The 119,373-nt window shown below is 41.3% G+C and overlaps 4 protein-coding genes and 1 pseudogene across 6 annotated transcripts in view; all 5 read right to left on the bottom strand.

Moving 5' to 3' along the window:
• Positions 1 to 3,525: 3,525 nt before the first annotated feature.
• LOC127648271 (interferon-induced very large GTPase 1-like) lies at positions 3,526 to 20,721 on the bottom strand. The gene is made up of 6 exons (XM_052132858.1): positions 20,612 to 20,721; positions 19,530 to 19,808; positions 18,803 to 19,426; positions 18,569 to 18,657; positions 18,321 to 18,398; positions 3,526 to 11,441 (listed from the first exon to the last, which is right to left on the bottom strand). Exons 2-6 carry the CDS (start codon positions 19,531 to 19,533, stop codon positions 6,666 to 6,668), a joined length of 5,571 nt encoding a protein of 1,856 aa, XP_051988818.1. The 5' UTR covers positions 19,534 to 19,808; positions 20,612 to 20,721; the 3' UTR covers positions 3,526 to 6,665.
• Positions 20,722 to 28,474: 7,753 nt separating this feature from the next.
• LOC127648361 (tripartite motif-containing protein 16-like) lies at positions 28,475 to 34,425 on the bottom strand (annotated as a pseudogene).
• Positions 34,426 to 39,967: 5,542 nt separating this feature from the next.
• On the bottom strand, positions 39,968 to 52,599 carry LOC127648304 (tripartite motif-containing protein 16-like). The gene is made up of 6 exons (XM_052132957.1): positions 51,966 to 52,599; positions 47,857 to 47,952; positions 45,857 to 46,090; positions 44,086 to 44,236; positions 43,895 to 43,954; positions 39,968 to 42,445 (listed from the first exon to the last, which is right to left on the bottom strand). Exons 1-6 carry the CDS (start codon positions 52,554 to 52,556, stop codon positions 41,916 to 41,918), a joined length of 1,662 nt encoding a protein of 553 aa, XP_051988917.1. The 5' UTR covers positions 52,557 to 52,599; the 3' UTR covers positions 39,968 to 41,915.
• A 5,614-nt stretch (positions 52,600 to 58,213) lies between these two features.
• slc25a38a (solute carrier family 25 member 38a) lies at positions 58,214 to 68,167 on the bottom strand. Of its 2 annotated transcripts, XM_052132986.1 has the most exons (8): positions 67,488 to 68,167; positions 65,998 to 66,071; positions 63,735 to 63,856; positions 63,566 to 63,650; positions 60,212 to 60,391; positions 59,936 to 60,104; positions 59,228 to 59,394; positions 58,214 to 58,989 (listed from the first exon to the last, which is right to left on the bottom strand). In XM_052132986.1, exons 2-8 carry the CDS (start codon positions 66,010 to 66,012, stop codon positions 58,867 to 58,869), a joined length of 861 nt encoding a protein of 286 aa, XP_051988946.1. In that variant the 5' UTR covers positions 66,013 to 66,071; positions 67,488 to 68,167; the 3' UTR covers positions 58,214 to 58,866. The 2 variants fall into 2 exon arrangements, with proteins under 2 accessions (XP_051988946.1, XP_051988945.1); XM_052132985.1 differs by lacking the exon at positions 67,488 to 68,167 and having other exon boundaries at positions 65,998 to 66,364.
• A 4,861-nt stretch (positions 68,168 to 73,028) lies between these two features.
• Positions 73,029 to 119,373, bottom strand: part of LOC127648268 (myosin-9-like) — a 51,757-nt gene continuing 5,412 nt past the window's right edge. The window contains exons 2-41 of one of the 2 annotated variants that reach the window (XM_052132855.1): positions 101,871 to 102,202; positions 99,669 to 99,825; positions 97,837 to 97,864; positions 97,649 to 97,742; positions 96,764 to 96,784; positions 93,683 to 93,775; positions 93,533 to 93,596; positions 92,089 to 92,187; positions 91,762 to 91,905; positions 91,559 to 91,654; positions 90,990 to 91,261; positions 89,474 to 89,647; positions 89,143 to 89,316; positions 88,948 to 89,062; positions 85,863 to 86,050; positions 85,545 to 85,666; positions 85,370 to 85,439; positions 84,882 to 85,042; positions 83,803 to 83,911; positions 83,581 to 83,712; positions 83,217 to 83,423; positions 81,729 to 81,866; positions 81,520 to 81,643; positions 81,059 to 81,230; positions 80,689 to 80,901; positions 79,920 to 80,064; positions 79,556 to 79,762; positions 79,303 to 79,407; positions 79,059 to 79,211; positions 78,656 to 78,904; positions 78,094 to 78,306; positions 77,789 to 78,001; positions 77,408 to 77,569; positions 77,148 to 77,276; positions 76,973 to 77,061; positions 76,268 to 76,391; positions 75,808 to 76,016; positions 75,411 to 75,519; positions 75,013 to 75,185; positions 73,029 to 74,451 (exon numbers count right to left, since the gene is read on the bottom strand). In XM_052132855.1, coding sequence (XP_051988815.1) covers positions 74,313 to 74,451; positions 75,013 to 75,185; positions 75,411 to 75,519; positions 75,808 to 76,016; positions 76,268 to 76,391; positions 76,973 to 77,061; positions 77,148 to 77,276; positions 77,408 to 77,569; positions 77,789 to 78,001; positions 78,094 to 78,306; positions 78,656 to 78,904; positions 79,059 to 79,211; positions 79,303 to 79,407; positions 79,556 to 79,762; positions 79,920 to 80,064; positions 80,689 to 80,901; positions 81,059 to 81,230; positions 81,520 to 81,643; positions 81,729 to 81,866; positions 83,217 to 83,423; positions 83,581 to 83,712; positions 83,803 to 83,911; positions 84,882 to 85,042; positions 85,370 to 85,439; positions 85,545 to 85,666; positions 85,863 to 86,050; positions 88,948 to 89,062; positions 89,143 to 89,316; positions 89,474 to 89,647; positions 90,990 to 91,261; positions 91,559 to 91,654; positions 91,762 to 91,905; positions 92,089 to 92,187; positions 93,533 to 93,596; positions 93,683 to 93,775; positions 96,764 to 96,784; positions 97,649 to 97,742; positions 97,837 to 97,864; positions 99,669 to 99,825; positions 101,871 to 102,197 — 5,913 coding nt within the window. In that variant the 5' untranslated portion in view covers positions 102,198 to 102,202 and the 3' untranslated portion in view covers positions 73,029 to 74,312. The remainder of the gene's footprint in view (positions 74,452 to 75,012; positions 75,186 to 75,410; positions 75,520 to 75,807; positions 76,017 to 76,267; positions 76,392 to 76,972; positions 77,062 to 77,147; positions 77,277 to 77,407; positions 77,570 to 77,788; positions 78,002 to 78,093; positions 78,307 to 78,655; positions 78,905 to 79,058; positions 79,212 to 79,302; positions 79,408 to 79,555; positions 79,763 to 79,919; positions 80,065 to 80,688; positions 80,902 to 81,058; positions 81,231 to 81,519; positions 81,644 to 81,728; positions 81,867 to 83,216; positions 83,424 to 83,580; positions 83,713 to 83,802; positions 83,912 to 84,881; positions 85,043 to 85,369; positions 85,440 to 85,544; positions 85,667 to 85,862; positions 86,051 to 88,947; positions 89,063 to 89,142; positions 89,317 to 89,473; positions 89,648 to 90,989; positions 91,262 to 91,558; positions 91,655 to 91,761; positions 91,906 to 92,088; positions 92,188 to 93,532; positions 93,597 to 93,682; positions 93,776 to 96,763; positions 96,785 to 97,648; positions 97,743 to 97,836; positions 97,865 to 99,668; positions 99,826 to 101,870; positions 102,203 to 119,373) is intronic. The other variant, XM_052132856.1, reaches the window with a different exon arrangement.

Here is a 119,373-nt window from a genome sequence, read left to right as displayed (position 1 = left end):
ACGGAAAGAAGGCACCAGCGAACGGTCATCCCAGGGATGCTGATGGTAGGATCAAACACTTTCTAGTCGGGAAAGGGTTGAATAACTTTCTCTTGACTTATATTATGAAACATTCACGTTTGGAGTTAATGTTCATATAGTTCGTGTTTGTGTTTACACTGAGTAAAAGTGATTTGTAAACACAAGTTGTTTCAGTTTATTAATTCAATGTGCAATGGTACAACATTGTAGTTAAACAAGAGAAGAAATGCTTAAACATGGAAATAAGTGAATGTTGAGTTGTAAGAAAATGTTATTCACATTGTATTTTGTTTATATTTAAGCAAATGCTAATAGTAATCCATCCATCCATCCATCGTCAACCGCTTATCCTGTGTACAGGGTCATGGGGGGCTGGAGCCTATCCCAGCTAACATTGGGCGAAAGGCAGGGGACACCCTGGACAGGTCGCCAGTCCATCACAGCTAATAGTAATGTTAGTGTTTATTTTATTTCTTTAAGGTTATCAACAAAACAAAACCTAACAAAATCTAGCAAGTAAGAAAGTTTAATCAAAGTGGATAAGAAAGCAATTTAAAAGGCAAATTCATGAAGGAAGCTAAGTGAACAAACAGATGTGATTATCTGGATTTGTGTGCCACTGAATTGAACTGAAACTGAGTTTAATTGGACAATCTGAATCTTGGATCTGATGACTGTTAAATCTGTTGTGGAGTCTGTTGATAAATGAATACAACTTCTGAAAAGTCATTTTGGAGTGTTTTTGTGAATGACTGATGCTCTTTTTTGAGTTAGAGGCAGATGCCGATGTGTAAAATTCCCTGAATAACTTGACACTACTCCCCCAGGTTATTGTTATAAACATGAGCCTCATCTGAAGGGTCGAGGAGGAGGTGTTACAACAATTTACAGTGGTGTTACTCAGAGGATAGGATATAAGTTTAAGTCCTTTGAACTAATAATGCTTAATGTGACACCGTCAGATATAAATAAAACAACTATGTCGCTTTTACCCTTGCTACAGTGTATAGATCACCCGGGCCTTATTCTGATTTCCTTACACGTAGGACATAATGGGATTAGCATTTAGCGATATTCTCAACTCGCTTGGAGTCAGACAAAATGTGACACGACCAACTCCAATCCAATCACAATAATCATACCCTAGATTTAATTCTGTCATATGGAGTTGATGTTGTTATAATAGAAATTCTACCACAGAGCGATGACATCTCGGATCATTACCTTGTCTCTTGTATGCTGCAATCAACTAGTGGAACTCAATCTGCACCACGCTATCATTCAGGTAGAAGTATTCTTTCGACCACTAAAGATAGCTTCACTAATAATCTTCCAGATCTATCTCATACACTTAGTAAGCCCCAAAGCCCAGAAGAACTTGAGGAAATAACAAAATATATAAATGCAGTCTTCTCTAGCACTCTTGATAGTGTTGCCCCCCTTCGATGAAAGAAAATTAAAGAAAAAAGCCCTGCACCATTGTACAATGATCACACTCATGCTCTCAAGACAAGAGCTCAGAAAATGGAGCGCAAGTGGAAGAATACAAAATTAAAGGTATTTCGTGGTGCATGGAAGGATAGTGTCTGTAGCTACAGACAGGCACTAAAAGCTGCCAAGTCCGCATATTTTAGCAAACTCATAGAAAATTACCACAACAATCCTGGGTGTTTATTCAGTACTGTGGCTAAATTGTTAGGAAGACAGCCTCAACAGAACCAGATATTACGTTGCAGCACAAGAGAAATGACTTCATGAATTTTTTTATTGATAAAATTTTAATAATCAGAAATAAAATTGGAATTATGCAATCATCTGTCACAACACCTCAGAAAACAATGTCTCATAATTTTCCTCATGTGCAACTTCAATCCTTTTCTATCATAGGTCATGAAGAGCTAACAAAACGTATCGAAACATCAAGAGCCACAACATGTATGTTAGATCCAATGCCAACCAAACTCTTAAAAGAGGTATTCCTCTTATAAACTCAGAACCTCTTCTTAATATTAATAACTCCTCGCTATCCTTAGGACATGTCCCAAGAAACTTTAAAATGGCGGTTTTCAAACCGTTTATTAAGAAGCCACAACTTGATCCTGGAGAACTGGCTAATTATATTATATAATCTGATAATCTCAAATTATCAGACCATTACCACTTTGTCTGTGTAAACGAGGAATTGTCAAATCAAACAAAAGTCAAGTATGGAGTGCCACAGGGATGAGATTTAGGGCCTCTGCTTTTCTCCATGTATATGCTTCTCCTGGGAGATATTATCAGGAATCGTGGAATAAGTTTCCACTGCTATGCTGACGATACACAACTTTATATTTCTTCAGAACCTGATGAAATTTCACAATTCTCACAAATTAGCAGAGTGTATTAATGAAATTGTGTCAGAACCTTGGATTTAGGATAGACCTCACTGAAATTAACGGGTGGTTGAACTGCGAAGCACCTCACTGATCTCTACCTGCATCACCTTGGTCTAATGATGGACAACACTCTTGCCAACAAAAGCCTTAACCAGCCAACTAACAAAAGCTCTATATGAACTTCTGCAGTTAAACCAGGATGAATTTCAAAGACATTAGCAATTAATCTTATAGTTTAAACAAAGTCTTGTTTAAACACTGGCCTTTAACGCTTACTTAGTTTAATAATATTAAACTATGACTTGCACTATACATAAGTAATATTGGCATTATATTCATGATGTTAGCCAGAGGGGAACTGGCCCCCACAGTGTGTCTGGTTTAGGGTTAGGGTGGGATTAGCCAGAGGGGAACTGGCCCCCACAGTGTGTCTGGTTTAGGGTTAGGGTGGGATTAGTCAGAGGGGAACTGGCCCCCACAGTGAGTCTGCTTTAGTGTTAGGGTGGGGTTAGTCAGAGGGGAACTGGCCCCCACAGTGAGTCTGCTTTAGGGTTAGGGTGGGGTTAGTCAGAGGGGAACTGGCCCCCACAGTGAGTCTGGTTTAGGGTTAGGGTGGGGTTAGTCAGAGGGGAACTGGCCCCCACAGTGAGTCTGGTTTAGGGTTAGGGTGGGGTTAGTCAGAGGGGAACTGGCCCCCACAGTGAGTCTGGTTTAGGGTTAGGGTGGGGTTAGTCAGAGGGGAACTGGCCCCAACAGCGAGTCTGCTTTAGGGTTAGGGTGGGGTTAGTCAGAGGGGAACTGGCCCCCACAGTGAGTCTGCTTTAGGGTTAGGGTGGGGTTAGTCAGAGGGGAACTGGCCCCCACAGTGAGTCTGGTTTAGGGTTAGGGTGGGGTTAGTCAGAGGGGAACTGGCCCCCACAGTGAGTCTGGTTTCTCCCAAGGCTATTTTTCTCCATTAACCAACATCTTATGGAGTTTTGTGTTCCTTGCCACAGTCACCTTCAGCTTGCTCACTGGGTTTCTAAATACAAATGTAATTTAATTACTTATTTTTATATACAATTCATAATTGTATTTAATCCAACTAAACAATGATGACTCAAAGACTTATGGGATCATTTTCTGTTAATGCATGATTTTCTGTAAAGCTGCTCTTTTATTTGATTTTATGTATTTGACAAGTTTTGCTTACAAAAAATTGTACAACAATGATATACATACATGCCATGCAATTCACAAAAACTGTTGTGGATAAAAACAAACACAATAAAGCCAAAAGCTTATTTCCATTGTGGTCCTCTGGGTAATTTAAAAAGATTTAGGCACGTATAGGTGACAATGCAAAATACCCAATTTACAACATATTAAAACTGCAATTAATTTTCAGTCAACACTTAAAATACAGACAAGCCTGAGTTTAGCAGTTTACTCATTTACAATCAAACCTTCAAAAACTACATCTTCTAGCCTCTATCTTAAAACTTCTCACATTTATTATACTCTTCAAAGACTGGTAGTTTATTCCAAACAACTGCACTAGAGTATAAAAAGGTATTTTTCCCCATCAAACTTATGAACCTGCATGGGTAGATAATATAATCACTACCCCTTGTACCATAGGTATCCCAGTCTTTTACCATGTCAATGTAGTTATCCAAATATCTTGGCACCAAATGATTTATGATTTTATGGGTAATTCCCAATTTTAAGAAATTCACTCTTTCCTCTATTGTCCAAAAAACATGATCTATAAAATGAGTATGGGGATGCATTTTTATTATTAATCTTAACATTTTATTTTGAGCTTTCTGAAGTCTATCTTTTGTTCTTTGAGAAATACTACTAAATTGGAATACTGCTGCATAATCAAAATGAGGCTGTATCAATGCAACTGCAAGCAACTTTAAAGTGTGTACATCAAGTACCTCTGCTTTCCTAGCTAAAAATGTAATTCGGTTACAGATTTTTTTAAGAGCATTACCTGCCATAACTTCCCCTGTTACATTATTATCTATATTACATCCTAAATAAAGATGTGTTGTGCAGGCGCTATACAAATAAAAATGACTTGACTTAAATAAGTGCACAAAGAACAGGGCTAAGCAAATCTAATTTACGTAGCTGAACCTCAAAGCTAGAGTAAGTTTCTACTGGCAATTATCAGCATTTAAAACAGCTTTTAAAAATAGTAGCTATACCTTCACCCTGACCAACAGCCTTTGGGGAACCCATGAAGTTAAAATCACCAGGAGATTTATTTATCTTCTGCGGACATGCATTCATGTTGAGACATGCCTGGTTGCCAACCTCAATAACTCAAAACAGGAATAAGAATTTTGATGAATAAAACCAGTCATTTCAAGGATGATTTCTGATTCTGATTCAGATGGAGATTGGGTAGTGCCACGGGTGTGGATGCAGCAGCAGCACAGAGAGATCTCCTTAAATGCAACAAAACGCCACCCCCCTTGACCCGTTTCTTGTGCCGTTTCTTCCTGGAGCAATGGCAGTCCAATAGACAAATGTCTGCTGGTAACAGCATAAGGAATGGAGGGTGAGTAAACTTTTCCACTCCACTGTGGCAACGACAGAGGCTCAAATATACAGAAGAAATGCACAGTCATAAACGTGAAGTGGTAAAACTCTTTGTACTGAGGAACAGAGTAATAGAACTAACAGGTACACAACAGGTAAAGCATACACTGCTTGGTGAAGCAGGCGATGGCAAGCCGACAAATCCACTGGTGCAACTTCCGAGCATGTTGTTCACCGAGATCAGAAGAAGGATGATGTGGAACAGTTCCAATTCATCACATTCCGACTGTAGTATGCCCTATGGGTGGGGCTTTGCCTGGATTATGTCCCTGAGCAGTGAATGTTGTGGCTGTGCTATGTTTTGTAGGATTTATCAATCAATACAAGGTCACCCTGACACTGCTGTGGTGTTTGTGTGCCATCCAATTTGAGTGGATTTGTGTACATTGCAGATGGAAGAAGGAGGTAGAAGTAGATATTGTCCTTTAACACTTTTGCACCACGTTTGTTTGGGTGAAGGCCAACTGATTTAAACAGTTCTCTTTGACTTTGTCAATGTAGTTCAGTCTTCTTATATTGCAGGTTCTGTGCAGCCATGTGTTTAGGCTGAGCAACCGAGAATACATATTTGTTCGTCGGGCTGGGAGTGGTCCACATATGAATTAATTTTCAATCTTCCAAGAGTTCATTGAAATCCTTCTTAAGGAGTTCTGACTGCTCGCCCCGAATATATTTTTTCCCCACATGTAATAATAACCCAATTTACAGTCTTATGATTCATCAGGATGATCTGAAGTTCCTTTTTACATCAGAAACAGTTGACTGAGGAGGCAGCAATTAGTGGTAGCCCCCCGGTTATCAATGCTTCTAATGATAGAGTCACCCACTATCAGAGTGTTGGGCTCAGCTGTAATCTCAGCAGAACACTGCTAACTGCTGAATCTTGAGCACCTTCTAGCTGCAATTTTAGACTGATGTGGTCTATGTCTGAGCATGCTTTCAGTTTCTTCATCCACATTAATTGGTGGTTCAAATCTATATTCAAGATGTATTGGGGGTGGAAGAATACCAGTTTTTGCTAGTTGGGTCATATCCATTTCTGGGGTGGAAGATGCTAATGCTGCAATATGTAATACTTGTGACAGTCTGATGTCTCTAGCACTTTTGGGTCTAGCTCCCCATTTATGCCATTGGTTTGTGCTCTCACTTTCATCAGTTTCTTCTGACACATATACTGCTGCTTATCTGGGCTCAGTATAGCCTGTCGGGGAATGCTATTTTCACAGGACTCACCATCTGTAGGCTGAGGTGGTCCACAGTGACACTTTCCTGTGTGTTCCTTCAGGGGTGGCAGAACCACAAGTAACTTTGTTCAAGAAATGCAATCTTTTATTGAAGTCTGTTGCAGTATGTGCAGCAAGTGGATTTTAAGCTGAAAGTAGGGACTTTCTTTGGCGTCCATCTGTGTGAAGGCAGCTGTGTTGTCCCATTTCAGGAATGTAAACGACCGGCAATAGGAGGCTGATAGACCACTTTGAAAGGATATGTAATTTTGTAGTTATATTTCAGTCACAAAAATCTCTTGTTTTGGTGTTGGTGCTAAATTAGGTTTTTGAGCACAGTGCCGAGCTTCTGATATGAAAATTAGAGGTTAAGATGCAAAAGCATGGAGCACAAGCATCCAAACTGTATTCAGGGACTGTAGAAACAATTATTTCTAAATCTGCTTCATTAGATGTATTTATCTAAGCTCTCAATAGCTTCCTGTTTTGTATATTCTCTCCATTTATCTGGGATCTTTCCACTCTCCTGGAATGTTTTATTATAGTGTTTTTCCAGAACTTTCTGGAATCTGCACACAAACCACTTCCAGTATGGCAGTTCCGAGACATCAGGGGTGATGCACCAGTTAGCAAAATGAGGACCTGCTGTTCTGTAATCTCTCCAGAGGACTAATTCATCTGATTCATTTGGATAAAATGAAAGATCACTACTTGCTACAGCTGTTGTGCAGATCTGAGTAGACAAATTTGTTGTATCCCTATAGTATGTCCCGTTAAGTCCATTAACTCGATGGAAAGAAACACAGTGATCTCCCTCGTGGTCTTCTATTGTGTTGGTGCAAATGGCAGCACAGAAAGGACACTGAACCCAACAGCACTGACACAAGTGACCAATCAGAATCTCATCTGGCCTGTCCTTATGTTCCAGATTTACTTCAAAAGATACTCTATTGAATTTACTGCTTATGTCATATATTACAGCAGGAAGTTCTTTGCTTATCACATCTTCTATGAGGTTGACATCATCAAAATCATCATGATTAACTCCACTGAGGTCTCTTTCAGAGAATATCAGCATTTCTGAGAGCTTCTGTGTGAAACACTTCAACCACAAATCAACATCTCCACTGTTCACTTGAACATGTTCAGTAGATTCATGAGCTGCGTTCATGATCTTCTCCTGCAGGAGTTTGATGTTCTTCATCATCTTGGGCCGAACACTGACACTGAACTTATCAGTGATGTACTGACTGACTTCAGCTCTGATGAATCTCATGAAGTGATCTCTGGGATTTTTAATGTAGTTCATGTCCATGTCAAAATTCTCCTCTTCTGCCAGTGTCTTCAGGATGTGTTTCTCCAGTTTAGATCTGTTTCCATTCAGTGATTCACAGTTTGTTTTTATTTCATCTGCTAAATCTCTGGCAGTGTTTTTGTAGACACTCTGTTCAATGGGATCTTTCAGTTTCTGACAGATGATCTCACCAAAAATGGCAGTTGATGCTGCTCCTAAACAGTATTTCTGGAAAATACTGAAGTACTCCTCTTTCTTTGTTTCCAAATAGAGAAGAGGATCATTTGCTTTCCTGAACATTTTGTGTTGGTCAGTGAATTTCTCATTTGCTTTCTTAAAGATGGAAAGTGCTAAATCCATGAAGAACTGAATATTAAGCACATAGTTCACTGGTCCTTGTTGATGTTCTGTTACTCTTGTCATGATGTAATCTGTGACTTTTTGAATATAACTTTTGTTGTATCCCATCTTTGCAATATTGTATGACATAATCATTTTGTCTGTTTGGTGAGCAACATCAGTAATTAAAGTTTTTATTCTGGTTTCATCCTCTTTAGACAGAGAAAATCCAAGCCAATCTTTTGCTCCTCTGTAGAAATTTATAACAGTTCCTTTTTTTCCACTGGATTTCTTTAACTGTACATAATCTGAAAAATTTGGCACAAGAAAAATATCCCTGCTCGCCCTCTTGCGGTCAACAGGAGCACTTTTATAGATGTCACTGAGGAGCTCTTTCAAGTCTCTTAATATGTCAATGTCTTTGATTTGAGGAGTGTCTGTGATGATTTTCTTAACACACTCTTCCCAAAAGCAATCAAACTCTTTCTTCAGTGTTTCTTCATCATTTGCTTTGTCTTTGAATTTTAAGGCAAATATTTTGCTCTTTTCAAAGAGAGTGTTTTCATGATGTGTCTTCTGAGCTTCAATCTTTTTCTTCAGATCTCGCTGCTGAAGAATTTCATTTAATTTCCTCTTTGTTTCTCTCACAATGTTTTCTTGAAGCTCTTTGATTTTTATCTCAAATGAAGTTTTCCATTGAATCAGAATTTCTTTATCTATGTCTTTCTCAAAGAATTCCAACATAGATTTTTTCACTTCTCCACTTTTCTCTTTCAGTTCTCTTTGAAGATGTGTTTCCTCAACCTCATGAATTGTTTCATTTTCTATTTTGTTGTGTAGCTTGTTTTCAGTCTCCAGCATGGCACTGCGGAGACTCCAGGTCCACTTGCTGTATTTTGTCTCTAGCTTCTTGTATGCTGAAATCTCAAGACAATTTCTGAAGCTGAACACAAATCGTTCATTCAGTAAAGCCTCCCAGAGATCTTGAATACGTTGTTTCAGGTATTTCAACATCATGCCATCTGATTTTGAGGCATGAGAAAGAATAGTTTTCTTTAGATCTTGTACATTTTCACAGTAGTTTGGGTTTGGTGGTGCCATGGGTGGGCTGCCCTCCCAAAGCTGTGAAAAATATTTCACATCATTTTGAACATCAAAATTAATTACATTTTTGAATCTTTCTGCATCACAGACTTCCTCTTTTGCCGCAAGTTTTGTCATTTCATCCAGTTTCTCCAGCAGTCGTCTCCTTACCTCCATGTTTTTCTCTCCAGCTGTGATGTCTGAAACATTCTGATGCACAAACATGCAGCTGGGATTCAGTCTGACCTTCTTCATCCTCAGGAAGGCCTGAACAACAATCTGAAGAATGTCCTGCATCTCAGATGGGTTTTCTCCAAAGATGTTTATCAATGTCAGATTTCCAAGACCCACAACAAATGTGGCCATTTCATTGTCATGATGTCTTGTTGATCTTCCAGCCAGTTCTAGAGCACGAAGTCCTTCAGTATCAACCACCAGAATATAGTCAAACTTCAGCTGTGCTTTGATCTCCCCTGTCACTCTGACCAGCTGCATGAAAGCTCCTCTGGTGCACCTGCCAGCACTGACGGCAAACTGCAGTCCAAACATGGCATTCAACATGGTGGATTTCCCAGAGCTCTGAATCCCTAAAACTGACAGCACAAACACTCTCTGATCTCCCAGTTTCCTGATGAGTTCATCTAGAACAGCAGAGATCCAGATCACAGGAACATGAGCAGCATCTCCATCCATTAGCTCCAGAGGAAATCCAGAGATCATCATCTCTGCTGCAAGACTCGGGAGAGAAGAGAAGTGAATCTGCAGACATTTCTTGTTCTTCTTCACAGATGAACATGATTCATAGATCTGACCGATCTCTCTCAGGATGTGCTCCAAACCAAAGGTTGCACCTTGAAGTTCTTGAGATATTTCCTCAAGTTCTGTTTGTTCAGACTTGAGTTGCTCTGATTTTTCATTGTTCTCTTTCAGTTTTAAGATACTTGACCACTTATTATCATACTTGTGATGTAGAGCAGAAAGTTCAACTGAGGTGTGTTCATCCAAGAGGATTCCGAGCCATTTAAGAAAATAAATATTTTTATTTGCAGCATGCAAGTTCATTTCTTTGATAAAGCACTTCATAAACTCACTCATCTTGGATTCATGTTGTAGCTCACGGATTTTCTTTTTATCTGTTTGTTTTCTACTTATTTCCCTTTCAAGTTCATTTCCTTGAGGTCGATGTAGTTCTTTGTTCGTCTGACACCACTGATGCCACAGTTTTCCCTGACAGGGCAGAAATGATTCTTTGATTTTTGTCAGATCTTTATTCTTCAGTAATCTCATCATCTGCTGAGCTGCTTCTTTTGCCATCTTACAGTCTTCATCATCATCTTCATCTACTCTAATATCTGAGTGTTTGGACACATCTTCAAGTCTGAAAATGGAAGATGATTCTGAAGATGAGATTGAGAGACAATCATTTATAGCTCTTCTGAGTTCTTCAGAAACATCTGACTGATTTCTGTCTTTCAAACCTATTTTGTATTTCCCTTTCCTCATCTTAATTACAGTAGAATCATTCTCAGTAAGGAGGCAAATGAGTGGCTTTCTGTCTCTGTATAGATTTTGGATTTTTGTTGCACTTTTGTCATTCCTTTCAAGCTGTGGTAGAAGAACAACATTGACTGAGGACATTTCATTGAGGATCTGCAGCTGTTTCTCATGGTCTCCTGCATCACCATGTAGATTACAGAACGCAACACATTCAGTAAATATATCCGTGTTTTTTCCAGACGGGCAGTACCAGGCGATCTCCACCACTCCATCCATCAGTACTCTGGTTCTGCTGCTGCCTGGGCAGTTCCTGTGGAAGAATGTGTTGTGTTTCTCATTGATCAGACTGTTCATCAGCTGAGACTTGGATGAGGACACTGAGCCAAACCTGAAGAAACACACCATTGGAGTTTCTGCCTTACAGATTGGCTGGCTTTTACCAAAAATTTTATCTGTATCACTAAATGTCTTCCAGCTCTTGTTGATTTGTCTGAATGTCCAGAGAGGAAACTCAATGTGTTGTGTGAATGGATCAGGTACAAGCAGAGGCAGAGCATACTGACACTGAGACAGTTTAGTCACCATCAGCTGTTTCAGGAAACTATCAGCACAATGAAACACGGCCATCTGTACATCCATTGAGTGAACAGGATCTGTTTGTATCTTTCCTTGATTGGAAAAGCATGAATCTTTAAAAATATCATCAGATGCTTCATCCTCGTCTTCAGATGAATTATTGTGTCTTCGATGTATGTTATCCATTTTTAAAGATTCTTTGTTAATGTATCTTGCTCTGTAGTCCATGATCAGTAGTTTTTGAATGAAAGTCTGAACCAGTTTCTCTTCGGCACAAGACTCATGAGACTGTAATGAATGTGCAGTTAACTGAAGAACATCTGCAGCTCTCAGTTTATAGGAAAGTGAGCTCTCAAGATGAAGTCTTTGAATTAGCTGCTTAAATTTTTGTTGAAGCCCCTTATCTTCTGTTGCAATCTCTTTGGCCATTTCGTCCTATAAAATAAACATCACAGTTTTAGTATTTCTTTGTGTGCACATTTCAGTGCATATTTGTCTTGTTAACAAACTTGTAGACACATATTTGTTCTGTATGTATTACAAAAATACATCACACAATCTTTGTTTATTGTTTTTTGCATTACATACACTGTTGTCTTTATTTCTAACTCTGAACTCTCTGCGCTGCTGTACTCTGTATTATGTCCGGCAGTACTCCCTTAATTTTTGTTAATACCTTGTTATGCATAATCATATATTTTTACTTTTCCTGTAGCCAGCATTCAGCTTTCATGAGTTTTACATTGTATTTATATTTTACAATTGCTTAATCTTTCCTTTGTATTAAACTTATTTCAGAATTTTACAACATGGTAACCATCAGTTCGCTCAGTTCATTTTTATCAAACTGAAGTCTGTTGTTCTATTCATGTATACAAGTATCCCTACATGTATAATTTTGAATAAAACACTGTGAAGCGTCCTTCACTGACCATTTTAACCACCCTACTCTGTCTCATTCGGCTCTTGCCTTCCTCGAGACCTGCCGTCTAGAGTTCTAGAGTTTAGAGCTATTGTGCGCATTTCTAATGTTGTTTTTTATTAACAGTTACTCTGAATCGTTTATCCTTTTTTGTGGTCTTATAGGGTTACCTTTTCTCATGGTGATTTACTATATCTATTTCAAGCCCCACGTTGGCCGCCATGTAATAGGGTGTGCAATTTAAGACTTTTTTACCTTATTTTTATTATTCTCAGGTTAAGTAAATTATGTCAAATCTGTCTTAAATTATAAGCATAAATGTCTGAGTACATTGACAGTGAAGAACTTGAACTTGAACTTGAACTGGGGCTGCCTGTAATTAATAATTAATAATAATAATAAGCAGTGTGCTGGCTGCATAGGTGGGGCTTATTTTAGAGACTATTTAAGATGTTGTGTTTAATAGGTAAGGGGGCTGGGAGAGCATGCTGACGTGGTGACAGAGCTCCAATTACTCTGTGGGGAACACTCAATGGACTTTTGGGGAAACTAGTGTCTCTGCCGGTGAAGATAGCTAGTTAGTTGAAAAGGGAGATGTATTCGATAGATATAGGACTGGGCCTGGATAGGGGAGCTCCTGATTAACTCACCAAGCAGATGGTTTGCTAGCCTGCTACCCTATTTCTATGAACTCATAATCCTCCGAGCTAGACATTGTGACTGTTTCTGTGCCATTATTAATTTGGCTGAAAAGAGCTCCTGCCAGAGTACACATGTTAGAGCCCTCTGTGTCCCTGGGCACTCATTGCGACCTCCTAGTTGCTAGGGTAGTGTGTTGGGTGGATAAGGGACAGTTGTCGGTTCACATGATTAACATAACTGATGATACTCATGCTTTGTGGCGCAGTATGAAGGTTGGTACGCTGCTTTGAATAGTAGTGGTGGTGGGGGGGGGATTCCCTAGGAGCAGGGAAATGAGCTGCGTGAGAAGAGTTTTGGGGGGTTAGAAATGCAAGCTATATGAGAATCATTGTATAAAAAAAGTTTTTAGTCGACATGAGGTGGATTTGGGCAGGACCAAAATTATATTACAACAAATTGATACTGGTGATGCTCGACTTATTGATTTGCCTCCGTGTCATGTTCCTCTTCATGCAGGCTACAACCGTCATGCAGTCCGTTGGCAGCCCCCATCGTCCCAGTACAGAAGAAGGATGGATCTCACCATTGTTGTGTCGATTACAGGCAGTTAAATGATGTGACAATGAAGCATGCGTATCCAAGTATTGATGATACACTGGATAGTCTCTCCCATGCTTGTTGGTTTTCCACTCTCAACCTGGCTAGTGGATACTGGCAGGTTAAGGTGGACCCCAGAGATAAGAATAAGACTGTGTTTATAACTAGGCAAGGGCTATTTGAGTTTATTGTCCTTAGTTTCGGATTATGCAACGTGCTAGGTACTTTTCAGCAGCTTATGGATTCTGTGTTGGCAGACTTGCAGTGGACCACATGCCTGGTATATTTAGATGATATTATTGTTCTCTGGAGCACATTATAAGAACGTTTACAATGTTTGGGTGAGGTCCTCTGCAAGTTGCGGTGAACCAATCTGAAAATTAAGCCATCGAAATGCACAATGTTTGCCACCCAAGTTCAATATCTGGGAGACATTATATCTAGTAACGGGGTCCGAGCAGATCCCGTTAAGGTGGAAGCTTTGAGGGAATGGCCAGTGCTGATTAATCAATCTAAGGTGTAGAGTTTTGTGGGGTTGGCTTCATATTACCTCGTTTTACAGAGAGGGGTCAGATGTTTAAGTGGGATGATTGTTAACATTTTGTAAGTCTGAAGATGGCCCCTATAACGACACCAGTGTTGGCATATCCTAACCTGCACAAGCTACTTATTCTGGACACTGATGCCAGTGATCCTAATTCATCATTTTCAGGGGCTAGAGGGACAGTTGGCCAGGTGGGTTGAACAGCTGGCCAACTTCAGAAAAAGTTTTTCTTCGCCTCAAACTAAAACATGTTCATTCTGATGCACTTTTGCAGTTGCCATCCTTTTGTGATAGCCATGGTTCACAGAATTTGAGTATGGATGCTAATGTTTGCATTGTGCATGAAGTATTGCCCTTAGAGGATGGGTTGGGGGGGATGAGGGTCAGTCGTAAGATGAACTGGCACAAGTGCAAAAGCGGGATGAGGTTTTGCAGCTGGTGGTGCAATTGCGCTTGAGGGGAGGGGCATGCCGAGGTGAAGATGTATGCTGAGTTCCGGGATTTTTATCTATTTTGAGGGGGATCGGCTGGTACGTAAACTGTCATTTAATAGCGATGCAGAGTCAATTCAGGTTGTTTTACAGAGACTTATTGTCCTGGATGTTTTGAAAATTTTGCATAATTTTGGTCATTTGGGCATTCAAAAACTGCAAGCGAAAGTGAGGAATTGATTTTATTAACCCCATTGGTTTGCAGATATGAAGAGGTGGTGCAGTGAGTGCAAGGAGTGTGCGTCTCATAAGAGTTCTAAATTGTCACACTCCATTGCACTCTTTCGTTGCAGTTCATATACTGGGCTTCCTTCCTTTAACTGCTGAGAACAAGAAGTAATGGATGGAGGCATTTCCTCTCCCAAATCAAGAAGCAGCATCAGTGACTAAGGTTCTTGTGCAGGAATGGATTTTAATTGATGTTATCTAAAGAATTGTGTAGACTACTCCAGATGCATAAAACGCAAACCATGGCATATCATCCACAATCTAAAGGCTTGGTGGAGCGTTTTAATTGCATGTTGCTTTCAATGCTTTCCTTGTTTGTGGATAACAATCAATAAAATTGGGATACTCTCCTACCATATGTACTGATGGCTTATAGGAGTAGTATGCATTTGGACAAGAAATTATTTTGCCAGTTGATTGTGGAGGCAGTTCAAGCGCATCAGACAAGAGCATCGGGAAGGCAGAAAAAGTGTTTTGATCTAAACGTTTCCCATCAGTTTTATATGGAAGGGGAGTTGGTGTGGTTGAAGAATACAGTGTGTAAACGTTTTATTGGGCCATTAATTGTTCTTGAGCGAGTTACCAATGTGCTGTACCGGATAGTCCCAGTGGGAATGGGGCCTGAAAGGTTCATTTGAACCTTTTAAATTAAGGTAATTACATTTTTTTGTGATGAGTTGGAAATGTACTTGTACAGTGATGAACTTGAACTGGGGCCGCCTGTAATTTAATAGGTTGATTTCTCCGTTAATGAGAGTGCCAGCATGCACAGGTGGGGCTTGTTTTAGAGACTATTTAATATGTTGCGTTTAACAGGTAAGGAGGCCAGGAGAGGGAGAGAATGCTGATGTGGCAATAGTCAAACATTCAAACAAGGTTAATACAAAATAAAGAAAAACAAATCACAAAACTCACAAAAATTATTTTTGTGATTAAAATAATAGTTTTTCAATTAAAGGCAATATCAGCTTTGGCATCTGGGCATCAGAGATGCTGCTGGACAATATTTATGCTTTATTTTCTTTTTAATATTTTAAGTTTGTTTCAAAATAATGAAATTATAATTAATGATAATAATATGATGACTCATGTTGCTAACATGTAATATAGAGCAGCATAATGTAATATTTTTGTATGGCTGATAACAGAAGTGGTCCACATTCAAGGTTGTTAATGGCCTAGTTTTGCTGAAAAATTTACTTATTAAACAATAATAAAAAATTTGCTACAATGAATATAAACAAATAAAAACTATTTGTATGTAGATTATAAATGTAGGAACAATAATTTATAAATGATCAATTGTTGATAAACTAATGCAACTTCATACAGTGTAGTTATTATAAAGTGTTAACAAATGGTTTGTTGGATTACATTTCTGGATAATTTGTGAACCGACGTCAGGATACATGCTTACATGTGCATACATATGACATCATTTAAAGTGGTGATTTGTCATTGAATTAGGAGGCGCATCCACACTAATAGGATGAATATCCATGGTCTGATATTTATTAAACTTAAGCATATGGTTTGGAGCTTAGTAGATTGTTCTCCAACATAATGCGAGTAATTAAATTAACTCTGTATTAATGGCACAGGGTGACTCATTTGATTAAGATGAGGATGAATTAGTTATTTGGTGTTGTGCCTGAGAATTGGATTTAATAAATACTATATTTCCATAGTGTGGTGAATAAATATGGCTTATTTATTTTGATAGCCAGTAATAAATTCTACAGAATAACTGAAATGTTATGATGATGAAGCAAAATTTGAAGCCGATTTCGAACCGTTAATATACACATTTTACAAGATTATGACAGATTGTTGAATCACTTTAAGGTCATATAGTCTGTAAACCAATGGTTGTGCAAAAATAGAGAAGACTTGTCTGTGAGATTAAAATGATGGATTTATTTCATATACATGAAACGTTTTCCTAGGCGAGAGAAGAGAAAGTAATGTAATAGTCTATAGAGTTATACATTTGAGGTTTGCAGAAGCACTTGCTTCAATGTTCCCTATCAAAAGCTACATATTGATGCAGTGCTGATTTAGCGCTTTGGGAACATCTTTAGGAGTGACCAGCTGTGAATATGTGTGCAACACATCAATGAAACTGATTCGAATTTAAAGCCTCCGCCGGTAACATCAGCAGGATGCGCTGGTACAGGGGCTATAAATAGATGCGCCACAGGTGCATTGTCAGGACTTTTGTCTTCAGACCATTCTGTGTGTGTTGTGCTTCTCAACCCCGTTGAGACGGGTTCTTCCCTATCGCTCGCTCTCTCCCCAGATCCAGCCAGTCCATCACACTCCGGTGCCACTTCGGTTCATGAGGGGGACGCCAAATCTCTTGAGTCTGCGGACTTTGAGCTACCCACCTCTGAGCATTCCTTGCATGATAATAAAGCGGCTGTGGAATTGCTCGAGGTGGTTACTCGGGCGGTGGCCAGACTACAGCTAGACTGGCAATGCGAACAAGAGACCCCCAAATGCTCCAAGTTGGAAGACAGATTTCTGTCTGGTGGCCAAAGGAAGGGAACGCTACACCAGTCCCTTCCTTTCTTTGTTGACATCCACGACAAGCTTTCTCATTCATGGAGGACAGCTTATACTTCCCGTGTCTTTGTGCCTTCGACGTCAGCATATGCAACTATTGTGGGTGCTGAGGCACGGGGGTATTCCATGATTCCGCGGGTAGAAGAGACACTTGCGGGTTATCTCTCACCTGGCTCGGCATCATTTATAAAGAGACCCACTCTAACCACAAAGCCGTGAAGGACCACATCTATGCTAAAACATCTACACATCTAACCCTTATCAGCCTTATGGGACTTGCCCTTGGATGAAATCCCCTGGCTTAAAGCCACAACTGAAATGGTCTCATGTGCAAAAGGCCCAAAGGGATCACCGAGGATGCAGATGCCATGAGACGAACAGTCTAACCTTGGCCTAGCCTGACTTTGCTCAGGGTGTTCTGAATGGACTCGATTAGAGCGGGAGACAATTGTGCCCGCATTATGATCGAATTCCATACGATCCCCAGATAGGTAGTTTTCTGAGTGGGAGAGAGGCAGCTTTTCTTGACGTTGAGCCTCAAACCCAGAGAAACCAGATAAGATAAGACGATATCCCTGTGCTGTAATGCCAGTTCTTGTGACTGTGCTAGTATCAGCCAGTCGTCTATATAATTCAGAATGTGGATGCCCCGGAGTCGCAAAGGAGCCAGTGTTGCATCCATGCACTTCTTGAATGTGCAGGGTGATAAGGCTAGGCCGAATGGAAGAACACAATATTGGAAAGCTTCGCCCCCAAAAGCGAACCTCAGGAACTTCCTGTGTTGTGGAAGAATGTCTATATGAAAATATGCGTGACCAACCAATTGTGATGTTGGATTTGAGACATGACCATCTTGATGGTTAACATTTAGAAATTGAACGCCTGACTGAGCGATTCAAGCCTCGAAGGTCTAAAATCGGACACAACCCCCCATCCTTCTTGGGAACCAGGAAGGATGCTATTGCCCTGGCCCACGAGGTGCACGGTCAAGGTTCGCCAGTAGGTATCAGGGCTCACCCTACCAGAGGGGTCACCTCCTCTAAAGCTTTGGTTAGAGGTGTCCCTCTGCAGCATGTTTGTAATGGGACAGGCTGGTCCTCTCTGCACACACTCATTGCAATACTTTATAAATAAAGTAAATTGACAATAAATCATAATCTATAAATAAAGTACATTAACATTTCATCTAAATTGATATCAGGGAAGCTGATCTCCTTTATTTCAAGGCATTCACTCTCCTACAGCCAGAATATAAACCATTTATTGTTAGTGAAGAAAAACAAAATTACTCTTCCTCATGTTTATTTATCATGACACAACATTACCCTCTGTTCTTCTGCCATCTGCTTCCTTCTCTTGTCTGTTTGAAATGTATAATCAGCTTTCCTGTTGTCTTCATCATCCTTGAGGTAATGGAGTAAAAAAAAAAAGTTGTGTTGAGTTGGTCATAAAATATTTCATAACATATACATTTCATTTTTCTCAACATTTATATTGTAGCTTCTTTTCCTCACATTTTCTCTTTTAATTATCAATTTAAATCAAAACTATGAATAGCCCACTCAATTCTTACCAGTTGTCTGTCTTCTTTTTCAGACTGCAAATAGCTTCCCAAACACAGTGTTTTAGCAATGAAGTTTGTGTTTTCTTTTGTTTCTTGATCTTGGTGTATAAACAAAAATAATAAAGTTATATAAGTTATATAGAAAGTTACTTTGCTTTATACTGATCACAGTTAATAGTGCTTCTTTGGCTCTGCCAAAACTGTAATATAATGATGTTTCAACGTACACACAAAAATTCTCACCACTTTCACTCTTTGGCAGGTTTTGTCTCTCTCTTAACTGTACTTTGTACATCCCACTGGTGTAGCACTTCTGTTTATTCTCTATAAAGAGATGGTCAATCTTCTTCATCAGTTCACTCATCTCAGATTGGTTGTTCATGATCTTGCTGCAGGTGTGATGTCTTCCTCCACATTTCTTCAGCAACGGCTGTAGAATTGTGTTCTTCTTCAGATCATCTTTTATAGAGTCACGCTCTTCCTCTTCATACGTGAAGAGAATGATCACAAACTGAAGAACTCTTTCTCCAAATACTCTCTGAAGCCATTCAATGGCCATCTTTTTAGCATCTGTAAACTGGCCCAGTTGCACCACAAAGATGAAGGCGTGGATTTCATGTTCATTCACTATTTGATCAATGAGAGGATTTACAGAGTCCAGGTAAAGTTCAGTTTCATGTAAGTCAATCATGGTGATCACTGAGATTTGATGGTCTGGTAACTTCCTTTTTTCAGAAACAATCCTGGATATTTCTTCTGCATTTTTTAGATACTTCTGTGCTTCTCCAAGTAGAATATTGTCATGTCCAAACTGGACTGCTGCAGAGTTTCCAAATAATACAATCGTCCGATTGGGAACTCTGTGATCTTGAATAAACAACAACAGTGTTCTGAAACTCATCAGTATATGAACAAATGTGATCTTGTCACTGATGCTTGTGTGGCATTGAATGTGCTTATGTTTACTTACCCATGCTGTAGTCTAAGTTTGCTCTTCCGGATTAGTTGTCTGTGCTTTCCTCAGTGTCAGGGGCTCAATGTTGTGATGCAGAAATAAGTGAAGGCGACTGCATTTGAAATACTTCTTCACGTCTCTCTTTTTAACAGGATCATGCGTGTCTTTCTTTTCAGTGACTGGGAAGTCTTCTAAATCTGGTTGATGTCATCTTTGCTATCTATACCAGGGAGGCCGTGAGTCTATGAAGAATTGTCCATGGCATCATCTACATTTGGATCTGTTATTATATCACTGGAGAGAAAATGTTATATTAAACAGGCTTAAAGGCATTATGTCTTGCACCACATATGCAATACTTTTCTGCAGATAAGGATCCAGTGTGAAAGCATTTGCATTTTGCAAAGATAAAGTATATGCGATGCCTTCTGGTAAACCACATGGCAAAACGGAAACCAATTGCAGAATGATTGCAAGTTGCATGTATTGCATGTCATGTTTTAGACAAAAAAAACAAATAGTTCTTTCAAGACTGTTATGCAATCCACAGCATACTGCATTTCATACTTTAATCAGTTTACATTTATCATCTTACAAGTGTACAAACAACACATTTACTTTGTGACATTATTGCTGAATCCAAACAAAGCACTTCTCAATAACATGTTTCAGTATTTTATCTTCCACACTACCTGTAAGGTCCAAGTCACTGTAAGACCAGTAAGACCTGTAACACCCCTGAATGGCCTATTGTTGCAATATCCCTGAGATCACCTGCCAAACCTTTAAGTTAAATGAAACTTACAAATATCCATATGCCTTCTAAATGTTCTGTCATGTTGTGCCCCATGTTACAGTTTATCAAATGCTTCTCAATGTGTACTGTAGCAAGTGTGAACTGTGGAGAGTGTCACAATATATATTGTTGCTTTCTACAGTACATGTATAGAATATTCTTGGCACAGGCGATAGCAACATTTCTTATATCCCTGCATTGGCAAATCAAGATCTGATTCAGACTTCTTAAAATGTAATACAAATTATAATAATAATGTAGAACAAGATGATCAAATTCATCATAAACAATAAACCCAAACCTGAGTGTGGAAGTCTCTCGCTCTCTGTCATCTCTACACCTCCTGAATTCTAAACTGAAAACAAAAGTTCTCTTTACCATATACACACAAGATCAGTGTCTGCATTCTCTGAAATCACATGACATTTAAGAAAGTGAAAGTGTTTTTGTTTTGTGATGGCACAGTGCCTTCTGATACAAAACCTTAATGATGATTTTTAGATTTATTTCATGTTATTGATCAAATCTCTTGTTAGAGGCATGCAGACTGCAGTGACTTAATGGTGAAATAAAGATTACAAATTGGGGTGGAAAAAAAATCTTAAGAAAGTTTCTGATGCTGTTATTTTAAGCAGAAGGCATCTACATTTTTGAGCAGTGAAAGGTGAAATGAAAGGTCAAGATGACCACTGGAGTAGTGTTTCTCATTGGGAAGATTTAAGACCTGAAACCTGTACAAAGGGTGTCTTGATTTATTCTCCTGATAGTTTTCCTATGGACACTCTTTGTGAGAATGGCTTTGTGTCTTCTGCACTCTTCATATTTAATGCATTAAACATTTATACTTCAAGAAGCAATGGTTTTTTGTTACATATTGCTCAGCTTAACTCTACACAAATTCTTTTTCCAACAAAATGTTCAAGTATATAATGTGTTTAAAAAAATATATTAAGTAAATGTTTTTTTCACCCAAATCATAATTGTGTCACCATTTACTTCTACTCCTAACCCTAACACCAACCCTTCTGCTGTTCCAAACACATATGACTTTCTTCCATGGAATGCAAAAGATGTTAGGCAGACTTAACATTAGTCTTAGTTGAGGCTGTCGAATTAAAATTAAAAATTCAAATACTCTCGAATTAAAAATAAAAATGCACATTTGTATACAAATATTTTGGATGTATCCCCAGGACTGACAATTACTTTTGGGCTGTTTAGGTTGATTGCATTCATAAAACCAGATGAATAAAACATGTTTTAAAGATTGAATTACCACTTTAATTGGCATTGTATCCCAAAAAACAAAACTCAGCAATTCTGCACAAGACACTGAAAAAACTGAGACGTCAAAGGGACAGTCTAGAGCATGCTTATATGAAAAGTACGGACACAAAAAACTTTTCGGAGTGAACGTTCACTTCAGAAAACGTTCGCATCCTTAGGTGGAGGTAAATGGTCTGCACTTATATAGCACCTTTTTAACCACAGGACGAGACAGAAAGGTGTTGAAAAGGTGAAATAGTGTTGTGTCTTGCCCAGCCCACTACTCGGCAGATGTATGCTAGGGAGGTGCCATGGGCCAGTGCCCATGAGGATGCCACTCTTCTTGTCCAGTGTGCTCGAACCCACAAGGGGCGGGCATGGCCTTAGTATGATAGGCTAGGGAAATAGTGTCAACAACCCTGTGAGCTAACCTCTGTTTTGAGACGGTGTTCCCTTTCCCCCATCCGCCAAAGCAGACAAAGAGCTGCTCAGAACATCTAAAGCTCTGCGTGCGGTCCAAGTAGATATGCAAAGCACGTACCGGACACAGCAACGAAAGGGCTGGGTCTGCCTCCTCCTGGGGCAGCGCTTGCAGGTTCAAGACCTGGTCCCTGAAAGGGGTCGTAGGAACCTTGGGCACGTAGCCCTGTCGCGGTCGCAGGATAACGTGAGTGTGTGCCGGACTGAACTCCAGACAGGTGTCGCTGACAGAGAACGCTTGCAGGTCCCCAACCCTCTTGATAGAAGCAAGCTCTATCTGGAGGGCAATCTTCAGGGAGAGGGCCTTAAGCTCAACTGAGTCAAGTGGCTCTGAAGGCCCATGAGGACCACTGAGAGATCCCCGGAGGGGAACAGGCTTGGCCGGGGATGGTTCAACCTCCGGGCACCTTTAAGGAACCCAATGATCAAGTCGTGCTTACTAAGGGACCAGAGTCTAACTCCATGCCGAGAAAAGAGATGCTCTGAACCGGGGTGAGCTTGCTCTTTTCCCAGTTGACCTGAAGCCCTAAGTTGCTGAGGTGCCTTAGCACCTGGTCCGTGTGAGCGCATAGTATCTGACTCCCTGGGTTGCCCGTCTCAGGAGCGCTTTGGAGCTTTCCTGGTCTGGAAGGTGTCCTAGAGATGGGGGCGTACGCCGCCTGCGAGGTGCTCGACGCTGGGGCTGAGAGCTAGGCCCGGGTTGAGGCTGAGCTACCTGTTGTTAAGCCGCAGGGGGATGCCCTTGGCGAGCAGGCGGGGCATGGGGCGTGCTGGTTTGGCTGCTGGGCGGAGTCGTCGAATGTGTTGCCTAAGAGGCCAAGCTGGGAGACGGGGACGTTGAGAAATCGTGCCTTGTCAATGTCGTGCATCGCGACCATGCTCAGCCAGGGGTGATGCTCCTGGACCAGGAGGGTGGCCATCGCTGTGACCTTCGTGGCTCTGAGAGTGAGGTCAGTGGCAGAGTGCAGTTCCTGCAGCACGTCGGGGTCGGGACTACCCAGGTGCAGATCTTTATGTGCCTTGGCTTGGTGGACTTGCAGGAGAGCCATGGCGTGCAGGGCGGAGGCGGACTGTCCAGTGGCGCTGTAGGCTTTCGCAGTGAGTGATGACTTCATCATATAGGCCTTGGAGGTGAGTACCGGACAATCCCGCCAGGTGGTGGGGTTTCTCGGGACACAAGTGGATCGCAACCGCTCTGTCCACCTGGGGGACCTCTGTGTACCGTAGACTGCCCCGCAATCCAGGGTAGTGAGAGCGGACAAGCGGAGGGATCAGTTCCAGGCAGTGAAAGGTGCCCTCCATGACCACGTCAGCTCGTCATGCACTTCCGGGAAGAAAGGAACCGGGATAGCTCAAGCATAGTTTACAGCTGAACATCACAGCAGCACCTGAAAGGGATTTTCTGTTTTAAACTTTTCATTTCTGTTATCATGTCTCCCTTTTATTTTTGGAATCAGATTCAAGTAGTGTTTATCATAGATAAGTGATGCATTTTAAAAGTTGGCATACAGTGTTCATTATAATGGGGCATAGGTCTTGCAACTCAGTATGCAATGAGCAGTTTTTAGGACAGCTACTTTTATTCTACTCACACTACATTTCTTGGGAAGTAACAGTACTTCTACATGAGTATGATTTTTCTTTACTCTTTCCACCCCTGTGTATAACAGAACTGATGACATTAACAAGCCTGTAATCTTATACTGTATAACATTGTTCACTCTAAAATTGTCTGGGTTAAAATTTTAATTGCTTTTTAATAGCACATGACCCCGCACAAATAGAACACTACAGACCAGTCTCTCTTATCCCATTCATGGCAAAAGCACTTGAAAGGGCATTTTTCATTCAAATCTCTGCCTATCTCTCACAGAACAAGCTGCTGGTTGACAATCAGTCAGACTTCAAAAGTGGACACTCCACTGAGACTGCCCTGCAGTCTGTCACTGAGTCGCTGAGACAGGCGAAAGCTGAATCCAGATCATCCGTCCTGATTCTGCTGGACCTTCCTGCAGCCTTTGACACAGTCAACCATCAGATTCTGCTCTCCACCCTCTCTACTCTGGGCATCACAGGAACTGTGCTTGACTGGTTGACCTCCTGTCTCTCAGATAGGTCCTTCAAGGTAGCCTGGAGAGGTGAGGTATCCAAGGCTGCTCTCCTAATTTGTACAAAATGCTGTATACATCATACACTGTAAAATATGGAAAGCAGCTCTGTTGAATATAACCAGTACACTAAAATCAACCTAATACATTTATGTTTGAGATGAGAACATGCTTATATTGTGTTAAGTCATAAAAATGATATGATTACATTGATATGAAATGATCAAACTGACTCAGACATCTAATGGACTGTGTTCACTCTACATGATTTGTACCACTTTCTCAATTTACTTAATTAAATTGAGTTAATCCAACACAATACATTAGTACTTGGTCTCAACTTAATTTTCTTGTGTGCAATCCAACCATGTTTACTTAATCCAATTGTGTTGGGACTATGTGAAAAAGATGTGTTGGGGATTTACATTTCCCAGCATGCTTTGCATGAGATTGGATTAGGAGAGTACATGTTATTTTAATGTATTTCTACACAAATGAAAGAAGTAGGAGACTTGTTAGTGTTTAATGCTCAGTTATGTTGGGATTTAGAGAAGTTTCTGTCATGGTGGATGTTTTTCGGAGGTTACCATTGTGGAGAAGAGTGAAGCTAATGGTCGAGGATGGGTGATTTACAATATTGTTCTTTGCTGAATAATATGTATATAGTGCTTAGGTCATGAGACAAAGATTGAAAGATCATCAGCATACAGTCTGATTGAGGATCAGCAGGCCGTGAACAACACCATCCTTGCTATACTGAACAAAAAATATCTATAATATGCTAATGATAATTGTTTCTGGCTAGCAAGCTGTTTAATTGTGGTGTACTTTGGACAGATTTAATTTAAGTGAGATTAACTTAATTATTTTTGGGTTTATGCAACACAAATATTAAAATTCTTTATTTATGAATTACAGATGAAGGATACACTACCCGTTTTACCACTAGATGGAGTGCCAAGATTAAAAAAAAAAATCCTTTTACCCCCTTGAGTTAAGTTTTCTTGTAGTAAAACATTCATCCCCTGGAGGGTGCCCATGGGTACACAGGTTTGAGTGGATCATCCATTTCTTTATAGAAAAAGATCCAGTTGATGTTCATGATTTAAAGACACCTCTGGTGAGTTTTTTTATTTATGTAAAGCTTAAACTAGCAAATCTTTGATGATGACATTGCTGTTTAATGAGAAGTTTTCCACAAAGCAGCTGTGTCCCCAGCACCCACAGGATCCATTCTGTCCAGTTTTTTGGTCATGATCTGTCCATATGTGTTTGGACCTCGACGATTTTTCCTTGTTTTATCTCATTTTTAGGCTACTGGAAAAACCAGATCAGATGTGTTTTTTTACTAGTAAATGACATTATTTATGAAATATCCCCTTATTTCTAGTTCTCGAGGATATTGTTTTTAACCATAAATTAAGTCATTTTTTCCCCAACACAATATCTATAATAACGACATAATTAAGCATGAGGTACACAACAACTTCCCTTCATTTTCTCTCAAATGGCCCTTTGTATTTGCAAATCACTTTTTATTGTTTTGAGAGTCCAGATTTACTTTGCAAAGCAGACTGTTTATTTATTTTTCCCACGAGAGCGCTAATTCTAAGTGCAATTTTCGTGCCAGTGCAAAGCGCAAGTGGCCGTGGGTGGGAGAATTAGCGCCGCTTAGCGAAATTGCTATTTTCCTGAGGAATAGGTCATTGCGTTGAGACGTTTCAAAACCACGTCTTATCTCAGCTCAACGTCTAAATTCAGTTCCTACATTTGCAGTTCAGAGATTTCACCAGCAGGTGGTAATAAAGTTAATGAAAATACATTCATATGTATTTAAACTCTGAAAATACAGTGGGATCGCTGTTGTATAGCCTCTTTATGAAACAAATATTTATGAGATTTCTTTTAAACTATTATTATTATTATTATTATTATTATTATTTATAATGACTTGTATTTATGACTGGGTAGTTGCCCAAAGTTGCTGGGCATGGGTTGATTAGGATTTCCTTGTCCACTTCTGTATATCGCATCCTTCTTCGGCATATCACGGCCCGTTTCGTGGCTAGTGCACCGGGAAAAGTCCCTATTCTCACTATGGCCAGTCTGCCCCTGAGTGTTACTGAAAATACGTTTGTTTTGTTTGATTTCCCAGAGCATTACGAAATAAAATAAAAAATCTCATTCAAAAGGTTCCATTCATCCAATGTAAACATGAAACGCTATTAAGTAATTAATTAATTAGTCAGTAATTATTTTAATTATGTAACAACCCAATTCTGAGCTTGTGGGTGACAGTGTAGGCTACCTCAGCCTCCTACGAAGACCATTTTTGGACCATTTGGTGGAAAGCTCCGCTAAAAGCCTGAGGGGGTGACATATTGTTCTGTGTACATATTGTTCTGTGTTCTGTTTCTTCAGTGTCTCACAGACGACCGGCACATTTTTAGACACTGTGTCAAGAAGTTCAGGTTTCAAAAGCACTCTCATCTGCAGTGTGTCCTCATTTGAGTGAACAGAGCGCATAAAACACTTGCACATCTGTGCCTGATGCGTGCGCTCAGCCTGCACATGAGCGTCTGTAAAATTCATTTTGATCAAATTAAAATAGTATTTGTCATGCAAGTAACAACAGAACAAACGTTATAATTATATAGCTATAAAAAGTAATTCCTTGTAAATAAAGAGACATTTGTTGCATCACTTCATAATGGGAAAATGTAATCTGATTCTGATTATTGTGATGGTCACACCCATATGTTCTTTGCAGTGCCACTGAATGGATGTCAGAAAGATAAAAATGTGAATATATGAGTGTGAGTGAAACACCCAATCCTTTATTTACGTGTACATTTTTTAATGATTACAGCGATGCAGCCCACAGCACCTTATTTTTGTCTGCATTTGGCCCCCAAAACACCTTCAAGCCCTCCTCATCATGCTCCTCTGTCCTCCTCCATGCCCTGTGAAGCTGTCTACACTCTTCATCAGCTGGAGTATCTGTCTGGGACCACAATGTCACTAAACATCTACATGACTAACACTGTCTAGAAATAACAAGAAACAACAACAACAGCTCAACAAAAACAAACTGACTGTTGTTGAGGGAAGTAGATGAAGGTGTAAATCTATTTGTGAGAGGAATGTATGCTGGTGTAGTGTGTACAAGAAACATTACTGTTAGTATTGCGAAAAACCTTCTTGGCATCTGAAATATGTTCATACTTATTACCTTGAAGAACAAAAGCTTTGAGCTACCTTTATTGTTACGGGAACAACAGGTTAGAGGACTCTCCAGCAACAACTTTGAACAAATGAAAGAGTTATAGTTATAAAGAGTTTGAGTACATGGGGCGGCTGTGGCTCAGTTGGTCGTGCAGCTCGGCTGCTAATTGCAGGGTTGATGGTTTGAATCCCCAAGTTGCTCCCAATTGTAGGCTAGCACCTTACATGGAAGCTCTGCCATCTCTGTGTGAATGAGACACAGTGTAAAGCGCTTTGAATACCGCTATGTTTAAAAGGCGCTATATAAGTGCCATTTACATCCAACCAGATCTACTCATGTTCATATTACTTTATTGAAATACACACGTGGCACCAACTTTATTATTAGGTAAATTCAGAAGTTCAGTTTCCAATATGATTGCAGGATCATTTCAAAGGTACTTAACATTTTCTTCTCACTTAGCAGCAAATCAATACAGCATCTCCCTTCCTCCTGATACTCCTGATATGTCATGGCTCTTCTATATCGAACACATGTTGAGAACAAAGTTTGAAGAACACTAATCTCCATAAAGTTGACTATCAATAAAACTATTTAACAGCATAGGCTGACATCTGCTTTGTATCGTGCCAACATCATTCAGCCATGACTGTGTTCAGAATATAGCACAGCATGTAGTGATATAGAAATTCAAAGCTGTGGGAAAATATATATCTACATATCTAAGCATGCAAGAACAGGAAAACATTCTTTGCAAATTCTCCAATTACCAAACGGGCTTCTGGGAATGACAATGCAAACTAAATGTGCAGTATGCTTTCAGTCTTCCACAGTAAACGTGAGCTTCAATCCATCCAATCTAATATATAATCCATCCATCATGAGCAAGCATTTACATTACATCCTATTAGACCTGTATCACTTCACATAACTAATTATGAAAAGAGAATTCATTGGAAATGAATGATTTCTGTTCAAGTCTTTAAATATTAGGAATGCGTTCATTTCTGTGAATCTCTAGACAGACGTGCTTTACAGAAACTCTTTCAAATGACAAGTCAGATGACAGTCTGCTACAGTTCAACATTTTATTCTTCTGTTTTTGTGACATGAAGGAAATCAGAAATGTATATCTAATAAAACTGTGATTTATTCATACAATAATTATTTCAATTGAATATACTGTAGCATTTTCAGACATGCATTAAACCCAAAGCACATCTACCAATAAATTGTTTTAAGCTCCTTACTGTTGTGTGAAACGATATAGTACAATCAATCAACACTACGTTTACATATAAAAACTGTGTTCATTAACCCTACATGAGGACATTTATAAGATATGTGTAACGGCCATGGAAAAAGTAAAGAAAAGTTGAATGACATTTTAAAAATCATTTGATTTATAAATCACATTTTTCAACATCGATGATAATCAGCTCCCACACTAACACTACAACCATTATTAGACGAATCTGATAACAAAAACTCCTATTTGAGATTATTAAAAGTTTAAGATTTACAGGTTAGAAAAGTAAGACCCTCACTGCTAGTGATTTATCATAGTGTGACATGACAGTTATATGTAGAATGTCTGTATCATTCACACACACACACACACACACACACACACACACACACACACACACACTAAAACACTTTAACTGTTGAGTATTTGCTCAGTCCAAACACAGGCATCAGAGGTTGAGTGAATGTGGTCTGGACTCTGTGGATGAGGTTCATTGTGTCAGAGACGCTGTAGAAGGACAGAATTCCTGCTCTGTGATCCACATACACTCCTATTCTACTGGAGCTGTGTAAAACTGGCAGTTTTGTCTCAATGTTATTGTGCCAGTATGAGTAACTGGAAGCAGAGCAAAACAAACTCCAGGATTGACCATTGCGTCCAGCTGCACTCTCAGGACCATCTCCCTTCCTCCGGATGCTCTTATATGCCACTGCTATATCCACTCCTAAACCCTCTTTTCCAATCCAGTCCACCTCCCAGTAACAGCGTCCATCCACACTCTCTTTACACAACACCTCAAACCACACATTAAATCTTTCCGGATGATCAGGATAGTGCTGGGGTGTGTCAGAGGCAGTAACCCTTTTGTTGTCCTCAGACAGATGGAGGAAATAATTCATTGTGTTTGGATCCAGAGTGAACTGACGGAAATCTAAAGAAAATAAACAAACATTCAAAAAACTTTAACTCAATTATAACACTACTAAATTAAATAAACCACAATAAAAAAATATGTTTTGAAGGACTTCAAACATTTCTTTCAGTTAACTTCCTGCTAGCAACCGCACACATTAGCATGCTATTTGTTTTATTTGTTTTAAACTATATGTAATGTATGATGTTGGCAGGGCATGCTTGACTTGTGACTGATAATGTACTGTAATTGTTTTTGAAGTAATGCAGTGCACAATACAGTATATTTGTGAATGAATTAATGCTTCTCAACAGCTTCGCTGGGTGATGTAGCTTGCTGTGTCATCACAAAGCAAAGCTGCCCCTTGCAAGAATAGGATGTTTCTATAGGAATGTGTTTCTTGTCTCTACTCTCACGTTTCACACAAAGCTCAAACATGTATGTCACCCCCATATAAGGTGAAGGACTATTTCATTGGTGGGGGTCCAGTGGAATGTGGTTTTTCTGGACCATATAACAAAGTGCTGAACAATAAACGTATGACTTATACACCAACCACTGATGTATGCGTTCTTGTAGTTCCCGATGTTTCGATTGTTCCTTGTTAGTCAAAAATTGTGTTTTCAACTAAATGGTAAAATGGTAAATGGTCTCCACTTAAATAGCGCCTTTTTTAACCTTGGCGGTATTCAAAGCGCTTTACATTGTGACTCATTAACCCATTCACACATTCACACACCAATGGCGGCAGAGCTGCATGCAAGGTGCTAGCCTGACATTGGGAGCAACTTGGGGTTCAGTGTCTTGCCCAAGGACACTTCGGCATGTGGGCCAGGAATCGAACCACTAACCCTGTGATTAGTGGACAACCCACTCTACCACCTGAGCCACAGCTGCCCCCTAATGCAAACCCCATTCCTAAACATAACCATAAGCTGTAACACCTTACCCTTACGTAACAAACACATGACAGTATTGTAAAAGCCCTGATGTGTAAGATGCAAGAAAGCAAGACTTCCAGGTTCAGAACAAGTGGTCGTGGAGCACATATGATTGGTTGGTGTACTGTACAAGTTGTACTTTTTCATACAAAATGAAGTCATACTAATTCTTCAACCCGAATTCTTCACGCATAAGATCAATCCCAAAACACAACTCACTTAAGTGTTCCTCCGGCAGTTACTTGCAATTCTAGACTTCAACCCCAGCTTTTGCTAGAGAGTTCTGTAGTGCAGCTCATGGGGTCATGACATTTTAATTTGTTCCTTGAGACTCACTTATAATATTAGTCATGTTTTTTGCACAAAAATACATTCATAAAACATGATAATTTTTCACCCTCAATCTGACCATCTGTCAGAAACACTCTTTGGTTTTGGTGCTGCTTCTCCTTTAAGAGCTGACTGTAAACGCCCATTGTTCTGATTGGCTCTCTGCTCATGTATGACCATATCACTGCTCACTGCTTAGTGAGAAGGTAAAGTAGGCATTGATGTGTTGTTGTGGAGGAAGTCAGATGCATATATCTACCACAGTATGACATCACAATGTGGAGGAAGTAGAGAACGAGTCATTTTGGCTGCTTGGTGTCAACAATAGCACTATTTGCAGTGAGGTGGAAGTTTTGAAAGAAGGTGTACTTTTTGTACACAGCCTACTAGTATATAACAGTGTTCCTCTCTCATCAGAGTGGAGTGTAAGTGTTTGTGTGAGTTTTTTTCAACTTACATTGAAGGAACTCCTGCCTTGTGTTGAATTCAGGAGAGGAAACGATCTGAAAAGTGGGTCTCGCTGTTGTAAGAACTGAAATTAAAAGGTTTAAATAAAGTTAGATTGTACGCGAGATATCGCGAGCGTAGGGAAACGGAGAAGGGGAAGAGGAAGAGAGTGGGAGGAAGAGGTGAGAAGGCACGAGGTCATTGGGTGGAACGAGGTGGAGTGAAGTTTGCCGAAATGCTGAAATAAAAAATAAATGAGTTTTGAGCACAGAAATCTTGGTCTGACTCCTCTATTCAGTGGCCATAACAACTAAGGAAAATAGCCAAGAACACACGCATAATACTCGGTAAGCACGGATTCATCCAGACCTACAAACACGAGTATTACACTATTAAAACCAAAACACGTCTGCAATTTATTTTTTACAAAAAGAGGGAAATAAGCCATCTATTCCAGTTTTTATATTAAATGAATGATGCTAAGAACACATGAATGTTGGGAAATGTACCTCTAGGTGATATCTTCTCAGTCTCCTCTCTGAAGAATTGCTGCAGTTTGATCTCTGAGTTGAGCGACAGATTTCACTACAGCATCAAAAGTGAGATGAGAAGTGACATTGATGTTGTCTGTAGATCCAGGAGGGACAGTGAGAAACTGGAAACTCTACAGACACAAAGACAAACAACAGATTAAAGAGCTAAAGTAGTATTACAAGACCCCACTCAAGACTGTCTTGTTTCTCAGATCACTTGAAACCTGCAGGAATTGAATGTGATCATCGCTGTCTGAAAGCTGCATTAGTCCAGCATCTCTCCTCCTCAGATCATCGATCTCCTGCTCCAGACGCTCCAAGAGTTCTTCAGCTCGACTCACTGCAGCATTTTCCTGATCTCTTATCAGCTGTGTCACCTCAGAGCGCCTTCTCTCAATGGATGAGATCAACTCAGTGAAGATCAGCTCACAGTCCTCCACTGCTGACTGTGCAGAGCGCTGGTGAAACACACATCCATCACAATCAGTCCATTCACTGTCCAAGATATTTAATTTTTCTATACAATGAATGTGTTGACCTCCATAAAGTTATCCTGAAATTATCATAAAACAAGTCCATGCAACTCCTCTTCACAAAACTCACCTTCTGTTTCTCCACACCATCTCTGAGCTTCTGAACATATTTCTCTTTCTTCTGGATTCTCTGCTGGAGTTTACTCTGTGTTTCCCCCAAATATCTCTATATGAAACACAAATACTGATAAACCTGAGAAATGTTGAGACAGTAGTTTCTTAGTTTCTAAGTGAGATCTCATTGGTAAGAATTCCCACTCAACATAGCTAAATTTTACACATAAAAAAGTTTCGTGTGGCTGCAATTTTGTGCAGTATTTAGTCTAGAGCATTTGACCTATTTATGAAGTTAGTGCACAAAGTGGGAAACTGGCCCACTTCAAGCACTGGATGAGGTGTGATATATGTTGTACAATAACAACAAGCATCTTACTCCTTATTTTTCTTCCTTTTGTTTGAGCTTCAAAGACAATAGAGCTAAGAGACCCCAAACTTGATAGGATGGTCCCAAATCTCACGAGACCAATCAGTCATTCTATTGGAAATTTGACAAATTTTTTTCAATTGACTAACAAAATCCCAGGAAAGCTAACAGTTATAAAGTTATAAAAATAACCATGTGAAATATTGTAGTGCTTCAATGGGTTGTCAGCAGGGCTGGACTGATTATCTGGCATATCAGGAATTTTCCTGATGGGCTGATGCACTTTGGGGCCAATCAGGGGCGGAATGGCCATCGGGAGAGCCGGTGGGTCGGCCGCAAAACGTGCCGAATGGGCTGCGATAAGCTAAAATGAGCCGTAGCGTTATGCAGAACGGACCACAAACCGGTGACTGCGTATGCAGAAAAGGACTGCTCAACAAGTTTTGGGCCAGATGCCAAGTAAAATCCCAGGCCGATTTCTCTTCCCAGTCCAGCCCTGGTTGTCAGGAATTAATATTACACATCATTTCAAATAATTTTTTACTGTTTTGATAAATATAAATTCCTGTCGACCCAGTGAAGCACTACAATATTTCACATGGTTATTTTGAAAACTGTAAATCTGATAGCTTTCCTAGGATTTTGTTAGTAAACTGAGGAAAAGAAGAAAAAACATGGATTAATCGGCTTTCCGACAGAATGATTGATTGCTTGCGTTCGATTTGGGACCATCAAATTTGGGGTCTCTTAGCACTATTGTCTAATTAAAGGAAGAAAAATAAGGAATAAGCTGTTTGTTGCTCTTGTACAACATGACTCATACCTCATCCAGTGCTCGAAGTGGGCCGGTTTCCCACTTCAAAGATTTGATCACTATTTACTTGCATTGTTTGGATATATATAGCTTAGACACTCTTCTAAAACTTTAGTTTGTGGTCTAAGAGTAAATGATGAGAGAATTTGTACATTTTTGGGTGAACTATTGCTTCAAGCATTAGCACACAAGTCATTCTGTCCATACCTGTTTCTCAGTCCTCGCTGCTGCAGCTGATATAGTGTTGTGGTTCTTGTGTTCATCCACCATACACAGCACACAGATACATTTCTGATCAGTTTGACAGTACATTTCCAGCATTTTATCATGTAGAGGGCAGATCATCTCCTGGAGTCGTCCAGTGGCATCAATCAAGCTGTGTCTCTTACTCTTGAAGAAATGTTCATGTTGTTCTAGATGATTCTGACAGTAAGAGTTTTGACACACCAGACAGGACTTGACGGCTTTCTGTTTTCTTCCAGTACAGACATCACACTCCACATCTCTGGATCTGGGTTGACGGGGAGCAGGGCGAGGAGCTTGGATTTCCATGTTCTTCACTTTTTCCACCATTTCAGCAATCATCACATTCTTCCCTAAAACAGGTCTTGGAGTGAAGTCTTTTCTGCATTGAGGACATCTGTAGACTCCCCTCAGATCATCCTGATTCCAGTAGTCTGTAATACAGCTCATACAGTAACTGTGTCCACAGGGAATGGTCACTGGATCCTTCAGGAGATCCAAACACACCGGACAACAGAACTGATCCTGAGCCACTGAAATACTGGCTCCTGCCATTTCAATGTGTATACGAACAGAATAAGAGACGACACACACTGCAGCTTGACAACAATTTGTTTTTCTCAGTACTAGAGGGTTTTATTCATCTTCCTGTTTACGTGTTTGTGAAACAGGTTTATCCAGTGACTTACTGGAAAAACAGGAGTTTTTAAAGTCTTAGAACTGTGGTCCTTCTCTCTGCAGAAACTTACAAATATAAATATTTATATTTCTTACCATCCATGAATTTGCACTTTATACTCTTTTTTAAAAAGTATGCAGCCATCTAATGCCAGAGGGGAACTGGCCCCCACAGTGTGTCTGGTTTAGGGTTAGGGTGGGGTTAGTCAGAGGGGAACTGGCCCCCACAGTGAGTCTGGTTTAGGGTTAGGGTGGGGTTAGTCAGAGGGGAACTGGCCCCCACAGTGAGTCTGGTTTAGGGTTAGGGTGGGGTTGGTCAGAGGGGAACTGGCCCCCACAGTGTGTCTGGTTTAGGGTTAGGGTGGGGTTAGTCAGAGGGGAACTGGCCCCCACAGTGAGTCTGGTTTAGGGTTAGGGTGGGGTTAGTCAGAGGGAACTGGCCCCCACAGTGAGTCTGGTTTAGGGTTAGGGTGGGGTTGGTCAGAGGGAACTGGCCCCCACAGTGAGTCTGGTTTAGGGTTAGGGTGGGGTTGGTCAGAGGGAACTGGCCCCCACAGTGAGTCTGGTTTAGGGTTAGGGTGGGGTTAGTCAGAGGGGAACTGGCCCCCACAGTGAGTCTGGTTTAGGGTTAGGGTGGAGTTGGTCAGAGGGGAACTGGCCCTCACAGTGAGTCTGGTTTAGGGTTAGGGTGGGGTTGGTCAGAGGGAACTGGCCCCCACAGTGAGTCTGGTTTAGGGTTAGGGTGGGGTTAGTCAGAGGGGAACTGGCCCCCACAGTGAGTCTGGTTTAGGGTTAGGGTGGGGTTAGTCAGAGGGAACTGGCCCTCACAGTGAGTCTGGTTTAGGGTTAGGGTGGGGTTAGTCAGAGGGAACTGGCCCCCACAGTGAGTCTGGTTTAGGGTTAGGGTGGGGTTAGTCAGAGGGAACTGGCCCCCACAGTGAGTCTGGTTTAGGGTTAGGGTGGGGTTAGTCAGAGGGAACTGGCCCTCACAGTGAGTCTGGTTTAGGGTTAGGGTGGGGTTAGTCAGAGGGAACTGGCCCCCACAGTGAGTCTGGTTTAGGGTTAGGGTGGGGTTAGTCAGAGGGAACTGGCCCCCACAGTGAGTCCGGTTTAGGGTTAGGGTGGGGTTAGTCAGAGGGAACTGGCCCCCACAGTGAGTCCGGTTTAGGGTTAGGGTGGGGTTAGTCAGAGGGAACTGGCCCCCACAGTGAGTCCGGTTTAGGGTTAGGGTGGGGTTAGTCAGAGGGAACTGGCCCCCACAGTGAGTCTGGTTTAGGGTTAGGGTGGGGTTAGTCAGAGGGGAACTGGCCCCCACAGTGAGTCTGGTTTAGGGTTAGGGTGGGGTTAGTCAGAGGGGAACTGGCCCCCACAGTGAGTCTGGTTTAGGGTTAGGGTGGGGTTAGTCAGAGGGGAACTGGCCCCCACAGTGAGTCTGGTTTAGGGTTAGGGTGGTGTTTGCCAGAGGGGAACTGACCCCCACAGAGAGTCTGGTTTCTCCCAAGGTTATTTTTCTCCATTATTCAAAATCTTATGAAGTTTAGTGTTCCTTACCTCAGTTGCCTTCAGCTTGCTCACTGGGTTTCTAAATACAATTATTATTTAATTATTTATTTTTATTTACAAATTACATTCATACGTAATTAATCAAACTACACAGTGACGACTCTAAGACTTTATAGATATAACAGATTCATTTTCTGTTAAAGCATGATTTTCTGTAAAGCTTCTTTGAAATTATGTGTGTTGTGAATAGTGCTATACAAATGCAAATAAAAATGACTTGACTTGACCTATATAATTCCAAATTATATGAACATTTAGTTGCTGTTGCTGTTTTTATTGTTATAGTACTTGACACAAGGACTATATAGGAACTTTTAATTAAATTAATTAATATAAGTACCGCAAGCAGGACAAGTTAAGCCCATGAGGTGAGCCGCAGGATGATACAGCCAACAACCCACAGACAAGACCAAACTAGATCAGGACCTGCCCTCCACCCTGGAGAATGCACTCAGCGGAATAGCGGAGGCCAAGCTTAACGTGTTTTGTGACATTGTTTATGAAGAATGCATAGGTGAAATATTTTAGCTGGTGAATTGCTCCACAAGGCATGGAGGAGAGCAGAGCAGCATGAGAAGGAGTACTTGAGGGAATCATGGGGTGGCATAAGGGCTAGGTTAGTGGTTTGAGGAGGGCAGAGAGAATTTGAGTTAAGTAAGGAGCATGAGATGGTGAAGTACATCAAGGATATTTTAAAGTTTCCAAGAAAGCTTTTGGAAGATGACTGGAAAGTTGGTGATGGTGAAGCAAGAACTAAAAAAGTATGAAGCATCAACTTGGTGATCCCCAGAAACAACTCACTCGGCTCCTCCAAATATGTTCCATGGTCAGCGGAGCCATGAGTAGGATTTTTTGTAGCTCCACACAAGTCAGTTCTTAAACTGCTACTGAGAGTTGTCTGGAAGAAGCAGTGCATACCCTTGGAATGGCAAAGGGCAGTGGTCAGCTTTATACCCAAAGAACAGGAGTCCACCAACATTAGTCATTTTAGGAGTATTGCTCTACTCAATGTGGAGGGACAGATTTTCTTTTTGGTGGTCACAAGGAGTCATGAATGCATTAATTTGTTTTTTGACATTAGCAACAGAGAGCATGTGTCGTAATTTAGCAATATTTGCAGGTGGAAGAATGCTGTTCTACAAACATTGGAAATTAGATTTTCAAAGGACAGATTGGTATCAAATATAACACCTAAGTTCTTCGCTGTTGAAGATGATGTAACAGTACATCCATCTAGAGTCAAATTATATTTTAGCGGCTTGTTTTTAGAGTTTTTTGGTCCAATAATTAGAACCTCTGTTTTGTCGGAATTGAGTAGAAGGAAATTTCTGGCCATCCAATCTTTTATTTCATTGATACACTACTAATTTTGAGAATTGTGAAATCTCATCAGGTTTTGAAGAAATATAAAGTTGTGTATCGTCGGCATAACAGTGGAAACTTATTCCATGATTCCTGATAATATCTCCCAGGGGAAGCATATACATGGAGAAAAGCAGAGCCTATGCAAAGGGAATGTCGTGATCTATCGTGTCGAATGCAGCACTAAGATCTAAAAGCACTAGAAGAGAAATGGAGCCGCGATCAGATGATAAGAGTCATTTGTAACTGTGATAAGTGCAGTCTCTGTACTGTGATGAGGCCTAAATCCTGACTGAAATTGTTCCTATATACTGTAGAAATGAACATATTTGGGAGTATACTACATTGTCTAATATTTTCAACATAAAAGTGAGATTTGAAATCAGTCTATAATTAGCAAGTTCTCCAGGATAAAGTTGTGACTTCTTAATAAGCGGTTTGATAACTGCCATTTTAACGTTTCTTGGGACATGTCCTAAGCATAACGAGGAGTTAATGATATTAAGAAGAGGTTCGAAGATACCTCTTTTAAGAGTTTGGTTGGTATTGGATCTAACATCCATGTTGTGGTTTTTGATGTTTCGATACGTTTTGTTAGCTCTTCATGACCAATGACAGAGAAGGATTGAAGTTGCATGTGAGGAAAATTATTAGGCACTGTTTTCTGAGGTGCTATGACAGATGATTGCATAATTCCAATTTTATTTTTGATTATTTCAATTTTATCTGTAAAGAGATTCATGACGTCATTACTCTTGTGCTGCGACATAATATATTTTCCTGTTGAGGCTTTATTACTAACCAATTTAGCCACAGTACTGAATAAACACCTTGGATTGTTGTGGTTATTTTCTATGAATCTGCATAAATATGCTGACATTGCAGCTTTTAGTGCCTGTCTGTAGCTACAGACACTATCCTTCCATGCACCCTGAAATACTTCTAATTTTGTATTCTTCCACTTGTGCTCCATTTTCCGAGCTGCTCTCTTGAGAGCATGAGTGTGATCATTGTACAATGGTGCAGGGCTTTTTTCTTTTATTCTCTTTAATCGAAGGGGGGCAACACTATCAAGAGTGCTAGAGAAGACTGCATTTAGATTTTTTATTATTTCATCAAGTTCTTCTGGGCTTTGGGGTTTATTGAGTGTATGAGATAGATCTGGAAGATTATTAGTGAAGTTATCTTTAGTGGTTGAAAGAATAGTTCTACCTAAATGATAGCGTGGTGTAGATTGAGTAACATTAGCTGATCGCAGCATTAGCTATTAGCTATCTGACTCCAAGAGAGTTGAGAATATCAATAAATGCTAATCCCAATGTGTAATGTTCATTATCTATGTGAATGTTGAAGTCACCAAAAATTAAAGCTCTATCTACAGTAACTTTATTAGAATTTTGCAAATTCTCCAAGGAAATCAGAATAAGGCCTGGGTGATATACTGTAACAAGGGTAAAATACTTTTTATATTTGACGGTGTTACATTAATTATGCAGATCTAATTAACCAGTTTGTCTGTTCCTGAGCTGGTCCCCAGTTAGTCAAATACTATAATAATATAATTATTAAGACTGTGAGCCAAATTACCAGAGAGGAGAGTGGCACCTTCCCTGGAGTCCGTCTCTCTTTAGCAGAGACGGAAGTATATGTAGATATAGAAAAAAAATAGTGGAGTGGTGGTGTAGTGGTCTAAGCACATAACTGGTAATCTGGTAATCAGAAGGTTGCTGGTTCAAGCCCCACAGCCACCACCATTGTGTCCTTGAGCAAGGCACTTAACTCCAGGTTGCTCCAGGGGGAATTTCCCTGTAATAAGTGCATTGTAAGTCACTTTGGATAAAAGCGTCTGCCAAATGCATAAATGTAAATCCATCCATCCATCCATCGTCAACCGCTTATCCTGTGTACAGGGTCGCGGGGGGCTGGAGCCTATCCCAGCTAACATTGGGCGAAAGGCGGGGGACACCCTGGACAGGTCACCAGTCCATCGCAGGGCATAAATGTAAATTTTAAATCAAATTGTGGAAAAATGAAGGGGAATACTTTATGAATGCACTGTAACTACAGTAAATATGTAATAAGGAACTGCATGCAGCCTGTGCAAGCACATGAAAACCTTGTCTGTTATTGCTCCAATAACCAAGATGGCAATTTCTTCTGGAAATAAAATAAAAATGCAAACTAAATTTGCAATATGCTTTCACTGTCTTAACCTATAAACTTGAGCTATATAATCCATCATCATCAGCTGGCATTTACATGAAATCCTATTAAACCTGGATCATTTCACATTAAAGATAGCTTAGTTTTCTGATAGTTATGCATGTTTTTGTTTAAGTGAATCTCTAGATTCTGCAGACCTGAATTGCAGATTAAACAGAACACTAAAACAGTCTGCTATAGTTGAGTATCACACTTTTTTTGTGACAATGGTCAATGGACAATGTGGCAATTGAGTCTGTAATGATGATTCATTTATTTATGTACATAAATAAAAAGACAAATTAAAACCAAAGTACATTTATTATCACAATGTTTAAGCTGTTTTGTGTGAAACAATATTCCAAAATGTATACCAAAAATGTATTTATGCTATTTTATTAATTAATCCTTTTTGAGATTTAAAATATACTTTTGACAGCCATGGACAAACAACTGAATTATTATGATATATAAATCACACACTGTGGCGTGGGGGCCCGGAGAGAGAGAGAGAGCGGTAAGGCTTGTCACCTGACCACGCCCCACGCCACACACACAAACACATTTTTCAACACTGATGACTATCAGCTCTCACAGTAAGACTAAGGGCCCTATTCTAAGAGCGTTATGCCTTAAACGCAGTGTTATGGCAAATGTGCAAAGTCAACGGGTATGACCATGCAACTTTGATATTTTCGTGCAAGCATGTGCTAAAACTAGGCGCAATGGGTTGGCAAAATCGGGCTTAAAGCACTAATGGGCTGGGTCAAGTGCAATTTAATCCAATGGTTCTTATTGCACCATCTGTGTCCTATTATATATGTCATGCAACATTGATATAAATGAAGATGGCCCATTCACGAGAATTTGGCAGTGTATATGGTCTGTATATAATGCATACCCTGGTCTATTTGAAGCCTGCGCTGCTCTGGACCAGGATTAATCTATTGTATGTTCTCTATCAGCCTCTATAGGGCCACATACACACTACAAAGTTTCGGGAGTAAAATCCGCACTTAGATCCAGGCTGTTTGAACTGTCAGGAGATTGTTGAAGTGCAACTTCAAAGTAAAGGCACATCACGTGTGCTATGAGTATATGTCTTATTCACCATGCACTGTATGTACAATTGGTTTGATTCTGTATTTTTGAGTAAATGTGATTGCTAACATGGACATGCCATCCATGGTTTCTGTACTACTGTGTGTACTGTTATTTCCTTCTTCAGTATATATGAACAATTTCTTCATGTGCAAATTAATTACTAGCATTTTATGACTATACAGGAACCGCTGTCTACCATAGCACAGATAATTTTTTTAAAAGTTAGTTTTGTGCGAAATTGAGGTAATATTTGAGAGCGGCCATAACACCTTGCAGCACATGCCTGGTTGTCCACTATAGTTAAGCAGGGTTGAGCCTGGCCAGTACTTGGATGGGTGACCTCCTGGGGAAAACTAAGGTTGCTGCTGGAAGAGGTATTAGGGAGGCCAGCAGGGGGTGCTCACCCTGTGGTCTGTGTGGGTCTTAATGCTGCTGTATAGTGATTTGGACACTATAATTTAAAAAGGCACTGTCATTCCGATGAGATGTTAAACCGAGGTCCTGACTGTCTGTGGTCATTAAAAATCTCACTTTTTGTAAAGAGTAAGGGTGTAACCCCGGTGTCCTGACCAAATTTCCCCCATAGGTCCTTCTCAATCATGGCCTCCTAATAATCCCCATCTATTAATTGGCTGTATTGCTCTACTCTCTGGTGGCCGTCGCTTTCCCAAGGTGGATGCTGCACACTAGTGGTGATTGAGGAGAGTCCCCCTATACTATGTAAAGCACTTTGAGTGCCCAGAAAAACACTATATAAATGTAAGGAATTATTATTAATATAGTGCTAAATAATAAGAGATTAACATATTTTTATCAAGCATTTTTTATGTTTATGTTATTTACTATATTAAATTGTGTGATGTATCAGTAATGTATTGGCCTATCGGCCACCCTGCTCTCTAGATATCGGCATCGGCCATTAAGAAACACATATCAGTCAACCACTACATACTATACACCCACAGTTTGCATGCATACAACCACAGATAGCGCAAACAATAAATTGCGCTCTTACGGATATTGAATAAGATGTACTGTATATATAATAAGGCTGTAGCACATCGCACTGTGCATAGAGTGGTCATGATTTGAGATCAGTAATCCCTCACAGTCATTGGTTTACCATGGGGCATTGCCACATGACATGACAATTATATATAGAATTTCTGCATCATTTACACACAGTTCACTAAAACACTTTAACTGTTGAGCATTTGCTCAGTCCAAACACAGGATGCAGAGGTTGAGTGAATGTGGTGTGGACTCTGTGGATGAGGTTCATTGTGTCAGAGACGCTGTAGAAGGACAAAACACCTGCACTGTGATTCACATACACTCCTATTCTACTGGAGCTGTGCACTACATGAAGTTTAGTCTCAATGTTATTGTGTGCAAATGAGTAACTGGAAGGAGAACAGGTCAATCTCCAGGACTGATCATTACATCCAACCACACACTCATTACCCTCTCCCTTCCTCCGGATACTCTTATAAGTCACTGCTATATCCACCCCAAAACCTTCACTTCCACTCCAGTCAACCTCAAAGTAATAGCGTCCATCCACACTTTCACTACATAACACCTGAGCCCTCTGATCAAATCTGTCAGGATGATCCGGATACCACAGAGGTGTTTCAGTGAAAGTAACACGCTTGTTCCCCTCAGACAATTGGAGGTAATGATTCACCGTGTCTGGATCCAGAGTGATGAGCCTGAAATCTGATGAATTAAAAGACACAATAATTGTAATTATACAGAATTGAAATGTTTTATTCTTAACGTGATATAACCATGTAATCTTAACTCAAATAATTAGTGTAGTGGAAACCCAACTGTATTGAATTAACTCCAATAAAATTAGATGTGTTTAAGTAAGTCAATTAATGCAACACCATTTTATTTAGAACTTATTTTCATGTAGTTAAATCCACTTGACTTTGTAAAATGGAAATAAATGAGTCCATTTGAATAACTTTTGTTGGCATGAACTGAGACTGGGCAGTAACTGTTCAAATTAAAAGTTATTTTATGAATTTTCTGAGAACGGGGAAAACCTTTGAGATTAAATCATGTTTAATGCTACCAAAACAACATAATATTTAAATCCACAAACTACACATGAAAGACTCGCGGAGTCCTCGACACTGCCATCCACCCAGGGGAGCGCCGCTGCCATCCACCGGGGGAGGGAGTAGACCGACCGCCCGGACAAGGTGAACGGCCGCCGTCCGCGAGGCGAGTGGGGACTGGACTCCCTGACCGCCTGGAGCAATGGAGCCACGGCCAGGGGTGGAGGAGAGCTCTGCCATCCCCCAGAAACGTGGAGGGGTCAAAGGAAGACCGCCGTCCGCGAGGGGAGGACGGAAGTGTTCCCCGACCGCCTGGATTGGTAGGGCCGCTGCCAGGGGCCAAGGAGTGTCCCCACAAGTTGCCAAGAATGTGAAGGTGCATTCTGACCGCCGGGGGTCGTGAGTCTGACTCCGGTCCGCCCGGGGAGAAGCGGCTGTCGTCCGCCTGAGAGGGTGGAGGAGTGAACGAGGACCATGCAACAGTGTATCAGAGAACCGGCGAGTAGGTTTTCTCACTCTCCTCTCTCTCACTGCTGCTCTGTGTTGGCCTTTTCCCTCTCGTTTAAATTTGTGTGTTTTTTTTGTGTTTTCTGTTTCTCTCCCCTTGTCCCCTTCCCTCGTCCAGGTAGATGGGGATGACCTGCTGGCAGACTAGACTTAAAGCACGCCCTCCCCCAGGGAAAGGGGGGGGGTGTACATCAGGCCGGGGGCTCCCCAGCCTGAGAGAACGAGGGAGGAATGTGGCAGGGCGGAAGGTGGGGCCGGGTCGTGATTATACACACCGGGTCCCTTATCAGGGACTGTCATGTGTGTGTGTTTGTCTTTTAAGTTTATCATTAAAACTATTATTTATATTGTCAAGCCGGTTCTCGCCTCCTCCTTTCCATTGATCCCTTTACACAATCATTTATACAGGGCTGCCGGTCCTTATACGCAGCATGAACAAAACCCCCTGCCAAGTTTTAACCAAACTAATGTAAAAATACTCATGACCTGCTGTCTTGCACAAATGGATCAAGTAAGTTTCCTTTTAACAAACTTAAAAATGGATTTCACACAACAGAAATATGAAAAAAGAAACTCAACTGTCATAACTTACATCGAAGGAACTCCTCCCTGGTGTTGTATTCAGGCGTGGGTATGATCTCAATGTAGCTCACTATCAAAACCAGAACACATCTGCAGTTTAATTCTCACATAAAGAGGAAAATAAACCATTAATTCCATTTTTATATTTAATGAACAATTCTTAATTCATTCCTAAGAATAAATGAAAGTTGGGAAATGTACCTCTAGCAGATATCCTCTTACTCTCCTCTCTGCAGAAATTCTGCAGTTTGATTCGGAATTGAGAAACAGACTTCCCAACATCATCATAAGAGAGATGAGGAGTGACAATGATATTGTCTGTAGATCCAGAAAGAGAGAGAGACTGGAAACTCTGCAGACACAAAGACAAGTAATAAATATAGCTGCAAGCAGACACTATGGGTCCATGCACCAAAATGGCAAGCATGGCATGATACATAGCAGGACACAAAGAACACATGGACTAAATATGACTTGCACAACAAAAAATCTTGCTTCACAAGTATCCCCAGGACAGGATCATACAGTAACCTTTCCGCTTCACATATCTGCACACTATCCACTGCACCACATGGCCACAAAGCTGACAGCAACCAAAGCAAATACACCAAAGGGGCTCAGCTCAGCGGTTAATCTCTGGGTTACTGACCAGAAGGTCGGGGATTCAAGCCCCAGGACTGCCAAGATGCCACTGTTGGACCCTTGAGCAAGGTCCTTGACCCTATCTGCTCCAGGGGCGCCGTATCATGGCTGACCTTGTGCTCTGATGCGAAAAAAAGAATTTCACTGTATAAGTGCAAAATAAATAACGTGTGACAAAAATAAAGGCTTCAAACTGAGAGTCAGCACAGCCAAGCACAACAGTCATTCCAATCAAATGTGTTCATATTAACTTTTCAACTAAAATGTATATCAAAATTAGGTTCAGTTATTTCTTAGTGACCTGGAAAGAAGATCGCTTAAGACATTTTTTTTTGGAGGAGTTGCGAAAAAACTATAAATGCCACAATCCAACATGGCGGCCGCTGTAATATGTAAGTGCATTACAGTCACCATAGGTGAAGTAATTAGCAGACCCCAAACCTGGATTGGTTCATAAGAACCCCTACCAGTATGCCAAATATTATACATTTTCGAGGTACTATTCATTGTGCTGCTTAATACAATTAGAATACCTCTGAGCAGAAATGATCATGGATAAGCCCAGCAGCTATTCAGTAAGTCACTGTAACGTAGTTCTATGGAAAGGAGGAGGCGAGAACCGGCTTGATAATATAAATAATAGTTTAATATAAAACTGAAACAAAAGACACACACACATGATGGACATGTCGGTAAACAATCTCTCTCTCCCGCACAATCCTCCACAGTCGGCCTTTATCCCTCTCGGAGGCTTAATTAGCCTGATAAGGGACTGGGTGAGTAGAATCACAACCCTGCCCCACTCTCCGCCCTGCCACCAGTCACATATGTGCGGCTCTATTATTTTCAATATTTTGAGCCATTGTTTGGCTGAATCAGATGAAATTTCAATCAATAGTAGCGGAAAAACCATAAACATCATAATCCAAGATGGTGGCCACTGTAATGGTCAGTTTGAATCATCAGGAGGAGAGTAATCAGATGCAATTGTGCTTCTAGGCCAAATGGTTCAGAAGATACATCCAAAAGAATACTAAATATTTGAACTGGTGGTGGCACTATGGAGTTTGTCATAGAGACCCTAAATTTTGTCTGGGGGCTGTTCATGCCCACCCCTTTCAGTTTGCCAAAATTCATAATTTTCCTATGAATTTTTCTATGGAATGCCATAGACTCCAGTTGGGGAAGGAACAGAAGAAAAAACATAAGCAGCAGCAGAAGAAGCGAAACACAAACAGATACTGTAATAATAATAATAATAATAATAATAATAATTTCCTGTATTTACAAGCCCTCTCTTAACACTATTCGGTTTCTCAGATTTTCTGACCTGGAGGACATAGATATGATCATCGGTGTGTAAAAGCTGCTGCATCTCAGCGACTCTCCTCCTCAGATCATCAATCTCCTTCTCCAGTTGCTTCAAGTGTTCTTCAGCTCGACTCACTGCAGCCTTTTCCTGATCTCTGATCAGCTGTGTCACCTCAGAGCGACTTCTGTCAATGGATGAGATCAACTCAGTGAAGATCAGCTCACAGTCCTCCACTGCTTTCTGTGCAGACTGCTGTAAAACACACAGACAATACTGTTAATTTACATACACAACTTACTGTGGTTTAAATCACATGATTTAATGATTTGCCACAACATATATAAATAAATGTAATGTCCATGTGGTAGGGTTTGTTGAAGTAGTCCAGCAAATTTATTTAAAAAAAAGTTTTACAAAGTTATTTGTCCTAGAGTGTATAAGTATGTGGTCAAAGGACTGGGCCTCATTCTCAGCCACACCCCCATCATGGCATGGCTTCCTCTTATAGAACAGCTTGACTTGTAGAACGGGCTCACTCAAATCAAATATTAAATCTAAAATACCAATGACATAACAGTGCTGATATTTCATACGTTTAGTGAAATAAAATATACATTATTTTCTTTTGTTTGTCATTTTATTCTTTTCATTATTCAATCATAATTTTAAATTTTTCCAGATCATCACACTGCCTTTGCTCGCCTGTCTTCTTCCCTTAGTGCATCCTGCTGCCATCTTTTCCCCAGGTAAATAGTGCACACGCAACCCCCCCACCCCCCCCCCCACCTCCATCCAACTCCATCCACATGACCTTAAAAAAACATGATTCATCAGAACCAGGCCACCTTCTTCCACTTGCTCCATTGTCCAGTTCTGATTCTCATGTGCCCATTGTAGGTGTTTTTCGTTGGACCCTGTATTGTTAATACGAGGCACTGAGTTTCCTGATACCTTTCTATCATGGCCAGAATTAAGTTTTTCAGCAATTTGTTCAACAGTAGCTCCTCTGTGGGATCGGAGCAGACGGGCTGGCCTTCGCTCCCCACATGCATTAATGAGCCTTGGGAACCAATGACCTTGTCACCATTTCAACGGTTGTCCTTCCTTGCACAACTTTTGGTAGGGACTAACCATTGCATATGCATGCTCTGACCCAGTCGTCTAGCCATCTCAATTTGGATCATAAATCATAAATCCAATCATTTACACCGGTGGTCCTTCACAGCCCTCACTCGAATACTTTTGATTCCACCCAAAAAGAGGCATTTACAACATGGTATAATAGATTATCTGTGGGTTATTTTGAGCTGAAACTTCACAGACACATTCTGGGGACACCTGAGACCTTTATTATATAAGATTGTGGCAGGGCGGAGGGCGGGGCCGGGTCGTGATTATACATGCCTGGTCCCTTATCAGGCTAATTAAGCCTCCGAGAGGGATAAAGGCCGATTGCGGACAGTGGTGTGGGAAAGAGAGATCGTTAACGGACATGTCCGTCATGTGTGTGTTTTTGTCTTTTGTTTAAGATTCACATCAAAATATTTTTGATATTGCCAAGCCGGTTCTCACCTCCTCCTTTCCATTAAACCCCTTTACATTGGTGCGAAATCCGGGAAGGTGGAGGGATGCCCGTCGCGGAGTCCTCGACACTACCATCCACCCGGGGGGCGCCGCTGCCATCCGCCGGGGATGGAGAAGCCCGACCGCCCGGACGCGGTGAACGGCCGCCATCCGCGAGGCGAGTGGAGACTGAACTCCCCGACTGCCTGGAGCGATGGAGCCGCTGCCAGGGGCGGAGGAGAGTCCTGCCATCCCCCAGAAACGCAGAGGGGTCAAAAAGAAGACCGCCGTCCGCGAGGGGAGGAGGGAAGTGACTCCCCGACCACCTGGAGCGGTAGGGCCACTGCCAGGGGCGGAGGAGTGTCCCCACGAGTCGCCAGGAACACAGAGGGGCGTTCTGTCATGCTGGGGGCTCCCCAGCTCCTACACAACTGATATACCTTCTCAAAACTCACCTTGTGAAATACCACAGCCTCTCTCATCTCCTGAACATCTTTCTCTTTCTGCAGGATTCTCTGCTGCATTTCACGCTGCATTTCCTCCAAATCTCTCTGTATGAAACACAAATATTGATAAACCTGAGAAATGTTGGTTGGCACAGCAGATTTTTTGTTTCTGTTTTTGTTATTAACAGTAAAATGTCTTTGGTCCAAAGTCCCACTTAACATTTTAAAAACTTCTCATGTGCAAATCACACAAATAGAGGTGTGTCTGTGCATTACAGTCCCGTTTGACTGCCGGTGCTTAAATGTGCTACAAGAGACTTTTTTATGGAATGGCATGCAGAAAATGTCCCTACTCACTGAAAGATATCACTGAAATAAGTGTCCTGAGTTCAGTGAGCAACCGGAACTATACAGTTATTAAACAATTATAGAGAAACATATTAAAATATTGGACTGTTTCTCACTCAAATCATTTCAAGACATTCATTTAATCACTGGAGTCATATGGATTACTTTTACTATGAGACATTCGTCAAAATACAATTTTGGGGTTGAGGGAACACTACAATTGGGAATCCCCAATTTAATTTAAATTTGAATTATCCTTACACGCAAGTTTGAACTAGAAATGTAACTTTTCTGTGGATTTATTGAACTCTTATGTAAATAAAGACACTAAATTCACTTTTTTACATACACACGTCAGAAACCATTCCGCCAACAGCCTCTATGAGATGTGATGATTAGCAATAGTCACATTAGGTCAAAATTTGTTGTGCTTCTCCGCATATATACTATATATATACAGTACTGTGCAAAAGCATTAAGATCGAAAAGACATAAGGTGTTTCATAAAAGCATTTGTCTTAAGATGGTTATTTATATCTTCAGCTTTAGTGTGTCAATATGAAATATAAATGTTAGACTTCTTTTGCATCCAGAAAAGATTAGAATAGAAGAACAGGGAGTCCTGCTACAGACGTCATGGAGTCGAGTCAGTCTGAGATTACATAAAGAGACAGAAGCAGTTGAGGCAGTCTAAAGAGATCGAATTCTCCAAGAAGCTTGGAACATCCTATCTGCAAATAACCAAGAAAAAGTGTGTCCAGGTGTACCTAAGAGAATTGGTGCTGTTTTAAAGGCAAAAAAGCTGGTCACACCAAATACTGATTTAGCTTTTTTTAATGTTTACTGGAATTTGTATGACATTAAATGATAAATGAAAACTTTTCATTATTTTTGAAGACATACTCATATGCAACATTTTTCACAAGTGCCTAAAAGTTTTGCACTGTCACATATTCCCTGTTTGTGCTTAGACTTTTATGTTGAAATTTTTGTTTCCTGTGTTAGTTTCATAGTCCTTTGTAGTTTCATTTTATGATCGATTTTCCCCAATTGTTTTCCCAGGTGTTCCTCATTCCCTTGTTTTCCCTTGTGTATTAAGCCCAAATTTCCCCTGGTTTCTTGGTCAGTCTTCACATGTTTTACATGGAACATGGAAGTTTGCCTTCCATTTCTCCTTGCTTCAAGCCTTTCACGGCTTATGCTCCAAGCCTTCCTTGCTCTGAGCCTTCCTCAGCTCCTTCGTCCAAGCCTTCCATGGTTCCTTCGTCCAAGCCTTCCATGGTTCCTTCGTCCAAGCCTTCCACGGCTCCTTGCTCCACGCCTTCCATGGCTCCTTGCTCCACGCCTTCCATGGCTCCTTGCTCCAAGCCTTTCACATCTCCTTCATCCAAGCCATCGATGTCTCCTTCGTCCAAGCCTTCCACGGCTCATTTTTCCAAGCCTGCCATGGCCAACAAGCCAGTGCCTATGCCAGTAGCCTCGACCATCCCAGAGCCAATGCCTGTAGCCTCGACCATCCCAGAGCCAATGCCTGTAGCCTCAACCATCCCAGAGCCAATGCTTGTAACCTTGACCATCCCAGAGCCAATGCATGTAGCCTTGACTGTCCCAGAGCCAATGCCTGTTGCCTCAACTGTCCCAGAGCCAATGCCTGTGGCCTCGACTGCTCCCGTAACTACACTCCCAGCTGACCAGAAAAGTAGAAGGAAAAGGACACCTTCTACCCAGTCTCTGCCAATGCTCATGACCATGGATGTCGTTCCCCAGTCTCTGCCCATGCTCAGGACCACTGAGGTCATTCCCCTGTCTCTGACTAATGTTCACGACCACAGAGGTCATTCCCCAGTATCTGCCTGTCTTAATGACCATGGAGGTCGTTCCCCAGTCTCTGCCCGTGCTCACGACCATGGAGGTGATTCCCCAGTCACTTCCAGTGCTCATGACCGCAGGGGTCGATCCCGAGTCTCTACCTGTGCGCTTGATCACGGGATTCAGTTCCCTGTCATCCATGGCCCTTAGTCTCAAGCCCTACACGGCTCTTAGTCCCAAGCCTTCCTCGGCCTCATCCCTCGAGCCTCCCACATCTCCGACTTCCGTGGCTTCGCCCCTTGAGTCTCCCACAGCTAAGCCTTCCATGGCTTCACCCCACGAGCCTCTCATGGCTCCACCTTCCATGGCTTCGCCCCTCAAGCTTCCCACGGCTCCGTCTTCCATGGCTTCGCCCCTCGAACCTACCGCAGCCTCGCCTTCCATGGCTCCACCCCTTGAGCCTCGCCTGACTCCTCACCCAGTCCCTACCCTGAGATCATCTCCTTGGTCTCCTGGCTTTCTGCCTGATCTGGTCTCCTTGGTCTCCTGGCCATCCGCCTGATCTGCTCTGGTCTCCTTGGTCTCCTGGCCGTCCGCCTGATCTGTTCTGGTCTCCTGGTCATCTGCCTGATCTGCTCTTGCCTCTTTGGTCTCCGGCTTCTCCTTGGTCCTCACTCCCACTGGCTCTTCCTCGGTATTCCGAGCCCTCTGAACATCTGGCTCCAGCTTGGTCCTCTGAGCCTGCAGTGTTGACCTGGTTCTTCACCCCACCTTGGTCTCCAGCCTCCCTGACTTTACCTAGTTCCTCTGCTCCCTTTGCCCCTTGTGCACCCTTAAACTGCCTGTTTCCCCCTTCCCACTACACCCCATGGACCATTTATTATTATTATTGTGGAGCATCTGGAATCCGCTTCTTAAAGGGGGGCTCTGTCATTTATTCCCTGTTTGTGCTTAGACTTTTATGTTGAAATTCTTGTTTAGTTCCTCGTTCTTGTTTCCTGTGTTAGTTTTGTAGTTTCATTTTATGATTGATTTAAATTAAATGAAAAAGCAATTCAAATAATGAAGTGGTAAAAAAAAATATGTATAGTCACCTTTCCATTTACCGTCAGGCAACTATCCGTCTATGACAATGGTGGAAAATGACTAAAACATGTTAAGATCTAAAACCAATTATAAATGTAAACAAAACAGTTAATAATAATCACTGAAATATAAATCATGGTTGGAGGTGAATGTGTTTTTGTATTATTATATGTTTAATCACAGATGTATAGGCTGCAGAGTTGTGGTCACAATGAGCTGCTCTGTGGAAATAAAGTGAACTGAACTCAAAACACCTCCTTAACTTTGATGGTCTGAGGATATTTTTAGCATTCTCATAGAAGATACTATTCTTGCAATTTTATTTTCAGAAGACTGAAACAAAGAAAGAGTGAGAACCCATTACATATGTGTGTTCCACGAGATGTCTGCACACCTCCGTACAAACAGTGCATCAGTCATGCACATAGACTGCTTTTCTGTCATCTGTTCTTAAAAATATAATAAAGTGTGTTTCTTTAAGCGCATGTCTGTGTGTCTAACAGCATTTCTTGTGTCATTCCGGATCCGAGATGTCTTACAGTTATCCACCACATCCATCATATTCACCACCTGCAGCCTTCTGACAGTGTGTGTACATTTCTGCCTGTGTAATTTGATATGCTGGTAAAGAACATCTGGCTTTCAATACGTTATTTACATTCATTTATCATGGGTCACAAATTCTTCATTAGGCAGCTATTCTTTATTTAAGGATATTCTATTCGTTAGGCTATTGTATTAATATTGGAAGTTCCATTCATAATGTTTCCACCGGTATAACATTTTACACCGGTGTTGTTCCTTGTACAGAGTAAAACCAGTAACACCGTACACTGTGGCAACCCTAATTAGCATACGATTATTTTTATCCATACCTGTTTCTCAGTCCTCGCTGCTGCAGCTGATACAGTATTGTGGTTCTTGTGTTCATCCACCATACACAGCACACAGATACATTTCTGATCAGTTTGACAGTAAATTTCCAGCATTTTCTCATGTAGAGGGCAGATCATCTGCTGGAGTCGTCCAGTGGCCTCAATCAAGCTGTGTCTCTTACTTTTGAAGAAATGTTCATGTTGTTCTAGATGATTCTGACAGTAAGAGTTTTGACACACCAGACAGGACTTGACGGCTTTCTGTTTTCTTCCAGTACAGATGTCACACTCCACATCTCTGGATCTGGGTTGACGGGGAGCAGGGCGAGGAGCTTGGATTCTCTTCTGCTTCACTTTTACCACAATTTTAGCAAGCATCACATTCTTTCCTAAATCAGGTCTTGGAAAGAAGGTTTTTCTGCATTGAGGACATCTGTAGACTCTCCTCAGATCATCCTGATCCCAGCAGCTTGTAATACAGCTCCTACAGTAACTGTGTCCACAGGGAATGGTCACTGGATCCTTCAGGAGATCCAAACACACTGAACAGCAGAACTGATCCTCATCCACTGAAATTCTGGCTCCTGCCATTTCAATGTGTATACGAACAGAATAAGAGACGATACACACTGCAGTTTCATGACAGTTGTTTCTTTTTCTCTTATCTAGAGGCTTTAAATATCTTCCTGATTGCGTGTTTGAGAAACAGGTTTGTTCAGTGACTTACTGTTAAATAGGAACAGGGAAGGAAGTGTTAATACAAATTACAGAATACAGAATGCTCTAAAATGTCATTTGTAACATATTCCTTTAGATTAGTCAAGGTCAGTAAAGTAATCTAAATACTTTGGATTACTTCTTCAGATATTTTTACACTAGTTATGACTTTAAGCAAGATAATAACAAGCGGGGGGTTGGTCTATATATGAAATACTGTATATTTTAAAACAATTATCCTAGCAAGTACTGTTGCAATAGGCTGTATTTTATGTAAGCATATAGGCAACTTTCGTAACAGTACTGGAACAGTAAACATACACAGTTTTAACAAGGCAGCAGCCCCTGCACTGCCGGTCCTGCATGAGACACTGAAGAAAAAGCGAGATGCAGATGCAGGTGCAAATATCAAAGACATTCATCCAGCATGTGTTTACTTAGGAAAGCAAGGGAAAAACAGAACAGATGCACGCAAAAACACTTTCGGCGTGAGCGGCCAACTCGTCCGTTTACGTGTGCCTGTGAGTGAGAGCAAGTGTGCAAAACAAATCCGGTAAGACGGCTCGGTTCCATCCTGTTAACCACAATCATGAACATATGTAAACGTCAGACGGGGCTACACAAAAAGCAACAACATTGACATTGACACATTTATTTCTATAGCACATTTAAAAACAACATGTGTTAACCAAAGTGCTTTACAATAATGAAATGCATTAAGAACAGATTACAGCAACTTTAAAATTGCTGCACTTATAGTGTGCCAATGTGCGGTCTCCAGGCCACAGTGTTGTCCACACGGGACAGAAAGTGAACCTGCACGACTGTCCAAAAAGCTCTCAGAGCCATGAGGACTCAAGCAGTTCTAGTCATTTTAAATGCCACATAATTTGCGCACCTGTCCAGGTGCCGAAGATTAGACGACCATAGCAGCAGGCATCCCGGCCTGCACTAGACATATCCGTTGTGACAACTGAGTGTCTGGCCTCTCGGGCGAGCGCAAAACCCTTCTAAACTATAATAAGTGCGACCGTTGGTCAGATAAGCCGGCATGGACACAGAGTTGGATTTCATTCCAAGATGGAAACTTGCAGACTGGGATCCACCATGCTCTTTGCTGTTCAATACATGGGTGCTGCTTCGACACATTTCATTGACATGTGGGGAGCAAGGGACAAGCCGAAGGACTTTGAACATATATGCAATCACTTGAAGGAGAATCTCAAGATTGGCCTATGTTGAGGGGCTGTAAGAATGCGTCGTTCAGGTCAGTAGACACAAACCAGTTCAGAGGATAGATGTAAGACAAGATCCATCTCTGAATAATTATATTAAATGGAGACTTCTCGAGTGTCTGATTAAAGCACCTCCAGTCCAGCATGGCCGTAGCCCACCGTCCTATTTGGCGCTAACAGAAAATATCGGCTGTGGAAGCCTTTCTGCACATCGGCAAACAACCGAGCACATCACATCTTTGGTGAGGAGGCATTGTACCTCTCAGTGCAAAATCGCCTGTCCCGCACCATGACGGTGGGGAAGAGGATGCCATTACAGCTAGGCGAAAGCCTGGCAATCTGCAGCAGATAGTCTCCATTCTGAGTCATTTTGTGTCTCTTGCGTGAAATGTGAAACATGAAAATCATGGCACGTAGCAACACCAAAACAAATAAGGACTGTGTCCATATTCCCCGCTCGTCGCTGGTGGGGAAGCAAGATGGCAACTATGCGACATGAATAGCCCTCTTGGTTTCCCCACTGTCGCACCCTGGGAACGGGTTTGTGGCATAACACGGGCTGCTTCAATGTCAATTCAGAAAGAAATAGATTGCAGTTTCTGTCAGGGATTTTTCAGAGTTTATAAACTATAATGTTAATATATAATGGATTTTTCCGTGGCGCAGTTCCTCGCTCTCTCAGGAGAACTATGATGGCGGCGATGGCGTGGACGGTGTACGAGCAGCTGATGGCTCAGATGGGCCTGAAATCCTGAGACGGATCAAAGTGAAACATGAACTTCAGTAAAGCAGAATCTCACACGATTTGTGTGTGATGATCCAGAGTTTGACTGGGCACCAGAAAACACAGAGGAAACATGTTTGTTTTACTCTCATTAACTGTTCTTCTGTTTCATTGAGCTGTTTAAATGCACTTTATAATCGGATCTCTACTTCCCTCTTGAGTTTATAACAAAGTGATACTAGAAAGCAGCTAATAATGTGTCTTTATGCTTTGCAATGCCAGGCTTTGAACTTTCACACTGACATTTTTCCTAATCTTATTCAGCAATCTACTTGAGGACATACCGTAGACATGTAAATGATTCACACTGCAAGCTTCTCAATGAGTCAAATCTGGCTGCATTGAACACACAGAGAATGTCACTATGAATGTCACTTTGGACAAAAGCATCTGCCAAATGCATAAATATAAATACAAACCTGTTCTTATGTTAATCAGGCTTTGAGGTGGATCCTTTGTTCCCAGTCTGGGACAATATTTCTGGAGTGAAACAGTGTTTTATCTGAACGAGGAGCAGATAAAATAGCCTTTATTTAAGAGTTTATTCAATGCATGAAACAATAATGAATATATGTGGCATGTTGAAGTTGTTTCATACTTGAATCCTCAATAAAAATACTCTTTTCCTACAAAGACATTTTGTGTTTATGTTCTGATCATTTGAAGTTCCCATATTGTTTTTTTTTTATATAATAAAGTTACAGAATAAGTTGTTCCATACAAATATTTTGCATTATTACCATAGTTGCAATCCCCCAAAATCCCCCAACCATTACTGCAGTTACTGGTACTGCTGTAAAACTCTTCTAAATCAGTATTTCTATGGTGGCAGTCCTTAGATCCAGTTACGCCAATGTCTGTAGAAACTACAATGGCCGTTTTTTGTAGGAGAACATGTCAATAAGGCTCAGAAATGGCCTCATTTTTAAACAAAGTTACTTGAATGGAAACAACCTTCCATTTCTTTTCCCACATATGATGTAGGTCCGTCAATTTTCAATAAAAATTAATTAATTTTGTGTTATCTTCACACACCTCTAGCCCTATTGCGACCTACCAGCTAATTAATATTTAATTATCCAGTTGTTTTAGTTGTCATGAAGGACATTTTAACCCAGTAAACGTGACAGTCGTGTTCTGATTTCATTTTTATTTACCTGTGACCCTCAAATCAGTGATTCTAATCAGTGATTAACCTCTCTCTACCTCTCTCTCTCACACGCACGCACACACACGCACGCACACACACGCACGCACACACACACGCGCACACACACGCGCACACACAACACGCGCGCGCTACAGTCTTCGTTTTCAGATTGACTTGTTCTTATCCTTTGGTACAACAGTTCTCCGTACATCACTACCCATGAGTGTTTCCTTAAATGTGTTGCCTAATTAAAAACATCCAAACTGTTTGTGAGCAATGTAAACACTCGTGACACTGTCCTCCAGGACATTATATCTCTCAAGCAAACAAAAGTTGCGACAGTGTACACTGTGTTTAACCGAGGAGTCAGCCAGCGTCTCGCCATTGTCTTAATATGGTCTTTGTCTTAATATGGACAATCCATCCCGTGTCTTAATATGGGCTGTCCAGTGAACGCTAGTGCCATCTACCGGCAGACACATAACCGTACATCTGAGCAGAAATCACAGCACATGCGCATTGGCGCCATCTGGCGGTACATAAATTACAATGCAAAACACAAGCGTCATTTGTTGTGATGTTTTTAGCGCCATCTAGCGGCAGGCAAATGCTCCAGCATTTCAACAATTGCTTAAGCACAATGACAAGATTATTCATTATGATTGGAGATAATTACTTCAACATTAAGCCTTCAAAAGCTATTTGAAAGTCTTTCATATGGGTGCAGTGGACTAAAGCACAGTTATTTCACCACCTGCAAATTCCCTGTACAAATAGAAAATGTACCCACATTGTTCTCCTAAAATTCCCCTCTTAGAAAACTCATTAGGTGTACATAGGTTTCTGTGAGGGTTAGGTTTAAGTGTTGGGTATAGAAATGATCGTTACATCTGTATAAAATCCATGAAATGCATGGAAGTGATTATTTGGCTGAAAAGTCTGCTCAGGATTAGAGAGTTGATGTGGGTCATACAATATTGATTGTACAAATTTACATTTATGCATTTGGCAGATGCTTTTATCCAAAGTGACTTACAGTGCACTTATTACAGGGACAATCCCCCCGGAGCAACCTGGAGTTAAGTGTCTTGCTCAAGGACACAATGGTGGTGGATGTGGGGATCGAACCGGCAACCTTCTGATTACCGGTTCTGTGCTTTAGTCCACTGCACCCATATGAAAGACTTTCAAATAGCTTTTGAAGGCTTAATGTTGAAGTAATTATCTCCAATCATAATGAATAATCTTGTCATTGTGCTTAAGCAATTGTTGAAATGCTGGAGCATTTGCCTGCCGCTAGATGGCGCTAAAAACGTCACAATGACGCTTGTGTTTTGCATTGTAATGTACGCCAGATGGCGCCAATGCGCATGCTGTGATTTCTGCTCAGATGTACGGTTATGTGTCTGCCGGTAGATGGCACTAGCGTTCACTGGACAGCCCATATTAAGACACGGGATGGATTGTCCATATTAAGACAAAGACCATATTAAGACAATGGCGAGACGCTGGCTGACTCCTCGGTTAAACACAGTGTACACTGTCGCAACTTTTGTTTGCTTGAGAGATATAATGTCCTGGAGGACAGTGTCACGAGTGTTTACATTGCTCACAAACAGTTTGGATGTTTTTAATTAGGCAACACATTTAAGGAAAAACACATGGATAGTGATGTACGGAGAACGTTGTGCCAAAGGATAAGAACAAGTCAATCTGAAAACGTAGACTGTAGCGCGCGCGTGTTGCGTGTGCGTGCGTGCGCGCGCGTGTGAGAGAGAGAGGGGTAGAGAGAGGTTAATCACTGATTTGAGGGTCACAGGTAAATAAAAATGAAATTAGAACACGACTGTCACGTTTACTGGGTTAAAATGTCCTTCATGACAACTAAAACAACTGGATAATTAGCTGGTAGGTCACAATAGGGCTAGAGGTGTGTGAAGATAACACAAAATTAATTAATTTTTATTGAATATTGACGGACCTACATCATATGTGGGAAAAGAAAAGGAAGGTTGTTTCCATTCAAGTAACTTTGTTTAAAAAGGAGGCCATTTCTGAGCCTTATTGACATGTTCTCCTACAAAAAACGGCCATTGTAGTTTCTACAGACATTGGCGTAACTCGGTCTAAGGACTGCCACCATACAAATACTGATTTAGAAGAGTTTTACAGCAGTACCAGTAACTGCAGTCATGGTTGGGGGATTTTGGGGGATTGCAACTATGGTTATAATGCAAAATATTTGTATGGAACAACTTATTCGGAAACTTTATTATATAAAAAAAAACAATATTGGAACTTCAAATGATCAGAACATAAACACAAAATGTCTTTTTAGGAAAAGAGTATTTTTATTGAGGATTCAAGTATGAAACAACTTCAACATGCCACATATATTCATTATTGTTTCATGCATTGAATTACTTTCTTATGCATTGAATAAACTCTTAAATAAAGGCTATATTATCTGCTCCTCATTCAGATAAAACACTGTTTCACTCCAGAAATATTGTCCCAGACTGGGAACAAAGGATCCACCTCAAAGCCTGATTAACATAAGAACAGGTTTGTATTTACATTTATGCATTTGGCAGATGCTTTTGTCCAAAGTGACATTCATAGTGACATTCTCTGTGTGTTCAATGCAGCCAGATTTGACTCGAACATTGAGAAGCTTGCAGTGTGAATCATTTACATGTCTACGGTATGTCCTCAAGTAGATTGCTAAATAAAATTAGGAAAAATGTCAGTGTGAAAGTTCAAAGCCTGGCATTGCAAAGCATAAAGACACATTATTAGCTGCTTTCTAGTATCACTTTGTTATAAACTCAAGAGAGAAGTAGAGATCCGATTATAAAGTGCATTTAAACAGCTCAATGACACAGAAGAACAGTTAATGAGTAAAACAAACATGTTTCCTCTGTGTTTTCTGGTGCCCAGTCAATCTCTGGATCATCACACACAAATCGTGTGAGCTTCTGCTTTACTGAAGTTCATGTTTCGCTTTGATCCGTCTCAGGATTTCAGGCCCATCTGAGCCATCAGCTGCTCGTACACCGTCCACGCCATCGCCGCCATCATAGTTCTCCTGAGAGAGCGAGGAACCGCGCCACGGAAAAATCCAACCAAGCCGTGTTCCTGAGAGACAGACAGAGAGAGAGACAGGTCAGTACTATTCTAATATGTGAACAGCAAACCTGGAAACATTATATTTGATAAATCTAACTCTAAATCAGAACCTGCAATCTATTTCTTTCTGAACTGTCTGCACTGATTTGGGAAGAAAGTCTGCACAACGGATTCAAAGGTGGAGAGGGTCATTTCTATGCCATTAGCGGCACCAGACAGAATTGGGCCTGAGATAAAGACCTTTTACCTTGTAAATGTATCGCACCACATCTGACATCCTGCTGAAGACATCAGGACTCACTTGAATGTGAGTTTTCACCACATCAGCGGGCTGAGTCAAAACAGACGCCAAAACGCCCGCCAGAACCCCACAACTGAAGTTCACCAGCGGGGCGTATGATGACTGAACTACCTCTGAGAGAAAAGATGAGAACATTACAAACATGAGTACCGTTTGTGAAAATGTTCCACATGGCTGTTACACAATCCACCGTTACGCTCTTATCTCTTATGAAGAAACATACGCACACAGACTGCTGTAATATTCCTGTTACCTCACTTTGACACATGGCAGCTTTTCAGAAATCCTACAGTCTTTTATTGAACATTTGTATAGGTGGCAAACATATGGTGGTGCCAAAAAAGATAGGTTTTAGATCATTTTAAGTAAATTCAAGTAAATCTTGTTTTAAGAATGTTTAGATAGTTTTAATAATAATACTCAGTAATAACATAGTAACGTATGTAACGTATGCACAATTGGTGAAACTTCCCCCTGGTAGTTTTGGCTTGAGGTGGGAAAATGTGATTTCCTGAAAGTTCAGCAGTAGCATTTCTAGCACTAATGGCACCATTTCCTTCAAATAACCCTCAGACATTTTTGAAAGTGGCATAAGTGTCCCCTGTATATTCTCTTTATCTCTCACACACACACACACACACTGTGTGTACAGACCTTGTGGCAGTGTGTTTTTGGCCTGAATGTAGAACATGACGTATATTCCCGAGAATGGAGCATCTCTGAGCAGAGTGACAGTGAGACCAGAGAACAGAGCCCTCGGACCCTCAGTCCGAAAAACACACCGCAACGCTCCAGCAACACTTCTGTAGTTATAACGGCCGCTCTGAAACACACACACACACACACACACACACACACACACACACACATTTTAGGTGTGACTTCACTCATCTTTTTGTGTTTTATTTGTTTATCTACACACAAACACACCTCAAAGCGTGTTTTGATGACTGTGATGGGCAGCATGCAGATTCCTGCAACACTTCTGGCTCCAGCTCCCAGCAGCACTGCATGTAGAGGACCCGGGGCCCCATCACCGAAAAAACGCTGCTTTAGGGTGAAATATGTGCTGAAGTATATCCCCACTCCTGGAATACAGCGCACAAATGACTGCAGAGAGAGACAAACATTATTATTATTATTGCGTTAACTACAATGTCATTTATGTTTTAATCTCAGTAGTTTAATATTATCTGTATTACATTTGACATCATTTTTGCCGCTGTTTAAAAAGTGACTGCTTCAGCAATGCTAATGTGCAGATATGATGTTGCCAAACTTTGCTAAACTGAGAATTTCTAACTCCAATTCCTCTGAGAGCTTTTAAGCTACATCCACCAAACTTAGTACAGACCTTCAGAATGATCTAGAATGCTGTGCTCTGTCTTTGCTAACTGATCAGATTTACGTTTTTCACACAGCAGAGGATGAAAAATTAGAAAAATCCCACAGACATTGACAGAATTTTTAAATGGGCCAAATGGAACGCTCGTTAATTCAAACTCCAATGTTCCAAAAATTCAAATGTAAACAAACCCACAAAAGGCCTCTCATCTGCTTTTAGTTGATATCTATATATCTATACATTCATCCATCCATCAATCCATCCATCCATTCAGCCATCCAGCCATCCATCCATCCAGCCATCCATCCATCCATCCATCCATCCATCCATCAATCCATCCATCCATCAATCCATCCATCCATCCATCCATCAATCCATCCAGCCATCCATCCAGCCATCCATCCATCAATCCATCCATCAATCCATCCAGCCATCCATCCAGCCATCCATCCATCCAGCCATCCAGCCATCCATCAATCCATCCAGCCATCCATCCATCAATCCATCCATCCAGCCATCAATCCATCCAGCCATCCATCCATCAATCCATCCAGCCATCCATCCATCAATCCATCCATCCAGCCATCAATCCATTCAGCCATCCATCCATCCAGCCATCTATCCATCGTCTATAAGAACAGTTTTACTCTCAGGCTATCCATCTCATGAACAGTTAAAAACTATAATGTAATTACGTGCTATTCACAGGCTATATATATATATTTGTCTTATTGTGTATTTCTATATATACTTATATTTCTATTTGCTTTTTATTTTTATTCTTTTTTTTATTATCTCTGTCTTGTTGTTGTATTATTTGTGCACTGGAAGCTTCTATCACCAAGACAAATTCCTTGTATGTGGAAGCACACTTGGCAATAAAGCTTATTTTGATTTTGAGATATATATACCGTAATTTCCGGACTATTGAGCGCACCCGAATATAAGCCGCACCCACTGATTTTTAAATAAAATATTATTTTGAACATAAATAAGCCGCACCTGTCTATAAGCGCAGGTGCCTACCGTACATTGAAACAAATGAACTTTACTCAGGCTTTAACTGAAACACGGCTTGTAACAAAAATAAATAGGCTTTTAACGAAACACGGTGTGGCAGCGGGGCGTGGTCAAGCCCGTCCGGGAGAGAAAAGCGTAAGGGCGCTTACACCTGAGCTAAATTATGTCTAACACCGTGTCTAATTTCAGTAAGCATGGGGAGAGCGGCATAAAAGGCAGCAGCCACAGAGCTGAGAGAGTGACACACGCCAGTCTAGTGTTGGCACATAGAAGAATTGAGAAACTTTATAAAATTGATTGTAAACATTGCTGTGGCCATTAAAAGCCTTACCTGGAACGCCAAGTGCCCTGCTGAAAACTGTCACACTGGTGCCCGTGTGACAGTTTTCCCAAGAAGGACACGTGAAGCAGGGCACTTGAAATTAGACAACGGTGTTAGACATAATTTAGCGCAGGTGTAAGCTCCTTACAGCTTTTCTCTCCCAGACGGGCGCTTGACCACGCCCCGCTGCCACACACAGCTTGTAATAAAACATTTGCAGTAAACAGTAGCCTACCAAGAAAGTCATTGGTCACTATCTTCCTCGTCCTGTGCACTGAAACCACTGAAGTCATCTCCTTCGGTGTCGGAGTTGAATAGCCTCAGATTTAGTTGTCTTTTTGCACTGAGTCAATTCCTCACGCTGCTGTTTCCAACGCCTTATCATCGACTCATTAAGACCAAGCTCCGCTCAGCAGCTCTATTTTTCAACAGCCAGATCAATCGCCTTCAACTTGAAAGCAGCATCATATGCGTTTCTCCATGTCTTTGCCATGGTGAGGGTGACAAAATTACTACCGTAATCAGAATGATGGAAAGTTTGAGCGCTCGATTTAATCTAAACAGTAAACAAAAAAAGTTGTTTTGACCTTAACCCGCTCGGCAATTTCATTGGTCTAATGAAAGCTTCACGCCAAAAAACTGAGCACGCCACAGAATGTATTTTTTATTTTTTTTATAAAATTTGAAAGCGGGAAAAATCCATATATTAGCCGCGTCATTGTATAAGCCGCGAGGTTCAAAGCGTGGGAAAAAAGTTGCGGCTTATAGTCCGGAAATTACGGTATATATATATATATATATATATATATATTCACACACCAATCACTGACCAGCCAATCAGGCACCAACAATCATTCATGCGATTATCTAATCAGCCAATCAAACCATCAGAATGGGGGAAAATGTGATCTCATTGATTTGGACAGTGGCATGATTGTTCGTGCCAGACGGGCTGGTTTGAGTGTTTCTGGGATTTTCACACACAACAATCTCTAGAATTTACCCCGAATGGTGCCAAAAACATCCAGTGAGCCTCAGTTCTGTGGATGGAAACGTCTTGTTGATGAGAGAGGTCAATGGAGAATGGCCAGACTGGTTTGAACTGACAAAGTCTACTGTAACTCAATTAACCACTCTGTACAATTGTGATGAGAGGAATATAATGGCAGAATGCTGTTCTGAGATACAGGTTGGCACTGTTTTGGTGGCATGAAGGGGACCTACACAATATTAGGCATGTGGTTTTAATTATATATGACTATTGTTGTAACAGTCTATCCGACAACCTATCCATCTACAGTAGCTATCTGGCAATTTGTCTCACTGTACTGTCTGTACAATTAACTGAACTATTAAACTAATCACAGTGAGCTCTGTTTACCACAAAAAGAACAGAAAAACAGTCCATATGATTCCATAATTCCATGATTCATGCTTGGGCATACAGTATAAAAGAAAGTTACACAGGTTTGGAATAGCGTGAGTCAAAGACGAAACAATTTACATGTTTTGGATGAACTATCCTTTTAAGAGAATGTATAAACAGGCACACAATTAAAGTATTTTACCAGTCAGTGTGTGCATGTGTGATACTCACAGGTGACACGCCCCTCCACAGTCCAATCAGCTTCTCCGTGCGCAGCACATTTACAAAGACTGTGACCATGCCCACCCGACCTGACCTGATACACAGAACAAAATTAATTCAAACGACAAATCAACATTTGAAGTCTGTCTGTCAATCAAACCCGTGCGGTTGGACTCACCCAGGCAGGATGTTCTGTTGGGTCTGGAGGCGGGTCTTCACCAGGTCAAGCGGCTGGAAGAGCAGTGTCGAGCACGTCCCGCTCAGAGATCCGCACATAAATGCTTTCACCGCAGGATGAGCCTAATCCACAGAGAGCTCACATTATAATCATTACTACAGTGAAAGCTGCTTTTCTCACATTAAGTTATATATTTGACAAATAACATGGACAACATCAAGATTTTAGGATAATTTTCTCAGCAGGAAACCGATGGAGTGCGTACTCCAGGTAGGGAAGGAGGTATTGCCCCAAGTGAAGGAGTTCAAGTACCTCTGGGGTCTTGTTCACGAGTGAGGGGACAATGGAGCGGAAGGTTGGCCGGAGAATCGGGGCAGCGGGGGCGGTATTGCACTCGCTCTATCACACCGTTGTCACGAAAAGAGAGCTGAGCCGGAAGGCAAAGCTCTCGATCTACCGGTCCATTTTCGTTCCTACCCTCATCTATGGTCATGAAGGCTGGATCATGACCGAAAGAACTAGGTCACGAATACAAGCGTCCGAAATGGGCTTCCTCAGAAGGGTGGCGGGCTTCTCCCTTAGAGATAGGGTGAGGAGCTCAGTCATCCGTGAGGAGCTCGGAGTAGAGCCGCTGCTCCTTTGCGTCGAAAGGAGTCAGTTGAGGTGGTTTGGGCATCTGGTAAGGATGCCCCTGGGCGCCTCCCTAGGGAGGTCTTTCAGGCATGTCCAGCTGGGAGGAGGCCTCGGGGAAGACCCAGGACTAGGTGGAGAGATTACATCTCCACACTGGCCTGGGAACGCCTCGGGGTCCCCCAGTCAGAGCTGGTTAATGTGGCTCGGGATAGGGAAGTTTGGGGCCCCCTGCTGGAGCAGCTGCCCCCGTGACCCGACTTCAGATAAGCTGTTGAAGATGGATGGATGGATGGATGTATATAAACGAATTATAATTATAATATATATATAATTATAATTACTACAATTAAAAACACAACTCGCTTTTGGCGCCACCCTGTGGACATTTCACCTGGAAGCAACAATTCCAGCTTTGGCCACTGGGTGGCAATGGTTCAGCAGCGAAACTTGACTTGCTGTTGCCAAGTTTAGAGTGTGATCAGTCTGGCTGTAACTCGTCGCTATTTAGTTTTTCACTACTTATAATCACAAATAAATTTGAATGGTTCAATATAACATGCAATCACCCATAATCATAAAACAGGATGAAAATAGTTATTATCAAGCTATTTAAAATAGTTTTAGATGGACTTTCACATGTCACAATGCAAGACAAGTTTTTGCCATTCAAAATTAGTCTTAAAATCTCTCTTATGATGGATTTGGGGGTTTATTTTGGCCATCCAGACAAGAAACAGTTGCATGATCGGTGAACACAAACACTGATTATTGATATGGCTTCATAAATAATTATATGAATATGATGATCTCTGCATGACTCAGCAGTTCATTTAATCTCCACTCGCTGATCTTCTACTGGACTTTAACGGCAGGTTCTCTGTGCGTTCACCGTTTGCTCTTCAGGACAGTGCCATGACAACAGACCCCTGCTTCACACAGACCAATGAGAACACAGGAAAACAAGAGGCTTGGCTAAAGCCTGCCCCCTGCAAAGAGATTCACTAAGGAATTAGCTGGTTTGAATCACTTCTGTAAGAAGAAAGCTCAATCTCACCTATGATAGCTAGATTACTTTATTTTGGTGACATTAAAGCCAGCAAAAGCCACAACTATGTCCAATGCATCACAGAAATGCAAAAGTTGAAGTGTGCATGGCATAAAAATACAAGTGCATGATCAATAGATGTAAAACATCATGACAGCACACACAGTATCGGCCCGATACAGAGGACACGTTCCATCCATTGGCTTGAAATGTTCTCACATCCTTATTGGAATGACTTCACATGACTACTCAACTGTTCAAAGATATATTGCTGTCAGTGCTGGAGTAACTATCAGTCATATAGGCAGACAGTTCGAGTGATTAGCAATATCTGTAATAGATAACGTGACTGATATGATCTGAAGAAATAGGGCAGGGTGACAAAGACAAGATCAGAGTTCAGAGGAAAACTGTAGAACAGACAGAATGATGCATTTCAATTGAACTGCTCCAATAGACCACTTCAGTTCAGTCGCTGTTGCATTGAACAGTGAGTTCATCTCTAATGTGTCTGTGCTGTAACACAGTTCTAGTCCTACTCTTGCGATGCTAAAACAATTCACACACACACACACGGCAACATACCGGTGATAACTCCATGATGTCTGAGATGAAAGTCAGTTTGTTTGTAGAAGTTGAAGGTCTCGTGAGCAGCTCACCTTCAGAAAACATCAGTGCAGAGCGTTAACTATGAATGAATTACTGAGTGCGTGTCTCTCTTTCTCTCTCTCACACACACACACACACACACACACACACACACTCTCTCACACACTCTCACTCACGCACACACTCACGCACACACTCACTCACGCACGCACACACACTCTCACTCACGCACGCACACACACTCTCACTCACGCACACTCACGCACACACACTCTCACTCACGCACACACGCTCACACACACACTCACGCACACACACACACACTCACACACTCACGCACGCACACACTCACGCACACACTCACGCACGCACACACACACTCACGCACACACACACTCACGCACACACACACTCACACTCACGCACACACGCACTCACGCACACACTCTCTCACGCACGCACACACACACTTACGCACGCACTCACTCACACACTCTCACTCACGCGCACACACACGCACGCACACACTCACGCACGCACACTCTCACGCACGCACGCACTCACGCACGCACACTCTCACGCACGCACACTCTCACACACGCACACTCTCACGCACGCACGCACACACACACACACACACTCACGCACGCACGCACACTCTCACGCACGCACACACTCACGCACGCACACACTCACGCACGCACACTCTCACGCACGCACACTCTCACGCACGCACGCACACACACACACACACACTCACGCACACACTCACGCACGCACGCACTCACTCACGCACGCACACACTCACGCACACACTCACGCACACACTCACGCACTCTCACTCACTCACACACACACACTCTCTCACTCACGCACACACACACACTCTCTCACTCACGCACACACACACACTCTCTCACTCACGCACACACACACTCACACTCACACACACACACACACACACACACAAACACACACATACACACACTCATAAACACACACACAGTTTGTTATTCCATCAGTACATTTCATCCTACACGACGTGAAGTAAACTGATAAAACTGTCTTAAACAATATTATAATTGTAAATATGTGCATTATAAAGCAGCGTTCTGTGTTCTGTTCCCGAGAGCGTCTTCTGAGTGAACAGCCCCTGTAGATGTGAAATGGAAAGAGACGCTTCTTCCAAAGTCTATTGCGAAAACTTGGATAGGAAAGACGGAGAGAAGTGTTGTGACCATTAATTCCACTTACATATCCCCTTATATGAGTGTAATAATGACCTAAAACACGAGGGCACATCGTAGACCCCTTATTAGTTTTAAAGTTAATTCTAAATACCGACTAACCCTATCACTAATATAGCCTATATATGTGTGTGTGTGTGTGTGTGTGTGTGTGAGTGTGCATTTTTATAAACAGCTGATATTGAGAAAGAAAACACTCTCTGAAATAAAGCAGCTCACCTCTTTTGCGCTATGAGCCGGCGCGGGTGTTCACTAAGTGCATCGTTCCGGGTAACCAAATTAGTTTTTACAATAGATCTTGCTCCTAAGGTGACTAGAAAGTTCACATCCGACCTCTTCCTACCCTCACTAGTGGTTAATTTAGTAAAAGAGTTGCAAACGACGAATAATAACGAAGAACAACAGAAAAAGGGGAAGTGAGTAACCGTGTGCGTGTGCAGAGTTTGTGCTGGTCGCGCGCTCCACAGGTAGGTGTAGTAAAAGGGGCGGGGCTTGAGGGAAGGTGCAGTTTGCCGAATATGATTGGCTCAGAACCAGTTAGCGGGTGAAAAAATAAAAATGCGGAAATGTAACGTAACCGTCTGAAAGTCCTACAGTCCTAAATTCCCCTGATAGCACACATAAAATGAAACCCAGGCCCACACAGAATATGACATATTATTCTTTGACTTCAAATATATATTTATAAAATAGTATAAAATGAGGTGTGAAAGAACTGTTTGAATGTGGCACTTCTCTGTTGTTAAGGAAAATTTTGCAAATAAATAAATAAATAAATATATTGGGCAAAAACTTGGCACATCCATTTTTATCAAGGCCAACCCAAAAGTAATTTCCTGGCTACGCGCCTTGTCTGGAAGACGTATTTATTTTACATTGTTTGCTCATCGGCAACATGTTTATAAGATGTGTTAAGAAGTAGGCTATGTCTAAAACCACACCTGAAGTAAATTAAGCTTATACGAACTCAAACTCCTTTTGTTTCTTTGATTTTAGCATTTTAGACAAACTACGTCAGTACTCTGCTGGTTTGCAATGCCTGGTGGGTAAAGTTCGCCCTCTACTTCCTGTGAAGTGATGTACTGACGTACACTTATTCCCTATGCCATTTGAAGTGCCCTTCCAACCGAACATAAATGTTCTCTTTGGATTGGATTCTCTCTTACAATAGCTGAATACCATGTGAAGTCCACTTCAGAGGATCCTAATGGTCGATTATAAAGTATGATATAAATAAAGCATTTGTAACCAGTCCTGCTCAACCCACTCCAAGCGGGATGCGAACCGGGGTCTCCGGCATGGGAGGTGGGCATGCTAACGAGGAGGCTAAAGGCTACAGCCTCTAATTTCAATCGCTAGTGCGCCTGAGGCCAGGGAAGTGAGGTTTACATACATTGCACAGCACGTACCAGCTGGAAACCATTTCAATCACCCCCCTAAATCTCACTCTCATCCGGGTCACGACACCACTTCAACCGGTCCTGCTTGACCCACTCTCCAAGCGGGATGCGAACCGGGGTCTTCAGCATGGAAGCTACAGGCTACAGCCTCTCGTGTCTGTCTCTAGTGCGCCTCTAGAGGCCAGGGGAGTGAGGTTTACATACACTGCACAGCATGTACCAGCCAATCCTGATCAAGTCTCAAGAGAATAATGTTTTGAAATAGAGTTTATGAATAACGGTTTTTGAAAGATACGGCAGAAGACAACAAACGTGTCATGCAGGATTGGCCATAAAATCATAAAGGTAAAAAAAAATTCACATTTTTAAGTAAGAGACAAACGTGTAGCAGTGGACAGAACTATGATTCATACACTTGCAACACACTAGTTTGTTTTTAAGATGAATATAACAATTCATAAATTTCTTTCTAGAGATTCGAGATTAATTTTATATGTGGTAAAGTTGTAAGCAGTGGTGGTGAGGGGAACACACACACGTTTTGAAAGGATTCACTCAACATCATATACTATGTTAATTTAGGATCTTCTAGTTCTAGTCTTGGACAAGAGAACCACAGCTACACTTATATTTATAGCCGTTATATCTTGGAACCAAACGGAAGACAGACATGTAAACTGGAACAACTCAAAACTTTCTGCCAACACCAGACATCAGTAGCACTTCTTCATATCCTGGAATCTGCATTATCACAGTTACTTGCTACCCCTTGTGGTCACATGATATATCACATCAAAACAATATAGATGATTTGATGTTCAACCAGTTAATTAAACCAGTTATTTAAGCTTTTCTCCCAACCTGGTCTAAACACCAACTGGCCAGAGTGGGAAAGCTAGGCCATCTTAAAATAGTGAAGACCAGCAAACCGTGGCTGATTTTTGTAAATTTGTTTTTACACAAGCACAAAAATAAACTATAAGGTTGAGAGCTCATATACTTGGTAAAGTAGTTTTTAAAAAGCCATTTTTAATGGTAGAATTACATGGTTACTAGCGCAAATGTCTATTCCTATTTATTTTATTATCTCCTTTTCTACCCAATTTGGAATGCCCAATTCCCACTACTTAAATGGTAAATGGTCTGCACTTATATAGCGCTTTTTTAACCGTGGCGGTATTGAAAGCACTTACACTGCGACTCATTCACCCATTTCCACAGAGGTGGCAGAGCTGCCATGCAAGGCACTAGCCTGCCATTGGGAGCAACTTGGGGTTCAGTGTCTTACCCAAGGACACTTCGGCATGTGGAATCATGTGGGCAGAGAATCGAACCAGCAACCCTGTGATTAGTGGCCGACCCGCTCTACCACCCGAGCCACTGCTGCCCCACTTAGTAGGTCCTTGTGGTGGTGCGGTTACTCACCTCAATCCGGGTGGCGGAGGACGAGACTCGTTGTGCATGACACCGCGGAGACTCACAGCATGTGGAGGCTCATGCTACTCTCCACGATCCACACACAACTCACCACACGCCCCATTGAGAGAACCACTAATCACCACCACGAGGAGGTTACCCCATGTGACTCTACCCTCCCTAGCAACCGGCCCAATTTGGTTGCTTAGGAGACCTGACTGGAGTCACTCAGCAGGCCCTGGATTCAACCTAACGACTCCAGGAGTGATAGTCAGCGTCAATACTCACTGATATAAACAATTGAATTACAACAATTTGTAAAAATGCTATTTTTTACTATGGGCAATGCTAATATTAATGTGCTTGTAAACTTGTAAAAAAGCCTTTGAAGAGATCTGTAATTACTCTCTAATTTCTTGATATCTGAAGTCCAATCTGACATGTTGAAATACATTAACAGTAATAAAAATGAGTATTTTTAATTGTAAGTACTTGGATAATCTGTGTATTTGAAATTCAAACAAGTACAAAATGAATTTGGTCGCAGTAATTGTGTTTTATATAGGATTGAATGACAGATCATTGTGAAAACCTAAATGTAAAGATGTAAAAAATTACGACTTTTTCTAGTCAAGGAGTATTTCTGCAACCAATGACGTGATTTTTATATCAGAATTTCACCTTTTTACTAGTAATTACTGATATTATAAATGATCACATTCAGTAAAACTATTTCCAATCCTGATATGAAGAATTAACAATTTATCTAGTTAACACTGAAGTGTGGATGTCAACAGGTCATACTGCACGTGATTGATTAAAAGTCAATTCGGCTTGCCATAATTAATGCCTGGGGGTGACACGGCTGTCCCATTCAACCCAGTTCATATGTCTCATATGTCTGGTATAAGGAGAAATATTAGGGCAAAAATCACTTAATGAGTCTCCACTGAACATTGTGTGGTGTCCTATCAGACACAGGCGGAGTTATGGACCATGTGCGATATATCATTCTAATATATCCTGCTTCAACACTGAAAACTGAGACTTCCGCTTTGCCGAATCCTTCCCAAAACCTCAGAACTGTCTGAGGATGAAGTATATATTCCCTCGGCAATGCTCTCTAGCACAACAGCAGATCTGCTCGACAATTCAAGCGGCCTGGGACATTTGTCATGTGCAGGGTGAGGAGATGGCACCCATTCCACAGGACGAGGTGCTGTGCCAAGCACATAATTTGCGGAGAATCGAATTCCACCCTGAGGATTTCACATCGGAATGACAAGCCTTCAAGGCTAGGAAAACAGCTTGTAGCTCCAGGCGTTTGATGTGGCATGCCCGCTTTACATGTGGCTGGACCCATCCGAAACGCTTGATGGGGGGGATGTTTTTCCTGTCTGCGCGAGCTTCACGCTGAGACAGCGGAGGTTTTCGTTTAGGCCACGGTTTATGTGGCTTCACCAATGGCTCAGTGGCAGACTTTGGCAGCACTGGGGCAGCGGGTGGAACGGGGGTGGGCCGGGTGAGAGGAAGAGCTGCTTCTCTTCGGTAGAAAGTGTTTCTTTTTCTGCTGTGATGAAGTGCTCTACAAAGCCTCCTCAACTGCCCTTGCTCCTTGTCAGTGGTGTGTGCACATTCCTCACCCACGCTGGGGGAAGGGGTGGCAACATCCTCCCTGGACCACTCACCTGAAGCTGTGAGGTACACAGGGTCATCCCCCCCATCATCAGACCCTCCAGACGTGATGAGGCAGTGTGCTCCAACAGATGGCCAGAGCTCATAACGAGCAGATTGCACGGACGAGGACGCTAGGCCGAAACATTAAGGGGCTTGCACCGGGGTCCACCTTGGATTCATCCATCTCAACCCCGTGGCTCTGCCGTGCTTCCTTATATGCTCCGTCTGGATCTCACACAGAGGGCGGGAGGGCACAGGAGGTAGGATACTCTCTCAGAATGAGGGCGATCCTAGGGCATACTGTCCTGAGACCCCCTGAGGTCACTTTTCTTTTTAAATGAATTTATTCAAAACAATCTTCGGTTATTCATTTTCAACAAATTGTGTTCTTTCAATATTTGGAAAAAAAGGTGTTCCTTAAGGTGTGTCTTTAGCCCCGTCTAATGAAAATGTATGAAAAGTCTGAACAAAAAAATAAAACACATAAAAATAAACTTTAGAGTACATTCTATATAGGTTATTTTAAGGTTGTCCCAGAGAAACCACCCTGCAACATTCTGGGAAGGTTAGTTTATGGTTGTACAAACAAAACATAAAAATAACCATTAGAGAACATTCTGGAGAACCTCCCAGTTCCGAGAAGGAACAATAAACAAACGAAAATGCTGAAATTTGGCACGCTGACAGGTGTGGGTATGAATAGTCCCCACAACAAATTTGGGGTCTCCAAGACACTCTATAGCGCCACCACCACTTCAAAAATGCACTTTTCTGATGCATAACTTTTGAACATTTTGGCCTACTCATTACACTCTTCTTGGTGATTGGAATGGACCCCTTATATTAAAACTCTTGCAGTGGCCGCCGCCATATTAGATTGTGACGTTAATCACAACTCAGTACACTTCATTAGGACCATGATTCAAGGGTACATGCAAAGTTTGGTGACAGCTCTTCCTATGGGTCAAAACTATCTCAAAAATTGATATTTTTGCCCATAACCTTTAAGCAGTTTGTCCTAAAATCATGAGGATTCCTGATGATACCAATTGTTATGTGGCCATATTGGCATTCTGCCCTTTTGAATTTCAATAGTAAGCAACTATTCTTTTGAATGCTTGGTCAGATTTAAACGAAAATTGGTATACATCTTCGACATCATGTCCTGAAGATGCCGGAGTAGTTTGGAGACAGTGCCACATAGTGGTCAAAATGCTTGGTCAATTGAAACAGCTTGTTTAAGTGAAGAGCTCAGGTACTTGGCAAGTAGTTTTTAAAAAGCCATTTTATTGCAATTATACCAAAGATTCAAGACAAATCTCTCCAGATATCATTTAGGAGCTGCAGAAAGAGAACATAACACAACATCACAAAGCCATTATTGGGTGACGATGAGAATGAAAGAGAGGGAGAGAGAGAAATGCTCATTAACTATTCATACATTAACAATAATAGTCAATAATACAACATTTCTCTCACTTCCCAGCAGTGTGAGCAAAAAAGCAGAAACTGAGCACGAGCTTTTCGGAGTGCGCCAAGTATTGCCATGCTATGAACCCCTTTGATTATTTTGTCCTTTGTCATTCAGAAGCTCCTAGAAAAGAGAGATCCAATATAGAATGCAGAGAAATCAATTATGAAGTCAAAGAGTATTCAACATTATGATCTGAGACGTAGCCATGGAAACCTAAGAGTTTTCCGTGATTCAAAAACTCCCGCCAAAAGTGGATTCCGCATGAGCCGCCCCTTATCGCTGTGCTCAGCTTTTACAGTGTGTGTGTGTGAGAAAAACCGTCTACCCCTCCACCCTTCATGCCCTGAACGTTAATAAAAGACACGTAGACTGAAAGTAAATGACCAAGATTACATTTCAAGGCTATAGTGCATAATGCCATATTTAAATGAGTTTGTGCATTGCCTACTCTTACCTATATTCCTTCAATCCAATGCACCAGTGAGAAAACACGTCATTTTATTGCTTAAAAACAAAGAGGCACTAGTTTTTTCCAATTTCATCTGCATATACAGTGGCGTGACAATCTCTAATATTCTTGGGCCTGCATTAATATCAGAAATTCCTCCATGTTTTAAGCCCAAAAGCATAATGGCAAGATACTATCTATAGAGTCATCTGAACGTCATAACAGATAAATCAAACTATGTCCGTTCTTATACCATAACAAAAACTTCTGAATAAAATACAGTTTTGTAGAAAGCATTGCTGCTTTGGTCCCCTTCAAATAAGTTATCGTCACACTTTTTAAGCATTCTTTACTTCAATCATTGGACTATCATTGACGGAATGAGTCCTTACAAAAATATCATTCCGTTTTTTTATTAATTTTAGACACTGACATGAAAACAAATTTGGTCCTCAATGTGAGAGAAGTTGTTCTGTGTGAGCGCTGATTGTCAAGACAGCCGTTTTATGTCTGCGTGTGTGTGTGAAACTATGGCACTAAAATAAGAAAAAAAAAAATGCATCTGAGTTTTTATGAACGTTACTGTCCATGACTTGTGTGTATCTGTGTGTGTAAAGAAACGCTGTAGTTCAGTGCTCCTGACAGCAGGGGGAGCTCCGTTCACTCTGGTTTGGGTTCGGGGTTTCACTCTTGGCCTCTGCGTCTTCATCACTCTCTATTCCGGAGCGGCTGACAATGCGACGCATGGTGAAGGGGAGATCGCCACGCCTACACACAAGCACACATACATTTCAACATTAGATATACACCTGACCTCACAGTACAACAGAAGGCTGAAGCTTGTCGTCCCAGTACCCAGTTTGTAGTCAACGTGCAGTGACTGCTTGTCACTGATGCTCTTGGCGGATCATTAAAGGTGTGCAGGGCATCAAGCTTCTGTTTTGTAGTGTACACTTGGTCTAAAGGCCAAAGAATACTTTGTTTTCCGCATGCCGGTAAGTATCACGTACATCATGCGTGATCCAAATTTCGTATGCGCTGTCCAAACGGACTGGAACCTCCATGCAACGCCTAGTTTTTCAAAACATGCATGTTGTCGCGCTGGCATCGACTGTGCCAAGCGAGCATCACAAAGCAGTCGTAGTGTGCATGTGTCCAATGCAATCCACACTGGCTCGTGGTCTAAAGAGCATACTTTGAAATGCTAACATGCTCAACCATGCGCGAGACGGAGCGGCATGCAGACAAACGAAGTATACCTTAACATTATGAATAGAGGTGTTGAAGGGTGTAGGCCACATGCATCCATGACACTGTGATAACACGCACCTGAGTTTGCTCTTCAGACTGCTGACTTCTCGGTTCATGGCGTCGGCTGATTCGGTGGCATCCTCCAGCTCTCGTTGCAGTTTTCTGCGGTTGGCGTTTGCTCGCTGCGCCTCCTCCTCTGCCTCCTCCAACTGACGCTTCAGCTGCTTCATGCGGCTGTTAAACTTGTCAGCCTGAAACCAATCAGAATTGGCCATTAACCTCAAAAGCCCCTCAACTAGCTCTTGTTATTTATGGTTTATGACGAGGGGGTCGGCAACCTTTTTTACACGGAGTGCCATTTTTTTTTTCCCTGTTCAATGGCTATTCCACGTGCCAATGCTGGGATGCTACCATAGGTTGCCGACCCCTGGTTTATGAGGTTGAGTAGAATTGTGAAGAGTTGCATAGAGCGTCACCTGGTCTTTATACTGCTCTGTGTTGCGTCTCTCGTCGTCGACCTGCAGAATCACCTCCTTCAGCTTCTTCTCGGTACGACGCACCAATTTTGAGGCTTGTTGCCTCTCCCTAAGCACACACACAAACACATGCACGTCACACTAGCAATCTTTGGGGGGGCATTTTGATCTTTAGGGTGGGCAAGTGCTTTTCTCTTTGTCGGACCGGAGTAGGTGGAGCCCCTTGATTGTTTTGCCATCCAACTGGAACTGGGGGACACAAGGGAAATCTAGAGGGGGCACTGCCTCCCCAGCCGCCCCTTAGACCCATGATAAATATCATTTGAAACCAACTGAAGCCAACCAACACAATCTAGTTTACTGCGTCCAGTGAAGACTGGACCAGCTGTACTCTCACCTGGTCTCAACATCAAGCTGCTCTTCCAGCTGGGCGATCTTGGCCTCCATGGCAGCGATAGCGGCCTTGTACTTGCTCTTGACGGTTCCCTCCAGCTCGGTCAGTTTGAGTTTCAGCTCCTTGTTCTGGCGCTCCATCTGTGATCGCGCCCCCTCCAAGCGTTGGGTGGTACTGCGCTCAGCCGTCAGCTCTATGTTCACCTGATCCGTCTACAGAGATTTTAAACAATGTGTTCAGAGAGAAATACATGTAAAATGCAAGAAGCATTACTTGGGACGTAGCGATCTGTAATGGACCACAGAGTCTTCGCTAACTGACATTGGGGAAAAAGTTACATTACTTCCCATATAAAGTAACAATGTAACGCAGTTCGCTTCTTTTATTAGGAGTAAAGCAACGTAACAGATTACAGATGGAAGTAAAGATTCCCAGTACTGCTCAGGTGTGTGTGTGTGTGTACCTGCAGCAGCGCTCTCTTCAGGCGGTCGTTCACAAGCTCAGTGTTGTTCTGCTCCTCCTCCAATTCCTCCTCCAGCTGAGCGATACGCGCCTCCAGACGCCTCCTCTCCTCGGAGCCCAGAGCACTGAACAAACAAAAACATTTTTACTTATTGATTGTAGCCCAACGTTTTGGATGATCACTGGGAAATGACCAGATGAAACTATATAGTGGTAGAAATCGGCCAATGTTCGTGTATCGTTTCCATCTTGGTTATGTAAAAACAGCACAGAGTGGTAAAGAATGGGCATACTATTGATTTTACACGATTGCGCAAGTACGTGAACGCAGATATGAACGCTTGGCCACCGCATTGCCAATGCACGGTCCAGATGATCATGCTTAACATGCCTTCTTGCTTTACCATGGCAGAACCAAACATCAGTACTCAAAGGGGCAACAGAGCTACCTTCAGACGTCTGTGCCATTAAACTTGATTTGTTATTATTCAGGTAAGTTGCTATAAATATATTGACTTCAACTAACTAGCTTAGTAATATTATCTACAAACTGTTGCTCCCGCCATGGCAGTAGCAGAGTCCAAAAAAGAAAACTTAGAAGCGTAGAAGTGGACAGTTCACACTAATAATCGCTATATATTGCCCCATGTGGCAATTAACCAATTTATTAACTTATACTGTATATAGAAGTTAGTGTTTGTCTTACCCTTTCGAGGCCATGTTGTTGATTTCATCCTGCAGTTCGTCTCTTTCCAGCTGCGCCTGTCGCTTCGCACGCTCTGCTGCTGCTAGTTCCTGTCGAGAAACACAGACTGAGGTCAGTCAGTTACACGGAGAGTTGTGCATTCAGAACTATAAACAGAGATAAGAGACAAGCGCACCTCCTGCATTTGGATCATCTCAGCCTCCATGCTCTTCACTTTCTTCTCATTCTCTTTGCTCTGAGCCAGGATCTCTTCTCGGGACACACGAGTGTCCTCTAGTTCACGCAGCAGATCTTTCATCTGGGCCTGAAACACACAGACACATCTTTGACACCCTATTGAGCCATTTCTGATATTTTGATGCATCGTCACAAATAAAACTAGCAAATAAAACTACTGTAAATGTAAAGATTTCAATAGACGAAGCCAATCTTCACCTGTACTTTCTTGAGCTGTTTGAGAGCCTCATCACGGTTCTTGTTGGCTTGGTCGATGGCCGCCTCCAGCTCCTTCAGATCCAACTCCAGCTTCTTACGTGCTGCCATGGCGACTGACCGCTGCTTACGCTCATCTTCCAACTCCAGCTCCATCTCACGGACCTAAAAACAAACACAAAGTTAATACAGCTGTACACTCATGAGTCGTGAGCACTTAACTTAGTGGGTAAGTTAACATCAAGTTTTCCAACCCAACATCAACTCCCTTAAGTCTTCGCTGAACTGCTCATACTTGACATACTTGACGCATGTCAGTGACCAGAGCAAGCACCGATGTTCACAATCTGAGGCTTTAGTTACAGATGAATCTCTTCGTCGTACCTGTTTGACCAGCTGTCTCTTTTTCTCTTCTCCCAACTCGTCTCGGCCCAGCAGGTCTCTCTCGTACTGTGCCTTCATGGCCTGCATGTTGACCTCCAGACGCAGTTTGGCATCTTCAGTGCCCTGCAGCTCGTCCTCCAGCTCCTCCAACTGTGTCCTCATCTCCTCAAGCTGTTGCTCCATACCACGCTTGGACTTCTCCAGCTCATGCACCTGAGAGAGAGAATGGAGAGGAAACCATGAGATGATTCCAGCAGAGGAAGTGAAGTTCCGTATGGGGGTTTCTGATGACTCAAGTCTCTTACGCTCTTGCCCACGTCGTCTTTGGAGGACACCAGGTCTTCCATCTCTGCTCTCAGCAGTTTGTTGGTGCGGTCCAGTTCTTCCTTCAGGTCCGTGAGGGTCTCCAGCTCTCTGGCGAGTGCCAGCGCACGGGTCTCTTTCTCGCGAGCTTCGGCCTCAGCGCGGTCACGCTCCTCAGCGTAACGCGCAGAGATGGACTTCTCCTCCGCTAGCATCTACAGAGTGATAGCAGATCATTCTTTAGACAAATTGTATGAATGTTGTTTTGACAAAGCCTGACCCTTAGCCTGAACTAACCCTCAGTCACAAATATTCAGAGACATACTACTGAAAAACTGTCCAATCAGTTAAAATAAAATCAAGCATACTAAGTCAGAAGGGTTTGAAGGTATGTGCCGAATTTGGTGGATGTAGTTTGAATGCTCCAGAGTTATTAAACATCAAGAAGTTTTAGTCTCGGTTAAAGGATTTTGACGAGTTTTGACAACCCAACCTAATTGACCAGATTCAGCAAGACCTGTATTCTCGTTCTGCTAATATTAACGTCTGACTAGCATTTCTCACCTGGTCAAACTTCTTCTGTTTCTTCTCCAGGTTGGACACGATCTGTCTCAGGTGGTCCTGGTCCACCACCATGTCGTCCAGCTCCTGCTGCAGGCGGGTCTTGGTCTTATCCAGTTTGTCGTAGGCGGCGTTCCTCTCGTCCATACGCAGCGTGACAGCCTCCAGGTCTCGCTGCAAACGCTTCTTGTGTTCCTCAGTGATCTCCAGAGTGCCGGCCTCCTGCTCAATCTTCTTCTTCATCTCAAGCAGCTACAGGAAGACAGAGAAACCAAATATTGCTCAAACATCTTCATCTAGTGGGGAACAAGAGCTGGTGCTGTGGAACTGTAATAGGGACGGTCACCTACTCAATTGGCTATTTAAACACATCAATTTCTGTGTAGGTTTGGCTGAATAGCAGTACCTGTGACTGCATGGTGCTCATCTGTTTCTCCAGGTTCCTCTTGACCTCCTCCTCTTCTTCCAGTTGTTCTCTCAGGCCGTGCTGCTCGTCTTCCAGCTGACGCAGACGCGTGTTGAGAGACAATTTCTGACGAGTTTCCTCTTGTAGAAGTTCCTGCAACCACAAATGGAGTGAGAGAGTGAGACGGCAAGTGAGACAGCACAGCTCATCTCCAGACATCCCATAATTCCACAGCATGTCGTACCTGCACATCCTGTAGCTGAGACTCTACGGTGGTGCAGTCCTTTGATGCCTTTATGGACTTGCCCTCAGCATCACTCAGCAGACTGTTGACATTATCGAGCTCCGCCTGCAGAATCGTAGAGAACGGTGGTTTTAAACACTCAATTCCTCAATGAAATAAACGTACAAGGGTCGGGAATGTGTAGAGCTTTGTTAAATGACCGGTTCTATGGCGGCAGATTCTATGTCGGTCCGGATACGAGGTATCTACACACCTGCATCTTGCCGACTTTCTCTGCAAGTTCGATACGGTGTCTCTCGCTCTCTGTGTGTTTGACCAGCAGCTCCTGCAGCTGCGTCTCGGCTTTCTTCCTGCGTTGTTCAGATTCTCCTTTACCCTGCATGAACGTCTTCAGCTCGATCTGCAGCTCGTTCCTCTCTGACTCCAGAGCCTGTTTGGCCTTCTCCACTGACACCTTGTTCTGCAGAGTCAGGGAGACATGCCGTGTGACTACATCACAACCATTCAGAACGTACATGATGCTTGATACACAGCTAGCAGGATTATGGGCCAACATTTGCAAGCCTCTTGTTTGTACAAAGCTGACATTTAATCGAAACTGCACGACTGTGTCTTACCCTCTTGACTTGCTCTAGTTGCTCATTGAGCTCGTCGATGGCCTGACCGTGTTTCTGTCTCATCTCGGCCACCAGCTGCTCATGAACTTTAGCTTCTTCATCCAGAGTCTTCTTCAACTGAGCCACCTCCGTTTCACGCTTTGTCCTGCATGAAACATCAGGTAACAATTTATGTTGTATGATTAAGTTCAATTGTGAACATTAGCAAATGCATTAGGTAACTAACACTGAACAATATTGGACAGCATATATTCATCTTGGTTAATGTTGATTTATAAATGAACAATTAACTAATGTTACCATGTGCAAGTTTTGAATGTAATTAATCATGGCCTCGATCTGTTATGCAAGTTCTGTAATCATGATGTACCACCTTGATGTTTTTACAAATTTGTGGCAGTAGGGGGCAGTCAGCACAACTCCAGCTGTACAGGAAATACACCTTGTGAAACCAACACACAGCACAGCCCTCCACAGATCCGTGTTTGCATTTAAAGACAGATGGACTGAGCACAACAGAATGCAAGACTCTCGAGATACGTTTTTAAATGTATCTCGAGAGCCTGAAACGGGTTCTGAATGTACTTTGACAAATAAACCATTTTCTCATTGGACTACAAATCTATTGCATTTTTCTATTGCGAAATATTTGCGGCACTACCCCATTGTTGAAATGCACGAAGAATTGTTTAGTAATTGTAATGTAATAATGGCGAGTGCCTTAGAGATTCACAGCACAACTGACTGTGAAGAAGCCGTGTGTGATTACCTGAGCTCCTGTTGAGCTGCGGTGGAGTCCAGCGTGTCCTCCAGCTCGGTCTTCAGCGCCTCCAGCTCTTCCCCCAGATCCCGCCGGTGTTTCTCGGCTTTGGTGCGAGCTACTCTCTCCAGCTCCAGATCTTCCTGAAGTTCACTCAGCTGAGCCTCCAGTTCACGGATCTTCTTCTGCGCCAGATTCTTCTGCGCTGCTTCCTCTTCGATTCTGACGACAAGACAGTCAAGAGTGAAGATACTTTATTTGTGCTCATCAGTCCTTCGAATTTTTTATGACCGATAGATGAACTGTGATATCATCTGCTTTCAGTATCAGCCGAATCGGAGTAAAGCAGGTTATAAAATATCAAGTTGATGTTACACACCTGGCCAGCGCCTCCTGAAGCTCTTCCTCTTTCTTGGCGAGTTGTGCGCGGAGTTCTGCGATCTGCGCCTGCAGTTCAGCGATCTGATCGTGCAGCTCCGTCGAGTCGCCCTCCAGTTTCCTCCGGTTCTTCTCCAGCTCCTGACGCTGTTTCTCCTCACGACGCAGACGATCTGAGGGACAAACAGAGTCATTTCAATAACTTCATTCAGCCATTTACACAAATGTTGTGTATGAAAGTGTTTCAGCTGTAGGGGCAAATACATAGTTGTTGTTCTGGATTCCCATTGGACAATAGAGCAATCCAGCCAAGTGAAAATACATGTTCTTCTAGTGGAACGAGGACACTTCTAAATTTACTACATAAAATGGGGGCAAACACGAAGTCTAGATGTTTCTCAACACTGAAACACAACCCATGTTTGGACGTCCCCTAAGAGTGCATTTTGAGCATCTCCTCACCCTCCAGGTCAGTGATCATGGTCTCGTGTTTGTTCTTCAGCTTCTGTAAGCTCTTGGATTTCTCCTCCTCCTCGGCCAGGTTGGTGGTGAACTCGGAGATTCTCTCTTCCATAAGTTTCTTCTCCTGTACAATCACAACAGATGCACGGTGAGAAAACCAGCCAGCGTTTCTCAAGGGTCAAAACGAAAGACTTCCATTTCACACAAACCTTGAGCAGTTTGTTGTTCTGGTCGTCGAGAAGCATGACTTCCTCTTCGGTCTTCTTCAGCTTGGCCTCCATCGTGACCTTCTCCAGCTGCAGTTTCTGCCGAGCAGCTTCCTCCTCATCCAACTGCTGCTCCAGATCCTATTAGACCACAGCACTCATCGTTATTCATTCAACCAATCACAGCGAGCGACAGCCGAGACAATCAACTGAGCCGCTTTCTGAAGGAAAACGTTACTAACCACACTCTCGATTCAGGGTTCCCAAACATTTGATTGAACATTTGACCAATTAATTACTGTGACTTTTCCAATCTTTTAAGAATACTGAAAATCAGTTAAATCGGAGTATAACTACAAAAATGCATGTTCACTAAAGGAATTATTCAAGGTCTGAAAAGCTCCTTGATATGTCCAGGTTTCCATGACTGTGAGACACCTGTTTATTGCCATTACGATATGATGAGGGGAAGCATGCTGGTGATTTAAAAAAATAAATAATAATAAATAATTTAGCCTATTTGTAGCACTTGTACTACTATGGCAATACAATCTACTGCTATTGTGAATGTTAAGAGTTAAATTATAAACTACTTAACTGGATAGGTAAAGTTTGAAGGTGATAGACAGTCAGATATAGACAGACATACAGACAGGCATCTAGACATTCAGAAAGACAGACAGACAAACAAACAAACAAACAAACATTCAAATTGACAGACAGACATTCAGACATACAGAAAGACAGACATACAATCAGATTGACAGACAGACAGGGAAACAGACATATAGACAGACAGATGTAGACAGAAAGACAAACCAATAGACAAGAGTCAGACAGACAGATCAACTTACAGACAGAGACAGATAGACAGTCAGACATACTGAAAGACAAACAGAAAGACAGGTAAACAGATATATAGACAGACAGACAAACCAATAGACAAACAGTCAAACATGCAGAAAGACAGACAGACAGATTGTCAGACAGACAGACAGAAAGAATGACAGACAGACAGAATGACAGACAGACAAACATACAGGAAGACAGACAGGTTGAAAGTCAGACAGACAGACAGACACATGTAGACAGAAGGACCTTCTGAGGGTTTGTTTACATTTGATTTTGTTTACAGTGTGAGTTTGAATGAATCCGTTAATGTTCGTCGATGGGATTTTGGGAATTTTTGACAATCTGCAACAGGTTTTTTCAGAAGTCGGTCAAGCCAACATAAATCTACATAACAATTGTGTATTTTAAATGTGCTTCATAACATAAGAATTTGACAAATGATACTTAATTTGGTGTGTGGCATCTCATGACAGAAATAAATAAAAGTTTAGTATGATAACTGTTACTGTGATACTTTAGCTGGGATTATATTGTAAAGAATTAAGGTATTGTGATAAGTATTGAACTAATATTCCCCTATAAGTGACTGACAACCGTCTATTTCAAGATGCTAAGAGACGTGTTTGTGTTTCTGCTTACCGTAATGTTCTGCTGCATCTTCTTCTTCTCCGTCTGTAGATGATTGGCTCTCTCCTCCTCCTCCTCCACACGGGCCTCCAGATCATGAAGAATCTCCTCCAGCTCTTGTTTCTTGGCCACCAGACGGTTCCTCATCTCATCCGCTTCGGCACACAGATCCATCTCGGCCTGTAGCTGCTCCTGCAGAGCCATCTTCTCTGCATTCATCTGCAGCCAGAGAAACCATCACCACCGTTACATGATGATTACACGAGAATATTCACATCTTCATGGCCATAGTTCGGCCAGGATTTGGTTACTAGAAATCGGATTAAGAAGTCAGCTCGCATATGTCACAGCTGGTGTGTGCGTGTATGTTTTATACCTGCTGTTGTTTGACCGCCATCTCCTGCAGTTGTTGTTCAGCGATCAGCTGCTTCTCTTTCACCTTGTTGAGTTCTTCATCTTTGGCCTGCATCTCCTCCTCCTGTCTGCTCACCTGCAGCAGCGGCTTCACCTGAAACACAGAGTGCAGCATCAGTACAGAACACACATCGTGCATGTTTTGAATGTGTGTGTGTGTGTGTGAGAGAGAGAGTGTATGAACCTTAGTGAAGAGTCTCCACCACTGCCAGTTTCTGAGCTTCAGGTAAGCAGCACAGTTCCTCTGAATCACTCTCATGGCTGTCAGCTGCTGCTGTCTCTTAGCAAACGCTCTGCCAGATTAAACACAAAAATAGTCATCTGTATGCTAGTGTACTCCAAAACAATGGCAAAATTAAACTTTAGCATACTGCATGTACTGCAGGTCGACCGATAGTGGATTTTGCCGATACCAAAGTTGGTGGAAATGTCTGATAGTTTTTAAAAATCGATTAATAGAATGTAAAAAACAAAAACTCTTTCCAAGTCTTTCAATACCATGACGGTCACAGGCGTAGAGGTAACAAGAGTCCAAAATAAAAATTATAATAATTCCCAGATGCAGTTTATTATTCAACCAAAATATTAATACCAGAAAAAAAATATATATATTTGGTGCATAATTAGGGACTTTGAACTATAAACAAGCCCAAAACACACCAGGGACTCTTGGGGAGGAATCAAAAACTAAACAGAAGAAAACCCGAAACTATCGGCAACTAATGGCCCAGATATTCGCCGATAATAATCGCTAGTTCCAGAAAGCAACTATCGGCAACGATTAATCGGTAAAACCGATATATCAGTCAACCTCCAATATAAATGCATTAACAATTTACAATCTCTTCCAGGAAAACAATCCAAAAATACTGATGCAATGCATCTTGCAATGCACAGATTTTTGTCCAATCAAATGCTCCCATTAATACCACCAGCATCTGACAAACAACAGCTAGTAGCAAATCATTGTTCATGTCTATGATCTAACATAAAGGCTTTTGGATATTTAGAATACGTTATGTGCCGCCACCAACTTCCAGTTTCAGTACGAAACATGTTAAGACAGGACTGCACTCGTCAAACCATTTCATGGGGGTCTTTAATATTAGCAACATTATGTATATTATTTCGCTAAATGTGTTTAAATTGTATAGTTATATATTGGCGACCCTGCTCTTTAAATATCGACGTTGGTCATTGAATAACGCACATCAGTTGACCGCTAATCACAACGCTCAATAGAAAGAATGTCATAATGCTCACTTGCGAGCGACGTATCCGCGGCACCAGGCCTGGAAGTTGATGATGACGTCAGTGATCTTCATGTCTCGCTCCTCCTCGAGGTGAGCCAGAACTCCAGCGCGGAAAAACACTTTGCTCTGTCCGATCCGATATAGGTTTGGATCCAGCTCCAGAGCTTTAATCTGGGAGTGAACAAATGTCATGATTACAATCAAACTATTACTCATGATGCACCGAAGCGATAAGCCACAAGAAACCATGCACTGCACTCTATTACGGTTAAAGGGTTTTAAATGCTTTTAGTAAATTGCAGTAAATGCAATATGAACAAAAAAAACACCAATATTCAATAAATAAATGAATTTGCTAATAATAACAAACAATAAACAGGTGTGTTAACAATATAACTGTTATAACAGTATAAAAAACAGCTTGTCCAGGAGCCGTTTTCCACCTTCATTATTGTGATTGAGTCACTATGTTGGTTAATTGAAACACTGAAATCTCACCATCAGCACACAGGCCTGTTTTCCATCCATGAAGCCTTTAGGAATGGCGTTTGGTGTGAGGATTTCATATCTGAATAACAGAACAAACCAGCATTAACATACCAATGAAAAAACAATCGAATCTAGAACTTCTGTTCTCCGAAAATAAAACTACAGCAGCATCTGAGCAGCTCACCGCTGTCTGAACTCCTGGAAGACGATGCGGTTGGGGAATCCCTGTCTGCAGATCCTGATGCCCTCCAGAACACCGTTACACCGGAGCTGATCCAGAACCAGATGAGGGTCCAACTTACCTGCCTGATATCCAGAGAAACACACATGATTATAGCAGAGTCAGAAAGTTCATCTAAAAGTAAAAGTTAATTTCTGACACTGGGTTATATTCCTGTCTATTAATTATGCGAGAAATAACAATGCTTTTTTGTTATGGGACACATTTTTCTGATGTGTTGGGATGTCTGCAGAAGTACCATTGCTGAAACTCAGTTGGTACCTTTTTCTCGTGGTTGGGGATGATGCAGCGGACGAAGTTCGGGTTGGTGTTTCTCAGAGTGGCCATGAGTTTAGAGAGCTGCTCCTTATAGAGCTGCCCGACCGTTCGGAACATTCCCTTACGAGTCTTAAACGCTCCAGGCAACTCCGACATACCGGCAACCTTATCCAAACCCACAATACGGTCCACTGAGATGCAGACAGACAGACAGACAGTGTGTCAATGTACTGTCTAAATATTATTTCAGGCATGCAGTCTGATCATGGTGTGAACTCACAGACAATAAAACTTCAGCACTGGTGACAAACCACAACGGCACGTATGTATGTGGGGGGATGAGAGAGAGAGAGAGAGATGATGCTGGTGAAGAGTGAGGGACAATCACACACAGAACAATGGAACTCAATGCAGTGCAGGTGTGAGTGTAGTATTGAACTGTCCATTTATCAAGGTCCAAAAGTAACAAGCAACTAATGTTTTTTTTTTTTAAATCGCTACTGGCCAACTGTCCTGTATGTTTTATGCCATTTATAGGTTGTTTAAATTACCAATGATAGTCTGATTAAGTTAATGTTGCGATGTAACGAAAACAAACGAACAAAATAACAATGCGTAAATGTTTTTGTGTGATCGACTAGTGTGCGATGTAACGAAAAACAAACGAACAAAATAACAATGCGTAAATGTTTGTGTGAGATCGACTAGTGTGCGACGTAACGAAAAACAAACGAACAAAATAACAATGCGTAAATGTTTGTGTGAGATCGACTAGTGTGCGATGTAACGAAAAACAAACGAACAAAATAACAATGCGTAAATGTTTGTGTGAGATCGACTAGTGTGCGACGTAACGAAAAACAAACGAACAAAATAACAATGCGTAAATGTTTGTGTGAGATCGACTAGTGTGCGACGTAACGAAAAACAAACGAACAAAATAATGCGTAAATGTTTGTGTGAGATCGACTAGTGTGCGACGTAACGAAAAACAAACGAACAAAATAACAATACGTAAATGTTTTTGTGTGATCGACTAGTGTGCGATGTAACGAAAAACAAACGAACAAAATAACAATGCGTAAATGTTTGTGTGAGATCGACTAGTGTGCGATGTAACGAAAAACAAACGAACAAAATAATGCGTAAATGTTTGTGTGAGATCGACTAGTGTGCGATGTAACGAAAAACAAACGAACAAAATAACAATGCGTAAATGTTTGTGTGAGATCGACTAGTGTGCGATGTAACGAAAAACAAACGAACAAAATAACAATGCGTAAATGTTTGTGTGAGATCGACTAGTGTGCGATGTAACGAAAAACAAACGAACAAAATAACAATGCGTAAATGTTTGTGTGAGATCGACTAGTGTGCGATGTAACGAAAAACAAACGAACAAAATAATGCGTAAATGTTTGTGTGAGATCGACTAGTGTGCGATGTAACGAAAAACAAACGAACAAAATAACAATGCCTAAATGTTTTTGTGTGATCGACTAGTGTGCGATGTAACGAAAAACAAACGAACAAAATAACAATGCGTAAATGTTTGTGTGAGATCGACTAGTGTGCGATGTAACGAAAAACAAACGAACAAAATAACAATACGTAAATGTTTGTGTGAGATCGACTAGTGTGCGATGTAACGAAAAACAAACGAACAAAATAACAATGCGTAAATGTTTGTGTGAGATCGACTAGTGTGCGATGTAACGAAAAACAAACGAACAAAATAACAATGCGTAAATGTTTGTGTGAGATCGACTAGTGTGCGATGTAACGAAAAACAAACGAACAAAATAACAATGCGTAAATGTTTGTGTGAGATCGACTAGTGTGCGATGTAACGAAAAACAAACGAACAAAATAACAATCCGTAAATGTTTGTGTGAGATCGACTAGTGTGCGATGTAACGAAAAACAAACGAACAAAATAACAATGCGTAAATGTTTGTGTGAGATCGACTAGTGTGCGATGTAACGAAAAACAAACGAACAAAATAACAATGCGTAAATGTTTGTGTGAGATCGACTAGTGTGCGATGTAACGAAAAACAAACGAACAAAATAACAATGCGTAAATGTTTGTGTGAGATGGACTAGTGTGTGATGTAACGAAAAACAAACAAACAAAATAATGCGTAAATGTTTTTGAGTGATCGACTAGTGTGCGATGTAACAAAAAACAAACAAACAAAATAACAATGCGTAAATGTGCGGTTCACCGCAAATATACAAGAAAACAGCAACATTTACTTGCATTATTTATTTATTTATTTTCTAAAATAGCTTCATGCCAGTAGAGAACATTTAATTTACAAACCATTGGTGGCAAAAAGTTAATTTTGGACCTTATGTGTATGTGCGTGTATGTAACTGCATTCTGTGGTCATGTTTCACTGGTGAAAACAAAACCAAACCCATGCAGTTTATACCCATTTCTGCAGTACCACAGACCAACAGCGGGGGGCGCCAAAGCACACTATTACACAGAGAGACAGGAGAGGAGAAAGAGACAGCTCACATCAGAGACGATATATCCATCAGATACACATTCACACACAGGGCAGAAAACAGCTGGAGAAGGACAACTCAAACTGTGGATGAAGAGAGTAAAACGACAGAAAATCAAAGATGTCACCTGGCTCTAAATGAAGGAAAGGAAAGCGCTGATAGAAATAAGCTCTCTGACAGTTCTGGAGCTCTGAGAGAGAGACAGACGTACAGAAGAGGGAGAGGACAGAGGGTCCAACAGGACATGAAGACAACGGATGGATGAAGAAGGGTAGAGACAGAGGAACCGAACACCAGACCAGGCCGGCAGAAGAGACCAAAGAACAAATCCAGTAACAACATTTCAACAACAGCTGATGTGATTGTGAAGACAACAAGGGGACTTGTTCAGACAACTGAAGACTGTAATGTCTTGTGATGAGTTTACATCCATCACTGTTCGGTTTACAAACTCCGTAATGTCCAGTTAGCAATAAAGATTTAGAATAGCTTTAAGTGTGTATTTTTAAGGAACGGTCCACTGAATAAATGCCATGTTTAGTGTTTGATCTAATCTGATCTATCAACTCACCGTCCTTCCACAGCTCTGAAACAAACTTGTCAGTGGATTGATTGAGAAGAGTGGCCACATTATCATTCAGCGGATCCATGTTCTTCATCAGCCACGAGTCTGCCTTATAATCCACCTGACAAACAGTTACGAATGTTTAGAGATCACAAAATGAAACGTTTTACAACTAAGAGCATCTCTGGAGACTATAATCACCTTCCCAGCATAGTGAATGATGCAGAAATCGGCCTCGTCCTTCAGTTTCTTGGGTTTGTGGAATTTGGGGTGTGTTCCCTGCTCCTGAAGAACCTTCTCCACAAAGCTCTTATCCGTGGCTTTGGGAAACCAGCACTCCTCGTCCAGCAGAGCCAGGATACCCGGAGGACTCGCCTGCGGACGCAGAATTCAGGTTAAGAAAGTAGCGTCCAACTGCGCTAACAAAACGTGGTCAATTCTCTGGAAATGTACAGATGGGAATTGTAAGGAATTGAGCAATTCAGAAGCGGATTCGTTAACGATCCTTTAATCCAAACTCTGAGCCACTAACAGGTTTTTCGATGAGGTCGATGCAGGGCTGCAGGTCGAGACCGAAGTCGATGAAGCTCCACTCGATGCCCTCGCGCTGATACTCCTCCTGCTCCAGGATGAACATGGTGTGATTGAAGAGCTGCTGCAGCTTCTCGTTTGTGTAATTAATACACATCTGCTCAAACGAGTTCAGCTGCGGACACAAAGACGAAAACAAACAAATCATTACAGTCAGCGCAGGATTTATGGATAATCTTACTCTTATTATATACACCTCCAATTTCTGGTGTATTTATCAGTTTTCTTATTGAAGGGCTGAACAATAGTGTCCACATATCCCCCAGAAATACATACAATAAGATGTTCAACTGTGACATGATATTCATCTTGAAAAAACTCACATTGCAGGACCCCTAGTTGCACAGAGTACAAGATCAATCTTGGGGATTAAGAATTGATATCGAGATCGTTTAAGTGAACTTTGTGATTTTTACTTGCTTTATTGTGGCAGTAATAAACCTCAGAACTTAAAGGGGCGATAGAGTTATTCAAATGCTAAATGGTCTGCACTTATATAGCGCTTTTTTAAACTTATCGGTATTGAAAGCGCTTTACACTGTGACTCATTCACCCACTAATGGCGGAGAGCTGCTATGTAAGGTGCTAGCCTGCCATTGGGAGCAACTTGGGGTTCAGTGTCTTGCCCAAGGACACTTCGGCATGTGGGCCGGGAATCAAACCACCAACCCTGTGATTAGCGGACAACCCGCTCTACCATTTGAACATTCAAATGTTTGTGACATTAAACTGTATTTGTTATTATTAAGGGAGGTAGCTATAAACATGTCGAACAGTAAGTCGACTTTATTTTTTTATAAATTTTTTTATCCCCTTTTCTCCCAATGTGGAATGCCCAACTCCCACTACTTAAGTAGGTACTCTGTGGCGCGGTCACTCGCCTCAATCCGGGTGGTGGAGGACAAGTCTCAGTTGCCTCTGCTTCTGAGACATCAATCCGTGCATTTTATCACGTGACTCGTTGTGCATGACACCACGGAGACTCACAGCATGTGAAGGCTCATGCTACTCTCCACGATCCACACACAACTCACCACACTGTGACTCTACCCTCCCTAGCAACCGGGCCAATTTGGTTGCTTAGGAGACCTGACTGGAGTGTCTCAGCACGCCCTGGATTCAAACTCATGACTCCAGGGGTGATAGTCAGCGTCAATACTTGCTGAGCATCCCAGGCCCCATTAGTCGACTTTCTAAAATAGTTTGTAATTTCTCAAATTTTGCCAATAGATAGTGCAGATTATAACTTTGCTATAAACGTGTTTAATAAACTTGAACTAACATTCTCCGTAAGATTCTCTTCTAACTATTGCTCTGCCATGAAAGTAATTGATCTGAAGAAGAAAATTGACCGTAAACGATCATTGTCCGCTTCGTTTGAGCATATCCCATTATCTTAAAAGTAAAACTGAAATCTAGAACACTGCTATAATGGCCCCGACACGATTTGGCCTTACTTCAAAGATCTCAAATCCGGCGATGTCCAGGATGCCGATGAATGAAGCGCCCTGACGTTTGGTTTTATCCAGAGCTTTGTTGATACGCATCACCAGCCAGCGGAACATCCTCTCGTAAGTGGCTTTAGCCAACGCTTCCACTGCGAACTCTGCCTGCTCCTGCGTCTGCGCCTTCTGCACATAATCACGACCCACTTTGATCCGGGGCGAGAGGATGGCGCGCGTGAAATCAGTCACATTCATTCCCATCAGATGAGAAACCTTCTGAGCAGCTGTCCGGGAGAAAATCATGTAAAAATAACATGGATAACAGTTCATGAGTAGAACATGAGTTCCTAGTTAAATTCTAGCTCTGTAAGATACTGTATAACATCCCCCTGCTGGTAAAATCATAGTAGCTGGTTTGTTGCTGGTTCAAGGTGGTCTACCTCAAACCACTTTGACCACGATGGTCTATCAAGCCAACCTCGGCCCCATAAACTGGTAGTCCAGTTGATCAACCACATAGACTAACTTGGACCAGCTAATGACCCATTTCTGTTTGTATAAGCCGTCAAAATCATTCTCACCAGTGTCATCAGGCATGGAGGCCTGGTCAGAGTGTCGCTCCTTCTTAAAGGTCATATTACCCAGCTGTAGTACGGACGACACAACCCTCATTAGACCTGCAGGGGGCGCACACAAATCACAGCAACACACACAAAATCAATGAATGCATCTAATGCATGCTGCATATCACACTACTGTCATGTTCAGAGCAGTATCCATTTACCTATCTGTTCATCTTCAGGGATACCCATGATCCTCATGGCCTCCATAGTCTCCACATACATGTCTCTGTCCTGCTGTCCCGGGATAGTCACGTTCCCATTAGACAAGAACCGATAGTTGTTATAGTTCTCCAGACACAGTTCAGCTGTGCAAGAGTGGAAACGAATCAAAACAAAGACACGAAATCATCCATTTCTAAAATGTTCATCAAACCACAATGAGGTCTCATGCTTATTACAATGAATGCAATTTTAGCCATTTAAAAACTCAAAATATTGGGCTGGTTGTTCAAGAAGCACATATAACAACAGTGACCGTTGATACTCACAGCGCAGTTTGTCTCCCGCGCCGGAGAGCATGTAATAAAACAAGTGGAAAGTTCTCTCTTCTTTAGCTTGACGAATAGCACGAGATTTTTCCAACAGGTCTGGATGGCATCAGTCAAAGACAAACAACGGGACAGAGAGCATTGTCCAATCTATTCACACCATTACATTCGAAAAATGCCTAATGCTAGCTGCTACCTTCGAAGGCATCATCCTAACTGAAATGGAACCTCATAGGTTACTAATTTGGAACATTCTATATAGGAAGCAACTCACACTACACAGTATTATACATCTTACTTGCAACTGATTCCAATAGCGCTCGACGTTAGCATGTTGCTACGCTAACAATCCAATACTCTAATAGGAGTACGTAGCTCACGAACATTGGCAAAACAGTCAATTTATAATACAAGTAAACTATTTTATTGATATTTTTCATTATTGAATAAAATGTGGTTAACTTTCCTTGAAGAGACTTTAATATTTTGTACTTGGACATACTGTAATTTAACCACAGTCATTCTTCTTTAAAGTAACTATGTTTTTGTTGCTAATCACAATGCTAATTAACAGTACCGCCGCTCCCTATACGCATACTATGCAGTCTGCGTAGGGCACCAACTCCCTAGGGGGGAACAAGAAAGTCCACCAGCTGCCCTTACTCGCACGTTATACGTTATTCAAGGACCCGAAAGCAGTTGCGAACACAGACGATCGCTTCACGCTCATATTACGTGAACCCCTACCCCACCGGAACACTGCGTAGGGCATCAATTTGGCCAGCAGCTGCCCAGCTAATTAAGGACTACAACTACCAAGAGCATGTGAGCTACATGCTTTACAAAATTGACAACTGTTGTAGTCCTTATTTAGCGACAGGTTAGCAACATACGTTTTTAAAAGACAAAACTGCTACAAAATACATGACTGATTTGTGACTGTGCAATTTACATTTTAGAACAAAAGCGAAAGTGTATTTAAGTCATTTTTACCCAAGATCTTATTTTACTCGTGTTTTGAAAATCCCTGTCCTAAAAAAAAAAAAAAAAAAAAGGAAATACCTGGGGGAACCCATGGTGAAATAGCCATCCGGATTGGTCAAAAAAATGTAACAGCTCTGAAGAGTTCGATGTTAGCATGTTGCTAAGCTAACAATGCAATCCTCTAATAAGCGTAAAAATGCGTAGCTCACAAATATTTGCAAAAACGTTGAATTATGAACATGATTGAACTACACTTATCGATATTTTCCGATATAGAATTAAATAGAGCTTGAAAAAACTGGTTCATTGTATTCCGTTTAAGGATATATGCAATGATATTTAGACTTTTGACCAAACGAGGCACCTAAGAAGGCAGAATAAGGTTACTTTAAAAAGCTGTCTGTGTTGGCAAGTGACTAGGATAAAAACAGAGCTTCTATCAGCTTGCTTTATAGGATACAGGTCTCAATATTGGCTCCAACGATGTATCCGTTGACGTCAAAGTTGATTCTGATGAATTTGCCCTAAAATGTAGAAAATACGGAAGTTGAGTCAGATGCATTTACAGTCAGAATGATGTGCGAAAAGATATAAACAGAGCAAGTCTTACGAATCGCGAAGAGTTGTCGTTCTTCACAGTCTTTGCGTTACCGAACGCCTCAAGGATTGGGTTAGCTTGTAGTAGCTGCTTCTCCAGCTCACCCTGGTGGCCAAACAGAGAAATTGTTTTACTAGTTTGGGTGCATTATAGTGGTTCAAACAAATCACTGACGTAATTTTGAAGAGAGTTGATCATTTTCGATTTTCACTTCCAAAGCAAAGCTCTTAAAATTGTTTGCACACAGAAAAGCTCAAGGCTAATATAACAACATTGCAACCCAAGAACAACACAAAGATAAGCACTTGACCACCACATACATATATAATTTTAAAACATAGCAAGCATGGCTCTTAACATGGCCTCTTAACAGAAGAAAATCCTTCCACCAAAGTGAGCAGCCCATCACCTCTGAAAACAATCATGCTGAAATCACTCAATAATCTACACCACGTTTAGAATAAAAAGTGCTAACACTGAGATACATAAACTTACAGCTTTCACTGACTTCGAAGAAATATTCAGAGTTAAATAAAATGTGCAGAAAATCTGTTGCGTGCCGTTTATTACCACAGAAAATACTTTGAATCTCTTTGTGTGTGTATGAACCAACACGAAACACGTTTACAGTAACACACTTCCAGCATGTGTTCTGGAGGGTTTAAAAGCAGAAACCTGAACAGTGTTTTCGTTAAAGCACTTGTAATTAAGTAATAATGAGGGCTGTCAATTTAACACGTTAATTCAGTGCAATTCATTTGATAGAAGATAATGTGTCATAATGCATAACATTATTAATCATGCCATCGGACAGTAATAAGGAATATTCAACCATCGGAGCAATTCAAGCTTGAAGTATCAGCATGATGCTTTCAGCAGGGGGCAGTAAGCGCACATATAGCTGTACAAACTACAGTAGGTTTTGACACAGCATCGTACTGTGTTTATGAGGACTAGTCCACACTAACATGTTTTCATTTGAAAACGCGTCTTTTTCTCTCCGTTTTGGCCTTCCGTCCGCACCGAGATGGCGTTTTTGTCCGCAAAAACTGAGCTTTTTGAAAACGCACTCCAAAGTGGATACATTTGAAAACTGTGTTTTGGCGTTGTAGTGTGGACTGAGCAAACGGACACTTTGGAAAACGATGACGCATTTTTAGTCATGTGATCTTTTCAACCAAAACAATCAAGATGGCGGCCCGTGTTATAGCGGCACTGTTGTGCCTGATGTTCACTTTCATAGCGTTGTTAAAAAATAAATTTAACTTTGTACAACCATCACGTTGCGTTCCTTCAAAGGCGAAGGGAAGTTCATTCGGAATTGGTGTCCGGCGACGGAACACGAGGACAATTGCGTTTCAGACTGTACATGCAGCGGGGATTTTCCGCATGTGCAGTAACATGATTTAAGCGTTTCAGTGTGGACGAGCAACTTTTGGAAAACGCTAGTGGGGACGCAGAGCGTTTTTAAACAAAAAAGCCATTTTCAAAGTATCCGGATTAATGTAGACGTAGCCGAAGACACTTGAAAAGCTTGTGTCTGATGCATATATTCATAGACGGGTCCTTACGAAAGCCCTTATGAAGAGTGTAACTCGGACAGGCTGACGAATTCAATTGCAATATGTATCGCTGTGTACTGTAGGCTAATGCTAGGCTTGTGTTCAATGAAATGGAAATACACTATATATTACCTTCTAAAGCTAATTTTTCTGCCTCCATGTTTTACGAACTGTAACGTATCCTTGCACGGACATTAAGTGAGGACATATATTTAGTCTGATATATATGTCCTATATCTGATAAAGACTGGATATAACTTTGCACAGACAGAGTCAGTAAGTGATTCTACCACACTAGTCTCTTGTTAAGAGGAGTCGTGTTTCAGTGTAGTTATAAATATACTTTTAAAACACCTGCATATATTTATATGTAAATATTTACATTTTTATGCATCTGGCAGACGCTTTTATCCGAAGCGACTTACAGTGCACTTATTACAGGGACAATCCCCCCGGAGCAACCTGGAGTTAAGTGTCTTACTCAAGGACACAATGGTGGAGACTGTGGGGATCGAACCAGCAACCTTCTGATTACCAGTTATGCGCTTTAGCTCACTACGCCACCACCACTCCATCTATTCACAGCGCTGTAAGTTAGTCAGCTAGGCTTCCACCATAAACACACCAACTGAGGGGCAAATTATTATTTCTGTGGTAATTGACAGCATGTCCCAATTGTTTAACCGGTCCCAATTTTGTTTGGTGTCTTTTACTACTATGTACTTAAGCATTTTGGTACAATGCACAATGTACATATGTGTTGTTGCATTGTACTTCCATTTAAAAGAAACCCTTAAACCTACCTGTACCTCAACAGGAGCAAATGTGATTCTTGCAGAACAACATGTAGTAACTAAATATTCCTTAAATTATCATTATCTTGGCAAATTTATGTTCTAATAATCTAAAGTAAGTTTTCCCCCCTGCAATACCTGTGCAAACGGCTGTAAACGGTTATAAGTGCGAGTCTAATTAAAGTCTTGCAACATCTCAGACACACATGTACACACACACACACACACACACACACACACACACACACACACAGCAAGCGTGCACACAGATGACATTACGCACACACAATCATACAAACAGAACAGATGTCCAACAATCAACCCTGAAACACCAGCATAAAAACAGGTTGATTACTGACAGATGTACCGCCGTATTCACACATGACACCGAGCACATGGACTTTAAAATAATCACACAGCCAACGCACATTCACAGACATCACGCCATAACACCTGACGCTAAACTGAGAGAAGTTCTCTGGATGAACCCGTCAAGAACATGTCCAGGTCAAATCTGCATGCCAATCTCAATTTCTTGATTCTTTCTTTAGATTTTGGAGTGATAAGGACATGCTCTCTTCATGAGGTTCACTCGTCTGGTGTCAGCATCACGTGTCTGAATGCACGTTTGGCTTCGGTTGGCATGACCCGGCAGCTTCAGGGAGAGGACAGCGAGATGGGAATGGGAGATAGAGAGACAGAGAGTAATGACTGGAGAGATAGAGGATGTAACTCACATGTGACAGGACTGAACTGCTCTGTTGATGGAAAACAAAAACACTTCAAATCTAAACTTACACACACACAGACAGTCCTTACTGTGACTCTGAGCCAAATCCAGTGATCGGCCAAAAATCATTAAACTAAACACACATAAAACACTCAAACATGTGGGAAGAATTTGAAGAGAATGCCAAGAAAATACTGAGAAACCATCGATTCTTTTCCCAAATGTATAACATGACTAGGGGTTAGTTAGTGTCCATTTACATTAGTTTCCTTTACAATAAAATGGCAAATATCATGTTGTTTTGTAGTTGGAAACATTTTATGCACCAAAATAAACATCCCATGAAAACCGCTGTTTTTAAGCATGTTATAACGACGATTTATATATATATATATACACACATTAAACTTCAACTTTGGTAACAGGGGTAACCAATTGCAAACCTCATATAAAATAAATTCACGATAGCCAATTTAATATTTAACCTCCTGAGGTGAACAAACAAGATTTTTGGAGAATTTCGAGCTCTGTTATGTCGCCTTATCTTGGAAGGGGAGATAAAAAGAGCACATGTTTTTGGGTTCAGTGAACGTCCCGTTTCATCTACGCCTGACAATCGATTCGCGTTCTGCATTTGAACATAAATGAGGCGTGATATCATCATTGGCTCGTCACATCGCAATGTTGCTCGGCAACCTTAGAATGTTTGTGCCGATGAAATCTCACTCCGCTGTTTCACAACAGAGAATCGCGAGACTCCAGCCCCGGACGCAATACTGTAATACTGTGTTTCAAACAAACCCACAGTCCTCCGTCACGGTTTGATCTGATAAGATGATGTGAAAACAGATAAAATCAGAGTGTAAAAATACTGGATAACGTGAGAACTGACCTGATCTTTCTTGGTCTTGTGAGAGGAGGCGACGTGCGCCAGATATTGAATGACTTTCTTGGTGTTTTCTGTTTTTCCCGCTCCAGATTCACCTCTAAACACACACAAAAGCAGCACACATGAGACGTCGTACAGGTCTTTAACGATCAAAATGCTAAATACACACAGCGCTTGACCATGTGACTCACGTGCACAGAATCGACTGGTCCTCACGATCTGTTGGAAAAGAGAAAGATGAAAATGAATAATTTACACAAAAACACACTTAACATTTCAATGAGATATATTTTATTGTGTGAAGCATGAAATTAAGCAGGATATAATACAATTTTTTCAACCCCATTTCTCCCCAATGTGGAATGGCCAATTCCCACTACTCAAGTAGGTACTCGGTGGTGGTGCGGTTACTCGCCTCAATCCGGGTGGTGGAGGTCAAGTCTCAGTTGCCTCCGCTTCTGAGACGTCAATCCGCGCATCTGATCACATGACTCGTTGTGCATGACACCGCGGAGAATCACAGCATGTGGAGGCTCATGCTACTCTCCACAATCCACACACAACTCACCACACGCCCCATTGAGAGAACCACTAATCACCACCACGAGGAGGTTACCCCATGTGACTCTACCCTCCCTAGCAACCGACCCAATTTGGTTGCTTAGGAGACCTGGCTGGAGTCACTCGCTGAGCTACCCAGGCCCCAATTAATGGGATTTTTCATCATGCTATGATACTATTGGTTCATATTTTTTAGCTCTGCCCACACAGTCTTGGTGACATCAGCAAAACAAAAATGTGGTTTCTGAAGCAGAGAATGTTTATGGAAAGTAAACGGTCGTGAAAACAATCAGGTTTCATAAGACTGGGAATGTTTGTTGATAAGTAAACAGGGTCATTTTTGTCTTTAATGTAAATTAATGTAAGTATTTACTGACAACGTTTCATTTCGTTCAGTTGTAGTTATTATACAATGTGCCAACCAGCTGTGAATATCTCAGGGCGGAAAAGGCGCCATTATCATGTCACCTCAAAATGTCTTAACTTCTTTAGCAGGAAGGGTTACAACCGCAAACAGGAAGTGAATGATCTGGTTTCCTGTGACTAGTACTGGAGAATGAACAATCTGAGAATGAGCCGGTCTTTAACACAGATAAACGCCACAACAGGTCGATCCGAACCCTGACTGCAGCCCTGACACAACAGGATGAGTCATCGGTTGCTCTGGAGGAGTCATTTTCAGAAATATACGACCACTGAATGCCACGATTTACCAATCAGAATCAAATATTCCAGAGAACCATGTGATAAGTTGCAATTCTTACAAAAAACATAAAAAATAGGACTGGGTATTGATACAGATTGCACAATCTGATTTCAATTCACAAGCTCTCGATTTGATTCTATTATGATTTTGATTCGATTTGATTCATTTGTATATATTTCCGATTCACAAACTCTTGCTTTGATTCAGATGTTTTAATGATATATTTACCCAGCCCTACCAAAAACCGTAACATAACTGAATCTAGCAACACTGCATTCTTTGTTGTCTCGCCTAAAGTCTATAACAAAGAGAAACTACAAGGAAAAAGCCGACAGAACATGTATTAACATGCATTTATGTCACACTAGTGAGAATTCTCATGCGATGAAGCAGTTAACGGTGTTCCCTCAGGCTGTCCTGCAGTAATAACGGTGTACGGCAGTCATATGAGAGGCAGGAATCGAGGTCAGGGCTCGCTGCAGGAGAGCTGCAGCTACACAGATGGATTTGAGAGGCCCATTAAATCCTGGGAGGGGGGGGCAAGAGTAAATGAGTTCTCTCAGAGCAGAAATTACTTCTGAACGAGGCTAAAACACTGAACAATGTTTATGAGTCCCAAACGCTACACAGAGAACAGCGTCGTTGCATGGGTGTTTCTTCAATTTCTCGCATTTTTATGTCCCAGGGGTTGTTAAAATTGCCTGAAGTTAAAGAAGCACTGTGTGTGTGTGTGTGTGTGTGTGTGTGTGTGTTTACCCTGCATCATGCTCCTGTAAGCCGTGTCTGTGATGGCGTAGATATGAGGAGGCATCTCGTGTCGTTTCTTGCCCTTGTACATTTCTACGATCTCCTCCGAGTATATGGGCAGGTTCTTATACGGGTTTATCACCACGCAGAACAGACCCGAATATGTCTGCACACAAACAGAGATATTCAATCAATTCATGATTAACTCATTCTCATCGATATACAGAATACACAACATCATCACAAACAGTCTGAATCACACTGCAGCTGGTAGAAGAACATGTGTTTGAGATTATAAGAAACACGGAATCAAAGAAAATCTCCAGCCACCCCCTATGTGACCTTTGACCTCATGATCTCTGTTCTATTTCAGAGTGATATCCATATAATCCACTACTGAATCCCATCTATCACTCTCACTATTGATATGATGATCTGCTCTGGTCTAACTCGGTCTAATCTGGACAAGGTTAATCCAGTTGAGGTGTTTTCGCACTAGAGCGTTTAAACTCCAGTTTGTTTGATGTCAGAGTTCAGTTTGTTTGGTCTGCTGTGAAAGCTGTATTCTGAATTCTTGCGTGCATCAAGAAACCGTAGCTCTCAAATCTCATTCACGGTTGTGCACGGTCAAATCTGGCCCGTCAGAATGCATCGTGCATTGACGTCAATTCTAATTGGTGACAAGATGCACGTTAACCAATGATGTCACTTATGTTACAGTTGACGCAATGCATATTGGGGCTCCAGATTTGAATGTGCATAAGCAAAAATGACACATTAGAGCTTTGGCAGAGGGAAAGATTTAGCAAGTAGTGATTTAACACTGAAACACACAATACTTGTTAGTAGGACTGTCAACAGGGCTGGAAAATTTCCAAGACATTATTTCAGGTGAAGGTATAAATCGACAAGACATACGATTTTTTGTCTTTGACATCGTCTCCTACGTCCACAAGAGGGTGCAACTAATCAACATAAATCATTATGCACCGTTTTACAGATTGTATATTGCAAAGAACATATCTGGCTGTTAACAAATTACAAATATTGATTCAGTTCATATTCTCAAATCTTAATTTAAAACATTTTAACATGGTTCCATGTTAACGTGGTGTTGCGCAGTAGCCTGTACTGGTGCCACAATGAGTTTGCGACTCAAAGTTGTTCCTCTCTTTCTTCATCTCCCCCCATATACCCAACTATTTCCCATCCCTCAGGACCACACTGTTCCTACAGTTTCCTGTTGAGAGAAAACAGCACTGAACTATTTCAGAGAGTTTGCATGTGTGCGTCCAAGAAAGTTTTGTACACATTACTCACGAACAGCCATCAACAGACTCACTCTGATCCAAACAAACCATTTTTAACATATAACGTAATACGTAATCCTGGAATATTGGGAACATTTATTTCAGGTCCTTGTTCTCCAAACAAACTTACTCTTATTAAATAACCTTGAGGGAGGAAAAAAAAAAAGTATTGTATAGAGCGCAACAGTTCCCGCCGACTTTTTCAGCAATCTTGGTTCCAGAAGTATTTTTCCCAGTTCATTTCTCCATAGGGATTTCATCAAATCCTTAATTAACGAGTTGTAAGCCATGAACCAAACCAACCAGCTCTGAAGTGCATCCCGTGTCTTAATGAAGTGCAATCCCATGAAGCATTATGAATGCACTAATTGAATTAAAAACAATGGAAGAGTGTAAAACTATTGGTTTAAATTTGTTAATTACAAGTATAGAAAACAATACATTTAATAGAAGGTTCATTTCTAAATATTCAGATATACGAATACAACAGACACAGTGCGACATGGAAGTGGCCGGACGCCAGTGGTTGACGCTCTGGGTTACCCGGTACCAGAAGGTCAGGGGTTCAAGCCCCAGAATCCCACTGTTGGGCCCTTGAGCCAGGCCTTGACCCTATTTGCTCCAGGGGCGCCGTATCATGGCTGACCTTGCATTCTGACCCCAGCTTAGGATATGTGAAAACAAACCCATTTCACTGTGTATATGCATAAATGTATGTATAATATGTGACCAAAATAAAGGCTTCTACATACCGTCCATTAACAACCTCAGAGCTCACGGTAGGTCTGTCTTTAAAGGCTTATAAATTCTCGTTAATCAATTAATCAGAATCAGCGCTATCTGACTTCTGTTTGACCGTTCTGAGCGTGTGTGTGTGTGTGTGTGTTTTGCGTTAACTCACGTAAATGAGTCCGGAGTAGTATCTCTCCTTCAGGTTGTGCAGTACGGACGCCTCGTTCAGGCAGGTGAGTTCGGCCATGTCTTCCACCTTACTGAACTTGGGAGGATTCATCTTCTGGATGTCATCTTTATTCACCCGCATCTTCTTCCCCGAGTCGGCCAGCTCCACCATGACCTCATCGCCGAGTTCCTCTCTCACCGAGCCCGTCTCGAACCCCAGACGCTCGGACGGAACCCACACCAGCTTTTTCGTGGCCCAGTCGGCCTGCGCCAGCGGGTTATTCACCACATTACGATCCACGTACAAGAAACGGTCAGCGTCCGACATGTTTGCTGAAGAGAGAGAAGAAGAGAGTCAGAGGAGTCGATTTATACATTACGAATGTATACAAAACAATGACTTAAATACACCTTTACTACGATCAACATGTTGACCATTTCTGAAGTCAAAAACGTCTAAGTGGTGAAATCGTCTGGAGACACATTTTATTAAAAGCTGAAATTCTTGAACAAAATGTTTCTTTGGCTCATGTAGTTTCCTGCAACGATTTCAGGGGGAAATTGGGAGTAATTTGTGTAACCAAATACTTTGCTGGCAGACAGTATTAGGCTATCAAATGAGCCAAAATGCAATGGGTGGGGAACCATTCCACACAATTCTGTAAACCCATATGACTCATAGTCATAGTTATCAGATGGCAAAGACCTCTGATGTGTCTGTGTTTACCTTCCAAACAAACACCATCTTAAATCTGATACATCAGAAGAAACCTGTAATTAACACTGAAGATTGTTTCCTTACATCGCCCACCCGCCCGTCTTACACAACTCCTGAGGAATGCTGCGTCTGTAAAACACTGCTTACATCAGCAGATCGTAAAAAACCCTGAACACCGTTATGGTGAGATCTCGCTTTCTGCCACAATGCTCTTGTCCGTCCTCCAAAGAGACGGTGCGGTTTCAGACGCACACAGTTGTGGAGATGAACATCGTATGAGAGATGTGTCCTTTTAAAAGCGGCCGAGCCAAGCACAGCATTGATTTTACTGTTCAGAGACAATGTTTAAGCAATGTTTAAGCAGTGTCATACAACAGTAGCTCTCAACTGGTGGGTCATGATCCAAAAACAGGTCTGTTCTCTTCGATGTGTAATTCAAATAAAATGCTAATAACTCAAGAACCGGTTTTCAATTCCAATTTCTTTTGTTGTTGTTGTCAAATGTTTTGCATCCAATCCAACTCAAGTTCATGCATCATTTGGTAGAAGCTTGTGAAATTGAACCGATGTCATCATGGACATCAACTAACCAATACAAGGTCAAAGAAAATCCCATCCAGACTATGTTAAATTCACTGGCATTGAGGATAAAAATAGGTTACGACGACTATAATGTTTTTTTGTGTAGTGAATTTTGGGTTACTGAGAGCAAGAAACCATTGAAATTCAATTTTGTCTAGTTAAACATTTTGGCACAGTGTTGAGTTGCCACTTGATGTCCAATATATATAATCTGGGTTTGTTCTTCAAATCGTGTGGCGTATAATGACAGCAATTGGTGGTAAGGGACTCGACGGGCAGGTGAACTCATGCAAGGTGGCGTAAGCGCAGCTGAACAGCCCAAATACATTTAGAAACCTTTTCCGACACAAATACCAAAGTTAATACAGTCAGTGTTTTCATAAGCGTTGTGAACTGAGACTTGTAAGTGGATACAATGACACCTGGGACGGAGAGGTTTGGCGACTTTGGTGTGTGCACATGTTAAGTTTGTACATTTGTACAGAGACTTCATCTCTAAAAGAAATAAATCGTGCCAAAAAATTACCCCATAAAATGACTAATGGCGCGTTCACATACAACACGTAACGAGCGTTTCGCATGGCGCGATTACATAGTCAATGCAAAGATGCGAACAGATGAGAATTTGCACCGGGCGGCACGGATGAAACATATGGCGCGACTCGAACACGCAAAATCGCATGACGCGTTATCGCGAAAGCCTATCAGCATTGAGATTGTCTGGATGTCACTGACGTACTGACACAGTAGCAGAAGAAATCTGAATAAAATAATGGTTGTAGCGGTGTGTGGGCACCCGGAATTGTATGACACAACGTCACACATGTACAGAGACCGGACGAAAAAAGACATCGCTTGGAGGAAAGTGAGCGAGGAAGTTGGACGACCCGGTAAGTTCTGAAAATATGCACTTGTACTTGATTCCAGCTATTGGTTGCACTTGACCATGAACCAAGTCATAGAAGCCCCTCCCCCTGCCCTTATTCGGAAGAGAAGGGGGAATACTCGCGGGTTCGCATTACCCACGCAAGCGCGAGTATAAACACAAATGTATAATCCAGCGATTGGATTATGAGAGGCGAAAATTATCTTTGCTTTATATGTGAACGTACCATAAAGCAGGAATAGCTAGTGGGGTGTCCAATGGGGTCCATAGTGGCCACGGCCACCCCCTAGCTCCACCACTGCATGTAATACAACGAGCAATGCTATTTTCAGCGTGAGGATGAATTTGCACTGCGTTTACAGATGATTGTACTATATTAAACTGAGTATAGTGCTGAATATAATCCATAATAATACTAAGGGTCCTGATATTTGATAATGCCAAATGTAATATCTGATTTCACCAGTACATTTATCCTAATTACGCAAACTTTATTTTACTGGATACACATACACCCTAACCCTTTAAAAGAGTTGAGAAAGATGTCATCAGTAACAATGCTTACAATACTTGTGTAAAATACTACAAAATAGTACAAGTGTAATTATGCATTTGTTTGTTCCTCTATCAAAGCAGAAATTGCCAGTGGGGTAAGAAATATTACATTCATTTCAAATATATTCTCTATAATTTCTAACACACTTTTGCTGCTGAACTAAACTGATTTTGTTTACTAGATAAAAATAAAAAACAAAAGGCAAAAAAAAATGTATTAAGAAAAAGATTGTTGGAATCACTGGATTCTGCCATGCAAGTCTCTGTCTTTCTGAACTAGACTAGTTAAACGTCTGGCTCTGCGAGGTTAGGAACGTATAGATATGACTAGTTCAAGCAAAAACAAAACACGAGTCCTCCCTTCCTGGAATGCTAAAGGTTAAAGGTTAACAGCATCTCTGAGTGTCTCACAGGTCATTCCCTCCGATACTCCCACAAAATCCGTGGCGTCTGTCTACTCTCTGGGAACTGGTTTGGGTGGTTCAGACAGCGATTAAACGTGCAGAGCAGCAGGTCATTTCTCCCTTGTCTTGCAATGTGTCTGGTCCACACTGCAGCTTAACCATTAAAGAGCAGTGACAAATAAATATCTTGTTTACTTGCCAAGTCTGTACTCTCCATTAGCAATACAAGGTCAAGCCACAACAGTTCTCATGACCTAAAACACAGTCAACACACTGCCCTCTGCAGCTGTACCCCATCAGACTCCTGCAGTCAAACACAATGACGCTTACATTTACAAGAACTCAACAACCACAGGATCTGAACAAAATGGAGGAGTTGGGCAATATTTGTTTTTCTTTTTCTTATTCACTTCCAAACTGAGACAGGATGCGTTTAGCAATAATGCAAGAAAATGAAGATCTGTTTAATGTGATGTCTGGTCTCATAGTGTCTCGTTACCATAGCTACATTTGTGCAAAATTACTTTTACGTGGCTCCTTGTACGTATTACATCAGTTTCCTGGTGAAATGAACCCTAGAGACGCTACGACAACAATTACTTTTATTCACTTTCACTCAAATCACGAGTAAAATGGAAGATTATCCATACATTTACAATTACTTTGCCATTTTCCTCACACAATGCTATTTTATGACATCTAAACACTTTTACTATAGCGCGTGACTTATTTGAACGTTTTCATCACATAACCAAATATATTTATAAGCTTGTTCGAGTGTGATATAATTGCGCGGTAGTTCAACTGATAGAGCGTTGCACTTGCAATGTAAAGGATCAGGGTATGAAAACACGTTTTTAGAAGAATATCTCAGCTCTGTTGGTTCATACAATGCAAGTGAATGGGTGCCAAAATTTGAAGATCCAAAATCCAAATAAAAGTACTCCTGATGACTCATATCTTCTGAAGCAATATGATAGGTGTGGGTGAAAAACAGATCAATATTTAAGTAATTTTCCTTCACTTTCTCCGTCAGAGTTTGATTCACATTCTTCATGCATATCGCCCCCTACTGGGCAGGGAGCAGAATATATGACAGAAAATTACTTGAATATTGATATGTCCCTCACCCACTCCTATCATATTATTTCAAAAGTTATGGAGTTATATGGATTACTTTTATGCTCCATTTATGTGGATTTTCGAGCTTAAAAAGTTTGGCACCCATTCACTTACATTTTATGGACCTACTGTGCTGAGATATTCCTCTAAAACCATCATGTGTGTTCAACAGAAGAAAGAAAGTCATACACATCTGGGATGCTAGGAGGGTGAGTAAATCATGAGAGAATTAAAAATGTTTGGGTGAACTATCCCTTTAATTATGGCCAATACCCATTAAGCTCCATCCAGAACTCCGTAGTTACAGCCTAGCAACCACTGTGGATAAGCAAATACTGAGAAAGTTGTCAAGTCAACTCCAAAATCACTCACATTTTCTAATCTAGTTATGATTACTGAAACTATTACAGTATTTTCTTTGCAGAAACTATGGTTGCCATGGTTACGTTCTGTACAGGGTTTTGGCACATTGCTCAGTTTTGTATTAAAGCAGAACGATTTGTTATAAAATTCATTCTCACCCCACACTCCCATGTGACGTGTGAACGAACTGGAAACTCCCTCCTAACTGCATAAAATCACTTCGTGTGAATGTGATGATATTCATGCAACTTCCTGTGAATTAGCAGAGCTTCGGTTTAAATCATACTGAAGTGTAAATCTGAACTCAAACTCTTCAAGAGCAGATGCTGAGCGTCTACAGCGACAGAGTTTGACACACATACATCTGACACACTTTAAGTCTCATGACGCTTTTGTAAATCTAATTTTAAACACGAGTCTCTCTGCTGTTTCCTCAAATACCTGATGAGGAAGAGCTGCAAGATAAAACATGTTTTCCTCTGAATCGGTCACATTTTAAACTTTATATTAGAGGACTGATATGCCGGGTTAACCGATTAATCGGCACCTATTATGTATGCAGATAGATGAAGTTATTCCTCATTAAACCTCATCTGGTGAATAGGCAATAAAGGGGGTGTTCACACTTGTAGTTCAGTTCTATTGGTGCGGACCAAAATAGAAAATTATGCATTTAGTCCTGGTTCGTTTAGTGTTCACACTGGCATTTTTAACAACGAACCTAAAGATACAAAACCATAAGGCATCAGGGAAAAGTCACGACCTGATTGGACGGCTTTTATGATGTATATTTTCTGACGGAACTTGCCGTATACATACATGTATATATGGTGGCATTTTTACCAGCGGAAAACAAACAAACCGCTAATAAAAGGAGTCAAAACAGCGGCAGGAATTCCTCCGTTGCACACACAAATGAAAATATGCTGCAAGGATGGCTGACGGCGGTTCTGACGCCCGTCCCGAACTGTAATGGGTAACATAGCTCTTATGACTAGAAGAACCAGGTGTGCTTGAGGTCAGTATTAGGCAAATTATTTCCCATTTTTGGTCCGTTTAGACGTCTTTGGTCCATGGTGTGTTCATACATCAATCGAGCCGCACCAGAGATTGTTTGGAAGCGGACTGAGACCCACTTTTTGGGTGGTCTCGATACGTAGTTTGGTGCGCACAAAGGTTTGGGTGGCAGCATTCACACTTGTTCAAATGAACCGCACTAACAGAGCAATCACACCAGAGTTCCTTTTAATCCAACCAAACCTGCCAAGTGTGAACACACCCAAAGAGTACCATGTGTGTTTTGGGCTGGTTTACAGTTAAAAGTCCCACACTAAGCAACATATCTTCTTAAATGGTTGAACAGTAAACTGTATTTTATACTCTTGAAGCCTCCATGTCTGTGCACGTTACAGTAACAAAAGACCAAGACATTTTTTAACATTCAATAAATCCATTTTAAAAACGAACGACCGATTAATCTGTTATCTGCTTTTTACACCACCCTTGTTATCGGTATCGGCAAAATCCACTAATGGTCGACCTCTATTGCGCATGGTTCTTTGACGATTAACAAAGGTTCTTCATGTTTCATTAAAGGTTTTCTAATGGCATGCTCTGCTGCAGAAAGTAAAGAGAGAGAGACAGGGGTAGAAAAGAAGGAAATGGTGCAATAGTGAGGGAACTGGGGGGTCTCTTACTAATGAAATACTTCTTAAATCATGGCCACATTCACTCCCGCGTCTCTCTGGATCATTCTGTTCCAGCTGGCGGTTTGTGAGCAGTAAAAACAGCATCGCCCAGTGTGACAGGGTAAGAACAAAGCATTCTGGGAGATTCGGCACATGCTCCAGTTCGGAGTTCAGTTCTAATGGAATGATTTTGCTTTCCACATTTGGACATGAGTGATCGTGATCGTCCTGCAGCTTGTGTGTGTGTGTGTTTCAGCTGATTATATAATAAAAGAACAGATCAATACATCCCATCTGTGCAGACATTACAAACCATCAAATTAATCTGCATCCAATCGGACTGTGAGCTGCTGTTTTCCACATCACACCTGTCAGGCTCTTTGTATTGTTCAAATTTAGTTCATATTTACATATTAAACACTTAACCGCCACACCCTTCCCCCAACTCACTTCCTGTGTGTGTGTGTGTGTGTGTGTGTGGAGAGAGAGAGCGAGAGACACACAGAAGACACTAGAGGTTGTGGAACAGTTCAGTTTGGACTCAAACTCATGAACTTAAAGCGATAGATCATCCAAAAATAAAGATCCTGTTATCATTTATGCACCATCTTGTTTGCAAACCCATATGGCTATTTTTGGTCCATGGAACACCAAAGGTTGACATTTAAAAAATGTTCATGCTGCTTTTTTTCACTGCAATTAAAGTGGATGATGACTGGTGAGGATTTCAGTCCCTAAAATCTCCTTTTAAGTTCCACAGAAATGTGTGATCACAGAATTTCCATTTTTGGAAGAACTATCGCTTTAAGAGACTTTAGAGAGTGAAGGGATGGTGGAAAAATGAAGACGTAAACAGAAAAAGGAAATGAGAAAGAAGCAGAAGCATTTTAACGAATTATCAGCAACCCAGACCTCATGAAACCAGACTGAAACTTTCACAGGTCAAAAGTCAAGACCTGTAGAACACCAAAAAATTTTATAAAATAAAAATAATGCACAGAAAATGACCACACACCATGTAAGATAAAATTAAAATAGACATGTTCCTAGTGTTATAGCACTGCAAAGAATGTCGCGAGTATTTTTGTCACATTTTCCGGTAAAATTATCTAAACATCCTTAAAACAAAAACACGAGTATATAAGAAGCAGAATGGCATACGATATCAACTTTTTGTTTCCATAGAAATGGAACGAAATTTGGTGGCGTTTGTTTAAAACAAGATAAAACTATTTGCCAATGAGGGAATAAAAATAAACTTGTTTCCCCCTTTGAATCAAGTTTTTTTCTTAACCCATTGGCGAACGTTTTTTTTTCATGTTTTAAGCATAAATCGATATTTATTTCTCTGAAAACGAGACAAAATCTCTTTATATAATTTTGCTTCTCAAATAAATCTTGGTTTGTGAATGTTTAGATATTTGTACTGGAAAACAAGGCAAAAAAAGAATCATTCATAATAACGTGCTCTGATTCTTGTTTATATAATACTTGTTTAACATATTAAACATTTGTTAATGTGCTGATCAAACTTTTGGAGCCTGTGTATTATGCGTAACCCATTTAAATCAGTCACAAACTTGCAAAAACACCCTGAAAGAATTAATAACATTTATATAGAGCATTTAAGGCATACTCGCTCAGCAAAGAGACAGCACTCTCCAGTTCCTGTTAGGGTTTCCAATCAATTCTCCCCACTCAGTGATACACCCACTGAGAATCATGTTGAAAGAGCCCTTGTTATCAGTGATTCTATTGTAAGGAACGTGGAAATAGAGACTCCAGCCACTATTGTTAAATGCATTTCGGGTACCAGAGCATCTGACATCAAATCAAATTTACAAGTGCTGGCTAATGCTAAATGTAGATTTTCAAAAATTGTTATTCATGTCGGCACTAACGATGTCCGGCTTTGCCAGTCGGAGATCACTAAAGATAATGTTAAAGAGGTTTGTGATCTTGCAAAAACAATGTCAGACACTGTAATATGCTCTGGTCCCCTCCCTGCTCGTCGTGGTGACGAGGTTTATAGTAGATTAATGTCACTGAATGGCTGGATGAGTGAGTGATGTCCGGAGAATAGCATAGGAATTATAGACAATTGAATGTTTTTGGGGTAGACCTGACCTGCTAAAGACAGACTCTATCCCTCCAGGGAAGGTGCCGCTCTCCTCTCTGGTAATTTGACTCATAGTCTTAATAATGATAGTATTTGACTAACTGGGGCCCAGGTCAGGAAGCAGACAAACTGGTTAATCCGAATGTCTGCTTAGTTTAAATGAATCTACTCCCCCAGGTTATTGTTATAAACATGAGCCTCATCTGAAGGGCGAGGAGGAGGTGTTGCTACAATTTACAGTGAAGTTTTTGCTGTTACGCAGAGGACAGGATATAAATGTAAGTCTTTTGAACTAATAATGCTTAATGTGGCACCGTCAGATATAAAAAATCTCTGGCGTCTTTTGTTATGCTACAGTGTATAGATCATCCGGGCCATATTCTGATTTCCTTGGTGAATTTGCTAATTTTTTATCAGATCTTGTAGTTACTGTAGATAGAGCTTTAATTGTTGGTGACTTCAACATTCACATAGATAATGAAAATTACACATTGGGATTAGCATTTATCGATATTCTCAACTCTCTTGGAGTCAGACAAAATTTAACGGGACCAACTCATCAGCATAATCATACACCAGATTTAATTCTGTCATGTTTATTTATTTATTTTTTATTTGATAAGGACAGCGCTCATTAATAAACAGACTGTAAATGAGCCAGAGTTAGCCATAGGGGCTAATTTCATCGGTTGTCCTTGGCCAGTTCTTAAACAGGCAAATATGGAGTTTATGTTGATAATATAGAAATTCTGCAGCAGAGCGATGACATCTCAGATCATTTCCTCGTCTCTTGTATGCTGCGATCAGCTAATGTTACTCGATCTACACCACATTATTGTTCAGGTAGAACTATTCTTTCAACCACTAAAGATAGCTTCACTAATAATCTTCCAGATTTGTCTCACATACTCTTTATACGAAAAGTCTAAAAGAACTTGATGTAATAACAGAAAATATAAATACAATCATCTCTAGCCAAGTGACAGAATGCAAAATTAGAGGCATTTCACGGTGCATGGAAGGATATTGTCTGTAGGCCTCATCACAGTACAGAGACTGCACTTATCACAGTTACAAATTACTTGCTCTTGACTGTGCACTTGCTAATGACTCGGCATTTCTCTTCTAGTGTTTTTTTAGTGCTGCATTTGAAATGACAGATCACATTTTCTTAGGCTAGAGAATTATGTTGGCATTTGTGGAGTGGCATTAGCATGATTTAGGTCATATTTAGCAGACCGCTACCACTTTGTCTATGTAAACGAGGAATTGTCAAACCAAACAAAAGTAAAGTATGGAGTGCCACAGGGATCAGTTTTAGGGCCTCTGCTTTTCTCCATGTATATGCTTCCCCTGGGAGATATTATCAGGAATCATGGAATAAGTTTCCACTGCTATGCTGACGATGCACAACTTTATATTTCTTCAAAACCTGATGAGATTTCACAATTCTCCAAATTAGCAGAGTGTATCAATGAAATAAAAGATTGGATGGCCAGAAATGTCCTTCTACTCAATTCCGGCAAAACAGAGGTACTAATTATTGGACCAAAAAACTCTAAAAATAAGCCACTACAATATAATTTGACTCTAGATGGATGTTCTGTTGCATCATCTTTAACAGTGAAGAATTGAGGTGTTATATTTGATGCCAATCTGTCCTTTGAATATCAAATTACAAATGTTTGTAGAACAGCATTCTTCCACCTAAGAAATAATGCTAAATTATGGCACATGCCGAAAAACTAATAAATGTGTTCATGACCTCAAGACTAGATTATTGTAATGCATTACTGGGAGGATGTCCAGCAAGATCAATAAATAAACTTCAATTGGTTCAAAATGCAGCAGCCAGAGTGCTGACGAGAACCATGAAATATGATCATATTAGCCCCATTTTATCATCGTTACATTGTTACCTGTTAAATTCCGTATTAATTTTAAAATTCTGTTAACTATGTACAAAGCTTTGAATGGTCTCCGCAGTACTTAAGTGACCTTCTACCACACTGTATTCCATCACGTTCATTACGATCACAAAATTCTGGCCTATTAATAGTTCCTAGAATATCAAAATCCACTAAAGGAGGAAGATCCTTTTCATATTTGGCTCCTAAACTATGGATTAATCTCCCAAACACTTTTCGAGATGCAGACACACTCTCTCAGTTTAAGTCTAGACTAAAGACTCATCTATTTAGCCAGGCATACACCTAATTTATCCTCCAACCCACAATTAGGCTGCTTTAGTTGGGTCTGCCGGAACCAGAAACATTGATCATGATTTAAAACTCTGCAATAAATTTAATGGCATCTACACTAATATTCATTTTTGTTTCCATGTCTCAGCATTGGCATTCATATCCCGAGGTTACCAGAGCCGGTCAGATCCATCTATGTTCCTGCTTGGTGTCGGACCAAGTGACATCTTTCAGTGACTACAACGCATCACTGAAAGATGACATCAGCTGGCACCAGCCAGACATCACTTTAGTCTTTTGACTTCAGAGGATGAACTGATGCCAACTCCAACCATAAGACATCAGATACTGCATATGCCACTGCCTGAACCTTGGACTTAGGATGGACCTCACCGAAATTACCTGCAGTTGAACTGCGATGCACCTCACTGATCTCTGCCTTCATCACCTTGATCTATATGGACTACACTCTTAAAATCGAATACATAGACTAATAATTTAATACATAAGTAATATTGGCATTATATTCATGATGTTAGTCAGAGGGGAACTGGCCCACACAGTGAGTCTGGTTTAGGGTTAGGGTGGGGTTAGTCAGAGGGGAACTGGCCCCCACAGTGAGTCTGGTTTAGGGTTAGGGTGGGGTTAGTCAGAGGGGAACAGGCCCTCACAGTGAGTCTGGTTTAGGGTTAGGGTGGGGTTGGTCAGAGGGGAACTGGCCCCCACAGTGAGTCTGGTTTAGGGTTAGGGTGGGGTTGGTCAGAGGGGAACTGGCCCACACAGCGAGTCTGGTTTAGGGTTAGAGTGGGGTTAGTCAGAGGGGAACTGGCCCCCACAGTGAGTCTGGTTTAGGGTTAGGGTGGGGTTAGCCAGAGGGGAACTGGCCCCCACAGTGAGTCTGGTTTAGGGTTAGGGTGGGGTTAGTCAGAGGGAACTGGCCCCCACAGTGAGTCTGGTTTAGGGTTAGGGTGGGGTTAGTCAGAGGGGAACTGGCCCCCACAGTGAGTCTGGTTTAGGGTTAGGGTGGGGTTAGCCAGAGGGAACTGGCCCCCACAGTGAGTCTGGTTTAGGGTTAGGGTGGGGTTAGTCAGAGGGGAACTGGCCCCCACAGTGAGTCTGGTTTAGGGTTAGGGTGGGGTTAGTCAGAGGGGAACTGGCCCTCACAGTGAGTCTGGTTTAGGGTTAGGGTGGGGTTAGTCAGAGGGAACTGGCCCCCACAGTGAGTCTGGTTTAGGGTTAGGGTGGGGTTGGTCAGAGGGGAACTGGCCCTCACAGTGAGTCTGGTTTAGGGTTAGGGTGGGATTAGTCAGAGGGGAACTGGCCCCCACAGTGAGTCTGGTTTCTTTGTGTTCCAATTAAATATATACAATTATTATTTAATTACTTATTTTTTATACACAATTTACAATCATATTTTATCAAACTACACAATGAAATTATAGATATTACGGTTTAATTTTTTTGTTGTTTATGCATGAATTCCTGTAAAGCTGCTTTGAAACGATGTGTGTTGTGAAAAGCACTATACAAATAAAAATGACGACTTGTTTTTTAACCTCAGGAGACAATTAGTCTCATCTCTGACAATCTAAATAAATATTTATGAGCATCTTTATCTAAAAATAATCGTCCACCACCCATTCTATGTCTCATCTCCTTATTTCTCCTGTATATCTGATCCCTCTGGACTGGAGCCTATCTGTGTTTCATGAGGCCACGCTCAATGAAATCAAAAATCAAAGTGCAGTTCTGTGTGAACTTTGACCCAACCCACCCAAACCAAGACAGCATTTACAGCAGTTACTAATGAACTAACAAACCACTTCCCAAGACCAACCATGAACCAACCCGGCCTACATTTGCACACTGGAAGAAATTAACATGTTAATCAGTACTTTTGTCTCTTTTCTCCCAGTATAAATATCTATTTACTTGAGATGTATTTACAGTAATTATGCAAGACATTTTATAAAAGAGTATGTCTTGAAATAAAACAAACCATTTACCAATGGGGTAAGAAAAGCAAACTTCATTCAAGATATATTCTCTGAAAACAAGTCTTAATAGCCTTTATTGTGCAATTCTACTCTCATCTCAATTTGTTTGTTGGAAGCTTTAAGAAAAAGACTTTCAGCCATTGAATATTAGTTTGATGTTTAGTTATTGCACAACACATGTTAATACACATACAGACAGCTGTGTATGTCACACACACACTGCGTTCTCAAAATACAGCATGACTTGTACATCATTAACCCTGATTTTCTCAATTCACTCAAGATAAATTCAACCATGCATACAAAACCCTGTTCTAGCTACAGGAAGTTCCCAAAATGTATTTTTTCCCCTCATGATACCAGATATGAGCAGTACAACATTAGTTCATCCTGAGCCACAATCACGCTTGTTCCAACAGGAAGTAACATCATAGCCCTGGCAATCAGCCAGTCAGCAGGAGAGTTAGTAATGCATCATCATGCAGGTCATGCAAAGCATCATGCGATATGGACGCAATGATTAAAGTTGACAATGACATGCACAGACATATTTCTCTTTAGTCAACAATCAGGCATTTTCCGGGCCTCAAACAGGACGTGGCTCTTTACTCAACGTCTGTGAGCAGCATTTTGTTTGTCTGGATGGTTGCTCCCGTTCACGTGTTTCCTGCGATTGTTAAAATCTCTAACTGTGGGACGGGTTATTAAGAATAGAGAAGCAAGCAAACCAAACAAGGAGGAGGAGGAAGAGAGAAATCATAGTGCTAATGGAAGCCAAGAGCACGTCAAAACTGCAGCAAAGTGAAAAAGAGAAATATAGTGATGCTACTAACTGAACTACATATACAGTAGCTCAACAGTTTTCAAAAGTGTAGCTTTTCTAGAAACAAGCATTTGTTTAGTAACTAGTACAAGAAAGCAGAACTGTTTGAAATCGTACATGTCGGATCAGAGGAAAATGGATGACTGTTTTCTCCCATAGAGAAAAATAAACGAGCCAACGAATAATGTTATTGCGATTTTTCCAACGTTTAAGCCCTAACCCAAACCTTTAAAGGAAACATTTGGGTTTTTACTGAGCTATCTTTCCTTTTATTTATTATTATCATCAGGTTCGGAAACGAGAAAAACGTTTTACAGGTTAATAAATAAATGTCCGTTATATGGAACGAGCAGCCAAATTTGTTTACAGGCCTTTAATTTCCTTCTAGCTCAGATTTGATGCCTATATTGTGCCAATTTAAAATGATGTTTGTTGATTGGTCTGTTTTATGGATACGGATTACGAATACCTATTCGTACGAGCCAAGTTGTACTATATTTTACGATTTCGCCACCTCATACGAATGAGTATGAATTGTCAAGAGACGGTGTTGTTTGCATTCAAAGCTTTACAGCCAATCAAACTCAATGCGATATCGTAGAACGTCTCAATGTAGCGTTGGAGGCAAGATTCATTTTAGTGAATCTGTTTGCTTGAAAGGTTCATTTTAATCCACCCAATCCAAAAAAAGACTCAACTATTAATTTGAGTCCATGAATACAATTTCACGTCTTTTTTGTGTTTGCACGATTTTGACAATAATTGAAATGGTCATATTGCAATTTAACTATTTCGATTTATAGACTTTACATTAAAGTTCTTATTTTGAGTGGGACAACTGCATAACATATTCATCATGCAATTTCATTTCGGGAACTCAGAACAGAGTTCCCGAAATACATTATTTGCATGATAAACTAAAGTTTATTATTAAACTCTGTATTAAATTCTACACAGAAAGTGAGCAATGCAACTATATTAGAATACTAGTGATTACTGATATGCCTAATAAGGCTAATTTAAGTGCTTCAGATTTGTCATTACATTCTTGCACATAACATTGTAAATATAACTTTATGACGCAATGAGAGAAGACCTCAACGAGTGCTGTAGTTCACACTTTTCACAATAAGTTATAGTGACCATGTAATTGTAACCTTGTTTATTTTTACGATTAATTGTGCCACTCTACATAAAATATTTAGTTAAACGCTGCTGTTCATTATAAATCATTGCTTACATTGAGTGTAAATTTACTTGGTTGCATTGAAACAAAGATTTGCGTTTTCTGTGCAAGATAAATTACTGAAATCAGCTAGATCTGATATTGTATAACTTTAATAGCTTCAATGTATTGAGCTACTATTTGTTAGCATCTGTTAGTGTAGATAAATAGCTACTGTAGTTAAAATTATGAGTGGCTTGTTGTATCTTAAACTACACTTTGAAATGAGCTTAACCAGCACTATTGGAAATTCCATTGCAGAAAATAAAGCAGCACAGGAAAGTTAATTGGTGGTTACATTACCAATGCAAAAGATTACAGGGCCAGGAGATGACATCACATGAATCAGACGAGACACGATCCTGGACGTCTGCATCAACATAAAGACTTCACACATGAACATGACCTCATTGAAGCACACCAGCTGCATGTCAAGATCCAACAGGACACACCATTTATCAGTCAATACCCTACACACAATTTCATGGGTTTTGAATGCAAGCAGCCAGAATTAACAACACCTGAGGCTCAAAGACCTCGTGCAGGTCTACACTTGCTCAGAACAGCCGTGTACACTGCCATTGTGCCTGTGGATTAACATCTACCGGCCTGCAGCCATTTTCCCTCAACTCAATCCCACACTCCCTGAACGAGCCGCTCAACCGTGTTCTCTCAGGAGATACTCAAGTCATTTAACGCGCCAAAATAATGGTTTAGCACTGAGGAATGCGGTTGGCGTGGTCTCCTGAGGAAAGATAGTGGTAAAAGATTACGCAACCACTGCAAAGAATTCACACAAATCTCCATCTTTCTCAGACTAAAGAGGAGTTGGGTGTTACAACCAGTCTACAATGAAAGCAATCAACTCTACAAACTAGTGCATTACCATATTAAGCAACTAAACGTTCTACAGTGCGAGCGCAGAAGCTCGCGATTATCGACGCATCATTAAAATGCAGATGGTAGCTATGATCAGAGATGTACACTATAGAGAACAGTTACCTGGATGTGTGATATTCGTGAAATCTGTGGTCACTAACGAAACACAGTAAAATACAGTCAAATAAAATAAATGAAAGTTATTTTAAAATAGGGCTGCGCAATTAATGGCAACAAAATCAACACAGGAGCATGTGCAATTTCAAAAATCACATTTTTATTTAATTGTTTTACTCAGAATTCTGTGGTTTATTTCGCCATTTTGACGATCTTTTGCACACTGATCAGAATTGTGTTTTTAATAACTGAAACGCCTTTTTGAATGCAAAATGCATGAATGAGGAAAAACATTTAAACACAAATCGCAACATATACGCATAAAAAAGGCTAACTTATTTTTTTGTCCATATTGCACAGCGCTATTAAAAATGAAACAATGACCTCATCCAAAACGGGCACCTTAATATGCTCAAAAAATAACTAGCAACATAAAAATATTATAATATAATGAATATTTGGAGCACAACCTCTGACTGGAACGTGCATCCTGTACCATGCAGCACTATACACTCACCTAGAACTTTATTAGGATCACCTGTACACCTACTTATTCATTTGATTATCTAATTAGCCAATCATGTGGCAGCAATGCACTGCATAAAATTATGCAAATATGGGTCAGGAGCTTCAGTTAATGTTCACATCAACCATCACAATAGGGAAAATTGGTGGCATGATTGTTGGTGCCAGACAGGCTGGTTTGACTGGTATAACTGCTGATCTCCTTGGATTTTCATGCACAACAGACACTATAGTCTCTAGAGTTTACTCAGAATGGTGCCAAAAACAAAAAACATCCAGTCAGCGGCAGTTCTGTGGACAGAAACACATTGTTGATGAAAAAGGTCAACGGAGAATGGCCAGACAGGTTTGAGCTGACAGAAAGGCTACAGTAACTCAGATAACCACTCTGTACATTTGTAGTGTGCAGAATAGCATCTAAGAATGCAAACACATCAAACCTTGAGGCGAAGTTCTAGGTGAGTGTATATAAAATACTGCTATATAAAAATACTAAAAAATGTAGGCAGGTTGACACATTTCTCGATTTAACGTGTATATTGCCAAATGCAAACTGCACAGTATGTTTTTAAATAAATAATATGTGAAACATTAAATATATTACGGTGAAGATTTCCAACAGTAGTGCGTCACGTTATTGAACATCACATGAACCAACTGCATCACGTTTAATTCAGCGAGTGTTGTCCAGTTTTCATAAACAAAAATACCGTATTCGGAAATATTGCCATTTTGCATCCTTGATTTATTGTACCTAAAAATCTCTTTTTGGCAGTCAAATGAAATAATGAATAGAAAAAACAGAAAGTGGTTAAAAATTGTAGCTGATATTACTTCCTGTTCATTCATCACTCTGGAAATGGAAGGTCAAGTCGAGCACATTGCATTGTAGAGATGTTCTCTCCAATGTGCTCCGTTGCAGACGTCGACCGATATATCGGTTTTACTGATAAATCTACTCCGATCTTTGAAACTATCGGTTATCAGCAAAATCAATGGCAATATTTTTGTATTATTCCTCTGTTTCTGCCGCACAACAGCACCCTCTAGAGGGGAAATAAAAACAATCACTAACTCCACGTGGAGTTTGCTGTGCAACGCGTCACTACTATTGATGAGTGATGAACTATACATGATGAATTACTGCTACAGTGTGTATTAGCCTATGTTTACTTTAAAGTGTTTATACTGTATTACATTATAAATGATTGTAAAAGTGCACGTCATCAAATAAAAAAAATTATTCTGGTTATTATATGCATTTTGATCCGTTTTACCGATATATCGGCACTGACAGTTG

The sequence above is a fragment of the Xyrauchen texanus genome, chromosome 8 (genome assembly GCF_025860055.1).
Source record: "Xyrauchen texanus isolate HMW12.3.18 chromosome 8, RBS_HiC_50CHRs, whole genome shotgun sequence".
NCBI lineage: Eukaryota > Metazoa > Chordata > Actinopteri > Cypriniformes > Catostomidae > Xyrauchen > Xyrauchen texanus.
This window is presented reverse-complemented; position numbering and strand designations above follow the sequence as displayed.

Bases quoted from the DNA above. Each gene is read 5' to 3' on its own strand.
- LOC127648271 (XM_052132858.1), bottom strand. The intron at 18,658-18,802 runs GTGAGAATTTTT...TTATACACCAAG, and splicing joins CCTGCCAAAGAGTGAAAGTG to ATCAAGAAACAAAAGAAAAC. The intron at 11,442-18,320 runs GTAATGTTGTGT...TTTATTTTATAG, and splicing joins AGATGGCAGAAGAACAGAGG to GACGAAATGGCCAAAGAGAT.
- LOC127648304 (XM_052132957.1), bottom strand. From the start codon at position 52,556: ATGGCAGGAGCCAGAATTTCAGTGGATGAGGATCAGTTCTGCTGTTCA. The intron at 46,091-47,856 runs GTGAGTTTTGAG...TGTGTTTTACAG, and splicing joins AGGCTGTGGTATTTCACAAG to CAGTCTGCACAGAAAGCAGT. The intron at 42,446-43,894 runs GTAAGTTATGAC...TTAATTCATCAG, and splicing joins CAGGGAGGAGTTCCTTCGAT to ATTTCAGGCTCATCACTCTG.
- slc25a38a (XM_052132985.1), bottom strand. From the start codon at position 66,084: ATGTTTTCTGAAGGTGAGCTGCTCACGAGACCTTCAACTTCTACAAAC. The intron at 63,857-65,997 runs GTATGTTGCCGT...TCTGTGGATTAG, and splicing joins ACATCATGGAGTTATCACCG to GCTCATCCTGCGGTGAAAGC. The intron at 59,395-59,935 runs GTCTGTACACAC...CTTTTCTCTCAG, and splicing joins CAAAAACACACTGCCACAAG to AGGTAGTTCAGTCATCATAC.